Source organism: Elephas maximus, chromosome 2 (assembly GCF_024166365.1).
Source record: "Elephas maximus indicus isolate mEleMax1 chromosome 2, mEleMax1 primary haplotype, whole genome shotgun sequence".
In the NCBI taxonomy this organism is placed as follows: Eukaryota; Metazoa; Chordata; class Mammalia; order Proboscidea; family Elephantidae; genus Elephas; species Elephas maximus.
Window position 1 is genome coordinate 176797802 of NC_064820.1, and position 121896 is coordinate 176919697.

A 121896-nucleotide genomic window follows, 5' to 3' on the forward strand; every position below is an offset into this window, starting at 1 on the left:
AATTGTCATAACACCCTCCTGCAGCCCTGCTTCCTCATTTCTTCAGCTGGAGGCCAAGACTGACTCGTGTGAGGCAAGGGCAAAGTCATGTTCAAGGAGCCGGAGGTGGGTGCAAACTCCAGACTGCTCCACTGTTGTAAAGATTCTAGACCCCATGTTTGCAAAGTAGAACTGCTACATAGGATTTTCAAGGCTGTGTCCTTTCAGAAGCAGATCACCAGGTCTTTTTTCTGAGGTGTCTCTGGGTATGTTTAAACCGCTAACCTTTTGTCTAGCAGTCCAGCGCTTAACCCTTTGCACCACCCAGCACCTTGATTTTGGTAGGGAAGAATCCTTTTAAGTTTCTACTATGACTGTAGCATAGGACTAGCTTGTACCTCTGAGGAAACGAGTTATCTTTGCCAAAATGTGAAAGGGGCTCCCCATAGTGATGAAAATAATTGTTACCTGTTGAAAGAGCTTGGTTGATGCCACTCATTGAACTAAGAGCTTTAAAGGTATTATTTAATTTTGGTTAATTAATCAAGCCATCACTACTGAGTACCTACCGTGATCTTCCAGAGCTTCTATTCTCTGAGTTAAGTACTGTTAGACCTGTGACTTCGAAATAAGCTTTGTGGAGCTCCAGATCCTGACGCATTAACTGTGAAGCCATACAACCCCATGGGACTAACTTGTCTATCTACCGTGACCTGAGGGCTTGGCACCCGATGGCCAAGAGTTCACTTTGGGCTGCTAAGCTAAGAATATGGTGTATCTTTGGAATTTTATAGAGGCAACTCAAAGAAGGAAATTTGGAGAGGCTCTAACAACCCAGGCTAGATAGAGAGGATGTCAGAAGATCACCTGGAGGTAGCCATGCCTGGGTTTGAATCCCAGCTCTACCACTTAGGAGCTGTGTGACCTTGGATGAGTTACGTCATCTCTCTGTAAAAAGGGGTAAAACAAATTATGATATAATGAGCTTAAACACAACAGCTGACCTGTAGGAAATGAGTATGCAATGTTTAGTAAGGTCACAAAGATGAGGATGAGAATGCAGCTTAGTAGGATGGTCTCCAAATGACACCCAGCACCTGGAAAGCCAGGAATGATTGTTGAGTATGTTTCAAAGCAAAGTAGAGAGCAAGAGACACACACTAACATCTCTGAGATGAAGACCAAGGGTTAGAGCAAGCCAGGAAGAAGAAAGAAGTTTATGTCATGAAAGATGCAATTCATTCTTTCTTTCAGTCACCCATCCACTCAAGCACTCAGTAAATATTTCCCAGGCCCCTGCTATGTGCAAGATGCTCCGTCATGCCAAAGGGAGGCGTACAGGAGCCCGTGCTTTGAGAAAACTGGGAAGAGAGGCAGCCAGGGGCACACATGTCATCAAAAGGTTTCCCAAAATACCAGTCCAGAGATTTGGGGGCTGCACAGGCAGGTCAGGAAGCAGACCGGGAGCTTGCAGTCTTCCCCCACTGTTCAAATATCCTCACAGGCATTGAATCTGTCACCAGGTTCTAGGAGTTTAAGAGGCACTGGATTGGAAAAGCCTCTCTGAATGGTCCTGTCCAGTCTACACCATCCCGAGTAAATCTAATCACTTTTGGTTCCAAGCCAAGGATCTCAAGGGTCTCACGCTAGCCCTACACATGGCCAGAATAGAGTCGATTTCAACTCACAGACATCCTGTAGCTAGCCAAAATCAGTCCTTCCTTCTGCGTCCCCACATGACTTACTAAACTGGCAGAAACTCTCTCAGTGGAGCCCAGCCATAGTGGCCCACTGGGAGACACAACACAATGACTCCACACATGTACTGAGTGCCTACCACGTACCAGTCTTTAAAGCCTAAACCAACACCAAAACCAAACCCACTGCGGTCAAGTCAATTCTGATTCATAGCGACCCTTTAGGACAGAGTAGAAGTGCCCCATACAGCTTCCAAGGCTATAAATCTTTTCGGAAGTAGACTGCCATTTTAGTCTCTAGTCTAGACCTGGAAACAGCATTAGCAAAACAAGCCCTCTTGTGATTTATGTTCTAGTTGAGAAAACAAACAACTTATCTGAAGTCCACAATCCCTTATCTGAAACCCTTGTTGCCAAAGATTTTTCAGGATACAGAACTGTCCGATTTTAGAAAAGTAAAGCAGTTCAAATACCATATAATGTTACACCCCACAGAGTTCAGGCCAGCACCTCCTAGTCAAACACTTTAACACTTCCGTGGGCACACATGTAAATATTTACACTGAGAGGGATAAATTAAGAAGGCAAATAGTTTCACGTTGATTCAAGTCAGGTTTTGCTACAAAAGTGCAAATTTATGAGTCCCAGATTTTTTTTTTTTTTAATCTGAGTTTCTCAGCCTTTGGGAGGGGTTCTGAGGTCAATCTTGGGTAAGTCCCTTGCCCAGATCATGGAGGCATCTCAAGTGAAACCTCCCCTACCCCAAGGGCTCTGTGGCCCTTTGCAACTCCTGGAGCAGGTGATTCTTCTTTTACCTTTCCTGGTCCACATTCTACCCACCCTTCACAAGGCCCAACTCAAACACTAACTCCCCTCAGCTTTGATGTGGTTAACCTCCCTCCAAGGAGCCCTGATGGTGCAATGATTAACAACTCAGCTGCTGATTTAAAGGTCAGGTGTTGGAACACCCAGGGGCTCCATGGAAGAAAAGACCTGGCAATCTGCTGCCATGAAGATAATAGCCTAGGAAACCCTATGTCATATAGAGTCACTATGAGTCAAAATTGACTCAGGGGCACACAACAACAACAATACTTCTCTGCTTTCTCATTGCATTTTGTTTTTTGCCTGCACACATTCTCACAAACATCATAGTGACTTGTGCTGCTGAACTAGATAATAAACATTGAGAACAGGAATGCAGTCTTACTAATCTTTGTAGCCTTTCAAGAGCCTGGCATCATGTCTTACACACAGGAGGCACTCAAATTACAATTGTGTAATTTGGATCTCCACAGATAGTCTAAAATACAATTTGTCACAGAAAAGAAAAGATTTGAAAGAGAGTGACTTTATCTGATGGAAAGAAATTTCCATGTCCTCTACCCCTTCCTAACTCACTGAAAAATACCTGAGCTTGGAAGAAGGGGGAAGGGAAAGGGAATGAAGTAGGGAGAGAAAAGTTGGAGTATATGCCCTGATAGGGAACACAACAGAGAATCCCTGATGGAGCAGGAGAAGAGTGGGATGTACATCTCAAATTCTCATAAAAAGACCAGACTTAATGGTCTGACTGAGTCTAGAGGGACTCTGGAGGTCATGTTCCCCACACCCTTTGTTAGCCCAAGACTGGAACTGTTACCAAAGCCAACTCTTCAGACTGGGATTGAACTGGACTATAAGGAAATTATACCGATGAGGAGCGAGCTTCTTGGATCAAGTAGACACATGAGACGATGTGGGCAACTCCTGTCTGGAGGCGAGATGAGAAGGCAGAGGACAAGAGTTGGTTGAATGGACTTGGGGAGTACAGGGTGGAGAGCAGGAATGTGCTGTCTCATTAGGGGGAGGGGAGCTAGGATTACATAGCAAGGTGTGTATACTTTTTGTCTGAGAGACTGACTTGATTTGTAAACTTTCACTTAAGGCAAGATAAATATTAAAAAAAAAAAAAAAAAGTGGCGTATAAGACAAGGGAAATGACCTGGGTGGCAAAAAGTTAGCAAGTCCTAAAGATGAGAAGAAGGGCTTAAAATTTGGTAGAGACATTTTTGTCCTTTTTCATTTTCAATTTTAAGGGCTTTGGGGATTTCAGAATTACAGAGATTGTAAGGAAGACAATTTTAGATAGTGATACAAGCAGTGAAGACAATTAAAGAGGATCATATGTTGGTAAGTAAAGAAAGGACAGAGAAATTTTAGGTAAGATGCCCACCCATAGGAAGTGCCAGGCCAGATCTTCCACACACATCCCCTCACGTCATCCCTCTAGGCCTCTGGGAAGGTTAGAGTTGCCTCTTCCATTTTATAAACAAAAAAAAATGCAGAATTGGTCCGGGAAGAATCTCATTCGAGGTTACCTAGAAACCTCCACCAAACCAGTACCACTAATGGTGTTGCCACATTCACATACCATTTTTGCTGTTAGTTGCTACTGAGTCAGCTTCCAACTCCTGGTGACCCCATTCACAATGGAATAAAACACTGCCCTGTCCTGTGCCATTGTCATGATCAGTTGCTGATCAGACCACTGTGATCCATAGGGTTTTCACTGGCTGATTTTTGAAAGCAGATCGCTAGGCCTGAGCCTCCTTTATAGCAAATCAGTTCGTTTAACCTATATCGATTTACTTTTAAAGGAAGTATTATAGAACTATCATAAATGGAAAGACAGTATCTTTGTAATACACATAAAAATACATAGCTGTTAACATTGTTCACTGTTTGCCTCTGCGCCACCTTTGAGACCACATTTTGAGAAATGCTGGCTGAGGCCAATAAGTGGAGACCAGGCCTGAGCCTGACACTCTGCCTCTCACAAAGCACTGCCCTTCTAGATGAGGACCTTCTAGACAAAGACCAACCAGGGCGTAACCAGCTTACTGCATCTCCTGTTGCCATTGAGTTGATTCCGACTCATAGCAACCCTATAGGACAAAATAGAACTGCCCCACAGGGTTTCCAAGAAACAGCTGGTGGATTCGAACTCCCAACCTTTTGGTTAGTAGTTATAGCTCTTAACCACTGCACTACCAGGGCTCCTCACTGCATCTCAGACCCATGGAATCTTCACCTTCCAAAGAACTTGTCCTCATCGGATTTGACTCTGAGGGTAGAAGGCGAAAAATAACAGCCTCCAAGCACTGCGCTAAGTGCTTAACAAAGGGTGCCTACCTCATTGACTCTTCACAACCTTGAGGTAGATGCCTCACATGATAAAAGAGGAAGCTAAGACTGTTGTTGGTAGGTGCTGTCCAGTCTATTTTTAATTTATAACTACTCTATGTGCTACAGAGCAGAACTGCCACATATGGTTTTCCTGACTGTATTCTTAGAGTTTTCTTGTCTGCAGATCACCACGTCTTTCTCCTGCAGAGTACCGGGTGGGTTCGAACCTCCAGCCTTTCAGTTAGCAGTCAAGCGCTTAACTGTTGTGCCACCAGAGTTTCTTCAAACTCAGACTAAAAAAAAAGAGAAAACCAAACCCATTACTGTGAAGTTGATTTCAACCCATAACGACACTAGAAGACAGAGTAGAACTGCTCCGTAGAGTTTCCAAGGAGCACCTGATAGGTTCGAACTGCCAACCTTTTAGTTAGCAGCCAAACTCTTAACCATTATGTTATCAGGGTTTCCAAACTAACACCAAGGGAAGCAAAAGTCACACAGCTGTGAGAGGCAGAGCTGGAGTTCAAATTCAGGTCTCTCTGCCTCCAAAGCTTGCTGTTCTCATTTACGACTGCAGCCTTCCTTAATATCATTCTCATCATTATCCCTGGGGCACCAAGAGCTCTCTGCTCTACAACGGTATGTTTGCAGCTACTGTTGATGTATCTGCTTCAGCCCCCAAGTTGAGAGCTCCTAGAAGGCAGGGCCATGGCTTTATGCTCCAAACAGGCTGTAAGGTCTATGAAAGCAGGCATCACTTCTGTCTTGTTCAACTCTGTGTCCTCATCACATACTACAGTGCCTGATACTCATGGTCAGTGCTCAATAAAATTTTGTTGAATGAATGGTTGGATGAAAGCATGGATGGATATCCTCCCATACATCTTGCTATTCCCAAAGTCTAGCTCAGTGCTTGGCACATAGAAGGATCTCAATAAACATTTGCTAGATCAATAAATTACCCTCTTATTACTTAAAGATTAAGCATAACTGTCGTTGTTATTAGGTGCCCTCAAGTCAACTTCAACTCATAATGACCTCATGTGACAGAGTAGAACTCCCCCCTCGGGTTTTCTAGGCTGTAATCTTTATAGGGGAGCCCTGGTGGCTCAGTGGCTATGAGATCAGCTGCTAACCAAAAAAGGCCAACAGTTCAAATCCACCAGCTGCTCCTTAGAAATCCTATGGGGCCATTCTACTCTGTCTTATAGAGTGGCTATGAGTCAGAATCAACTAGACAGCAACGGGTTTGGTAATCTTTACAGGGGCAGATCTCCAGATCTTTCTCCCATGGAGTTGCTGCGTGGGTTTGAACCACTAACCTTTCAGTTAGCAGCCAAATGCTTAACCACCGTACCACCAGGGGTCCTTAAGCTGAACTAAGGTTTGGTAATTTATTTTCTAGAATTCAAACAAGTTCAAATGAAATTTTTTTCTATTAAAAAACAAAGGCCCCATATTCTCATAAAAAGACCAGACTTAATGGTCTGACTGAGACTAGAAGAATCCCGGCGGTCATGGTCCCCAAACCTTCTGTTGGCCCAGGACAGGAACCATTCCCGAAGACTACTCATCAGACATGGAAGGGACTGGACAATGGGTTGAAGAGAGATGCTGATGAAGAGTGAGCTACTTGTATCAGTTGGACACTTGAGACTGTATTGGCATCTGGAGGGGAGATGGGAGGGTAGAGAGGGTTAGAAACTGGCAAAACAGTCATGAAAGGAGAGACTGGAAGGAGGGAGCAGGCTGACTCATTAGGGGGAGAGTAAGTGGGAGTATGGAGTAAGGTGTATATAAGTTTATATGTGACAGACTGACTTGATTTGTAAACTTTCACTTAAAGCACGATAAAAATTATTTAAAAAATAAATAAAGGCACCGATAGGCAATGGAAGAAGAGAGAACACTTTCCCATTCAGTTACTCAAGATCGATTTAGGCAAACTTAAAATTTTAAAAGCCTTGGATTTGAAACCAAACCTGAGAGGAAGAGGAGCCATATTTGTAGCAATGCATTCCCACAAGTATGCCTGCTGTAATTCCCAGCTTTTGTGTCAATTCCCCAGAGATTGAGGGCACCGACTAATTTTAAGTGATTGAGTACGTTCCTGGAATTCTCAAGTGTTCCTCCTGATTCAGATGGAAGGTTGTGTGCTTGGGAGGAGAGAGGAGACACTTGAACATCTATTGTTTGGTGAATGTGGATGTGGAAGGAGTGGGGAGGAAGGAGAGGGGCACAGGAGACCCTTATTTTTCAGGATTTGGAAACCAAAAATGATGTGAAACCAATTGCATGTTGAAGAGCCCATTAGGTCCTCTATCAAATCCATTCTTGTCTTTCTATATGATCATCTCAGGTAACATACTCATCAGCCGTGCTCCAGTGGAATCTCAAATGCAACAGTCTCCTTGACAAAACTCTCAAAAACAAAGAGTACTGCCCGGCGCAGAGGAGAAAACACTTCTTCTTTTTCCAAGTCACCAAGACATGCAGAGGCAGGATCATTATACACACTCAATGAGATAAAGTGTGAAAATGCCTAACCCAGGGCCTGACACGTCAGAATACATGAATTATTTTCCACAAGGAAAAAAGAGCTGCATTTAACTAAATTCTGCTCTATTGTTGTGTGGATAGTAGAACTGCTCCAAAGGGTTTTCAAGGCTATATCCTTTCAGAAGCAGATTGCCAGCCCTTTTTCTCCAAGGTGCCTCTGGGCAGGTTCAAACTGCCAGCCTTTCAGCTTAACTGTTTGCACCACTCAAACCAAAACCAAACCAAACCCATTGCCCTCGAGTCGGTACCAACTCGTAACAATCCTATAGGACAGAGTAGAGCTCCCCCATGGGGTTTCCAAAGAGTGGCTGGTAGATTCGAACTGCCAATCTTTTGGTTAGCAGCCTAGCTCTTAACCACTGTGCCACCCAGAGACTCCTAAATTCTGCCCTGGCCCTGAATAATTGTTTAAATAATACGGAACAATTTGAAAACTGCCTGTACATGTTTTCTCATTTTTCCTCCCCAGTAACACTTTGAGGCCAATTGGCAATGACTCTATTAACTCCACTCAACACAGAAGGAAATCAAGGCTCTGGCAACCAAGTAACTGGCCCAAGGTCCTGTAGCAGGGAGGGGCAGAGCTGGGATGGAACTGCAGCTTTTCAAACTCCTGGGATTGGTCCTTGGATCCTCTGCCTCTCCCACTGGCTGACTTGGCCACATCTAGGACTAGCCCCACTCACAAATGACACTGGAACCCATCTAGGTAGAGTGATTTTTTAACTTTAGCTGCCCCAAAAAATGTCTCCTAAATGGCCTTTCAAGGTTCCTGGAATCCATACCCACTTCTCTTCAAGGTCAAACGCCAACTACCCATTCCCCATAGAGTTGTCCATTTTAAGAAGGCAACCAAAGGTATGACTCCAGAAGACACTGAGTCTTCAAGAGAGCCCCGGCCTGTCCTTGGTGAACCATTTGAGTCCAGGTTTTGCTTCTGGAATCCCAGTGCCTTCATCTGTAAAATGAAGAGTCTGGATCAGATGATCTTGAAAGTTGCTTCTTGCTGGGACATTCTCTGTCATGCTGACTTAAGCAGACATCTAACAAGTTTGGCCACCTCTGCTTTGTCCACTTATAAAGGACCCAAAAACATGATAAGGACAAGGGACACTAGAACCTGAAAAGAAATGTTCCTGCCAGAGGCTGGCATGCCTGAGAGCTCAGGGGCTGGAGTAGCTCCCGATTCTAATGCCATAAAGCTAATAACACTCACTCCCCACTCTCTCCCGCTCTCTCTCCTTCCCTGTCTCCTCACCCTGCCTGGCCAGGAAGGCAAACCATGAGTAGAAAAATCCTGGCCAAGGCTCTTCTGTGGTTATCTCTGCTGGATCTGCTGGTGATTTCACTTAAAGAAAACAGTAGTGCTGGGTGTCTATGGTCCTGCTAAAAGTGTTTGGCTGTTTCTGGAATGCCAGCAAGAACTCTCAGACTGCCCCTTTTGACCTTGACATCACTACTATCCCACAAGTTCATTGGTTTTCTATGAACACAGAGGTGGTGTGGGAGGAGAAAAAAGAAAGACAGCAAGAGAGAGATGGAAGAGACTGACACGTGAAATAAACATAAGGCATGAGGGCAAAGAGAAATATCCTTCCTGGATTTTAAAAGCCACTGAGTCACAGGACATGATTCCCAGAAGAGGGGGTGTGTGTGTGTATGTGTGCATGTGTGTGGGTTAACAAAAACTCTGATAAACATCTAATTCTCAACAATACTCAGCAATTTGCATCTTTGATTTGTGTTGCTAAACTAGGTGTCAGATTGAGAATATAGACATAAGGGGTATTAGTACATCAAGCACACATTTATATATTCCAACAGGTGATTTTTAACTCTTTATTATTATTTTAAAATACTCGTCATTGACCGTTTGTAAGATATTGTCACTGTCTAAGGACTTTACCTGCATTATCTCATCTAATCCTTAAAATATTCTATGAAGTTGCCATGGCAGCATTGACTGTCTTGTTTGGGGATTTTATTACCACCTGCCCTGATGGTGCAGTGGTTAAGAGTTCAGGCTACTAAACCAAAGGTTGGCAGTTCAAATCTACCAGCCACTCCTTGGAAATCTATGGGGAAATTCTATTCTGTCCTATAGGGCCACTATGAGTCAGAATCAACTCAATGACAGTGGGTATAGGATGCTATGTTCAGTGAATAGAAACTAAGGTAGAGGCTTGTGGTGGGGTGTATTCTGAAGACAGATTTTAGCTCCTCACTTTAGAAAAGGAAGGCAAATTAATTTTAGCTTATGTGATAGCTACTGTTGAAAACTTACGAGTACCTAGAGTGTTGGGTTGAGAAAGATTCTGAGGTTAAGTCTGGGCTCAGTGAGAGTGATACAATTGATTGGCAATGCATGTCATGGTGCTGGGCGAAGTATCACCACAATGAATTCCAGATCCATTCTCCAGTGCAGGACTCCTGTGTATGCCCACAGGAGTTTGTGCACTACTCAACTCGGTGGGTGCCATTCATATAGATTATGATATAAGTGGAACCTCTGTAGTTATGCAGTCCATAGCCTGCACAACCATACTGAAAGCCCTGCTCCTATGATCCCTCCTGAAACTGACATAGGAGATGGTGAACTGTAGCAATGGGTCCTTAAAGGGTATGTGCTTCAGTGCAAAGAGCTCCAAATGGGAAGGAAAGAGCCCTTGGTGCTGCTATTAATTTGTTGTGTGTTCTGGGACAAGCCCTTTCCCCTTTCTAGTTGCCAGTTTTATACTTTGTGAAATGAGCTGTTTAGACCACATGGTCCCTGAAATCCCTACCAAATGTGTGTGGGGTGGACTCTGTTGGTTTTGCCACCCAACGTCTCCTTCCCCTCTTGAGGCATCATACCCCAATTTTGTTTTGCGAAGCTGCTCTCTCCACCCTCCACTTACAAGCTTCACTCCAGGAGTAAGACACGACTAAGCTAAACCCGCTGCTGCGTCTCATTTACACCCTCCCACCCTAGCTACCACAACTGGTTCAGAGCCAGATCCACAACCCAACCAGAGCCAATGAGTCTCTAGTCCAGGGACTCTTTTTTTTTTAACACTTTTTTTTAATTGTACTTTAGATGAAGATTTACAGAACAAACTAGTTTCTTGTTAAACAGTACACATATTGTTTTATGACATTGGTTAATAACCCCACATGTCAACACTCTCCCTTCTCAACCTTAGGTTCCCTATTACCAGCTTTCCTGTCCCCTCCTGCCTTCTAGTCCTTGCCCCAGGGCTGGTGTGCCTTTACTCTTGTTTTGTTTTATGGGCCTGTCCAATCTTTGGCTGAAGGGTAAACCTCAGGAGTAACTTCATTACTGAGCTGATGGGGTGTACGGAGACCATACTCTCAGAGTTTCCCTAGTGTCTGCAGGCCAGTAAGTCTGGTCTTTATTTTTGAGTTAGAATTTTGTTCTACATTTTTCCTCATTTTTGTCCAGGACCCTCTATTGTGATCCCAGTCAGTGGTAGTAGCCTGGCACCACATAGTTGTACTGGACTCAGTCTGGTGGAGGCCATGGTATATGTGTTCCATTAGTCCTTTGGACTAATCTTTCCCTTATATCTTCAGTTTTCTTCATTATTCCTTGCTCCTGAAGGGGTGAGACCAGTGGAGCATCCTAGATGGCCGCTCACACTTTTGAGACCCCAGATGCTACTCACTAAAGTAGAATGTAGAATTTTTTTTTATAAACTATGTTATGCCAGTTGAGCTAGATGTTCCCCTAGACCGTGGTCCCCACAGCCCAGCAATTCCATCCCTCAGGGAGTTTGGATATGTCTATGGAGCTTCCACGACCTTGCCTTGTATAAGTTGTGCTGGCTTCCCCAGTATTATGTACTGTCTTACTCTTCACCAAAGTTACCACTTGTCTATTATCTCTTTAGTGTTTTTTCATCCCCATCCATCCCCTCCCTCGTAACCATCGAAGATTGTTCCTTTTTGTGAGTAAACCTTTTCATGAATTTTTACAGTAGTGGTCTCACATAATATTTGTCCTTTTGTGATTGACTTATTTCACTCAGCATGATGCCATCTAGATTCATCCATGTTATGAGATGCTTCACAGATCCATTGTTGTTCTTCATCGTTGAGTAATACTCCACTGTGCCCTTTGTTTGTGGATTTCTTTTTCATTTTCTTTGTTTTTGTAGATTTTATTTTTATTGAGACTTTGTTTTCCTTCTTTATTTTGACGAGTAGGTTTAACTTTCTTTGTCGTTAACTTGAAATTTACCCTTATTTTCCTAGTTTTGAACCAGTCTATTATTACTTGATATCACCTTGCCTTCCTCTCCATTACAAAGTTCTATACCTACACTGTTTATCCCTTCTTTTACTGTCTTGACATTGTGGTCATTTACAGATTAACCTCTTTGGTTCCCGGTTGTATTTCTTTTGATTTTGGATAGTTCTTGAGAGTTCATTTCCTAAGTTGGTAGTTGGCTGGTACAGTCTTGCATCTAAGATTCGGGCTGTGATCTGATGTTGTTTGTTCTCAGACCAAAGGACTCCCTTTAATAATTTTTGTAAGCTTGGTTTAGTTTTTACTTAGTCCCTTAACTTCTGTTTATCTGGAAATGTCCTAATTTCACCATGATATTTGAATGAGAGTTTTGCAGGATATATTATTCTTGGTTGACAATTCTTTTCTTTCATGGTTTTATATGTCATCCCATCGCCTTCTTGCCTACATGGTTTCTGCCAAATAATCAGAGCTTAGTCTTATTGTTTCTCCTCCGTATGTGACTCCTTGTCCAATGGGCAGGTCCAGCTGATCAGCTATGGTGCAGCAGGGCAGGTCCAGATGAAAGGGAGGGGCTTGGATTGGTTGTTTGTGGCACACACTAGGACCGACAGGGCTGGCCAGGAATCAGTGCTGTACAGATTCCGGTAGGCCATGACTGTGCTTCTCAGGGGTGTGATGTTCAGTGCATGGTGAAGGTAGGCGGGAAGGAGGGGGAAAGATGTGTGCAGCTAATATGGCTATGGGAAAGAGGAGAGAGAAACAGGAGCCGAAAACAAACAAACAAAAAGAGTTGTAAGGGTGCTTGCTGTTGGAGTGGAGAGATGAGAAACCAAGAAATGGAGAAAAAAGGAAAAGGGAAAAAGAAAAAAAAATAATAACTATACAAAAATTTTAAAAAAAGAAAAGCCTCCAGGGGTCCCACCAGTGTTGCTGCAAAGACCAGTAAGTGACTCCCAGGCTGCATATTATAGCCTGGCTAGAGGGGGTATAGATGCCACACAGTGCCAGGTATTCAGGAGACAGGAAAAGAAGGTAAGTATAGAGAGACAAGAACTGAGAAATAAAGAAAGACAGAAAGGAAAAAAGAAAAAGAAAAAAGAGATGTCCCCAGGGATCCCACTGACTGGGGAAGTAGCTCCTAAGACATGCAGTGCAGCCCAGCTAGAAGGGGCTCCAAAATCTTGAAAAGAAAAAGAAAAGAAACCAACAAATAGAACAAAACAAAGGAAAAAATAATAAAAGCCCTGGGGATCCCACCATCATGGCATCTCAGTCCAGGGGAGTGGTTCCCTATTCAAGTAGTACTTCACAGCCTTCCAACAAGAGGCAAAGATGGCACATAGAGCCAGATGTTTGAGAGGAAGGTGGGGGAGGTGGTGGGAGGCAAGGAAAAAAAAAAGAAATGGAAAAAAGCAACATTAGCAACTGACAAATGGCACCCAGTCCAAGGAGGGTGGGATGAATCCAAGTGGCCCAGGGCAGAAACAGTTGCCTCCTGGCCAAGAGACTGCATCTGGCAGGGAGCAGAGGAGGCAAGGTGGTGGAAGGAAGAGGAGTGGGGTTTAGGGAAGTGTATATCACTGGTTACTGGGTGCTCTGTCTCTTGCTGGGAGCTTTGTGAAACTGCTTCCCCATACACTCTGTCTGCAGATCTCCAAAGTAGGTGGAGTGAATCCAAGCAGCACTGAAGCTGCACTTCCCGGCCAGCAGAGCCACTGCTGCCAGCCAGGAAGGTGGAGGAAGAGCAGCAGGGAGAGGATGGGGGATAGAAAAGCATGTATCACTGGTTACCAGGTGCTCTATCTCCTGCTGGGAGCTCCACCACGAACTTTTTTTTAAAGCTATCATAGAAGAGCCCTGGTGGCTTAGTGGTTAAGAGCTTGGCTGCCAACCAAAAGGACAGCAGCTCAAATCCACTATTGGACTACTGACTCCTTAGAAACCCTATGGGGCAGTTCTACTTTGTCATATGTGGTCACAGTAAGTCAGGACAGCAATAGGCTTGGCTTTTGGAAACTCAGATTACATAATGGTTAGCGCTATGGCTGCTAACCAAAAGGTTGGCAGTTCAAATCCACCAGGCATTCCTTGGAAACTGTATGGGGCAGTTCTACTCTGTCCTGTAAGGTCACTATGAGTCACAATGGGTTTGGTTTTTTGTTTTTTTAATCATAGAAGTGGGTTTCATCTTTCCCACTGGACATGAACCTGGAAGAATGTAGCCTCAAGAGGTACTGGAGGAAATTCAGAGGCCAAGAAGAGAAACCCTATTTGAAAATAGAGTCCTTACCAAAGAAGCAAAGCCAAAAAGTAGAAAAGCCATTTTCTGGTTGTACTGTTGAACCCTGTATCAAGCTTTACCTGAAGACAGGCATTCTCTGACATGAGCCAATAAAGCGTTTTTGCTTTAGTTTGGGGTGGATTTTCTACTAATCCTAACTGAAAAATGTATGAATGTAAAGAATGAATTTTGCACCATCTAACTCTGGCCAAGAGTCTCTGAGTGGTGCAAATCGTTAATGTGCTCACTGTTAACCAAAAGATTGGAGGTTCAAGTCCACCCAGAGGCACCTTGGAAGAAAAGCCTAGAGATCTACTTCCAAAAAATCGGCTACTGAAAACCCTATGGAATCTAAGTTACATCTATTGGTCCCATCCCACCCAGAGCAAAGGAAAATGAAGAAAGCCAAAGACACAAGGAAAATATTAGCCCAAAGAACTAAAGGGCCGCATGAACCATAGCCTCCACCAGCCTGAGACCAGAAGAAATAGATGGTGCTTGGCTACCACTACCAACCACTCTGATAGGGATCACAATAGAGTCCCAGACAGAGCAGGAGAAAAATGTAGAAAAAATTCGAACCCACAAAAAAGACCAGACTTAATGGCCTGACAGAGATTGAAGGAACCCCCAAGACTATGGCCCCCTGACACTCTGCTAACTCAGAACTGAAGCCACCTCTGAAGCCCATTTTCAGACAAAGATTAGACAGGCCTATAAAACAAACAATAACACATGTGAGGAAAGTTCTTCTTAGATCAGCCAAATATATGAGACCAAATGGGCAACACTTGCCCAAAAGTAAGATGAGAAGGCAAGAAGGGACAGGAAACCCAGACAAATGGACAAGGGGAACCCAGGGTGGAAAAGGGGAGAGTGCTATCACATTGTGGGGATTGCAACTAATGTTATAAAACAACATGTATGTAAATTTTTTGATTGAGACACTAACTTGAGCTGTAAACTTTCACCCAAAGCACAATAAATTAAAAAAAAAAGAAAACCCTAAGAAGTACAGTTCTACTCTGACACATGGGTTCACTGTGAGTGAGGATCAACTCAGTGACAACTGTTTTTTTTTTTAACTCTGACCAAAACTGGTCTTGTGTCACTGACGACAGCCCAACAGAAATGGAAAGCCTGTAAGTGGTGCTTATGAGAAGCTGCCCAATATGCACCCCAGATTCCACGTAAGTACTTCTCCTACACACATACATAATGGGGCTGAGGAAATGAAATGAGTGATTACCCTGCTTACCAGGCTTTCCATTTTCAGACGAGTACCATGATCAAAGCAGTCACCTAGGGAGGAAGGCTGTGGATTTTTTTTTTTTTCCTGACTTCAAAAATGCTTCTGTACTCCTTTTTGAAGGCCTGCAAGATTCAGTTTGCAAAACTCCTAGAGATGACAATCTAGATTACAATTAAAATCTAACTTTACTGACCACCTGTCTTAGTTATCTAGTGCCACTGTAACAGAAATACCACAAGAGGATGGCTTCAACAAACAGAAGTTTATTCTCTCACAGTCTAGTAGGCTAGAAGTCCAAATTCAGAACATCAGCTCCAGGAGAAGGCTTTCTCTCTCTCTGTCAGCTCTCGAGGAAGGTACTTATCATCAGTCGTCCCCTGGACTAGGAGTTTCTCAGTGCAGGGACTCCAAATCCAAAAGATGCCCTCTTCTTCTGGCACTACTTTCTTGGCGGTATGAGGTCTCCCTGTTTTTCTGCTCACTTCTCTCTTTTATATCTCAAAAGAGACTGGCTTAAGACACAACCTAAACTTCTAGGTTGAGTCCACCTCATTAACATAACTTCCACTAGTCCCACCTCATTAAAAAAAAAACAGGATAGAAATAAGATTTACAACACATAGGAAAATCGCATCAGATGACAAAATCATGGACAATCACACAATACTGGGATTTGTGGCCTAGCCAGGTTGACAGATATTTTTGGAGGACACAATTCAATCCATGACACCACCTATTAGGTGTAAAGCCAAACTACACCCATTGCTGTCAAGTCGATTTCAACTCATAGCGATCCTATAGGACAGAGTAGAACTGCCCCATAGGGTTTCCAAGAAGTGACTAGTGGATTTGAACTGCTGACCTTTTGGTTAACAGCCAAAGCTCTTAACCACTGTGTCACCGGGGCTCCAGAAGACAAGCCCCCCCAAAAAAGTGTCCAGAACCTCAAAGCATTCATATTTAGAAGAAACAAGAAGGCAGGTATCCAATCCGCCCAAACAGTACACTCCTTCTGGCTCATAAAAATAATCTTCAAGTGATAAGTGGTTTTCTAGGCCAACTCTGAGGCTTCTCTGTCCTCCATCCCATTTGCATCTTTATGTACTCTGCAGTGAACACCTATGAAATGGTCTGACCAGCGTTGTTTTTTGTCCCTCCCCTCATCTATATGGTCACCACGGAAGCAATGACTCCTTTGCCTCGCCAAGTTTAATTGGTCCAGGGCTAGCCACATGCCCTAGCTGAGCCAGTCATAGAATAGATTGCCTAGCGACTGTCAATTGGTCCAAGCGTAAGCACCTGACCCAGCCAGGCCCACTTGAGCCCTTCCATGGGAGTTTTGGGACAGGACTGATGTAAAAGAGTCAGGCTTTTTGTGGCTACCTGCATCCCAAGATGTAAAAACTGGGAATTTGTTGTGCTCTTGTTTCTTATCATGTGAATCAGAAGAAGAGAGGATTTTACTCTATGTTAAGAAGAGAAGAAAGAAGCAAAGATGTGAGATGGCATGTGAGAAGGAGTCCAGAGAGCCTTGGATCCCTACTTCCCACTGTTATTGAAGCCCAGTTACATCCCAGGTTTTGAACTTCTTAGTATATAGTACTCAACTTACTTATAATAAATTGTCATTTTTGCTAAACTAGTTAGAATTGATTTTCTATCACCTAGAATCAAGAGTCCACACAAACACATAGCTCTTACGTGACCAGAGACAGGTCTTACGTCTCTGGTTCCAGTTTAAATCCCAATCCTGGGTACCCACCTATCCAGTTTAGGCCCCTCCCTTATTCCTTTGGACATCCCTGGGTGGCACAAATGGTTTCTCCTGGTTACTAAACGAAAGGTTGGCACTTTTAATCTACCCAGCAGCACCATGGAAGAAAGGCCTGGCAATCCGCTTCCATAAAGATTACAGCCAAGAAGACCCTTTGGAACATAGTTCTACTCTGAGGCACCTGGGGTCAAAATCAACTCATCTACAGTTTTGTTTTCTTACTCTTGAACTTGGACCTGTGCATTGTCAGCCTTGAGCTTCCCCACCCCCACCCCAACTTGACACCTTGCCACCCTGATTCAACTCAGAAAATCCCACCTGGATTCCCTTGTGACATGAGGGAAATAGAACACGAAGCTCACAGGAAACCAGGCACACAGCCACAAGGGTAAAGCCATGGTAGATCTGGGTCCATGGTGCTGTGGGGGTTCTAGGAGCAGCAGTCAAACCCTAGTGCCAGTACAGGGAGTGACTCACAGGGTCTTAGCTAAGTCTTAAAGGGTAGTAGGATTTTAATAGGTGGAGAGGATTGGGGCTATTAGGAGGAAGTTAGTTTGGATTTTGGAAAAGTATTTCTAGCAGAAGAAACAAAACAGGCAGAACAGTTTGTGGAAGAATGGATAAGTGCGGCTTTAGTAGACCTCTAAATAAAATGCTTCCCATCTTGATTCCTACAGTATTTAGCAGACTGGACTAAAATTGACTTTGCCCTTCCAAAATGAATTCATCTGGGAAAGGGAAATGGTTGATTATATGTCTATTGTGTAAAAAAAGAAAAGAAAAACTGTTAGAAAATATGGAAAAGTATAAAATCACCTATACTCAGACATAGTACTCAACTAAGATTTTTGTATATGTTATTATCTCTTTTTAAAAGCGTCTCAACATTGGTACAGTATAAAAGTAGATTTTAATTATTCATATAGTTTGGCATCCTGACTTTTTTCAATTTACAATATTTTATGGACAGATTTTAATGTTGTTAAGTATACATCATGATTTTCCATCATTGTCATTTAAATGGCTGCATACTGTTGTCTAGATGGCTATAATGTCTTAACCAGTTCCCTGTTAAGAGAAAGTTAGGCTGCTTCCAATTATGTGTGTATGTGCGTGTGTGTATATTTGCTTTTATATCAAAACTGTGGCAAACAGGCATTTGTGCATTGCTTATTTTCCTAGGGTAAACTGCAAGAAATGGGATTGCTTTTTTAAAGGATATACATATTTTTGAGTCTTTTGACACATATTGTCAAAAACACTTCAAAAATGTACCAATTTACAATCCTACCAACACTTCATGAGATGATCAATTTTCTCTCACCCTATCCAAACAGTTTTGTTCCTTCTTTTCTGCCCAGTATGATTTAAAAAAAAAAAAAGTATCACTATGTTTAATTTGCATTTATTTTATTATTACACAATTTTTTTTGATTATTGACCATCCATACATGTTATTTAAGAATTATGGGGGGGGGGGGGCAAGACGGCAGAGTAGTCAAACACTTCCTGTGGTCCCTTTTACAACAAAGACCAAAAAAACAAGTGAATTGATTATATATGACAATCTAGGAGTCCTGAACATCAAAAGTAAAGTTGAATAATCAGACTGAGCAGCAGGGGGGAGGGAAAGGCGATTCAGAAACAGCGAGGAGCTGCCAGACTTGACCCAGCAGGTGCTGGCACCCTGCAGGCTGGATCTGCTGTGCACGGTGAGGCAAGCAGTGGCTCTTGGGGAGCATTTTCCACATCCCAAGAGACTGAGCGGTGGAGAGTCTGCTCAACCCTCCAGAACCAGTGAAAATCAGTGCTCAATCAGCAAAAGATAAGTACATGAGTCTAACGTGCCTCTCAGATCAAAAAACACCACTTTGGGAAAAACCTCTCTCCCATTTACCTGCTCCTTCCCCACCCTTTGCTGAGTTCAGGGCTGGCTTCAGAGATTGCAACATCCCCTGGGCCAGAAGTAGGACCCATCACTCTTGCTGAGCCATTCTCCCAGCCTTGGAGAGGGAACAAATTAACAAACAGGAAAAAATAATCTGTCTACTCCCCTGAGTTGGGAACTAAGGGCAGGCACAGCTCCTTTGCCTAGGAACAGGCATAACGGGTCCACAGACCTTGAATGCCCCTTACCCCTGCATATACCTGTGTGGGCCCATTTCAAAACATAGGCCCTCATTAGCACCATACAATAGGGTATATACCTGAAGCATAACGTCAGTTATATTAGCTATATATAGTGGCAGGTTTGTGAAATTTGACACCACTCTGCCCATTAAGCAGGGTCCTCACCTACACACATCAGGGACCTGAGAATGGGTGGCTCCACCCATGCAACCTAGCCACCCTCAACAGGGGTCCAAAAATAAGTGGGGCCTCCTAGTCCTTATAGCCAACATCATTGGGTGCCCATTGTCTGGCTGCCAAAACCTACCCACCTACACACTCTAGGGAACAGGGATATACTTTCATCCCAGACACTCAAGGGCAGCTATTAGCCTCCTGCCTTGCTCAGCATGTGACCCCCTACTGCAGCCAGATACCTGTGCCTACACCAATCTCCCCTGCCCGTCTAGGACTCTAGGTGAGAGTCTACACCACTCACTCAGTGACCGACTGCCTAGACACTTCAGCTGAATCCAGACAAGAGAAGTAAACAGAGTCCTTGGCTCACATACCTAGTCACAGATCTAATCACCTGGTGACAAGATGTGAGAGCTTCAAAGTCACCAATAATCATACTAGCTTACATGAGCAGCCTATTTGGGCATATCAAAACAACACAAATAAACAAACAAAAAACAAGATACTAGGACACAGTAAGCAAACATAAAATAAATAAATATAATAACTTATTGATGGCTCGGAGACAACGGTCAACATCAAATCACATAAAGAGGCAGATCGCGACAGCTTCAGAAAGCTCCCAAAACAAAGAATTAAGAAATCTTCTGGAGGAAGATAATTTATTGGAATTAGCAGAGGAAGAATACAAAAGATTAATATACAGAATTCTTCAAGAGATCAGGAAGGAGATCGGGCAAAACGCAGAACAGACAAAGCAATAGAGGAACTTAAGAAGATTATAAAAGAGCATAATGACAAATTTAACAGGACTCGAGAATCCATAGAGAGACAGCAAACAGAAATTCAGAAGATTAACAATAAAATGTCAGAATTAGACAACTCAATAGAAAGTCATAGGAGCAAAATTGAGGCAATGGAAGTCAGAATTAATGAGATTGAAGACAAACCATATGATACCAACTTATTTGAGGAAAAATCAAATAAAAGAATTTTTTTAAAGTGAAGAAACCTAAGAATTATGTGGGACTCTGTCAAGAGGAATACCCTACAAGTGATTGGAGTACCAGAATGGGGTGGGGGGGGTGGTGATAACATAAAATACAGAGAGAATTGTTGAAGATTTGTTGGCAGAAAACTTCCCTGATATCATGAAAGACGAGAAGAGATCTATCCAACATGCTCATCGAACCCCACACAAGGTAGACCCCAAAATAAAGTCCTTTTATAAGACATATTATAATCAAACTTGCCAAAACCAAAGATAAAGAGAAAATTTTAAGAGCAGCTAGGGATAAAGAAAAAGTCACCTACAAAGGAGAGTCAATAAGACTAAGTTCAGAATCATCAGCAGAAACCATGCAGGCAAGAAGGCAATAGGATAACATATATAAAGCCTTGAAGAAAAAAAATTGCCAGCCAAGAATAATATATCTAGCAAAACTGCCTCTCAAATATGATGGTGAAATTAGGGCATTTTCCAGATAAACAGAAGTTTAGGGAATTTGTAAAAACAAAACCAAAATTACAAGAAATACTGAAGGTAGTCCTCCAGTTAGAAAATCAGTAACATCAGATAACAACCCAAGACTAGAACACAAGACAGAGCAACCCGATAACAACCCAGATAGGGAAGTCACAAATATAAATCAAAGATAAAACACTGAAAATAGGGAAACAGAGATGCCAATATGTAAAAGATGACAGCATTAAGACAAAAAAGAGAGACTAAAAAATGTATTCATAGATCTTTCATGTGGGGAGGAATTCAAGGTGATATAAAAAATAAAAGATTGGTTTACAACTTAGAAAAAAGGGTAAATATTAAGGTAACCACAAAGGAAACTAAAAATCCTACACATCAAAATAAAAAACAAGAAAAACATAAAGACTCAGAAAATACAAAATCAACAAAATTGAAAACACAAAAGGAAAAATGACTCAGCACAGAAAATTAAGTGGAACAAAGAAATCCTCAGAAACACACACACAAAAAAAAGACATCAAAATGACAGCACTAAACTAATTCCTATCAATAATTATACTGAATGTAAAAAGACTAAATGCACAAAAAAAAGAGACAGAGAGTGGCAGAATGGATTAAAAAAAGAAAAAAGATCAGTCTATATACTGCCTACAAGAGACACGCCTTAGACTTAAACACGTAACAACAACAACAAAAAAAAAAAACTCAAAGGATGGAAAAAATATATCAAGCAAACAACAATCAAAAAAAAGCATGAGTGGCAATACTAATCTCTGACAAAATACACTTTAAAGTAAAATCCACCACAAAGGATGAGGAAGGACACTATATAACTATTAAAGGATCAATACACCAGGAAGACATAACCATAATAAATATTTATGCATCCAACAACAGGGCTCCAAAATAAACAAAACAAACTCTAACAGCATTTGAAAGAGAGACAGACAGTTTCACAATAATAGCAGGAGACTTCAACACACTGCTTCTGGTAAAGGACAGAATATACAGAAAGAAGCTCAATAAAGACAGGGACAATCTAAATGCCACAATCAACCAACTTGAACTCAGAGACATATACAGAACACTCCACCCAATATCAGCCAAGTATACTTTCTCTTCCAATGCACATGAAACATCCTCCAGAATAGACCACATATTAGGCCACAAAGCAAACCTTAACAGAATCCAAAGCATCGGAATATTACAAAGCATCTTTTCTGTCCATAAAGCCATAAAAATAGAAATCAATAACACAAAAAGCAAGGGAAAAAAAATCAAACACATGGAAACTGAACAACACCGTGCTCAAAAACTACTGGGTTATAGAAGAAAATAAGGATGGAATAAAAAAAAAAAAATCAACAGAATCAAATGAGAATGAAAACACATCCTACCTTTGGGACACAGCAAAAGCAGTGGTCAGAGGTCAATACATAGCAATAAATGAACGCACCCAAAAGGAAGAAAGGGCCAAAATCAAAACATTAACCCTACAACTCAAACAAATAGAGCTGCAAAAGAAGCCCTCAGGCACCAGAAGAAAGGAAATAATAAAAATTAGAGCAGAATTAAGGAAATAGAAAAACAATTGAAATTAACTGGTTCTTCAAAAATTAAGCTGGTTCTTTGAAAAGATCAACAAAATCGATAAACCATTGGCCAAACTGATAAAGGAAAAATAGGAGAGGAAGCAAATAATCCAAATAAGAAATGAAATGGCTATATCACAACAGACTCAACTGAAATTAAAGGAATCATAACATAATACTATGAAAAATTGCACTCTAACAAATTTAAAAACCTAGAGGAAATGGACAAATTTCTAGAAACACACTAGCTACCTAAACTAACACAGAGATGGAACAACTAAATAAATCAAAACAAAAGAAGTGATTGAAAAGGTAATTAAAAAGCTCCCAACAACAACAAAAAAAGCCCTGGCCCTGACAGTTTTACTGGAGAATTCTACCAAACTTTCAGAGAAGAGTTAACACCACTACTACTAAAGGTATTTCAGAGCATAGAAAAGGATGGAATACTCCCACACTCATTCTATGAAACCAGCATATCCCTGATACCAAAACCACGTTAAGACACCACAAAAAAAGAAAATTACAGAACAATATCCCTCATGAACATAGACAAAAAAAATACTCAACAAAACTCTAGCCAATAGAATTCAACAACATATTAAAAAAATTATTGATCATGACCAAGTGGGACTCATACCAGATATTCAGGGATGGTTCAACATTAGAAAAACAATGTAATCCATCACATAAATAAAACAAGTCAAGAACCACATGATCTTATCAACTGATGCAGAAAAGGCATTTGACAAAGTCCAACACCCATTCCTGATAAAAACTCTCAGCAAAATAGGAATAGAAGGAAAATTCCTAAACATAATAAAGGGCAGTTATACAAAGCCAACAGCCAACGTCATCCTAAATGGAGAGAGTCTGAAAGTATTTCCACTGAGAATGGGAACCAAACAAGGATGCCCTTTATCACCACTCTTATTCAACATCATGCTGCAGGTCCTAGCCAGAGCAATTAGGCTAAAAAAAGAAATAAAGGGCATCCAGATAGGTACGGAAGAAGTAAAAGTATCTCTACTTGCAGATGATATGATCTTATACACAGAAAACCCTAAAGAATCCACAAGAAAACTACTGGAACTAATAGAAGAGCTCAGCAAAGTATCAGGATACAAGATAAACATGCAAAAATCAATCGGATTCCTCTACACCAACAAAGAGAACTTCAAAGAAGAAATTACCAAATCAATACCATTTACAATATCCCCCAAGAAGATAAAATACTTAGGAACAAGTCTAACCAGAGGCATAAAAGACCTATACAAAGAAACTACAAGACACTACTGCAACAAACCAAAAGGGACCTACAAAAGCGGAAAAACATACCTTGCTCATAGATAGGAAGATTCAACATTGTAAAAATGTCTATTCTACCCAAACCAATCTATACACACAATGCAATCCCGATCCAAATTCCAAGGACATTTATTAATGAAATGGAGAAAAAAATCACCAACTTCATATGGACGGAAAAGAGGCCCTGGCTAACTAAAGCACTAGTGAAAAAGAAGAACAAAGTGGGAGGCCTCACACTACCCGATTTTAGAACATATTATACCACCACAGTAGTCAAAACAACCAGGTACTGGTACAACAGATACATAGAACAATGGAACAGAATTGAGAATCCCGACATAAACCCACCCATATATGAGCAGTTGATATTTGACAAAGGTCCAAAGTCTGTTAAATGGGGAAAAGACAGTCTCTTTAACAAATGGGGCTGGCATAGCAGGATATCCATCTGCAAAAAAAAAAAAATGAAACAAAACCCATACCTCACACCATGCACAAAAACTAACTCAAAATGGATCAAAGATCAAATATAAAACCTAAAACGATAAAGATCATGGAAATAAACATAGAGACACAAGTAAGAGCCCTAATACATGGCATAAATAAAATACACACCATAACTAATAGTGCACAAACACCAGAAAAGAAACTAGATAACTGGGAGCTCCTAAAAATCAAACACATGCTTATCAAAAGACTTCGCCAAAATAATAAAAAGACAACCTACAGACTGGGAAAAAATTTTGGGGTGTGACAAATCCAATCAGGGTCTAATCTCTAAAATCTATAAGATACTGCTAAACCTCAACAACAAAAAGACAACTGAATTTAAAAAATGGGCAAAGGATATGAACACGCACTTCACCAAAGAAGACAGTCAGGTGGCTAACACATACATGAGGAAATGTTCACGATCATTAGCCATTAGAGAAATGCAAATCAAAACTACAATGAGATACCATCTGACCCCAACAAGGCTAGCATTAATTCAAAAAAACACAAAATAATGAATGTTGGACAGGTTGTGGAGAGACTGGACTTTTGCACTGCTGGTGGGAATACAAAATGGTACAACCACTTTGGAAATAGATTTGCCACTTCCTTAAAAAGCTAGAAATAGAAGTACCATACAATCCAGCAATCCTACTCCTTGGAATATATCCTAAAGAAATAAGAGCTGTCACACAAATAGATATATGCACACCCATGTTCATTGCAGCCCTGTTCACAAAAGCAAAAAGATGGAAACAACTTAGGTGCCTATCAGTGGATGAATGGATAAACAAATTATGGAATCTTCACACAAAGGAATACTACGCAATGATAAAGAACAACGATGAATCCGCGAAACATCTCATAACATGGATGAATTTGGAAGGCATTATGCTGAGTAAAATTAGTCAATGGCAAAAAAGACAAATGTTGTATGAGACCCCTATTACACAAACTCAAGAAAACATTTAATCATAGAAGAAAACATTTGTTGATGGTTATAAAGGTGGGGAGGGAGGGAGAGGAGTATTCACTAACTAGAAAGTAGACAAGAATTATCTTAGGTGAAGGGAAGGACAACACACAATACAGGGGAAGCCAGCACAACTGGACTAAACCAAAAGCTAAGAAGCTTCCTGAATACAACCAAACACTTCGAGGGACAGAGAATAGCAGGGGCGGGGTCCTGGGGACCATGGTTTCAGGGGACATCTAGGTCAATTGGCATAACAAATTTTATTAAGAAAATGTTCTTCATCCCACTTTGGTGAGTGGCGTCTGGCGTCTTAAAAGCTAGCAAGCGGCCATCTACGATGCATCAATTGGTTCCAACACACCTGGAGCAAAGGAGGATGAAGAACATCAAAGACACAAGAGACAGAAAGGGCCACATAAACCAGAGACTCCATCAGTCTGAGACCAGAACTAGATGGTGCCCAGTTACCACCAATGACCGCACTGACAGGGAATACAACAGAGAGTCCCTGACGGAGCAGGAGAAAAGTGGGGTGCAGAACTCAAATTCTAGTAAAAAGACCAGAGTTAATGGTCCGACTGAGACTGGAGGAACCCCAGAAGACATGGCCCCCAGACTCTGTTAACCCAAAACTAAAACCATTCCCAAAGCCAACTCTTCAGACAAAGATTAGACTGGACTGTAAGACATAAAATGATACTGATACTCCTGAAGAGTGGGCTTCTTAGCTCAAGTAGATACATGAGACTAAATGGGAGCTCTTGTCTGGAGTCAAGATTAGAAGGCAGAAAGGGCCAGCGGCTGGTTGAATGGACACGGGAAATCTAGGGTGGAAAAGAAGAGTGTGCTGTTACATTATAGGGAGAGCAACTAGGGTCACATAACAATGTGTGTATAAATTTTTATATGAGAAACTAAGTTGAACTGTAAACTTTCACTTAGAGTAGGATTTAAAAAAAAAAGAATTATCCCATTCATGTTCTGTTCACATTTTTATTCAGATGTTATTCATCCTTTTGTGATTGGTTTATAGGGACTTTTTAAATATCTAGCATATTAATTGGAGCCTGGTGGTGCAATGGTTAAAGCACTCGGCTGCTAACCAAAAGATCGGGGCTTGAACTCACCAACTGTTCCTCGGGAGAAAAATGTGGCAGTCTGCTTCTGTAAAGATTTACAGCCTTGGAAACCCTATGGGGCAGTTCTACCCTGTCCTATAGGGTCACTATGAGTTGGAATTGACTCAATGGCAGTGGGTTTGGGTTTTTTTGTTTGTTTGTTTAGCATATTAACTATTAGTCATGTATGTTGAATATATGCTGAAAATATATTTTCAATATATCTTTTGTCTTTTAGGAAACCCTGCTGGTGTAGTGGTTAAGTGCTACAGCTGCTAACCAAAGGGTCGGCAGTTCGAATCCATCAGGCACTCCTTGGAAACTCAATGGGGCAGTTCTACTCTGTCCTATAGGGCCTCTATGAGTCAGAATCGATTCAACGGCACTGGGTTTGGGTTTTTTGTCTTTTAACTTGGTAGTGCAGGGATTTTTGCCACATAAGATGTTCATTTTTATATTCATGATTATTTCTTTTATGGCTCTTTTATTTATTTTTTTAATGGTATTTGTCTTAGGCTGAGTTCTCTAGAGAAGCAAACCCAGTAAAGCATATAAATATAGAGAGAGAGAGAGATTTATATCAAAGAAACAGGTCATACAATTACAGAGGCTGGAATATCCCAAATCTGTGGATTAGGATAGAGACTTTTTCCTATTCACACAGCTGCAGGGGCTGGTGAACCCAAGGTCAGCAGGTTGGAAAGCAGGGCTCTTGCTTGCAGGCTGTGAATATGGATGAATCCCAGGATTGGCAGGCAAGACCGCAAGGCTTCTCCCGATTCACATAGCTGCAGGGATGGGCAAAAAAGGATCGGCAGGTCAGAGGACAGGGCTCTGCTCACAGGCCGTGAAGATCAACAAATCCCAGGGTTGGCAGATAAGCTGATAGCTCAAGTCCCAAGAACCAGAGGTTAGACCAACATGAGGCAGCCACAGGATACAGAGCCGGCAAAAAGCCAGTCTATTCATATTCTGATTCAAGCCACACCCCCAAAGAAATTCCCTTTCAACTAATTGGCTACTCACAGTAGATTCAACCATGGGAGTGATCACATAAAAAAACTGAGAATCGTGGCCCAGCCAAGTTGACACGCAATCTTAACCGTCAGAGCATTGATACTATTGTTAAAAAGAACTTCCTCAACCTCAAAAAGCTAAAAATAGGCACTTATGGTTTCGTCTAATACTTTTATAATTTAGACGTTAAATCTTTAATTTATCTGAAATTTATAGAGATTTTAAGGTGGGAAGTAGGACTTTAATTTCATTTCTTCCAAATATCCAAAATTCACACCCTTTATGAAGAATGGAAGTGCCATCTTAATCACATATTAATTATTCTCCATAGTTGGGTCTGGTTTTAGATGGCCTGTTAGCCCTGGTGGTTCAATGGTTAAAGCACTCAGCTGCTAAACAAAAGGTCAGCAGTTCAAACCCACCAGTCACTCCATGGGAGAAAAATGTGGCAGTCTGCTTCCATAAAGCTCACAGGTTTGGAAACTCTATAGGGCCGTTCTACTCTGTTCTGTAGGGCCAATATGCATCAGAACTGACTCGATGGCAATGGATTTTTGGTATTCTACTCCAATGACCAGCCAGCCTAATCCTGTACCAGCAGCATTCTGTTTTACCTACCATCACATATTTAAGCATTTTAACATATAGTAGGGCAATTCCCTCCACATAACCCTTTTTCTCAATTTTCTTGGCTATTCTTATGCATAAACTCTTTCAGAAGTACTTTAGAATCATTTTGTAAAGTTCCTTCCAAATCCCATTGGTATTTTTCATGGAATCAAATTAAATTAATAGATTACATTGTAGGACATTGACATCTTCACAATACTTCCAGAAGCATGATACATCTTTCTGTTTATTCAATTTCCCTTTTATGTCTTTCAGTGAAGTTTAGTCCCTGGGTGGCACTAAAAATTCAGTGCTTGACTACTCGCTGAAAAGTTGGTGATTCAAACCCACGTAGAGATGTCTTAGAAGACAAGCCTGGCAATATGCTTCTGAAAGGTCACAGCCTTGAAAAACCCTATGGAGCAGTCCTACTCTGCACACATGGGGTCACCATGAGTCAGAATCAACATGACGGCAACTAACAACAAAAAAGTTTTGTCATTTTCTTCATGTAGGTCTTACACACTTCTTGTTAAAGTTATTCATGGGTATTATATATTTGGTTGATATTGTAAATGGAATATTTTTCTATTATATTTTATAGCAATTTCATGCTGGTACATAGCAAGCCATTGATTTTTTAACATATGTTTATACTATTGAAACTGCCTGGCAGGAACAGGACCTATGAAAGTGATGAGCCTCTACCAGAAACAGCCCCAAAGAGGTATCCAGAGAGAGAACAAAAAAACTCGTTGCTGTCGAATCGATTCCAACTCAAAGCGACCCTATAGGGTCATAGAACTGCCCCATAGGGTTTCCAACCACTGATTCTTTGGGTTAATAACCAAGCTCTTAACCACTACACCAACAAGGCTCCAAGAGAGAGACGGGAAGAAATGTCCTGATTCTTTCTCTCTCCTATATCCTTCCACCACACCCCACTGGCAAAACCCAGCTGGAAGCCAGATGACAGGGAGGTCTTGGAACAGCAGCCTGGTGGTTGGGTAGACTCCCGCCAGCCACACAGAGCAACACAGTGGGTGCATGGAATGAATTTGGGCAAACAAACCAAGAACCCATGCAGGGTGTCTTCATAAGGACTACTAACCACATCTAAAAGTCACGTCTGCTCCCAAACAATGATTGTTGGACTCCACCATGATGGTCACAAGGATATGCATTGATTTGAGAATAATACTGAAGAAGAGAGAAAATGGTTTTAACAGGATTATTGAAATAAGATCACAACTTCCTGAGGTGACTACTCTGAAGGGGAAAGCCTGGATATGGATGCATTGCTTTTTTTTTTTGAAGAAGGCACATTATCTTGAAATTATTCATGAATTATATGCATGTCACTCCAACAGGCTCCCAAGGAGCAGAGACCAAAGACAGTTCACTCTCTGGAAGAACACAGCAAGATCTTATTTTCTTTCCTCCACCTTAGCACAATATGCTCACCTTCCTCAGAAGGTAAAGGGAGAGGGAGCAGTGAGAGGCTTCTCAGCAGGTGCACCCCCTCACAGCTCCAGCACAGGCCAGATAGATGCAATGGGATCCCAATAGGATAGGATCAAAAAAAAAAAAAAAAAGATCCTACCCAATCTGGAGCAAAGGAGAATGAAGAAAACCGAAGACACAAGGGAAAGATTAGCCCAAAAGACTAATGGACCACAACTACGACAGCCTCCACCACACTGAGTCCAGCACAGCTAGATGGTGCCTGGCTACCACCACCAACTGCTCTGACAGGGATCACCATAGAGGGTCCCAGACAGAGCGGGAGAAAAAAGTGGAACAAAATTCAAACTTGCAAAAAGAAGACCAGACTTTACTGGTCTGACAGAGACTGGAGAAACCCCAAAAGAATGGCCCCAGACACCCTTCTAACTCAGTATTGAAGTCACTCCTGAAGTTCTGCCTTCAGTTAGACAGGCCTATAAAACAAGCAATAACACACGTACTTCAGCCATGTATACAATGAGCTAAATGGGTACACCAGCCCAAATGCAAAGACAAGAAGGCAGGAAAACTAAATGAATGGAAATGGGAAACCCAAGGTCGAGAAGGGGAGAGTGCTGACACACTGCATGGTTGGCAACCAGTGTCACAAAACAATTTGTGTATTAATGAGAGAGTAATTTGCTCTGTAAACTTTCACCTAAAGCACAATTTTAAAAAAATGACTTGCTAAATACCAACATGAACTAATGAATCTGCTATAAAAAGTAATTCCAATTCTGTATTATTCAAATTCCCCATAACCAAATAGATATGTTGTTAGGTGTTGTTGAGACAGTTCCAACTCACAGCGACCCTATGTATAATAGAACCAAGTACTGACTGGTCCTGCACCATCCTCACAATTGTTGCTATGCTTGAGTACATTGTTGCAGCCACTGTGTCAATCCATGTCCTTGAGAGTCTTCCTCTTTTTCTCGGACCCTCTACTTTACCAAGCATGACGTCCTTCTCCAGGGACTGGCCCCTTTTGGTAACATGTCCAAAACATGTGAGATGAAGTTTCACCAGCCTTGCTTCCAAGGAACATTCTGGCTGTACTTCTTCCAAGACAGATTTGTTCATTCTTCTGACAGTCCATGGTATATTCAATATTCTTTACCAACACCATAATTGAAAGGCATCTATTCTTCTTTGGTCTTCCTTTTTCATTGTCCAGCTTTCACATGCATATGAGGCGACTGAAAGCAACATGGCTTGGGTCAAGTGCATCATGATCCTTAAAGTGACATCTTTGCTTTTTAACACTTTAAAGAGGCCTTTTGCAGCAGATTTGCCCAATGCAATGGGTCTTTTGATTTCTTGACTGCTGCTTCCATGGGTATTGATTGTGGATCCAAGTAAAATGAAATCCTTAACAACTTCGATCTTTTCTCCATTTATCATGATGTTGTTTACTGGTCCAGTTGTGAGGATTTTTGTTTTCTTTATGCTGAGGGGCAACTCATACTGATAATCATCAATAAGCGCTTCAAGTCCTCTTCACTTTCAGCAAGCAACGTTGTGTCATCTCCATATTGCAAGTTGTTTATAAGTCTTCCTTTAATCCTGACACCCATTCCTCTTCATATAGTCCAACTTCTCAGATTATTTTCTCAGCATATATGTTATCTTGAGAAAAATCCCAAAAACCTTCCTAAAACCTTCTTTAGGGATTTCTTATTCATCTCAGCTGTCCTCAGCACTTAGAAGTAGATGCTCAAAGAATGTTTGACGTGAAGTGAACCTATTCAAACTCAAACAATGGACATATTAACCCTTGGGGTCCTCTCCCAATTCAAATTTCCATCCTGGTATAGTTCCACGTTTCCATGCTATATTCCCCCCTGCCCCACCACCACCACCACCACTAAGCCAATAGCACTGTTGATGGCAGAGTCTGTGTTTTACCCATGTTTGGTTCTCCCACACAGTCTAACACAATACCTGGCGCAAGGCCACTGCTTAACAAACGCTCATGGAATAAATGAAGGAGTGAATGGCATGGGGCCTCAGTTCTCATCTATAAAATGGGAGCCTTGAACATTTGTGATTTTAGCAGTCTGTGCAGTAGAGAAACTCCTCTAGGTCCCTTTGCTTGTAGGAGGTAAGAACATGGGGGTTTTCCTTCCTCGTGCACCACCACCAGTCTGCCTGTTCCCCTTCCGATGAGTCATCTGGGAGCCAGACACGATCACCCTTGGACAGATCACGTCAGGTAGTTGCTCAGGAGCAGTGGGCCCATAAATCTTGGCTGTGTCCTCCATGGTTACCTAGGGAACTCTGGAACACAGCCAGGAGTGGGGTGCTGCAGACAGAGGGCTCTGGCCAGTGTCCCAGCCTCTCACTCAACAGCCCTACAGTAGCTCCCACAATGCCCCCTGTGAAGGACACAGATATCCCCCAGCCAGAGTCCCTGCATAGCACACTGATCCCATACCAAATGCTCAAAGAGGCAGAAGGAATCAGTCAACAAAACGATTGCACCAGCAATCAGGGGATCTGAGACTTGGTCCTGCCTCTCAGACCTTTGCCGTTACACGGGCAATCATAAGCAGATCCCTCATCCACTCTCCGCCTCAGTTTTCTCATCTGTCAAATGACAATCACCTAAGACAATGGGTGTGGAACCACAGACCTAGAATTATATGTCAGTGTCTGAGCTCAAATCCTGGTCCTGCCTCTGACTGCTGTGTGCCCTTGGAAGCCCCAAATCAACCCTCCTTTCTGTTCTGTTTCCACATCTGCAAAAGAGTACTTTAGCCCTACTTCTCTCATTCATTGTCTCATTTATTGACCAGGGCTGATGTGAAGATTAAATGAGATAACATATTAAACCACTTTACCTAAGTCCTCGCATATTGTTATTGCTAGGTGCCGTCCAGTCATTTTTGACTCATAGTGACCCCAGGTGACGGAGCAGAACTGCCTCGTAAGGTTTTCTCGTCTGTTATCTTTATGGAAGCAGGTCGCCAGGTCTTTCTCCCACAGAACCACTGAGTGGGTTCGAACCACCAACATTTCGGTTAGCAGTGATCCCTTAACTGTTTGCACAACAATAAATAGAGGCAGCTGTTAATTTAATGATTGTCATTATTCTTATTGTCCACACTACTGTCCACCAAGTATTAAGCCCATTTTATAAATGAGGAGAAAGGACTTGCTCAAGGTCCCTCACCTAAGAAGTAGATCCACTAACAACAGCCAACCAGCCACATTACAAGATAGGATAATTGCAGTAATTCCTGTGGGAGTGTGTGGCAAGGATAGCTGATATCTCTCAGTTCCATTCGGCTCCACACGGAGACAGGCTCCCCACTGTGGTTGCATGATGGCCGGAAGCCCTCCAGACCTTGCTCCAGACCTTACATCATCTTCACATCCCATGGCAAGAGGGTGCCTGGGCACTCATTGGCTCTGATTAGGTTGTGTCCACCCCTGGAGCTGGAGGGGAGGGTCGGCCTGGGCCTGAGAGGTGAGGAACTCAGGGACAGCTACAGATACAAAGAGAGGCTGATGGAGGTTATAGCCCCAAATAATATGCTCTCATGCATGTGTATGAAAAGTCTAGAAGACATTTGCCAATATGGTAACAGTGATGTTCTCTCTGGATAGTAGAATGCAGGATGCTTTTCCTTTTCTATAATTTTCCGTAGTTCTACCATAACATAATTTACTTGATGAATTTTTAAAGCTATTTTCTTTTGTCTAGCATTCAAATAATGAAAATAATATGTATTTATTTTTAGTATATTTCTTTTAAGAGTTTCAGGCTGGGAATCAGAAGATTCTGTCTGGTTCTGTCTCTGAGTGGCCTTCAGGAAGTCACTTGTCTGGCCTGTCTCCCATCTATGACATGAGGGAAAGGCTACACAACTTCTAATGTCCCTTTCAGCTCAGATTCTCAATGCATATCTCCTTCTATGTACATACAGCAAGGAAAAAAGTGTGGCTAACCTGGGTCCTAAGGGACCTGCTTTAATGTAAAGAGAATAATTGTTCCTAAATAGAAATCCATTCTGAGTGCAAATGAGTACATTTATGGAGTTGAAAAATTTCTTCACAAGCCTCAAAGAAAGCATTCTTCTTTAGTGGAGACCAGCCAACCCACTCTACAATAGGAAAATCTTTTCCTCCTTATAGGGAAGAAAAATTAACATTACTGTGTAGGCCCACTATGTACCAGGCCCAGTATAAAGTCCATTATACACATGGCCTAATTTAAACTCATAACAGTTGTTGCCATCATTTGTTTGGCAAGAAACTAGATAATGAACTCTCCTGAAATGTTATTTAGCTGCCATGCCATTATTGAATGTGAATTCATGACTTAACACCCCATAAAGATTCTTGGGAGGAAGAAATGCTTTTTATTCATCTTTGTATGTCCCTCAGACCCTAACAACAGTGCTCAGTAAAGTGTTTTGATCATTAGAATCCTCCTCCTACCATTAGTGGTTTTTGGGCTCCGTAGAGGATGATCCCTAATAGCAAGGGCTTGACCAGCTCATTGGAACACACACTTTTGGTTAAGGAAGTGACGACCTTAGTTCAAATAAGAAAGGCAGGGGGAGGAGAAACAACAGATTAGGCCATAATCCATTGTTGGCAGAAATCCATCACTTTGAAGAGTTCGTAACACTCACCAGACCTTGAGGAAATAGGACATTAGACTGGTATACTTTGACAAGGAACAGAAGGTTAGAAAAGGTCAGGATTTAGGGGTCACTGGAGGCAACATGAGAGCATTGGGGTCTTGGGGAAGGGCTAAGTTCAAAATCAGAAAAGATCACATAGAAGGGAATGGATCTCTAACACAAAATTCACTACAAAAACAGAAAGATGATAGGTAGGTAGGTAGGTGGGTGGGTGGGTGGGAGGGTGGATGGATGGATGGATGGACGGACAGATAGACAGATAGATGATAGATAGAGAGATGATAGATGGACGGACAGATGGACAGATAGATGATAGAGAGACAGATAGATAGACAGATAGACAGACAGAGACACAATCAAAGCAAATTTCCTCTTACATGATTTTGCCTGTGGGACGCTCTGGTTTTAGAAATGGGCTGGGCATTTGGAATCAAATAGGCTAAGTCAAAATGAAGAAGCAAAAAAAAAAAAAAGTCAAAAAAGAGAAAGTAAGACGGAAGACAAAAGTCTAACAAATGTTATCCCTTTCATTCATTCATTCATTCACCCAATAAATATTTACTGAGCACCTGTTATTGTCTGACACCCTGCTTGGCCCTTGGTTTAGCAAAAAGAAACACTGTCCCTGGACTCATTTAGCCTGAAGTCTAGGGAGGAAGGCAGATATTAATCAAATAGTCACACAGACAAACGTGTAACCACAAAGTGAGATAAATGTTGTGAAGGAGAGGAACATGGTTTTCTGGGACGAGAGAACAAAGGAACCTCACCGAAACTGGGGTAGGGATGTAGCAAGACAGCCTTCCCAAAGAGAGTGACCCTTGAGCTGAGGTGTGAAAGCGGGGAGGGACTGGGCAAGGAATATGCCACAGCAAGTGGAGGCCAAAGCTATTTTTAATGACACCAGTGGGGGCAAGACTGGCAGGACTGGAAGTCAGATAACCTGAGTTCAATAACTGGATTCTGTAAGAATCCTCTCTATGAGACATTCAGCCAAGTCATTTGCACTTTAGGGCCTCCATTTGATCATCTGTAAAATGGAAATGTCGGACTACAATAAAGTTTCTCAAAATGAAGTCTGCAGCTCTCCTGCAACAGAGTGACTTGTAAAAAAATACTTTCCCCTGTTCCTTACCTCAGATCTACTGAATAAGAATAACCAGTGGGCATTTTAAGGCCCACTTTCGGTGACTCATACCCAATAAAGTTGACTTTTACAGGCTCAACGGCTCCATGTTCCCTCCTTTCTAAATTCCTGGGTTCTCGATGGAGCAGCACCGAGAAGGAATAAAGTGGGCAGTTCCCCAGATTGAACAAAGGAACATCTTGAAGATTCCGGGTGACACCAAAGAGTTGAACTCTCACAACTGGAGCTTGACCAACTGTTTTGGGGATAAGTCTCCAAGCTCGACTTGAAAGAAACCAGCTCCACATTGAATTCTTTTCACTACTAGATTCAGCCACTAGAATTTAATTGAAAAATACATATTCATTGTAATTTGTTCCCTGTCTTTTCCCTGCTCCTCCTCTTCATCTCTCATGGACCTGGTCCTCTCTGCAGTATCTGGGAGCAGGCGGCAATTCTTGTTTCCCTGCACTTCTAGGGCACAAATGGTCTGCCTCTGGTGCAATAGTTTGTGAGCCTCTTTGGTCTAATACACAGGAAAATTACTGTTGATACTACAATACGAGTACCCAAGAATTACAGGCTGAGTGGCCACTGCCCTGCCTTCTGGACCAAGGTTGGTTTCTCTTTCTCTCTTCACACCAACTCATTGGATCAACTACTTACTGCATCCCACTCTCCAAGCCCACCAACACCCATACTGGCTTGGTCTCCAACCTCACTGGGAGTCTCTGTGTGTAGAAACATTTCCAGCAAGCCCTGGGCTTTCCAGGTATGATAGAGCAAATCTCAGAAGTTGCATCTCAGAAGCCAGATATATTATTTCTGCTACCTGATAGGACTCTTGTGTTCAAATGAAATAATGCATGTAAAGCACGTAACACGAGGCCTAGCACACATTAAGCTCTCAATAAGTGGTAGCTATTATTTTTATTCTTCTAGCCACTGTTTTTTCTGTTTTTTCAGAGCTATTTATAACAGGGGGAAAAAAAGAGTTACATCAACTGGCAAGTGAAAGATTGGAAGGATCCCTGAGAGATCAATCAGGAAAATCTATAAATACTCTAGATGCTGATAAATCTGTTTTATGTTTTTAAAATTATACAAAATATCAACAATAACTAATATTGATTGAGAGCTTTCTAGGTGCCAGGCACAGTGCCATTTAATCTTCACAACTCTACGTGGCAAATACTATAAACAGCCCCTTATTACAAATACGTAGACAGAAGCTAGGAAGTGCCAGGAGCTAGGATTTGATCTGCCTGGATAAAACCAGTCTGTTGTTTAATAAGCTGCTCCTTAGAGCTAACTGGCATCTCTCATGCTGTCTTTGGAGTCTATATGTGTTTTCTGTCTTAAACAAAGGTGGGTAACAGTTGGCTGCCATCATGGGATCAATAACCTTTCCAGATTTAAAGACAATTATTCAATCAGGTCTCCCCAACCTTCTCTTTCGAAGAGTTGAGACAGTAGGCTGATACAAACTCTTGAGCTTACTTGAGGTTTCCAGGGAGGGGTTAGGAGGAGAAATTTAGTTCTGGGAACTGACCACACAGAAGAGCCCATGTTTCTGTTGTGCACCCACTCTAAAACAGCTTCTGCCTCCCTGGATCCTGGTCCCCAGCCTGCTGAGGTGTGTTTATAAGGTCCTGTAGTTTTTAGAAGTAAGGCCAGCCTGCAGCCAAATTTAGGGCATCTGGGAGGTGAAAAGTATTAGCTGTAGGGTCAGGCTGCCTCTGCTCTAATCCCATCTCTGGGTCATTTTAGGCAAATTAATTAATCTCTTTTATCCTCAGTCTCCTCACTTGTAAATTAGAGCCAACAATATCTACAACGAAAGTGTTGTTTGGAGGATTATATGAGATGATGCATGTGAATTCGCTTGGCACAAACCTAGTGCCTAACAGCACTCAGTTTGACACAGCTCATTAAAACAGGGCCAGAGGGAGAGGGCAATGCTTACCTCTAAAAGTATAACACTCCAAAGGGCAGGGGAGATATCTGGGCCTCCCAGGGGTTTACAGTTCGTGCCATGCAGCCAACTGCCACAATACCAGGTTGCTCCTGTCTAGAAGTTTCCACAAATCCTTCCACATTCCCTACTCCCAAGCATTCCCCAGGGCAGTCCCACAAGAGGCAGAAAGACCAAGGAGTCTCCTTTTCCCCTCATCTTTTCAGGACTCCCAAGGCAACCTTCTAAATCTGTCTGTTTGGCCTTCAGTAAAGAGCTGAGAAACGCTGGGCATTTCCTGTCCCAGCATTCCTCATTACCCGATAGAGATGGGCAAAGAAAACTGCCTCTTTCTCAGCCTCCTCCCACTCCACCATGCCCATGGGGCCCAGAGTGATGCCATATCCCATTTCCCAAGCATGCCCGCCCCCTCCCAGGGTCCTACGCTGCCACCTCTTCCAGTGAATGGAGATGAGAAAGTAAAAACTGTCCTATGTCTTCACATCCTTGTCTTGGTCCCTAAGGGCCTAGTCTGTCCCCTCCTAAGCTGGGCTCTAACAATTTGTCCAGATACAATTTTTAGATGCCCCCAAGGAAAAGGTTCCCACCACTTCCTTCAGGTCTTTCTGAATTTGGTGCCACTACAAGTGAAAATCCTCCAAAAGGATTGGATGGTTTGGTTCAGAGAGTATAAAAGAGGAAGGATAGGGAAATTTGAACCCCATGTCATTTATTTATGTTTCCTCATTTAACTCACTTCTCTGTCCAATGTCAGACACAGTTCTCTACACCTCTTCAGACGCACATTCCCATTATTCGTCTTAGACTGTAAACTCCGGGAGGACAAGCGAAGCCAATGTCAATTCATTTTATTCAATTCAAGTTCAGCTCCATGATAAATGGTAAAACACTGGGTTAGTTCTGCTGCCCAAGAGTGAAAGAAGATACGCCTAGAGACAGAGAATTGCAATAAGAGGAGTTCGGCAAACAAATAAGAAGTAACAGGATGCAGATCAATCAATCAAGGAGCTCTGGCGGAACTTGGCACTGAGAAAGCCCCCAATAAAAAATTCAGGAAAAGTTGGGGGAAAGGCAGCGTCCCCAGCTTTCAGCCAATTCTCATTAAAGCCTAAGACACAAAAAGTTTAAGAACTGCTGGTAAGGAATAGCACTTTCCCTTAAGAAATTTGGAGTTGGCGAGATAAGATTAATACATACAAAGCTGCAGAGGACATCCATGTAATCGTAGCAACTGCCTTTTGTTGAATGTTTTTTTTGAGCCAGGTCCTACCTAGCCTAAGCATTACAGGCTATGTTGCTGTGGATGTTGTTGCTTTTGTTGTTGTTGTTGTTAGTTGCTGTCAAGTTGACTCCAACTCATGGCAACCTACATACAACACAGCGAAGCATTGTCCAGTCCTGTGCCATCTTCATGATCACTGGTATGTTTGAGTGCATTGTTGCAGCTATTACGTCAATCCATCTCAATGCGGGTTTCCCTTATTTTCATTGGCCCTCTGCTTTACCAAAATATGATTTTTTCTTCAACAGTTGGTCTTTCCTGATGAAGTACTCTGTTTTTGTCATACTGTGGTGGTTTGCATGTTGCTATGATGCTGGAAGCTATACCACTGGTATTTCAAATACCAGTAGGGTCACCCATGGTGGATGGGTTTCAAGAGGGCTCCTGCTAAGACTAAAACAGACGAGGAAGAAAGGCCAGGCCATCTACTCTCAAGAATTAGCCAATGAAAACCCTATGGATTACAGACTATATACTTAAAGTCACCTTGTATTTATATTAGATCTCAAAAAGTAGAAAAGCATTATATCCAGGTCATAGATGAAAAAGTGAGGGCTAAAAGAGTTTTTTTAAAAGAGTTTACATAATTTGCCCAAGGTCACACATCTGGTCAGCCAAAGTCAGGATTCAAACTCAGGTCTCTGACTCCAGAGCCTATGCCATGCTGCAGAACTACATGGCAGCAGAGAGAGTGGCAGAAAAGAGCCATGGGCGTAGAGTCAAATCACCCATCTACTGGTGCTAGTTTACTCACAGAGCATTTGTACTCAGGCAAATCCCTTTCCTTTTCTGGGTTTCAGTGTCCCCACGTGTAAAATAAGAGAGTTTGACTACATCAGGGATCAGCAAACTTTTTCTACAAAGGACCAGAGTAACTATTTCAAGGTTTGCAGGACAGATGATGCCTGTAGAAACTACTCAGTGCTGCCCTTATAGCGTGAAAGCAGCCATAGACAATACGTATTCAAGTGAGCAAAGACGTGTTCCAATAAAACTTTATTTATAAAAACAAGCCAGGCTGTGTTTAGCCCACAGGCTGTAGTTTGCTGACCCCTGGACTAGATGATCGCTAGGCTCTTCTGCTTCTGACATTTCAGAAGTCTGTGATTCTGACTTGAGGCAATGGAGCACAGAGGGGCCAGCACCTTGAAAAGCAGCTGTGAGGAATCTGTTTCCTTAAGCTCTTTTTTTTTTTTTTTAACCTTTGATGGTTTCAGTGAATGTGGTTAAAAAAATAAATATCTGGCTGTGGCAATGCCAAGGCATCTTGGGAAGGCATTAAGAAAACAGTTGCCCTTGAGGTGACTCCAACTCATGGTGACACCAACTGTGTCAGAGTAGAGCTGTGCTCCACAGGGCTTCAGTGGTTGATTTTTCAGAAGTAGATCACCAGGCCTTTCTTTTGAGGCACATCTGGGTAAACTCAAACTTCCAAGGTTTTGGTTGCAGCTGAGCGAGTTAATTACTTGCTCACCCACGGACTCCTGGGAGGATGTTGGCCCCAGTAAATCTCTAACATCTCCTTACCATCCGTCTTTAATAAGGGCAAGTGACATCTCATTCTTGGGGAAACCATAAAACCAAACCAAATCCATTGCCATCGAATCAATTCCAACTTGCACATCCACCTTTAAACCTTTTAACGGAAATTCTGGAGCCATCGCGGTTCCTAGGCAAAGCGATGGAGGTAAGCCCACAGTCAGAAAGGAACAGCCAGAGTCGTTCAAGAAAACAGCACACTCACCCCTAGGACCTCAACTCTGCAGCGTTTGGGGTTGGTGTTGGCAACCTGTTTATCCCATCCCACCAGAGTAGCTTCCTGGGGCACAGGGAGAACAAAACGGTTCTCCAGTTCCAGAAAAGGCAGAGCTTTCAGATTCCACACTCCAGGACTCCACGCCCACCCACCCTCGCACCCAAATCAGGGCTTCTGGGCTCTCCGCAAACATGTGATGTGAATTCAGCCCCTGGATGACTTGGCAATTAATCTCCGCCAGCCTACTGCAAAGGATAGCTGCTGAGCTCTCTCTACCCCACCAGGGAATGCTGTGTGACTAAGTTCGGGGTTAGGGGGGTCCTTGCTCATCAGTGAGTGTTGTAATTACCAGAGAGAAAAGCGGTTTTGCCAAGAGGAAACTAAAGTCCCTCACTGCTGGGAACCTCTCACCTGCTGCCTTTGGTGGCAAAAGAAGCGCCTCTGCTCCAGTAGTTGTCCCTTGCCCAAAAGAAAGGGTGCTTCTCATCACTTCCCACCTGGGCTAAAGAAGGGCAAAAATTTTCCTTCAACCCAGAGTACCTCATGAACCAGCTCTCTCTTTTTTTTTTTTTTTTTTTTTCATTTTAGCCTCATTTATTGGGTGCTTTGCTTTCCAGCTGTGCCACCTGCTAGGCAAGGGACCTTGGGAAAGTTATTTAACCATTCTGGGCCTCAGTTTCCACATCTATAAAAAGGCCATAATAATAGCATCCACTTCATAGGATTATTATAAAGGTGAGATGGAACAATATATATAAGGTACTTTTGGCACATTGCCTAGTGTATAGGATGGACTCAATAACTCTTGGCTGTTATTACTACTATTATTTCTCTGTGCTAGGCACTTTACCATATTCTCACATTTAATCTTTACCACAGCCCTGTGAGGTAGAGACTACTATTATCTTCATTTCACAGGTAAGGAAACTTTGCCCCAGAGTGGTTAAGTGACAAGCCCAAAGACACACAGCTAATAAATTAGCGGAACTGGGACATAAGCCCAGGTCTGTTTTATGCCAGAGCTCAGGCTCTTAATCACTTTACTATCCTTCCTGAGGTCACATTAAACCAAAACCAAAAAACCAAACACATTTCTTTTGAGTCAGTTCCGACTCATAGCAACATTGTTGTTGTTAGATGCCGTCGAGTAAAGTTCCACTCATAGTGACAAAGTAGAACTGCCCCATAGGGTTTTCTAGGCTTTAATCTGGATGGGAGCAGCTGCTAGGTCTTTCCCCCACAGAGCGACATTAGTAGCTGTCAAATGATGGTAACAGGATTAGAATCCAAGTCTGTTCTCAACTCCTCAGCAGACCAAGTGCTGACTGGGGAGGCAAGGAAGCCTGACCTAAGGAGCCTGTCTATGGAACCTTCTCTCCTGAACAGCTCTGCCTTGCCCTCCCTGACCTACCTCACCCCACCCAGGATCCTGATCACATTCTGTCTCTCTGTAATTTCCTTCAGGGCTGAAGCTGAGTCTCCTGCTGCCCTTTTTTTTTTTTTTCAATCTCAGCATGGTGCAGAAGGATGCATGCTGTAGAGGCAGATGGGGTTGCTCTGAATACCAGTGCTGCTGACTTACCCAAAGAAAGGCCTTGGGCATATCATGGAACCTCTCTGAACCTCAGTTTCCTCTCTGTAAAAATGGGGGGCATTTTTACCTTGCGTTGTTGTGAGTATTTGAGTAGATGCACACTTAGTGCCTAGCACAGTGCCTGGACCATTTATCGTCATCTCCCACAGCACCTAGCTCAGTGCTAGGTTATTGCGTGCTTAATGTAATTCATCTTTGATTCCCTCTCAGCGCTAGTCTGACGCCTTACATACACCTTGATGCTCCTATATATGGCTGGTTGAATGGAAAACTAGAGAGAGCTAGAAAGAAAGAATGGTGCAAAACGGCATGAGCACAGGTGAGAGACTTCCTGTCATAGACCCCCTTAAGGAGATCCCTCAGCCTCCCAGAGCCTCAGTTTCCCCACAGGTCAAACTCAGTGGCAGCTTCTCCTAGAGGGCTCACAGAAATAGGAGCTTGCAACATCAGAGGTTTCTAATGTAATCAGATGGATAATGAAAAGATTCTTCTTCCCCAAGCCTCGAGTGAGTCAGAGCTCTCTGCTTGGCTTGGCCCCAGGGAGTACCGAGAAAATGAAATATCGTCGGTATCCTCATGACACCTAAACAAATGGTCAATTCCACGGGTCAGATATCAGCCAGAGGGGTTAAGAGGCATCTCCAGTGACCGAAGGGGAAGAGCAGCCAGAAAAGGACCATTAGCAAAGGTTCCTTCGTGGGGTCCTGGTACATGACTGCTATTAGGCTAATACCTGTTTTACCTCATGGTGGGATGTTTGCTTTGTCTCCGTGAAAGACACTGGTAAATGGCAACATGTCTGAAAACTGCAGAGATTTTGAACCTCTCTATCGGGCTCAATAATCTCTTTCACATCCATACACCTGAATTAAGACATAAATTCTCATCTAGGTAACAAACTACTCTCATAACAAATATAAACCAACACTAAGTCTCAGATTTGCTTTTTGTTGTTGCTTTTGTTTGTTTGTTTTCCTGGCCTTTTACCACCACAGAAAAATGTCTGATGGGCTGAGTTTTCACATTGCAGCTGGTCACTGTGATTATGTAGACACACAAAAAAAAACTCTAAATTCAATGGTGTATTGCTGCCTGTTCAATAGCTGGTGAAATTAATGCCCAGGGAAGTGGGAAATGGGCCACCACCATCGAAATGTGGACTTGGAACTTGCTCTTCATTCTGCCCTGCCCTCCCCCTCCCCACCTCCCTGTCTTTCTGCCAGTTTACTGGCATTCTCTTCCTCTTCCCAATTCCCATTGGGAGTGAACCAGTCCAAGAGAAGTGCCATCATCCCAGACTTGAAGATATAACAGAAACGATGGGAAATAAGTGTATGCCACCCACCTCTCTCCCCCACTAGGGAAGATTTGTGGGAAGAGGGATAGCGGGAAGGGGGGCAGAAAGGTTGCCTACAGGGGCCACTTTATCCAGCACAGGAAAGCTGAACCACCCGGAGCTTGTTCATGGTGATCCGATGCACAATGCAATGAAATACCCCAGTCCTGCACCATCTCCATAATTGGTTGCAGAACAGACCTTTATGATCCACAGTGTTTCAATAGCTGATTTTTGGAAGCAGATTGACAGGCTTTTCCTCCTAGTCCATCTTGATCCGGAAGCTCCCCTGAAACCTGGAGCTAGCTAGAGGTCTTTAAGAGTACATTCTGGTCCAGGCCCCTGTCTCCATTCAGGATGAAGGACAGCCTCTCTTCTTCATAAAGACCCCTGGCGGAGGACTGCCCAAGTTTTCCTGATCTCAAATCACACTGTTTAAGAACTCCTGGTCTCGTGAGTGGCTTCTGTCTTCGGCAGAGGAAGGAGGACTGGTCTGCGAAGCAGGGAAACTGAGCCTGAAAATCAGCTCTGCACCAAACTGACTCTGTGAACTTGCCAATTCCATTCGCCTCCTTTTTTTTTTTTTTCCTGGGCCACCCCCAAATGGGAAGATGGGCAAGCTAGGGCTCTGAGAACTCTTAAATATTTAAATCACTATAAACTTGTGAATTTCTTATTTTTAAATCTTCAAATACAACTTAAGCCAGTTTAATTGAGATAACAAAACCCAGACCAAACCCGTTGTGGTCAAGTCCATTCTGACTCACAGAAACCCCATAGGACAGAGTGGAACTGTCCCATAGAGTTTCCGAGGAACAGCTCGTAGCTTTAAACTGCCAACATTTTCGTTAGTGGCCTGAGCTCTTTAACCACTGCACCACCATCAGTTTTCAGGGTCGTCTCTACCACAAGATTTTTCGGAGAACTAGAAATTGTGAATTTGGTGCAATTGGGAGTGTGCATGTTTTGGCAGGAGAAAATCCACACTTTCATCAAATTTTTAAATAGATGTGTGATAACCACCTGCCTCCCCCCAAATAAAAAGAGGTTAAGAACCTAGACTGAGGAGCTTAGATGTAAATCACCCTGCATGACCATCTCATCCCTACCCCTGAATCTCAGGTAGCTGTGATTACCAAGAGCACCAGAGGGCAGGGTGATGGAAGACCAAGATGCAGCCTTGGGGACAGGAATGCAAAGAGGAACTGGGCTTTATTTTTCCATCTCCCACTGTCACTGCCCATTGCTATGCCAGGGTCTATTAGCCATTTGACCTCAGGAATGTAATAACTTTCTCTGAACCACAGTTTTCTCAGCTGTCAATGGAGAATGGTTATGCCTTTCTCAAAGGATTGTTGTGAAGAGTAAAAGAAAACGAGCAGATGCTCAGCTATCACTGGGAGCTCAATAAACATGAGCTCCCTCCCACCAATAGTTTGGGCTCCAGAACTTACTACTTGGAATATAGCTCCATCGGTAACAGTCCATCCCCTACCTTGCCCCTAGGGGAAACCGTGGCACTGCGGTTAAATGCTCAACTTTGGAATAGACCCGCAGTTGAGTTCAATTCCCAGCTCCTCTACGTGATGGCCGTGTGGACTTAGGCAAAGAATTAAACTTCCTGTACCTCGGTGTCCTATCCACAAAATGGGAATGATGGTAATAATAGGTTTCTCTCTCTCAGGGTCTTGAGGAAATGCAAAGGGAACTCGGCACAGAGTCTAGGACATAAGAAATCTTGAATAAATGTTAACTAACATAAGGTTTTCCTCCACTTTTGGGGGCCAAGCCTTTTCTCCTAGGAGTCCCTGGGTAAGGCAGACAGTTAACTCACTCAGATGTTAATGAAAAGGTCAAAGGTTCTATAGCCCACCCTGAAGCACCTTGGAAGAAAGGCCTGGCGATCTACTTCTGAAAAATCAGCCATTGAAAACCCTGTGGAGCACAGTACTACTCTGATACACATGGGGTCACCATGAGTTGGAGTTGACTTGGCGGCAACTGGGCAAGTTTCTCTCCTAAATACCATTCACCTGATTCCGGAGTGTGTCCTTGTAGCTGAATGTGCAACATAGTTGTCAGTCAAACGAACAAACAAACAAGATCCCCCATATCCCTTCCCCTGATGCTTGGAGGTCTCTGACCCACTCTGCAACCTCACCCCCAGATAGTCAACTAACTCATTACCTCTTTTCCTTCAGATCCTGACTCAAATATCACTTTCACATCACCCTGAGCACCCCATTTTAAATGTCTATTTTCCCCACGCACACCACTCCGTTTCCCCCTCCTTGCTTTATTTTCTTTGTAACACCTATCATCATAAGGCATCTTTCATATTTACTTATTTAAAGGGCAGGTGTCTTTGTCTACTTGACCACAGTGCCTAGAACAGAACATTTGGCATGCAGTGGGTACTCAGTAACAATGTGTTCATGACTAGATGAGTCAATGAATGAATGATTGGACAAATGAACGAATGAAAGCCTCGAGGCTTTATTATGATGCGGCCAGAGAGATTTCAGGTGGGAGAAAAGGAGTGGGGATTGATTTGATTTGAATCAAGTCCCTCTCTCCTGTCTAACCCTGGAATTCTTCCTCTTTATTTTAGGTTCTAGAAAAGTTGCACGTCTCCCTAAATCTGGGGGCTTATTCCAGGACCCCCTGTTAGAGGTAAGCACCCTCACTCCACTTTTGAAACTGAAGAGTGTCTAGGAGGAGATATAATCCCAGCGGGCCACCTTGGGGTGTAGAAAGGGGATCCTCACGCCCAGGTCGCTCCTCCATCCCCAAAGGGTTTGCCCTGAGGGCGGCGGGGCGCGGCTGGCCTCCAGCTGACCAGGTTGGCGGCGTCGGGGCTGCAGCGCCTTCGCTGGACCCGCATTGCCCCCTAGTGCCGCGCGGAGTCAGGGCGCCGGGCTCCCCCGCCTGATGTCACCGCCGTGCAGTCAGCCCAGAGGCGGCTCATTGAAAGCAGACCCTCCTCGGCGCTGGGCGGAGGAGGCGCCGCTGTCCGCCGAGCCGCCGCGGGCCGGGCCGAGCCGGGTGCCCCCCTCCGTGCCGCCCCCTCCTCCCCGGCGCTCCCCGCCAGCCCGGCCCGGCGCGCCTGACGTGGACCATTAAACTTGGAGCTGCCGCCTCGTCCCCTCTCTCCTCCTCTCCTCCTCCCTCTGGCAGGCGAGCAGGCGAGCGAGCGGCTCGGTGCAGGCAGGAGACGTGCGGCCGGGCTGGGCTGCCCGGGGGAGATGACTTCTGGCCAGGAGGGCGCCTCTGGGAAGCAGACCACGGTGGCAGTAAAGTTTCAGGGCAGCTGAGGAGCCTCCACCGCAGCCCTTCCAGCCCAATCACCCCCTGGCTATGGAGGGCGGACTCTAAAATGAATCCCGATCTGGACACCGGCCACAATACATCAGCACCTGCCCACTGGGGAGAGTTGAAAAATGCCAACTTCACTGGCCCCAACCAGACCTCGAGCAACTCCACACTGCCCCAGCTGGACATCACCAGGGCCATCTCTGTGGGCCTGGTGCTGGGCGCCTTCATCCTCTTTGCCATCGTGGGCAACATCCTCGTCATCTTGTCTGTGGCCTGCAACCGACACCTGCGGACGCCCACCAACTACTTCATCGTCAACCTGGCGATTGCCGACCTGCTGTTAAGCTTCACCGTCCTGCCCTTCTCAGCTGCCCTCGAGATTCTTGGCTATTGGGTACTGGGGCGGATCTTCTGTGACATCTGGGCGGCCGTGGACGTCTTGTGCTGCACAGCGTCCATTCTGAGCCTGTGCGCCATCTCCATCGATCGCTACATTGGGGTGCGCTACTCTCTGCAGTATCCCACACTGGTCACCCGCAGGAAGGCCATCTTGGCGCTCCTGAGTGTCTGGGTGCTGTCCACGGTCATCTCCATCGGGCCTCTTCTTGGATGGAAGGAGCCAGCGCCCAACGATGACAAGGAATGTGGGGTCACTGAAGAACCCTTCTACGCCCTCTTCTCCTCCCTGGGCTCCTTCTACATCCCTCTGGCGGTCATTCTGGTCATGTACTGCCGGGTCTACATCGTTGCTAAGAGGACCACTAAGAACCTGGAAGCGGGAGTCATGAAGGAGATGTCCAACTCCAAGGAGCTCACCCTGAGGATTCACTCCAAGAACTTTCACGAGGACCCCCTTAGCAGTAGCAAGGCCAAGGGCCACAACCCCAGGAGTTCCATAGCTGTCAAACTTTTTAAATTCTCCAGGGAAAAGAAAGCAGCCAAGACCTTGGGCATTGTGGTCGGTATGTTCATCTTGTGTTGGCTACCCTTCTTCATCGCTCTACCACTTGGTAAGCCGGGAACTGGCAGAGGGGAACTGAGCATTTTGGAATCTTGGGTTGACCAATGAGCTTTAAGTTTTGTGTGTGTGTGGTTTTTTAGTTTTGTTTATTTTTTAATGTATTCTGTGTGTGTTTAGAGTTTGGATAATATTGTTTGTTCTGCAAAGGCTTTGCAGATTGGGTAGCTGGCTAAGAACCAACTCAGGTGCTAGTGAAACGCACTAAGGTATGCTTAGCCACTTGAAATAGAAGCATGGGAGGAAAATCTGCTATGTGGGAAGACTCACTCAGCGGCCTTGGTTTAATAATTAAAAAGGACACTGGGCTTGAACATCATACCAGCGTCCTTTCAGTAGTAATGATGTGTCTGCTAAGGCAGCGTCACTAATGCAGCATACAAAATAGTTTGTAGTTACTGCAGACGCGGCATTCAGGAAGCAGGGAGGCAGCTCGTACATAGAAAGGCAGTTTTCATTCAGCATTTCCAGGGCTCTTGCAGAGACCCACGCGTCTGATGAGCTTTGCAGAGGCAGCGTTCTCCCCCTCCTGCCTTCACCACTTGCTACCACCTCAGTGCACTCCCTTCATTATCAGTTAATAAGAGCATTTTACAACGGCACCAGCCTTTAAGTTAACTAAAGCTGGAAATTTCAAAGAGAAGATGACCAGAGGGTCACACATTCTCAGTTTTCATCCAGAAATGTTCCTAACTCTGATGGTTCATGGGATGCCCCAGAATTAAATTATAGTTATCCCTTAGCTTCACCTGCCAGATGCAAAATGCTGGTAAGATGGAATTAGGTGGATCCCTCCTGCCTATAAACAAATGTATCTATCGTTTTTGGTTTGGTGGTCCTACTAATAGCTGAATGGTTGAAAAGGTTCCCTGATTTTTCCTACAGAAGCCACGGTCTGATTAGGAAATAAACCTAGAGGAGGGAACTGTGATGTGCTGTCCGCATGGCTTGGGAAACCCTAGTCCCTTCTCCGAGGCAATGATCTGCTTTGATGTCTTCCATATCCCTGGGAGACACCACAGAAAATGAATGGAGGGAAGTGGTCATAACACAGTTGTGTGCCATGATATCAGGAGAAGCAACAGCTGGTACATTCCCTGGACCACATATACCTGCAGTCACACCAGCATCTCAGTCAAAACTGAACAGAACCAAATCCCACAAGTAACCGGCATTCAAGAAAAAAGAGACAAGTGGAAAGAAAGCAAATTATTATCAAGAGTTTCCCTTTTTAAAAAAAAGTAGAAAAAGAAAGAAAAAAAGGCTGTTTGACCTACTCTCTGTGTCATCTTTTCTAAGGCAGGCTTCCAGGCTAATGCTTTCCTGAAATATTTTCAATGGTGTTACATTGAAAAGGCTTTGAAGCTCTACCCCCCGAGGCGGGATCAAATCCCATTGCATAGAAGCTGCCTTTTCTTTCCCAAGCTTTCTGTTTCCTTTTGCAGGCTTGTTGGGGTTAAAGTGGACGAAAGTTCACACTGCACTGGGGCCATTACAAAGATTGGGGTTGTTGTACACAAGTGATTTGGCCACTTACTAGTCATGTGACTTCAGGCAAATGACTGCTCCCCTGTGAGCCTCAGTTTCTCCATCTGCAAATGGAGTTAATTAATAATTTGCTGCTTGGAATTTGCACTGATTCATGGAAGGCACTTAGCACAGAGTGGTGCACACCAAATGCTCCATCGAAGTTAGCCATAAGGATGCAAAACCAAACCCCAATCACCTGTAGGGTATAGCTCTGTGTTTTTCTCCTTCTCCACTAAGTTATCAATCCTACACCTATTACTAAAGACCCAGAAGAGAACCAAGTGTTTCCCATTTCTTCCTTGTCCCCCCCCCTCCCCCCCAGCCTGCAGAGGCTGTGACCAGAGCATCGTCAGGAAGGATCTCTCAGCTCTCCTAGACTCCAGCATCCTGGATGCCAGAGCTGTAAATACTTCAAGGCTTAGACCTTCCCCAGCCACATGGTGGTGTGGCATGATGTGGCTTCTCTCGGGATCCTGCTCTTCAAATCATCACCACCACCAGTTGCCTTTGGGTCAGCTCTGACTCATGGCAACCCCACATGTGTCAGTGTAGAACTGTGCTCCATAGAGTTTTCAGTGGTTAATTTTTGGTAAGTAGATCCCCAGACCTTTCTTCTAAGGCATCATTGCATGGGCTCAAACCTTCAACCTTCTGATTAGTAGCAGAATGCATTAACCATTGGACCACCTAGGGACTCCTTCAAGTCATCAAGCTCTCCTTATTTTCTTCCCACCCAACACTCTCACTCATACTCTCTCTACTTCTTCTCTCCTTTCTGTCCACATCCTTCTGTGCTCTTGTCCTCCTGGCATCTCAGGTCCTTGGCTTCCACGCATGAAAAGCAAGATCTCTTACCACCCTGATGCTATCAGAGCTTGCCTCTCCTATCCTTGCAATGAAAACCTTCTGACCACCAAGTCATGGTCTCCTAGAGACCTCCATCCATACCCTTCTTCCCTGGAAACCCAACCGCTGCCAGGTGAGGAATATGAACTCCAGGCAGGTAGGACTGCCTTGGTTTTGGGATGGACTCTGAAAGATTCCTGGGAGCTTCCAAACAGAGAAGATGCTTAATTAATGCTTTCTTAATAATTAATTGAGGAAAAGTTTCTCAGCAAAGTGAAGATGTGAGTTTCACCTTCCTGATTTCAAATAATTCCCAAATAGAACCAAATGGTAGTAACATGGTAGAGAACAATAACTCCTTTGGAATCTGAAGAAGGTTCCAAATTCTAAATTTTTCATGAAAGGCTTTTTGCTCATAAAGGGAGAAAGTGGAGCTGGGTGAGACAGTGCTTGGCAAACAGAGAAGTGCAGGTAGGAGTAACTTCCTGTTGGAAGTAGACTTCCAGGTGCCTGGATGGCACCAGATTAGCTGTGTTTATTTTCTCCATGGGAGAAAAGGCTTGAGATTCCCCCTAGGAAAGAGGGAAAATAACCATGCCCACCACAGGATCCTGTTCAGGGCCCCCTTTGTTTTCTTTCCTTCCTTATTTTTATTTTCAGGAGTATGGTCAGGCTACCTGTTGAGCTGGGCCTCTTGTCTCCCGCTGGGCCCTCCCGACCAGTATCACTCACCCGACCTCCTCCCCATGGTTTCTCTGTGGCCTCAGACCAAGTTGGGCCAGGCACCAGTGCTCACTTATTCGGTAGCAGGATGGACTCCATCAAACAAGAACCTCTTTATTTGTCCCCTGGAATCAGGCCAGGGAGGGACAGGAAATAATTAGAATATAATATAGCAACATTTCTACTCGATGGGTCATGGGCAAGATGTCCAAGAGAATGTTCAGCTGCCTGTCCGCCCGGGGGAGACCTGGTCAGGGTCTCCAGAAGTGGCTGGATATTGAGGGATGTGCAGTGCCGTGGAGGGAGAGGGGGAGCAGGAAGTCCTGGGCAGCCAACTGGTAGCTGGACTTAGTGAGTTGTTTAGAAAACACTGGAAACTTGCCTCACTCCAAATCTTTCTTCCGTCTTTTAAAATGCTGAAAGGCACCAGGAAGCCATTATTGAACTAACTGCTTTCCCCTCCAAATAAATGAAGGTCAATTTTCAAAGAAACAGTTGTGCTGTCTATAGAGTACTGGAACCAAACAGGAATCCCTCTCTCCATTGATTCGTCTCTCCAGGCCTTTCATTCAGATTGGGGCTGATGAATTTCCACCTCCAGGAATCGAAAAGGGAGAGAGAGGAAGGGTCTCAAAATTGACTCAACACAGAGCCACCCCCACAAACATACATGCTAAGGCTCCAGCTCTGAGATTTCAAAGCACAAAAATTTGAGTTGCCTACAAGGAAACCAATTGGTTTGAGTACTCAATTTTTGTACACAGGGAAGCCTTTCCGGAAGAGGGAAATTGTACTGAAGAAGGAAAATACATCCAACCGTTTATTAAATCATTAATATAGGGGCTTTCTAAAGCACCTATTGGAGTCCCTGGATGGTGCCAACAGTAAAAAACTCAGCTGCTAACTAAAAGGTTGGAAGTTCGAGTCCACCCAGAGGCACCTTCAAAGGCAGGTTTGATGATCTGCTTCTAAAAAATCAGCCATTAAAAACCCTATGGAGCACAGCTCTAGTCTGACTCACATGGGATTTCCATGAGTCGAAATCAACTTGACAACAGCTGATTAAAGCACTTACTATGTGCTGGGTATTGTACTAGATGCTGGCTTATTGAGCCAAAAACCAATGTGGCCCCTGCTTGCAGGAGGCTTACAGCCTAGTAAGATCTTATCATTATTGAACATATACTACGTACTAGACACTCTCCTAGGCCCTCTACAGATATCTCATTAATCCTCAAAAAAAAAAAAAAAGTTGCTGTCCAGTCAATTCCAACTCATAGTGACTCTATAGCCCTGGTGGTGTAGTGGTTAAGACCTAGGCTGCAAACCAAAAGGTCACCAGTTCCAATCCCCGAGCTACTCCACGGAAACCTTATGGGGCAGTTCTACACTGTCCTATAGGGTCGCTATGAGTTGGAACTGACTCAACGGCACCTAACAACAACAATCCTCACAAATACACTGCCAGGGGAGAGTAACTGCTCCCTCTTTACAGATGAATATATTGACACTCAGCAAGGATAGACTACTTGCTCAAGGTCACACAGCAAGTAAGAGATAGAGCTTAGAGTTGAACCCAAGTCTGTCAGAATAGGCCAAAAGCTGTTCCACTGTTCCAAGGAGATGTCCGGCCTTTTTGGTGTCTGGTCCCAACCTTCTTCCATAGCAAATGCTCTCCAGGAACCCAGAGCCATCCTCACAAGGGTTATTGTGCTACTGTTGCAAGACCCAGCCTGTCTTCCACTCCCCACTCACCCTAATAAAGAGCCCACCCATGAAATGACGAGGAGGACCATCCACATTGTAGCTCGGGGCTAGAATTTCTCCACACCTCCCGCACTATAATGTGGGTCCCTCGAGGTTGGGCACTTTTGTCAGTCACCACAGCCATTAGGAAAAACATTCTTTGCCCTTCATCTATGGACCTGGCTCCCTATTTTTATCACTCATTCACTGAATAAATACGTATTTCTTGAGTGCCTATTACGTCCAGGCCTTTGCTGGGTGCTGGAGATGAGGTGGAAACCCTGGTGGCGTAGTGGTTAAGTGCTACGGCTACTAACCAAGAGGTCAGCAGTTCAAATCCACCAGGCACTCCTTGGAAACTATCGGGCAGTTCTACTGTGTCCTATAGGGTCGCTATGAGTTGGAGTTGACTCGACGGCAGTGGGTGGGTGGTGGTGGTGGGTGGAGATGGTGTGAGAGATAAACAGCCATGCTCCGTGCTCTCATAGAATTTAGTCCTAGTGGGAAACCCAGAGATTCTGAAAAGCACAGGTGCACAAATAAACATGAATGCAAATTGTGATGAGTGACTTAAAGGAAAGGGATGAGAAGCTACATAAGTATATAGCAGGGATCAGTATATTTAGGCAGAACCCTGAACAGTTTGGAGATAATTCAGTGAAGGGGGGAGATTAAAGAAGACGGACCTGGACAGAAGAAAGGTCAAGCCTGACCATCCTGAGGCAGGAGATAGTGAGGAACTAACAGAGGCTGGCAAATGGAGAGGAGGCTGGTGCGAGCTGAAGCCAAAGGGGTGGGCAGAGGCCAGGCCATGCAGGGGCTTTCAGGCCACATTAAGGACTTCAGGTTTTATCTTAAGTGCACTGGCCACTATGAAGGGTTTGAAGCAGACGAGATATACTATCTGAATTATATCTTTGGAAGATGACTCGGGCTGCTGTGTGGGACACAGACTAAAGACATGACAATTAGGAGGCCTCGCAATCACGATGAAAGATGGCAGTGACTTAGATCAGGGTGGTGGCAGTGGAGGTGGGAAGAAGTAGAAAATTGAAGGACTTGGGGATGGATGGGTTGGCTGTGGTGTAGGAGAGTCAGTGAGAGAAATGTGTCCAGAATGATCTCCTGGTTTCTGGATGGAGCCACTTGGGTGAGTGGAGGCACCGTTGATAGAGAAGGCCAAGACATGAGCATGAGTTAAATCTAGCCAGGAGGATTCCTCTAGGCTTTTCCTCAGACCCACTCGTCAGGGCTTACAAGATGCCATCCAGGGATGATCTGACAGACACTCTCGTACATTGAGCAGGCAGAAATGTCACCGCTGAAAACCCAGGAGACGTGGGCAAACCTAGCTGCTCATCACAACATCTGCACCAGGGGGTGGGGAGGTTCTGATCTTAAAAACTTAAATCCCTGAGCCTCACCTATTGTATCAGAATTTCTAGTGATGGGGCTGAGAATCTCTATATTTTTAATAAGCTTCCCAAGTGAGTCTTCTGCAGCTGGCACAGCACCAGTCCTCTGGTGCCTGGGAACCCCTGGAATATGTACCCCCACAGAGAGCTCAGAAAACTTGGATAAACTTCCCTGAATGCATCTAGAAGCATTCCCAGTCCTGCCCAGTCCCTTGGGCCAGTTCATGTGGAGGAAGAGCAGGTAGGCTGGCAGGAGGGAAGGTGATTTCTTTGAACTAGAGCTGCCCTAGAGGAGGATAAGAGAATGAGCACTGTGGAAGCACCTTCAACATAACAGGTACGCTGCTTTATACTTAATACAGCAACTTTGCAGAGCAAGCATCATCACCCCTGTCTTTAGAGTGAGAGAACCATAGTTCAGGGAGGTTCAGTAACTTGCCCCAGGCGACACAGTTAGTAAATGATAGAGCCTATCTGACTCCACATACGACATTAAATAAACATTAGCTATATTTTTTTTTATATTACTCCTGCTGCTATTATAGTGTTCCCAAATGTTGGTCTTAAGTCTGGAGCTCAAGTGTAACAAAGTTTTCACTGGTTCATGGTAAAATGAGTAAAACAAATACAAAAAGGCTGCATTTTTTTAATTAAACATATTCAATATAAACGACTGTCCTTTTATTCTAAAGACTGTTGTTATTGTCATTGTTAGGTACCATCGAGTTGGTTCTGACATATAGCCACCCTATGTACAACAGAACCAAACACGGCTAGGTCCTGCACCATCCTCACAATCATTGTCATGCTTAAGCCCATTGTTGTAGCCACTATGTCAGCCCATCTCATTGAGGGTCTTCTTCTTTTTCAATGACCCTCTGCTTTACTAAGCATGATGGCTTTCTCCAAGGACTGGTTCTTCCTCGTAACACACCCAAAATACATGAAATAAAGTCTCACCATCCTCCCTTCTAAGGAGCATCCTAGCTGTACTTCTTCCAAGATAGATCTGTTCGTTCTTCTGGCAGTCCATGGTATATTTAGCGTTCTTCTCCAGCACCATCAAGTCCTGGAAACTTGTTTTTCGCCAATGCCTTCAGTGGAGCTTGGGCTTCTTCCTTTAGTACCATCTGTTCTTGATCATATGCTACCTCTTGAAACAGATGACCAATCTCTTTTGGTACAGTGACCGTGTATATTCCTTCCATCTTCTTTTGATGCTGCCTGTGTCTTTCAGTATTTTGCCTATAGAATCGTTCACTATTGCAATTCGAGGCTTGAATTTTTCTTCAGTTCTTTCAGCATGAGAAATGCCGAGTGCGTTCTTCCCTTTTATTTTTCTGACTCCAAGTCTTTGCACATTTCCATATAATACTTTACTTTGTCTTCTAGAGCTGCCCTTTGAAATCTTCCGTTCAGCTCTTTTACTTCATCATTTCATCCTTTCGCTTTAGCTACTCTATGTTCAAAAGCAAGTCTCAGAGTCTTTTCTGACATCCATTTTGGTCTTTTCTTTCTCTCTGTCTTTTTCAAACCTTTTGCTTTCTTTCTGTATGATGCCCTTGATGTCATCCTACAATTAATCTGGTCTTCCTTCAGTCCTTAGTGTTCAATGCGCCAAATCTATTCTTGAGATGGCCTCTAAATTCATGTGGGATATACTCAAGGCCGAACTTTGGCTCTCATGGACTTGTTTTCATTTTCTTTAGCCTCAACTTGAACTCGCATATGAGCAACTGATGATCTGTTCCACAGTCAGCCCCTGGTCTTGTTCTGACTGATGATATTGAGCTTCTCCTTGTTCTCATTCCACAGATGTAGTCGATTTGATTCCTGTATATTCCATTGACGAGGTCAACATGTATAGTCGCTGTTAATGTAGTAGAAAAAAGGTATTTGCAATGAACAAGCCATTGGTCTTGCAAAATTCTATCATGTGATCTCTGGTGTCATTTCTTTCACCAAGGCCATATTTTTCAACTACTGATCTTTCTTTTTTGTTTCCATCTTTCACATTCCATTCACCAGTAATTATCAATGCATGTTTGATCAATTTCAGACTGCAGAAGTTGGTAAAATCTTCAATTTCCTCATCTTTGGCATTTATAATTGCTGTGTAAATTTATTAATAGTCATAATAATGATAGTAGTTTGTGGTTTTTCTGTTTTAATGCCCTACGTGTTAAAATAAAAAATTGGTAGCCCTATGCCAATCTCCGCCAAAAGTCTTTTTTTTAATTTTAGTGTGAGTCTCTTAAAAAGTCTTAGGATCAAGGAAGACCATGGTGGCTAGACACAGTAAATATTTATGGGAAAAGAAGGAATGAAGGAAGGAGGCAGGCAGGGAAGGAAGGAGAGGGAGAGAGATGCAGAATTAAGTCAGCCTCAGCTTTGCTGTGAGACCTCAGCAGACGGGGGCAGAGGGGTAGGGAGGGAACAGGATGGTGTGTGAAGGGTTACATCTGTCAGGTACCACAGGATGGGGAGTCGGCACCCATACCTGCTGAGGCAAAACAAGCTGCAGAAATGCCAGAAGGTACTTGTGTAGCTGCAAAGCCATCACAGATTGGCCTATTAAGATCTGTTATGCAGGAGATGCCCTTTACCTGAGTATGTGTGTGGCTCATAAAAATAACTGATGGCCACTGGCCCACACTGGGAAATTGGTTTCTTCCATATATGCAGGATGTTTCTGCAGCCACTGTGCTCTCTGACCATGTCTGATAAGCATAATGCTAATAAAAAAAATGCTAATAGCTACCATTTATTAGATCTTGCTAGGTGCCAGGCTTACTGTGCTACACCGTGCTGGGGGTACTCTCTATGCATTCTCTCCTTTCCTCCCTCCAAAAGTTTATGTAGTGGGCACTGTTATTGTCTCCATTGTACAAATGAGGAAATGGAAGGTCAGAGAGCTTGGCATGCCTCAGGCCATCCAGGTGATTTGACTGGTGACAGGACCTGGATTAGAATCTAGGCAGTCAATTATGCTGACGGACTTACCACTCGGGACACCCTAGATGTGGTTCTCTGAGCCTCAATTTAAGGAAGTGTAAGGAGGAACCAAAGCCTATTCTGACAAGGAGGAAAGGAAGGGCAGGTAACTGCCTATCACGCAACAGCCAAGAGGCACCTTATCCTGGTGAGAATATAAAGGTATAAAGATAATTCAGTCTTTCCTCTGACAAGATAGGGCAAAAGTTCTCATTGATTATTGATAATTTGAAAGAGTTTCAGCCTCACAATTTGTTATGGGTAACGCCACATATATTTTAAGGTTTTTGTTAAATTTGGGAAAACACAAAAGTTTTGGAGGACTTTTCCATGGTTTAGCTTCTGGCTGAATACATTCCAAACCTTGATTCTGCTCCACCACCCACATGTGTGGTGCCAGCACCATTGGGCACACTCCCATCACAGATCAGCCTCTGGCCCTGCCTCTTGATGCCATGGGCCAGGTGAGTTGGCACTATAAGTGAGGATGTATTTCTAGAGCCATTTTTCTACCTTGCAGTGAAGCTGGCTAGCAACAACCTAATTATACAGAGAAAAAGGGCTGCGAATTATTACATATATACAATAAGAACTCACACGAAATGTATCTTAACTCCTTCTTTACTGGCCCCCAAAAATGCCTCTTCTTGTTGTTGTTAGCTGTCTTCAAGTTGGCCCCGGACTCATGGTGACCCCATACGTTACAGGGTACAACTTCTCCATAGAGTTTTCTTAGCTGTAATCCTTACATGGTGGCTACAACAATGGGCTCAAACATAGCAACAATTGTGAGAACAGTGCAGGACTGGGCAGTGTTTTGTTCTGTTATGCATGGGGTCACTGCGAGTCAGAACCAACTCGTTGGCACCTAACAACAACAATCTTTACAGAAGCAACTTCCAAGCCTTTTCTTCTTATGGAGCCTTGGTCATGCAGTGTTAAGCACTTGGCTGCTAACTGAAAGATAGGCAGTTGGAACACACCAGCTGCTCTGTGGGAGAAAGACATGGAAGTCTGCTTCCATAAAGATTTACAACTTTGGAAACCCTATGTATAGTTCTACTCTGTCCTGTAGGGTTGCTATCCATCAGAATCAGGTCTAGGTTTTTTGGTTTTGCTTCCCCGGAGCTACCACGTGGGTTCGAACCTCCAACCTTTTGGTTAGCAGCTGATTGCACACCACTTGCACCACCCAGGTTCCCTCAGAAATGCTAATGGCCCTTATAGCACCTCTCACATGAGGAGAAATATGGCAGAGGGAAGTCAGAGTGGAAAAAGTCAGTGATCTTAACCAATTGCAGTTAATGTATCTTACTTTGGAAAACCTTATGAAGTTGGATAACTGTAAGAAAACATTGAAGGGGCTCCTGCAAGAGGGGAACACTGAGGCTAAGTAGGTGCCTTTCATCCACACCCAAATATGCTGATGATGGCTCTCTCTAGCAACCTCGTAACTGGTCTACTTACCTTTCTCCTCTACAAACTATAAACTTGTAAGTTGTGACCAAGTTGTTCCCCTCCGCCTAACATAGGTGTTTACAGAAGTTGAATAAAAAAAGTGAATGAGCAGCTCTGAGTTCCACAGAAGAATTAGGAGTGTACTGTAACCAAACAGAAGGGCTCTCCATTCCCCAGACACGACTTGCACTGTCCTTCCACCAAGCATTTGCTTATAGTCTTCTCCCATCAGTAATGCTCTTCCCGTGCCCTCTAAACAGCCAGGTCCTACCTACCTGTGGAACTGGGTTTTGTTGACACCTCTCTCATAAAGCGTCCCCTGGTTACCACCTCTTAAAGGTGAGGGTTTATGGTGTTTGTCACATTTGCCCACGGGGCTAAGAGCTGATATGCACACCCTTAGCTACCAGACTGCAAACCCCTCAAGGGCAGCGTCCAGGTTTGAATCATCTTCTTGTCCCCCATGCCCAGTTACATATACTTAGCAAATTCTATGTAAAAACAGCACTAACAGCGCCAACTCATACAGTGCATCTGGGGCATGAGCTACTATCTCTACCTCCCAACAGCCCATCAGATGTGTGTTAGCGTTTCACCCATTTTACGAATGATGAAATGGACTTACAGAAGTTCTGTGACTTGTCCCATTCTTTTAAATCACTACAAGTGTGTTCAAAGGAAACTGTGATGGACTATTCTTCTAAAACCAAGATGTCATTAGGGGCCTGGTTATGGGGTCAGTGAAGAAAGACTCCGTTGCCATCGAGTCAATTCCGACTCATAGTGACCCTATGGGACAGAGTAGAACTGCCCCCATAGAGTTTCCAAGGAGTGCCTGGTGGATTCAAACCTCTAACCTTTTGGTTAGCAGCCATATCTCTTAACCACTACGCCACCAGCATTTCCGAAGAAAGACTGGATAGGTGAAAACCAGAATGGCCTCAGAATAGGCTCCATTCTTTTCAAAAGGTTGCCATTTCACCTGCCCCTTGGGGAGACGTGCCCATTGCCAATTGACCCCCATTTTCCCTCACCTTACTAGCCCTCATCACCTTCTTGTCACTTCTGGGAGGGATATGGCCAGAGTTTGTCCCCGCAGAAACAGGACAGGAGGAAGCCATTCTGTGACTCTATGGCAAGCCCAGATTAAGGCCTTTAGAGGCCCAAAGTACTGAGAAGTGAATTCTCCCCCACTCTCAAATGTAATTTAAATTCACACACACACATACACAATCTAAAACAAATGTAAGGAAGGCCAACAACATTGTGACTTTTTTCCATGATGGCTACTGTCTTAGTTATCTAGTGTTGCTCTAACAGAAATACCACAAGTGAACGGCTTTAACAAACAGGAATTTATTCTCTCACAGTTTAGGAGGCTAGAAGTCTGAATTCAGGGTGCCAGCTCCAGGAGAAGCTTTCTCTCTCTGTTGGCTTTGGGGGAAGGTCCTTGTCATCAATCTTCCCCTGGTCTAGGAGCTTCTCAGCATAGGAAACCTGGGTCCAAAAGATGCACTCTGCTCCTGGCACTTCTTTCTGGGTCCCTCTTCCCTCTGCTCAATTCTTTTTTTTCTATCTCAAAAAATTTTGACTCAAATATAACCTAATCCTATAGATTGAGTCCTGGCTCATTAACATAACTGCCTCTAATCCTGTTTCATTAACATTATAGTGGTTAAAAACCAAAACTTGTTGCCTTCGTGTCGATTCTGACTCATAATGAGTCTACAGGGCAGAGTAGAACTACCCCATAGAGCACCTGGTGGATTTGAACTGCTGACCTTTTGGTTAGCAGCCCTAGCATTTAACCACTACACCACCCAGGTTTCTATCACAGAGGTTAGGATTTACAAAACATAGGATAATCACATCAGATGACAAAATAGTAGATAATCACACAATACTGGAAATCATGGCAAGCCAAGTTGACACATTTTGGGGGGATACAATTCAATCCATAACTGCCACTTTGATTTTTTTAATATTAAATTATTTCCCAAAAGAGTGGAAGTGCTCCAGTTTTGCTAATGCCTTAATGACACACTGGGTTTGTTTGCTGGGCAATGTGGCACTCTACCCTATAAGGGGGTAACCATAGAGCCCAGTTTGTCTCACATAGTCCCTGTTTATGCCTGTTATTAAAGCATAATTATTATTAAGACCAACCAGTGGCCGTCAAGTTGACTCCGACTTATGGTGACCCCATGTATGCCACGGTAGAACTGTGCTCCACAGGGTATTCAATGGCTGATTTTTTGGAAGTAGATTGCCAGGGCTTTCTTCCAATGTGCTCTCTGGGTGGACTCAAACCTCCAACATCTTGGTTAGCAATCAAGTGTGTTAGCCATTTGCACCACCCATTTGCATAACCCCCTTTTATTCTCAAAAATGCCTCAATTTGAACAATAAGTGTCTCCTTTTAAAATCTGGAGGAAGGCTGTTTATACATTGCTAGTACCTCAGTTTCATATCAGAGCCTGACATGGGTGAGGAGAGAGAAACTGACACCTACAGCCTTTCAGAAAAATTAATAATTTAGATCAATTTAAGGAGGAACGAGGCAACTTAATGTCTGAGTATTTTACAATCACAAATGTTGGTTTGAGATTTTTAAATAAAGTGTTCTTCGTTTAGTTAACTTGCCCAGGTTACACAAGTGAGTGGCTGAGCTGGGATTTGAATCCACAACTGGATGGCTCTAAAGGCTTAGTGAATGGGTCAATGAAGGAATGCATCCATTTCAGCACAAGACAAATGGTGTTCTATGAATGACGGGTGTTTTGGGAATTTAGAAGAGACAGAAGGGTGGGCTAAAATGAGATTTAGGGGGAGGAAAAGGAAAGTGAGCTGTGGCTTAAGGACTTATAAGGCTGAAATAACTGCAGGCAGAAGGACACCTTTGCCCCATCCAGCATGCGCTCCACCTGGTGCATCAGCCCAGGATACATTAGGATCTGTCCTTGGCTGGCAAGCCTGTGATCTTAGGATCTGTCAACGGCACACTTTTGGCTACACCCACCCACCATCAGCACATCTGAGCCCCCTTTGAACACGAAGTGCCCCTTTGTGGTATGGGCACACAAACTATGCTATAAAAGTCACACAAATGAGAGTTCAGGTCACACTGTTCCGAAACAGAATGTTCTAGCACATGCGACTGGACCTTTCCTCACAGAATTCCATTAACTTTTTCCAGGGGTGTCTGCCATGGTGTCTTGCACCCCCCTAAGCTTTCTCACCTACCGGGATGTGTTTGGGGTTTTGAATGCCTTTTTAAATTCTTCTTCAAAATAGAGTGTCCTGCCAGGCTAACGTGCATGGCTTTGAGGCTGAGCTCAGCACCCTGGCTGTGCCCCAGAAGGAGGTTAAAATGGGACCAAGGGCAAGCCAGGCTCACTGTCATTGCAGGCATCTGCCCCAGGGCTCACACCACCAGTACAGGGCCGGGCGGACATCCAGGGAGGCAGCTGGTGGGGGAGGAGAAAGTTCCACCAACTGGAACAACGAAAAAAATATTACATCCAATTCATATATTCAGGCCATCATTTGCCCTCCGGCATCAAGAGAAAGTGGCAGGGCCCCATTCCCTTCTTTCAAGCACACCTCTCAAAGCCCATTTGTAAGTACTCGTCCCTGACCCTACAGAATTTACCTTCACATGACGGTTCTTGGGCTTTTTTGTTCCGTGAACCCCTTTGGCAATCCGGTAAAGCCCCTTCTCAACGATAGACACATAAAACCAAAGACATAGGAAATCATAGAAAGCCAATTACAGTGAAATACAGTTATTATAATGTCAAAAAAAACAAATTTATTATAGAGCAATAAACGTCCTTCTTTATTAATGTATTAAATAAACAAGATCTAGCAGCAAGTCAAATCACTACTATAATTTTGGAATAATGACAAGTAAAAGTAATATTTCAAGATCTCTGCAACAAATGCAATGTCATATTACAAATCTGATTTCTGCTGGTGACAAATCCTGCTGATTCTACCGTGGCTTGTGGCCTGCATTCCTACCAAAGAACTTTCAGTCAAAGATTAATTTTTTTTTTTTAAAAGTAGTTTTTTTCCATCCAATTTTACATACCCCCTCATCCAGGTTAAGAACACTGCCTTAGGGTATTATGAAGGTGCAGTGGTTAAGAGCTATGGCTGCTAACCAAAAGTTTGCCAGTTCAAATCTACCAGCCATTCCTGGGAAACCCTATGAGACCGTCCTACTCTGTCCTCTAGGGTTGCTATGAGTTGGACTTGATGGCAATGTTGTTTTGTTTTGTTTTGTTTCGGGATGTGAGGTTTTCTGTAACTTTCTCTTTACAAAAAATACTATCTCAGTACCACCTGGAACTTGGACTGTGCCATCATGCTTTGAAACTATTTTGTATGATTATTTGTGGTAACTTTCTAATCAACTGGTTTCTTTATTTAAGGAGCCCTGGTAGGGCAGTGGTTAAAGCAATCCACTGCTGACCAAAATGTCAATGGTTCTGAAACCTCCAGGAGCTCCACGGGAGAAAGATGTGGCAGTCTGCTTTTGTAAAGATTTACAGCCTTGGAAACCCTATAGGATCACTGTGAGACGGAATCAACTCAACAACAGTGGGTTTGGTTTTGGTTTGCAGTTTCCTTATTTAAAAAAAAAAAAGAAAAGAAAAATACACAGACTTTTATTTAAATCAAAAAGAACAAAAAAGTAAACAATGAAAAAAATTTTTTCTGTCCACACCAGACCCCAAGTCCACCTCTACCCCAAATCCTCAGTCTTTTTCACCAGAAGCAAACACTATTACCAGATTTTTGTATATGCATCTAGAAATATTCTATTTATTTGTAAGCATACATATGCATACATTTGTAAACATACATGTATCTGAGCATTTGCACGTATGTAGGACTGTGTTTTTTTACCCTGTGTATAATTATAAATGGTATCATTTATAAACATCATAGTGAAGGTGGAGCCCTGGTGGCATGGTGGTTAAGAGCTCGGCTGCTAACCAAAAGGTCAGCCGTTTGAATCCACTAGCCACTCCTTGGAAATCCTATGGGGCAGTTCTACTCTACCCTGTAGGGTCGCAATGAGTTGAAATCCACTTTATGGCAATGGGTTTGTTTTGGGGTTTTGTTTTGTTTTTTTTTTTAATAGTTAAGGTTACATTTTTCACTCAACACATCTTGGACATATTTCTATGTCAGGTTGTATAGAGTTACTGGCTTTATATTTGTGGCTGCATAGTAATCCATTTTATTATCTTATTTTACTTTCAGTTTCCCATTTGATTGATACTTAGGTTATTTTGGGTCTTTTGCTATGACTCTTGCAATGAATACTCTTTTCTATACATCTGTGCCCACATATTCAGGATAAATTCCTAGAAATGGAATTGCTAGGGCAAGGGACATTTGGTGTGTTAGGCTTGCCCTGATTATGTTTAATTTTATTAAATAAGGGATTTAAAATATAGTAAAATGTAAAGTAATGTTAAAAAGTAAGATCTATGTCTACTGATCTGTCATTTAGGAGGGATGTTCATGAAGCTTATATTAAAAAGGCAAATCTCAGAGTAACATGTAATCTCATTATTTAAAGTTCTCAGCTTGGTGACCTCCAGGGATAGGATCGGGTGAGGAGAAGTGAAATGTTAACTTTCTTATATCCCTCTGTATTATTTCACATATTGTCATGATCAAAGATTTTATTTGTGATTAAGAAAATTAAATTAAGAAATGTGATAGCACACAAACTGGGTTTCAATAGGATTCTAACGGGAACTATTTCTCATTGGTAAATGCAGCTTTTTATAATTTTAGGAGAAAAAATTATCAAGGTTGTCTTTCTTAGTCATTTTTAATCTAATTTTACCTGTTTAAAATAAATAAATGTGTGTGTGTGTGTGTGTGGCTGTGCGTGTGTTACTGTGTGTTGGTGGGGGGTGTATCCCACTCTGTGATCTCCCATCCTTCAACACTTAGAAATTACTTTGGCCTCTTCCTCTACTGTGTACAGTCCTGCCCACTTTCTCAGTACAAAAATATGTTGTAACGTTGTTTGTTGATTTTTTATTTTGTTTTGTTTTTCAAAATGAGAAGAACATTCTCTCTCAGCAGCAAAAAATAATTCAGACACAACAGCAAGGTATAGAAAGGAAAGGAAAAGTCACCCGTCATCCTACCATCTATACAACCATGTTGAATATTTTCCTACAAAACTTTCCAGGAAAACATTGTATTTTTATATTATATATTGTATATTTTTGCATATAGCATATGCAAACTGGATCACCCAGTGCTTTTTTCACTAAGTCAAGCATGGACCTATTACCATATCAATAAATCTAAATCTTTTCACTTTTCTATTTCTTTATTTTTCACATATTTTTTAATACTTCATTGCATCCTATAATAGAAGTTACCATAATGTACTTAACCAATCCACTTATGTAAGAGATTACTTAAATAGATAAGACATATATAAAAGATCACATTCACAGAGTGAAAAGAATGTCCCTTTTACTTCCCTGGCCCCAGCCATCCAATTATCCTTCCTGGAGGCAACCACTGCAACCCATTACTTGTATATCCTTTCAGAGATACATAGAAAAATATATTTATACATTCTTTTGCATGGAAATGATAGCATGCTATAAACACTGCTCTGCGCCTTGCTGTTTTTGCTGAACAATAAATAGATCTTGGGGATCTTTCCACTTCAGTACATAAGAAGTGCCTCATTCTTTTTAATAGCTGTATAGTATTCAATTGTATTTTTTATCTCAACTAGGCCCCTATGGAAGGATATTTAGGTTGTTTCCAGTCTTCTGTTATTACAAGACATACTGCAGTAAATATCCTTATACTTCACCATTTCCACAGGAGTAAATATACCTGTAAGAGAAAATCCTGAAAGTGGATGACTCTGAACAAATTTTTATAAATATTGCCAAATCGTCTTCCATAGAGATGGCACCAATTTACATTTCCACCATTAACATATGAGAGGGTCCACACGCTCACCAATACAATAACGTGTTACCTAACTTTCTGATCTTTGCCCGTTTCATACCTAAAATTTTTGTACATGAAGTTCCGCATCCGTCCATATGTTTAAGATAACCCACCCCCTTTTGATGTACATTTAAGTTGTTTTTCATTTCTACCTGCTATCGATATTATCATATACATATTTTTCCTTTAATAAATCTTTCCTGTATTTGCTCTTTGTTACCTTAGGGTAAAGAGCACTTTGAATTGCTAGATCATAAGGTAGGCGCATATGAAAGGCCTCAGATGCATTTTGTCAAATTACCCTCTAGGCCAGGTAATTTGCACTCCTACTAAAGGTGTTTGACATAGCTGAAGAAACTGCTTTATATAATGGATCAGATCGCTTTCCCGGACTGGGGCTCAGGAAGTTTCTGCATGTGGCTCAGGCAACTGCATGACAAGTCGGCTTCCCTTCAGAGGTGATAAGATGGCTTGAAAGCTTCAAATCCTTCTAACTAATTTGGTGTCATCTTCCCAGAGTTCAGTGCTAGCAAGCTATCCTCTTGGAAGGCAGCACCCCATCCATCAGGGCACAGGAGCAGCCAGTGGCCTCAGAATGTGTGTATTTTACCCAGGATCTGAGAACGAAAAGCAGTCACCCATGGTGTGCAAACGGATTTGATCTTTGGTACCGCTGCCAGGCCCACTGCTGTCCACATCAGTGGTTTGAGGCCCCAGGGCTGATGTCCCGATATAAAACCATAACAAAACAAAACTTTGTCACCCCTTGAGGCGCTCAGAGGATGAGTTAATAGGGAAGGATTCCTCTGGGCCTCCAGGCTCGCCCCACCTCGCTGTGGGGGCCTGTGTGGATCCAGGGAACACAGTGGGCAGTCTATATTTAGACAAGGGCATGGCAAATGCACCACATTCCACATTTTATTTGCAAAATTCAAATTGCCCCTAGAAGATGCCAGCCTCACGATTTGGAAATTGAATTGAGCACCATTCAAGAATCAAGCAGGTGGCCTGTTGAGTCCATTTGACCTAATAAAAAAGGCTTTTTGAGAGGGAGTCAGGGTCCCTGGCGAGTGAGGCGTGTCATTTGATCCTGACCTTGAACTGCTGATCTGGAAAGAGAGACAGGGTTATTTTCAGACTATACTAAATCTAGAGGTGTTGGAACCAACAGCTAAGACAGAGCAGGGACAGGGGTGAAGTTTGACCCACTATCCACAGAGGCCAGAGAAAAGCAGATGCTAAGCCAGGTGGTTCTCAGAACCTGACCAGGAAAGCCTTTCCTACCACCTGTCTCTGTCATCCACCCCTCAATTCTGGGTCCCAATGAAGAAAGGTGTCCATCTGCCTATTCCCTTCTCTGGAACATCCTTGCTGGTTCTTCACGACTCCTGATTCAGTGGCAGCTTAGAGTACTAGAAAGAACCAAACCAAAACAAACCAGTGACCAGCAAATTGATTCTAACTCATAGCGACCCCATGTGTATCAGAGTAAAACTACATTCCACAGGGTTTTCAATGGCTGTGACTTTTTGGAAGTAGATCACCAGGCCTTTCTTCTGAGGTGCTTCTGGGTGGATTTGAACCACCAGCCTTTCAGTTAGTAGCTGAATGACTAACCATTTATGCCATCCAGGGACTCCTACTGGAAGGGACAGGGACATTGGAGTCCTGACTCTGCCATTCATCTCTCTAAGCCTCTGTTAATCCATCTGTAAAATGGGACTAAGGCCGTCTACATCATATAACTATAAACACCCAAAAACCAAACCCGTTGCCATCAAGTCAATTCCGACTTATAGCGACCCTATAAGACAGAGTAGAACTGGCCCGTAGAGTTTCCAAGGAGCACCTGGTGGATTCAGACTGCCAACGTTTTGGTTAACAGCCGTAGCACTTAACCACTACGTCAGCATGGTTTCCCATAGAACTGTCGTGAGGAATAAATTAGAAAATGGATGAAAAATACTCAACTGAGTGCTAAACACTTGTATTTCATAAACTTCAGCTACTAATGTGTGTGAAGCCGAGGTGGATTAACCGGTAAGCAAATTACTCACGGTCTTACATTAAGCAAGGTACACACGGGCTTACTTCTGTTTACTTACTAATTTGTAGGGCTCACTTTCACATGGGTTTCACCATATGAAATTGTGCACTACAGATTAGTAAGTAAGCACAAGTAAGCCCGCATGTACCTTGCTTCTTGGGTCCCTGGTGTGAAGCCACTAATATCCACTTCAGAGGAGATGGGAGCCCTGGCGGCACAGTGGTTACTGCTCAACTGCTAACCAAAAGGTCAGAGATTCAAACCCACCAGCCTACTGTGGCACTCTGCTTCTGTAAAAATGACGGCCTTAGAAACCCTATGGGGCTCTTCTACTCTGTCCTGTAGGTCGCTGTGAGTCAGAATCTGCTTGATGGTGGTGGGTTTGGGTTTTGGTCCAAGGAGGTATCTAATAATTACTTGGTAATATTATCATGATTATGGCTTATTCTGTGAATGGGCTTTATTTTTATGGAAAACAAAAGAGGGACTGATTTCTTCTCACTAAACGATTGAGGATCCCTCTCTTAAGACAGACAAAAAGAGTCAAGAACTAACTAAATAGCGTGTTGGCCATGACGGTGAGATTCTAGGTAAGCATCAGACTTTAACTAGCATTTCTCTCGTGTTTCTCTTCCTCTTTCTAAAATTGTTTTCATAGTCAATTATGAAATATTTGTCATTCTAAAAAGTACAAAAAATAACAGAGACACCCATGAACTCTCCACCCAGATTTAACAAATATTAGCATGCTGCTGAATCTACTGCAGGTCTTCTTTCTTCTTCTAAGAAATAAAATGTTACAAATGCAGCTAAGAAACCCCCTCCCCAGCCTCCCACCCCACCTCAACCACCCCTACACCCCTCACCCTCCCGCATCCCATTCACCTCTCTCCTTCTCAGGGGCAGTGGACTTTCTCTTCTGTACATTCGTGTGTACTCTAAGAAGCAAAGAGAACAGTGGTCAACAGTGAGGCTCTGGATTATGTCAGTTCTGGGTTCAAATCCCACTCTGGCTCCTGTACTAGCTGTGTTATTTTTGACAAATTGTTCAACCTCTCTGTTCCTCCTTTCTCCCCTTCCTAAAATGGTGCAAATAACACCTACTTCACTAGGTTGTTGTGAGGATGAAAGAAGACTATTCAGTTAAGCAGTGGTTCTCCACCAAGGATGGTTTTGCCCCCCAACCAGGGGACATTGGGTAATACCCAGAGACAATTTAGGTTGTCACAAGCGGGGTGTGCTTTGGGCATCTAGTAGGTAGAGGCCAGGGATGCTGCTAAACATTCTACAATATGCAGGACAGCCTCTCACAACAAAAAATTAAGCAGTCCAAAATGTCAATAAAGCAAATTTGGAGAAAGCCTGATTAAGGCGTGCAGTGACTTTCTAAGGGTTCTATAAACATTTACTCAAGAGACATAGTAATTCTTATTGTTACAATTTTATATTTGGAAGACATTGTGTTGGACTTTTCCATACATTATCTCACCAGTATAGTTGGAATCGATTCAACAGCAGTGGGTTTTTGGTTTGGATGCAATGAATTGCCCCTATTTGGTAAAAAAGAGTGGTAGAAGGCAAGCATTGTTTCTTCTGCATGTCTGAGAATATGTTTATCCCAGTGTGAAATCAAAGAGATAATGTTTTTCCAATGTAAAAATTCATGCTAATAGATTGTCAACTTGAAGACTAAGGTGCGCCTGACCCAAGCCATGGTATTTTCAATCGCGTCATATGCATGTGAAAGCTGGACAGTGAATGAGGAAGACCAAAGAAGAATTGATGCCTTTGACTTACAGTGTTGGAGAAGAATATTGAATATACCATGGACTGCCAAAAGAACGAACAAATCTGTCTTGTAAGGAGTATGACCAGGATGCTCCTTAGAAGCAAGGATGGCGAGACCGCATCTTACATTCTTTGGACATGTTGTCAGGAAGAATCAGTCCCTGGTGAAGGACATCATGCTTGGTAAAGTACAGGGTCAGCAGAAAAGAGGAAGACCCTCAACGAGGTGGATTGACACGTGGCTGCAACAATGGACTCAAGCATAACAATTGAAAGGATGGCAGTGCTTTGTTCTATTGCACATAGGTGTCGCTATGAGTCAGAATCAACTCAATGGCAATGGGTTTGGGGTTTCTTTTATGGTGTTTAGAAGGATTGCCTCTGAAGAGCTCGAGAAACCACTGAAGCAGGGTAGAAAAGCAGGGCAGAGCTCTGCTTCACTGATTCACCCCAGACTTGGGTGGAATATTCTGCCCATGGGAATCCCTGAGATTGGAGCCCCCACCTGTGTTGTCAGAGAGCATCCACAGAGGTGGCCTAACCCAGTAGGTCTCCAAGTCTGGTTTTAGCACAGCAGCATCCACATGACTCGGGAATTTGTTAAAGATGACAGTTCTTGGGCCCCATTCCAGACCTTCTGAATCAGAAACCAGGAGTGCAGCTCAGGTGAACTGGGGTTTACCAAGCCCTCCAGGTGATTCTGAAGCATGCTCAAGTTTGTAAACCAATCACCTAATAAAACCAGATTTTACCTTCCTTGTGTCCATCTTTTGTTCCTCATGTTCCCCTCTCTCCCACACCAATTTAGAAGTAGAAGAGTGACTACTTTCTGGCTCTTCCCTTTTGCCAGGTGCTTTACACATATTCTCAAGCTTTTACGAGATGAATTTAAGGAAGATACTGTTATCCCTTTTTCCAGACGAGAAAACCAAGGCTTAGAGAGTTTAAACAATTTGTCAGGATCACACCTACAGAAAAGACTGGAACCAGGATCCGCACCTGGGTCAGCCCGATGGCAAATCCTGTCTTCTTAAAGATGACATCACTCTGTCCCTTGATGATGAAGACAGAGACAGAGTACAAACAGATCAGTCCTGTCTGGGACATACTATGAGCTCTGTCAAGTTCAGTGCCCCTCAGTTGCTTTTCCTGGGGTTCACTTGCCCACAGGTAATCCCAGGAGTGTTCTGATACTGCCCCCCTAGAGGCCAAGGCTCCTCACACTGCAGTGCTCTAGCTACATCTGTTGTTCTGGGACTTCAAACCCCAGTTCTTCCTCTTACTAGCTGTGTGATTTCGAAGCTTACTCAACTCTCTGTTCTCCTATTTTTCATCTGCAAATCAGCTGTAATAATACATGCATATCAGAGTTGGTAAGAGAATTAAATGAAATAATAAATGTGAGGATATCTATCCCAGTGCCTGGTGCATAGGAGAAACTAACTCTTGGTTTTCTTTTCTCCCGTCTTCCTCTACACAGCTGTTGTGTTGTTGAGTGGCATCAAGTCAATTTTCAACTCATAGCAATCCCCTATGACAGAGTAGAACTTCCCCATTGGGTTTTCGAGGCTGTAATCCTCACAGAAGCAGATTGCTAGGTCTTTCTCCCGAGGAGCCCCTGGGTGGGTTCAAACCACCAACCTTTTGGTTAGTAGCTGAGCACTTACCCATTGCACCACCAGGGCTTCCACATGCCTACAACTATCAAAACCTACTCAATCCAGGACTAACTCTTTTAAAATCTTATTTATCAACCAATTAGCTAATATGATGAGCTAATCCTCAGTAAGAAGTTAATTCATAATAACGGTTCCCTATGTTTGCCTCCAAAACAACATTTTGCATTTCAACAGAAGCCCTAGAAATTTTGCAGCCATAGAATGATTATTGGCAGAAATGTTAGAGAATGTGGTAGACCAGTGGGGAGAGATTTTCCAATGGTGAGAGTCTCTCCCCACCTCTCATATCACCCCAATACAACACTGGTGGACAGGGAAGCGCTGAGAAATGGCTAATGAGGCAAGAAAGGAATGTAAGCCCTCAAGGCTGCACTTGGTTTTGAAGGGGGAAAATAAATCAAAGGCATCTGAATCTCCAGTTAGGTGGGAACGATGCATGAAAGAAGTGAAATCAAAGATTAATGGGTCATTTGCCAACATTTAATACAGTTGCTTGGGATCTGCATAGTTGAATGTAATGAAGCATCATTAAAAAGTAGTTATAACAACTAATAAGACCCTAATTAAATTAGCTTTCACTGGGCAAGCTGCTTGCAAGGTCTTAATTGGGTTATTTGCTGCCATCAGCCTAGCCTGAAAACAAAAGAAAACTCTGTTATGCTTTTCAGTTATGCCTAGAAAGCTAGGTCTCTGGTCATGTGCAAGAAATGCTAAGAGGCTCTAAGTGAGGGGCAGCCAGACTACGATTATCTTAGGTCTCTAAAACACATCGAATGTGGCCAGAGTAAAATCCCTAACCAGGCCTCACAGCTGTTAGGAACCAGACAATTTTAAAAGGGAGAGGGCATTTAAAGATGGAAACTTCTGGAATTTCATTTTACAGTTCAAAAAACTGAAGCCATGTGAGAAATGATGTGTCCAAGGTCCCCCAGAAAGGAGTAGTGTCCCCCCACAAAACCCTCATCTACCGTGGTCTAGAATAAGCATAACATTAGGGACTGCTGGGCTGAGGGCAATGGTGGTTCAGTGGTAAAATTCTCACCTTCCACCTGTGAGACCCAGGCTAGCTCCTGGCCAATGCACCTCAAGCAAGCCACCACCCATCTGTCAGTGCAGGCTTGTGTGTTGCTATGATGCTGAACAGGTTTCAGCAGAGCTCCCAGACTAAGACAGACTAGGAAGACAGACCTAGAAATTTACTTCCAAAAAATCAGCCAATGAAAACCTCATGGATCGCAATGGTCCAATCTGCAACTGATCATGGGAATGGCGCAGGACCAGGCAGCGGGATTACCATGAGTAACTGCAGCTAACAACAACAGGGGCTGCCAGTACAGATTTTCACTTGCAAGTGCTGGATTCCCAGAGGCGCCGTTCTTGAGGAGATGTGTGTGTGTGTGTGTGTGTGTGTGTGTGTGTGTGTGTGAGAGAGAGAGAGAGATGTGTTGAGCATGGTTCTGCACATTGTAGACTGCTTACCTGCTTTCACTGTGGGTTGCGCTCTTTCCATAACTAACTTTGCGTTGCTGTCACAGTGATATTCCTAAAACACAGATCCGATCAGGCCAGTACCCTACTGAACTACCTGCAGGGTGATGTCTGAACTCCTGTGCCTGGCAGAAGAGTCTTCACAGCAGGGCTCTCATCTACTTTCCAACCTCATCTGTCATGACTGGGCTTTGTGTTCAGGCATATTGGAATCCCAGCTCTGTCCCTCTTCTCTGTGAAGTCTGTGACAAGAGCTAATTAGAAGCTACAAAGTTCAAACAAGAAGGCGGATCACTTCCTGTGCCCTTTACAGCTACCTTTTTGAAAACTGTGAGTTTATGCAGGCAGGAGGGGATAAGTGCCATCCCATGCAGTAGCCAACTGCCACCTAACGCTAATCAAAATTACATTAATTAAAATAAAATTTAAAGTTCAGTTCTTTAGTCACAGTAGTCACATTCTGAGTGTCCAATAGCCACACAAGTCTAGTGGCTATTGTATTAATCAGGACAAATTTAGAACAGTTTCATCATCCCAGAACATTCTGTTGGGCAGCGCTGAGTTAGCATTTCTCAGCTAGCTCCAAACATGGTTGATGATGCCTGGAAAGAATAAATACACACATTTGCCCCATGAATATGCTCTTTCTTGTTTAAAAAAAAATTCTCATGGCAATGTAAAATGGTGCATCTGCCTTGGAAATCAGTTTGGCAGTTTCTCAAAAAGTTAAACATAGAGTTACGACATGACCCAGCAAGTCCATTCCTAGGCATATACCCAAAAGAAATGACAACATAAGGCACACAAAACCTTGTATGTAAGTGTTCATAAGCAGCATTATTCATAATAGCCAAAAAGTGGAAATAACCCAAATGCCCATCAACTGAAGAATGGATAAACAAAATGTGGTATAGCCATAAAAAAGAAAAAAATAATGGAATATTAGTCAGCCAAAAAAAATGATATACTGATTCATGCTACAACATGGATGAAATTTTGAGAACATTATGCTAAGTGAAAGAAGCCAGACATGAAAGGACAAATATTGTATAATTCCATTAATATAAAATGTCCAAAATAGGCAAATCCATAGAGACAGAAAGTAGATTAGTAATTGCCAGAGGCTGAGTAGAGGGGAAATGGGAGCAACTGCTAATGGGTACAGGTTTCTTCTGTGGGTGATGAAAATATTCTAGAATTCAATAATGAGGATAATTGCCCAACTCTATGAATAGACTAAAAGCAAATGAATTATATACTTTAAAAGGGTAAATTTTATGATGATATGAATTATATCTCTATAAAGCTGCTATTCAAAACTATACTCTTCTAATTGGGAAACAACCCAAATGGCCACACAGAGACAAATGAGGAAATAAACACTCGACACATCCATACAGTGGACCACAATGCAGCAGATTGAAAGAATTTATTAGATCTGCATACTAATTAAGAAAGATCAAGACAAATTGTAGAGGGGAGAAAAAAAGCAAGTTTCAGAATGTTACATACAGTATAAGGTGTTATGTATAAAAAAAAAATCCCAAATATTGTATTTTCTAAGGTTATACGTATAAAAGAGGAGCCTTGGTAGCCCAGTGGTTAAGTGCTTGGCTGTTAACCAAAAGGTCCTCGGTTGGAGCCCACCAACTTTTCCACGGGAGGAAGATGTGGCAGTCTGCTTCCACATGGCGTGGTTCTACCCTATCCAGTAGGGACGCTATGAGTCGGAATTGACTCAATGGCAATGAGTTTGGTTTTAGATATGTACGAAAGCACATTAAAAATAAAAACTGGAAGGTTATGCACCAAAAAGATAATTGTTGTCTCTGAGGTAGAGGCTGGAATTAGGGGGGCGTGATCAAAGGGTATGTTCTTAATTTTTACCAGAAGAGTGTATTCATTTATTGCACGTACAAATAACAATTTTAAAAGCTTTCTTTATTAAAATGAAAACATAAATTAGATAATCCCTGTGATGGATAAAGAGAAATACGGTAAAGAGCAAATTTAAAAGAAACTGCCTAAGTATAAGCAGGTCCCTTATCTGTTTGTTAATTGAGCCCTTACACTCTCCTAGGGAAACAAGCTAACTCTTAAACTTTGCTTAGCCCTGAACTCTCTGGGGCTGAAAACACACCCACAAGGCTGATTCCTCAGGTTTAAGGCTCTGCTGAAATAGCTCCAGAATCCCTGGATGGTGTAAACGGTTAACGTGTTTGGCTGTTACTCAAAAGATTGGAGATTCAAGTCCACCCAGAGACACCTTGGAAGAAGGGCCCGGCGATCTACTTCTGAAAAACACTAAAACGCCTTTGGAACACAGTTTTGTGCTGACACACGTGGGGTGGCCATTAGTCAGAGTCAACTGGAGGGCAACTGGTTCAACTGGAAACAGCTTCACACCTGAGTATCCTTCAACTCCCTAGTTCCAAATGATTAAAAGTTGTTAGCCAAATGACATGTTCTCTCTGTCACCTGTCATCCCCCATCACTAACAAGATCTATCAAGGTAACACTTCAAAATTCTTTTATGCCTTTGAATGCCCAGAATGAATAGAATCCTGTAGCCTGAGCCTCTGCCGAGACAATGAAGGATATCACATATGACCTACTTTGGGGGACTTTTTTCCCAGGGATCAGGGAGAGGAAGAGATTTGATTTTCATCTTTTCTTCTCCAGATCATAAGAAAAAAAAAAAAGAAAAGATAAAACACGATGGAACTCTTTCACTTCTCCTATCTAAAATTCTGTGATGATTTTCTTCCAATTAGTATATTCTTACCCGGGTGACTGACTTAATCCACAATTGGCTCCCATTCTCATTCATCCCTTCTCTCTCTCTCTCTCTGTCTTTCTCCAATTTTTATTTTTCTGGGCTCTTCCTTTCAAATCAATAGTTCTTTACCACACATTAAGGTTCTCTACCCAAAAAGATTTACCAGCTTATTTACATCAGCATTTTACAGACACCATTTTTACCCTGAGAACTTAGAGCCTTAAAGTTTCTGCTCCCTTCTGAATTCTTTCAAGCAGTTTGTTTGTTTGTCAAACAAAACCCTTTTAAAGACACCAAATTACTCAGGACACCCCAGGAACAAACGTCCCCATTTGTTACAGCGGAGAGCCTTGGCAATCTGCTTCCCACCCCCCCCCCCCCCGGCCACCATCTCTTGGCCAGAGCTTGGAGCCACCATGTTTTCGTTTATCACATGTCTGGCTGTGGCCCAGTATCTGCATGCTGCTCATCCTTCTAGATACAAATTCCATCCACTGTGTCGTTTGAAGAATGATCCCCAGTAACACAAGGTCTCTGTTAATCAGTTAATTATTGTGCAACACGCAGAGAATGGCTAACACGTAGCCAGAAACACATCGGAATAATGCTGGGAAATCTGGTCTCTGGACACACCGTGTTATCGTTTTGTCAAAGTGCCCCTGATAAAAGATGATTCTTTGCTCATGATAAATGAATCAGAGAGCGCCCTGGAGCAGGGGTCGTAAGATTAACAAAGCCTTGCAAGTAGCACCCAGGGAGCACAGCCACCATTCGTACAATGGACCAACCACTGTGCTAAGCCTCTCATACATTATCACCTTTAATCTTTATTATAGACCTGGGGCAGAGGTGCTCTTATTAATAGCCAAAGTTTACAGATGTGGAAATTAGAGTTCAGACATTGAGAAGCTTATGAAGATAACACAGCTGGATATCAAGCACAAACTATGTGTCGGGCACTTCTGTAGGTACTGCAGGTACAAGAGTGAACAAGACAGGTAAAATCCCCATCTTCGCAAAGCTTACAGTCTTGAGCGGATGGACATGGACAATTCATACAGATACAAATATCAAGTAATTGTAAGTACTATGTTATGTTGTTAGTTGCTATCGAGTTGTCAGCTCCAAGTCATGGCAACCTCACGTACAACAGAACAAAATGTGGGATAGTCCTGTACCATCTTCATGATTGTTGGTATCCCATGGTGCATTTTGAGTGCCTTCAAGCCTAGGGGGCTAATCTTCCAGAACTATATCGACAGTATTCTGTTGTGATCCATAAGGCTTTCATTAACTAATTTTCAGAAGTAGATGGCCAGGCCTTTCTTCCTAGCCTGTCTTATTCTGGAAGCTCTACTGAAACCTGTCCACCATGGGTGATCCTGCTGGTATTTGAAATACTGGTGGCATAGCTTCCAGCGTCCCACAACACATAAGCTACCACAGTACAACAAACAGACAGAAGGTTGATGGAGTCAAATTTTACAGATGTGGAAATTGAAGTTGAGATTGAAGAGCTTATAAAGGTCATACAGCTGGATATCTATTCAGTACCTAGTATGTTCCGGGGGCCCTGGTGGCTCAGTGGTTAAAGTGCTTGGCTGCTAACCAGAAGGTTGGTGGTCTGAATCCACCAGCCACCCCTCAGGAGAAAGATGTGGCAATCTGCTTTCATAAAGATTTACATCCTTGGAAACCCTACAGGGCTACTGTGAGTTGGAATCAACTCGACAGCAGTTTTGTTTCGGTTTTTCCTTTAATGTGTCAGACACTCTTCTAGAAACTGCAGATACAAGAGTAAATAAGACAGGTAAAGTCCCTGTCTTCATGAAGTTTACAGTCTTGGGGGAACGGACATGGGCAATTCATACATATATAAATAAACAATATATCAGGTAAAAAAAAAAAAACTTTTTTTTTTTATCAGGTAATAGTAAGTAATATGTTGTTGTTAGGTGCCGTCGAGTTGGTTCTGACTCATAGAGACCCTATATGTACAACGGAACAAAACACTGCCAGACCCTGCACCACCTTCACAATCGTTGCTATGTTTGAGCCCATTGTTGCAGCCACTGTGTCAGTCCATCTCCTTTAGGATCTTCCTCTTTTTCACTGACTGTCTACTCTACCAAGCATGATGTCCTTCTCCAGTGACTGGTCCCTCCTGATAACATGTCCAAAGCATGTGAGACAAAGTCTTGCCATTCTTGCTTCTAAGGAGTATTCTGCCTGTACTTCTTCCAAGACAGATTTGTTCGTTCTTCTGGCAGTCCATGGTATATTCAGTATTCTTCTCCAACACTATAAACCAAAGGCATCAATTCTTTCTTGGTCTTCCTTGTTCATTGCCCAGCTTTCATATGCACATGAGGCAATCAAAAATACCATGGATTGGGTCAGGTACACCTTAGTCCTCAAAGTGAAGTCTTTGCTTTTTAACACTTTAAAGAGGTTTTTTGCAGCAGATTTCCCCAAAGCGATATGTCATTTGACTTCTTGAATGCTGCTTCCATGGGCCCTGATTGTGGATACAAGTAAAACGAAATCCTTGACAACTTCAATCTTTTCTCTGGTGAAGATCAAGAAAAAGCATGAGATGGCGGGAGGGAAGAGCTCTTTGAAAGTTGAGTAACTAGAAGGAGCCAGCCATGCAGGGATCTGGGGGGAAAGCATCCCAGGAAGCAGTAACAGTAAATGCAAAAGTCCTGAGGTAGGAAAGTACTTAGCATGGTTGAGGGAGAAAAATGGCAGCCATCATGAAGGAGTGAAGGGAAGGAGGAGGTGAGAGGTGAGAGATGACATTAGGTAGGATGATACCATAGAGATCTTATAAGGCCAAGGAGATCATGGTTAGGAGTTTAGAATTCTCTCTATGTGCAAACAGGAAGCCACTAGAGGGTTTAGGAAAGGGGAAATGATGCCACATGATTTATTTTTATTTGTTTTGCTTTGTTTTGTTTTTATGACAGTAAAAATATATGTCACACAACATTTGCCAGTTCAACATTTTTGATAGATACAGTTCGGTGACACAGATTACATTAATCATATTGTGCAACCATCACCAGTATCCATTGCCAAATTTTCCATCACCATTAACAGATACAGCTTCCAAAACAACGACAATCCCTCTCCCCTCTCTGTCCCACCCTGGTAACCACTAATAACTTTGGTCTCTAAAAAGTCATCTATTCTTGTTGTTGTGTCAGAGTAGAACTGCTCCATAAAGCTTTCAAGGCTGTGACCTTCCGGAAGCAGATCACCAGCCCTTTCCTCCAAGGCATCTCTGGGTAGGTTTGAACCTCCAACCTTTCAGCTAGTAGTCAAGTGCTTAACCGTTTGCACCACCCAGGGATTCCTTTGTTCTAGGTAATTCATATAAGTGGAATCATACAATATTTGTCCTTTTGTGACTGCCTTACATCACCCAGCATAATGTTTCAAAATGTAAATTGCAGAACCTTGAAAACATGCTGATGAAGTTTGTAAAGAACTCTGCTGATAACTGGAGAATGGATTGTAGAGACTCGAGAGTGGAGGCAGGGAGGCCAGTTGGGAGGCCATAGTAGTCATCCAGGAGAGGCTGAAGGTGACTTGGGATTACAGTCTGCTCTCCCATATAAAATCTAGATGATCCAACATGATTAATGTAATTGGTGGCACTAAATTGAACACATGTAAAACATTGAATTGGAAAATGTTGTTATATATATATATATATATTTATAACAGTAAAAAATTTTAAAAAAAATAAGCTGACAAGAAAACGATTTAGACTATCCAGGAGAAAGTGTGATCCAGGAGACTTCCCCGCCTTCCTGAGTAAATTGACATGAGACATCTTGAGGCCTTGTCTCACCTCATACTGAATGTGTACAAAGTTTGTGCCATTTGTTTTTCTTTAGTAAATGTTTTAATTGGAGTGCCACATATATGCAGAAAAGTATACTAATCATGAGCACAGTAATTTCTCACAAAATGAACACATCTCTGTAACCAGCACCCAGAACAAGAAAGAAAAGGTTACCAATATCCCGAAGCCCCCCTCATGCCCCCTTTCAGTCCAACTCTAGCATTTAAAGTGTGTCTGTCACGTGATTTACAGAATGACCTTCTGTATATCAATGCTCTCAGTCTTATTTAACCCATGATCCCTTTTTCTAAACTGAAAATCCCATGCCCTCTGCCATCAGAAATTCTCCTACACCACCAGCCAAGGTTTAGTTGTTTGTGTTCTCTAATGGGTATTATGAAAACAGTAGGTTTTTCAAACAAAAATCATAGTATAATATTGAATATGTATTTTTAAAATGACATAAATTCCCACACCCTGATTCTGTTATGCCCCTCCAGACCTCACGTATATGTTGTTGTTACTGCCGTTGAGTCAGCTCCGACTCACAGTGACTTTATATATAACAGAACCAAATGTTGCCTGGTACCGTGCCATCTTCAGGGCCATTAGCATGTTTGAGTCCATTGTTTCGGCTGATATTTCTCTCATTGAGAGTTTCCCTCATTTTCCCTGACCCTCTGCATTACCAAATATGATGTCCTTGTCTAGTGATTGGTTTTTCCTGATGACGTGCCTAAAGTGAGTCGAAGTCATGCCATTCTGACTTCTAAGGAGCATTATGGTTGTATTTCTTCCAAGTCTGATTTGTTCATTCTTCTGGCAGTTCACGGTATATTTTGTATTCCTCACCAACACCACAGTTCAAATACATCAGTTCTTCTGTCTTCCTTTTTTCATTATCCAGCTTTTTGTTCGCATATGAAGCGATCGAAAAGACCATGGCTGGCGTCAGGCGCGCCTTAGTCATCAAAGTAACATCTTCACTTTTGAAAACTTTCAAGAGGGTTTTTGCAGCGGATTTGCCTGATGCAATGCACTGTTTGATTTCTTGACTGCAGCTTTGATGGACATTGATTATTGATCCAAGTAGAATGGAATCATTGACAACTTCAATTTCTTCATTTGTTATGATGTTGCTAGATTCTGGGAAGCCTTCAAGTTACCTTGTCTAGGAGAACAGTCTGGGAATCCAGTGACATACTTCTATGATTCATGAGTCTGTGATACAGAACGGAGACATGATTTGAGAGCTCTGTAAAGGGACAAGACACTTTGGCGAGAACTAACATTTACTAAGCGCTTATTATGTCCCCAGGACTGAGCTAGAGGTTTCAATATGTTATCTCACTTCATCTTCACTATCCTTTGGGGATGCTATAATTCTCTCCATCACACGAATAAAAAACCAAGGCTCAGAAAGGTGAAATAATTGGCCCAAGTTCTCAGGGCTCATACGTGGCAGAGCTCGGCTTGGAACCAGCTCAGTCTGACTCGGAATTCCATGCCCATTTAACTCAACTAAAGCAACCTCTCTTTTACTCTTCTTCCTTTAAGCTACACTAAAGAAATTGAAAATCTTGGTGTCAACACTTGGTTATTACAATAAGCCCCATTTCTTCTAATGCTTTCCCTTTTCCATTTTTTTAAAATACACTGACTTTCAAATTAACAGTAAAGCTATTCATAAATGAAATGGACAATCTGGCTATAACTTTGCTCTTTCCAGAAAGCAAAGGCTCTTTCAGCCTGATGGAGTTTAATGCTAGTTCTAAATCCAGGAAAGAAATGAATGAGCACAATTTAAATGGCCCAACCCAGAGCCTGGCCACAGGAGGGTAACAGGAGCTACATTGCGTCACCATGTTATCCATTGTTGAGAAAAGAGCCAGCAACTAACAAAGCACTCTAGATTAGCCACATTAACATCTTGGGGAGTGTATACAATTCATGCTTTCCGGCTTTCTGGAAGTTCTTCCAAGCTCAAGCTGTCCCTGGGTTCTTTGGCTTTTCGTCATGCAGGGAATTGATTTGGTCAATTACATTGCTGCTCCTGAATTAGTAAGCATGGCCACACTTGACCATCAGTTTCACAGAGATTACACTAGGGATCCTGACTGCAGACCAATTTTCGTAGCTAAACGTTGCTGTACCTTTCATCCTCAATCCATACTAAATTTCCTGGAATTACTCATAACAGGACTTTAGTCCAGGGCAAGAGGCATGTTTTCGAAGTCTAGACAGTTGGAGTCCTCCTGCATTACAACACAGGGTATTTCGAAAAAGCTCATCAGGTTAACAACCCCTACTTTTTTGCGTTTCCAGGTATCACGCTTCACAAACCACTTAGGCCCTCACACTTTCATCTGAATATCTCAGTATCCTAATAAGTGAAGATGGTACAGCTCTCATTTTAGACACAAGAAAGGAAACTTCACAGAAATAATTAAAGTCACAAAGTGTTTCTGGACTAGCTGTCTAATTTTTAAGAAAATATCTTCTATTGAATTGCCTTTGTCTTATTGCAAGAAGCTATACACGGTCATTGTAGAAAACTGAGAAGATACTTCAAAGCAAAAAGAAGGTAATAAAAAGCTGCCCCTCAAACATAACCACTGACATGTTTTATGCATATTTGTCCAGTCATTTTTCTATGGGAGAATATCATACACACCATGTTGTAACCTGTTCTTTGTCATTTGATAGATTATGAGCATTTTTCCAATCATATTCATTAATTTAATCTTCAATGGCTGAATTGTATGGACCATTAAACCAATCACTTATGTTGGATATTTGAGGTTGTTTCCAATTTTTAGTTATGATAAATCACACTGCAATAACATTCTCATATTTAAATAATAATGACCAAGATTTATCATTTATTGTGTCTCAGGCACTGCACTGTTTTGCATGTTTTATCTTATTTAATCCTCCCCAAAATCCTATGAGTAAATAAAATGATTTCCATTTTACAGGTGAGGAAACTGAAGCCTAGGGAAGTTAAATAATTTGCTCATGGTGACACAGGTAGTAAGTGGCAATGCTGAAATTTAACCCCAGGCAGTCTGACTCCAGAGCTAGAACCCTTAACTACTAAGATAAATTCTTAGCTTTGTAATTTCAGGGTAACTAAACACATAAACTTGTAAGACCTTTGAGTCACATTACCTAGTTGCCCTCCAGAAAGCATTACCTCCATCGGAGTATGAGTTCCCATCATCACTTGGGTACCCATCGTTAGCACTGGGGTGCTGAATGAGTACCCACAAGGCACTGTTCATTTTTATTATTCATTTGGGAAACGAAGTCCAGACATCTGAAAGCTTATCCATGCTCTTTACCGCAAGCATGCGACCCAGTTCCTAACTGAAATAATGATTTTCTGTAAATCAGTGCTCCTTATCCTTTTTTTTGGTACATGGGCCCCTTTGAGACTCTGATGGAAGAAAAAACACATATGCACATCCAAAGAAAAACCCAGACCCGTTGCCGTGGAGTCCATTCCAACTCATGGAGACCCCATGTGTGTCAGAGTAGAACTGTGCTCCATAGCATTGTCAATGGCTGTAACTTTTCAGAAGCAGATTTCTTCCAAGGTTCCTCCATGTGGATCTGAACCACTAGCTGAACACTTAACCATTTGCACCACCCAGGGACTCCAGAGGCACATCAAATGACCATTTATTTTGGGAAATTCACAGACACCGTTAGGACTCCTATGCTTCTGGAGGATTGATTCACCAGACTTTAAACTGAAACAAAATGCAGGCCTAATAAACTCAGTCTTTAAATGCTGGTCTTTCCAGGTTGTTCTTTTTAAAAATCTTGCTCCCGTGATAAGCCAGATAGGGGAGGCTGGCATAAAATGCCCAGGCACCATCACGGTAGATCCACCACGTGGATCCTGAGATGTGCTCTCCTCCACCAAACCAGCACATGAGCAGGTGGACCAGCAGGCCCGTGGCCCGCCTCCACTTTGAACTTTGGCAGCTTTGGAAGAATGAGTCCTGGATCCTCCTGCCAAAAGCAGTTCTTCATGGACACTGGTGTTTTTTATTATTTCCCCTTACAACCTGCCCCTTTTTGATTTGGAAAGCCTCGTCCTAGATCAGTCAAACCTCCACCAACCCTACCTACCTCCTTCTGTCAGGTGCAGTGGATTAGGACGAGGTGGGAGGAAAGAGTGAATCTAGGGCCACGCGTGTCCGTCTGCTGTGAATGCTGCCAGGCCAGGCAGATTTTTCTGTGAGCCCTCCTGTGAGACCACGTGGCTCTGGTATCCTCTGGGAGTAATAGTGTCTTTTTTCATAATGATCCATCGAGGTGCAGTGACATTTTCAGAATTGGGGGTGGAACATCTGGTCCCAGCCTGCCAGCAAGTGGGTAGACAGAGGGATTAGCACACTTGAGTGAACTGCCCTTCGTGGTGACCCAGTGGAGAATTCAGCTCTGTTTTGGTGGGCAGATCACTGTGAGATACATACACAGCTGAAGCCTGAGCAGTCCTTGCCTGGCCGCCCATCCACAGCCACCTTTGGGGTCTCAGTTTATGCAAGAAGACCTCATCCTTGTCAGAAATGTGGGGAGGGATGGAAAAGAGAGCCGTTGGGGTCTTTTATTGCCCCCACTTAATTCTGCCTTATGGTTTCTATTTATTTTTCTCCATCCTATGAAAACTTACCTTCACCCTATCCTCTCACTTTTGTTCTTGGCATTGCCCATTTGCAGATCAAGGAAGAATTTAGCAGTTAAACATTCCTTCTCTCTCACCTTCTCGGGTATCCAGGACTTGCTTTTCACGAGGCCAGGAGATGACAGAATGATGACTTTTCAATTCTAAATAATTACAATTTCTCCTGGATGTGGTTAGGAAGATGAGTCATCTGAGAACTAGTTTATTCACACCCAAACACGGCTCTGTTCTTTTTCCCCCTGTGCCTTCTACTCCTCTGTGGAATCTGCTCCATTCTCTTAAATTTCCTTTTAGTGTTCGGTTTTCTGGTGGGTTAAACTTGTTTCCCACCAAAGGTTATATGGTTATAACAGCACCAGATAGGAGAGCAGGAATAGCTCTGAGATTCTGGACAAGTTACTTCACCTCTAGCCTCAGTTTCAACATCTGTAAAATGGGGACTGTGGCTGTACCTCCCACATAGAGTTGTTTGGGGGTAATAGACGAGATAATACATGTTAGTTAGCTAGCTAGTTAAAGGGAGTAGTTACAAGGCTATAGGGTCGCTATGAGTCGGAATCTACTTGACGGCAGTGGTTTTTTTTAGTGGGTAGTTACAAGGCTTGCCTCTAGAAGCTCTCAACTTCTCTTATTACTATTACTGTTATTGAATGCAGATTACCACCATCATCTATATTTTCTTTGAACACATCATAAAGATTGAGTTGGTTTTTAATTATTGTGAGAATCAGACACTGTATAGGAAGTCAGGTTTCCTCTCTCAAGACTAAATATCCTTCATAAATTGCAAGCTCTCGGAGACCTATTGGCCATTGCCATCACACCTCCACCCACAAAAGAGATGCTATTCCCCATCATTCTGGCTCCTATTTCCTCAGAATGTTATGAAGATGGAATCGTTTTTGCAGGAAAGTTCTTTGAAAATAGAGATGACAGTGCATGGTTCTTACTGAGGTTCACTTCAGTTAACATCACCTTCCCAAGCTGTCATCACCACACATCTCTTCATTCCTGCATGTAACCAGCACCTCATTTCTTCTAGGCACATCCACACTGAATGCTCCAGAGAGGTAACAAGTCTCCAGACTATGGGAATCACTGGGATAGTGGAAAGAGCAGTATCTCTAGGGTCAGGCCTGAAATTGAATGCTGTCTCCACCACTATGTAATCTTGAGCAAATTACTCTGAGCCTTAGTTTTCTCATCTATAAAATGGGCATAATATTTGCGTCCACTTCATGGGCATACTGAAGATCCAAGAGCACAGCCTTCAGTATGGATTATACCTCAACATAAAGAAAATGAAAATCCTCACAACTGGACCAATAAGCAACATCATGATAAGCGGAGAAAAGATTGAAGTTGTCAAGGATTTTATTTTACTTGGATCCACAATCAACACCCATGGAAGCAGTAGTCAAGAAATCAAAAGACGCATTGCATTGGGCAAATCTGCTGCAAAAGACCTCTTTAAAGCTTTGAAAAGCAAAGATGTCACCTTGAAAACTAAGGTGCGCCTCACCCGAGCCATGGTATTTTCAATTGCATCATATGTATGTGAAAGCTGGACAATGAATAAGGAAGACTGAAGAAGAATTGACACCTTTGAATTTTGATGTTGGTGAAGAATATTGAATATACCATGGACTGCCAAAAGAATGAACAATTCTGTCTTGAAAGAAGTACAACCAGAATGCTCCTTAGAAGCAAATATGGCAAGACTACATCTTACATACTTTGGACACGTTATCAGGAGGGGTCAGTTCCTGGAGAAGGGCATCATGTTTGGTAGAGGGTCAACAAAAAAGAGGAAGACCCTAAAGGAGATAGATCGACACAGTGGCTGCAACAATGGGCTCAAGCATAGCAACGATTGTGAGCATGGTGAAGGACCAGTCAGTGTTTCGTTCTGTGGTACATAGGGTCGCTATGAGTCAGAACTGACTCGATGGCACCTAACAACAATATGGGTTTATGGAGACCAAAGAAAATGGTAAAATCTCCTTGCTTCCACAATCAATTTTAATCTCCTTGATGAAATCTTTAACCCAGTTTCAGGCACCTGGAAAATGTTCAATAAAAACCTGCCATAAAAATAGCCAGCTGAGAGGGTATGTCAAATCAAGAATGGAGCATTTAGTTACATAAAAAAAAAGGTGGAGAAACTGGTATTTTCTGAAAACCCAATTTTTTTTTTTTTTTTTTTTTTTTTTTGAGGAAAGGAACTATCTTTGGAAAAAAATACCTTACTCAGAACTGAAGGTGCAGGTGAAATTCATTTCCCACCATCTCATCTCTCTCCTCCCCACCCTCCCTCAACAAGGCTGATGCCAAGGCGACCAGAAGAGAGAAACAGAAATGCTTGTCTTAAAAAGCAATAAGAATATGGAACTCCTGGAGCAATCTGGGAGGGAGGTGGAGAAGAGCAGAGATGGGAGAGGGCGAGGAGGGGGGTCAGGAGCCCAGCATTAAGTTGTTGTCATTAGCTGCCAGCAAGTCAGCTTCTACTCATAATGGCCTTATATATGTTGTTGCTGATGGGTGCCATCTAGTCAGCTCTGACTCATAGCGATCCCATGTGGCAAAGTAGAACTGCCCCATAGGGTTTTCTTGTTTTAATCTTTATAGGAGCAAGTTCCTAGGTCTTACTTCCTTGGAGTCACTGGGTGGGCTTGAACTGCCTATCTTTCAGTTAGCAGCCCAGCAGTTAACCATTGTGCCACCAGGGCTCCTTATGTATAATGGAATGAAAATGTTTACCAGTCCCACACCACCTTCATGATCTTTGGAATGTTTGAGTTCATTGTTCCAGGTATTAGCATTAAGTAGTAGTCCTAAATGTTTGGCGGGGTGCTATGGATCACTTTTATGCGGACTTTCTCACCAGGTCTTGTAAATCCTACCAAATGACTGGGTGGGACTATGGAAATAAGGTACTTGTGGCCCACCAAGTGGATTGGACAGCTTGCTAATAATGCAGGTAAGATGCATGGCACCTTTATGAGGGTGGGGCCATGCAAATAAAGTGTATGAAACCCTAACAAGGGGATTGGTCAGTTTTGCCATCCTGGTAGGCTTAAAATGAACTATCCCAGAAGTGGAAAAGGGGGACTTTACTATCATCAAGAAAGAAGAGCTGGGAGCAGAGCACATCCTTTGAACCCAGTATCCCTGTGCTGAGAACCTCCTAGACCCAGAAGAAAGAGAGCTGTAATAACGGAGACAGAGCAAGACTGTGAGAAGCAGAGAAGCAGCAGCAGCAGAACCAGGAGACATCGCAGTGAGCTTCCTGAGTAAGGTGTAAGGAGTAAGGCAGTTACAGAGGGTGTACCAACCCACAGAGTGAGAGAGCTGAGCACCTTCGGGCCCAGGCTTGCTGGAGTAGTAGAGTGCCTCCGGGCACTTATTGGCAGAGCTAAAGAGCTTTGTAACACTTGCCCACGCGGGGCAGAGACTGGGCAAAGGGACCAAGGGGCCGAGAGGCTGAGGGCCAGAGAAGCCTACCTGCATACACGGCTGAAAAGAGGCTATCCTGATTGAAGAACTGTATCCTAAGTTGTCCCTGATCCTGAATTGTAACCTGCTGCTTCCTTAATAAGCCCCAAAATCATGAGTATGGTCTGTGAGTTCTGTATGGCCACTGAAACAAATTATTGAACCCAGCATAGAAGTAGAGTGCCATGGGAGGGACAGCAGGTGTCAGAATTGATTAAAACAAAAAAAGGTTGGAAGGTGGAGGTATATCTGACCTCTGCCTCACAGGAATCAGCCTTGGGCTGTTGGTCTTGATTCTCCTCTCCCCTTGTGTAGTTAGAGTGGGTCAGACACCTCTGCCACTCCATTTTTATACTTGGTATGGGTGTTTTTTTTTCTTGTGGAATCAGTGGCTCAACCTGGTTTAAGCAGAGGAGGCTGTCAAGAAAAAAGGAGCCCAAGGGGCAGGAAAAGCTAGAATGAAGTTAGTCCCCTGTCCCACTCCAGTAATTGGAAGACTCCAAGGGAGGGCTTTGACTTCCAGGGTTATGGAAGAAGGATATTTAAGATAATTTCCCATAGCTTTCAAGGGGCAGGAAGGCTCCAGCTGACATCTGGACTGTTGTTTGTTGTTGTTAGGTGCTGCGGAGTTGGTTCCAACTCACAGTGATGCTATGCACAACAGAATGAAACATTGCCTGGTCCTGCACCATCCTCACAATCGTTTTATGCTTCAGCCCATTGTTACAGCCACTGTGTCAATCCATCTCCTTGAGAGTCTTCCTCTTTTTTGCTGACCCTCTACTTTACCAAGGATGATGTCCTTCTCCATGGATTGGCCCCTCCTCATAACATTGTCCAAAGTACATGAAATGAAGTCTCACCATCCTTGCTTCTACAGAGTATTCTGGCTGTACTACTTCCAGGATGAATTTGTTCATTCTTCTGGCAGTCTATGGTATATTCAGTATTCTTTGCCAACACCATAATTCGAAGGCATCAATTGTTCTTCGGTCTTCCTTATTCATTGTCCAGCTTTCACATACATATGAGACAATTGAAAAGATCATGACTTGGGTCAGGGGCACCTTAGTCCTCAAAGTGACACCTTTGCTTTGTAACACTTTAAAGAGATCTTTACAGCAGATTTGCCCAATGCAATACATCGTTTGATTTCTTGACTGCTGCTTCCATAGGCATTGATTTAGGATCCAGCTAAAACAAAATCCTAGACAATTTCAATATTTTCTCCGTTTATTATGATGTTGCTGATTGGTCCAATTGTGGGGATTTTTGTTTTCTTTATGTTGAGGTGTAATCCTCATCAGTAAGTGCTTCAAGTCCTCCTCGCTTTCAGCAAGCAAGGTTGCATCATCTGAATATTGCAGGTTGTTAATGAATCTTCCTCCAATCCTGATACCGCATTCTCCCTCATATAGCCCAGCTTCTCTTATTATTTGCTCAACATATAGACTGAATAAGTATGGGCATCCAGACTACACATATATAAACAGTGCAGGCAAGAATATTTAATACATTCAGTCCTTTTTCATTGAAATTATCAGAAAACATTCTCACCTGGCCACAGCAAGCCCGCCCAGCTTTCTGTTCTACATTTCAGAGTTTGGCAGTGAATTATTTTCCAGGTACTTCCACCAAGAAGGTTTCCTAGTAGGGAGGCACCTTCAAGCAGGGAGAAAGGACAGGATAATTTCAGGGCCATTTTAGGATATATCTGTGGGCCTAGACAGAGAAGCAGGATTTAAGGATTGAATTGCATCCACTCAAATATGTGTTGGAATCCTAACCCCTGTAAACCAAAACCAAACCCACTGCCGTCGAGTCAATTCCGACTCATAGTGACCCTACAGGACAGAGTAGAACTGGCTGTAGAGTTTCTAAAGAGTGCCTGGCGAATTCAAACTGCCGACCTTCTGGTTAGCAGCCATAGCACCTAACCACTACACCACCAGGGTTTCCCCTAACCCCTATAAAAAAAAAAAAACCCCTATACCTGGTTCAAAATAGGATTTTCTTTGTTATATTAATGAGCCATGTCATTGTAGGGTGTGTCTAAAACCTAATCACTTCGGAGTTACAAAAAGAGAAAATTAAATACAGAAGCAAGCACAAATGGGGGAAGATAGATGGCATATGAAGATTAACAAGGAACTGGGGAATGCCAGAGCTGAAAAAGACAAGGGTCTTCCCCCGGAGCCAACAGAGAGAGAGCCTTCCCCTAGAGGCAGTGCCCTGAATTCAGACGTCCAGCCTCCTAAACTGTGAGAAAGGAGCCCTGGTTGTACAATGGTTAAGTGCTCAGCTCCTAACCAAAAGGTCGGTGGTTCGAACTCACCCAGCAGCTGTGCAGAAGAAAGACTTCGTGATCTGCTTCCATAAAGATTATAGCCAAGAAAACCTTATGGGGCAGTTCTACTGTGTAATGCATGGGGTCACTATGAGTTGGAATCGACTTGATAGCACCCAACAACAACAACAAACTCTGAGAGAATAAGTTTCTGTTTTTTAAAGCCATCCACTTGTGCGTTTTTTTGTTACAACAGCACTAGAAGACTAAGACACAGGATAAAGCCTCACTTGGCCAGAATCTGAAGAGAGGCATGTCCTGTGCAGCTGCAGCAAGGGTTTAACCACTTCATTCTACAATATCCTGATCCAGGGCAGTGCACTTGGCTCTCGGGAGGTGCAGGGGGCTCTGGTAAGAAGACAAGACGTGACATCCTAGAGAGGGTAGACAGCAGGAGTCAAGGAAGGCTCAACCCCAGGTGTGGGCCCTCTGGGAGGAGTGCCTCCCAAACTGGGCCAGGCAAGTACAGAGACACACAGAGCTTTCCAGGGGTCCCAGGCCCAATCTAAACCTCGCAAACCAGCTTGGATATAGGTAAAAGTTTTGATTACCACCAGCCAAAGGGAAGGACAAACAGATGAGTCAGAGAGATGAGGGCAGAGAAATCAGCAGAGAGTAGCTGAGAGGAGGGATGAAAGGCCTTGCATGCAGCCTAATGGCCTAAGTGGCCCAATCTCGCCTTTTACCATCTGATTCCCCAAGGCCAGTAATTGTCCCTGTTCTCCGTTGGAGCCTTTCATCCAAACACCCCCGAGCCTGTCAGCCAACTGACAGGTTCCTGTGCTATCTCAGAAGGAAGGATTGAGTATTGTGTGGTCTGTTTGTTCTAGGCTCAAAGACATCCTGGCTGGAGGTATGTTTGTACCTTCTCCCCAGATATCTACTCTACCTCTAAAATGGGTTGAGTCAGAGAAGGAGGGGCCCTTGGAAGCTAATGTAACCCCTGCATTTCATTCATGAAGGGTCAAGAGAGGTGATGACCTGGCCTAAAGGTCTAGCAGCTCCTAGCCCAGTGCTGGTTATTTTTCTTCCCCCTATACGGTTAAGTATTCAGCTATAACCTAAGGGTTGTCAGTTCAAACCCACCCAGCAGCTCTGCAGAAGAAAGATATGGCAATCTGCTTCTGTAAAGATTACAGCCAAGAAAATTCTATGGAGCAGCTTTACCCTGTCATATAGGATCACTAAGAGTTGGAATCTACTTGACAGTACCCAACAACAACAGCCTATTTTCAGTCTCTCTTCTTTTTTTTTTTCTTTTTTTCCTGATTACGAAAGCAATATTTGTTCATTGCTAAAAAAAAATCTTCAATACAAAGTGAAAATCTTCCCGTAAGCTCTTCCTCACAGATAACCACTGTGAACAGTTTGGCACATTTTCATCCAGATTTTTCTCTCTGCGTATACTAATAGATGCATACAGATGTACACATGCACAATACACACACAGAATGTTTTTTATAAAAATCAGAAAATACAAGGCATTCTCTCCTGAAATTTACTTCTTTTTAATTTAATTCAGTCTCGGACCTCATTCCATGTAAACTCAGCTTACCATGTTAACAGGCATATGATGTTTCAGTGTGTGAATGGTACGTGGTTTATTTCACAAGTCCCCTATTGTTAGAATTTAGGCTATTTACCATTTTTTTAAACATTATGCAGTTCCTTATACTCTTATCTCTCTTTTAAGAGCATTTCGGTAGGATAAATTCCTGGATGTGGGAATACGCAGATCGAAAGCTATGCTCATTTTAATTTTTAATTTTACTAGATAACGTTAATTTTCCACCCAAAATTTACACGCCCGGCCAGAATATATGAGAATGTCTGTTTTCAGCATAAGCAATTTTTCATCTCTGCCAAACTCATAGACCTAAAATATTTTGTGGCTTTTTAAATTGTAGTATCTATTTTGTAAGGAAAGTTCATATCTTTCATTAATGCATTGAGTGTCCATTGTACTTATTCTTGTTCCTTCTTTGCCCATATGATTGGCTTGGTTTTCCATTGAACTGTTTTCTCTGATTTATTCGAAGGAGAACTTTGTGTATTTGAGCTAATTTAAATTTAGCTTTGTTTTTGAAGTTTGGGACCCTGTAGAAATGTGTAAGCAAATTCATCACTACTTCCCTTTGCAGATGCTGAACTTAAAGGATGCTTAAAAATGCTTACATAATTTCAAAATTATAAAAATATTCACCTATATCTTTTAATATTTTAATAATTTTATGTTTTCATATTTAACATCTTTGACCCATTTGAGTTAATTTTAGTATAAGAAACAAAGCAGGAATCCAGCTGTATTTCTTTCTAAATAGCTAGCCAGTTTTCCCAACACCCAAGTGTGAAATGGCATATAAAATTCTCATGGATATTTGGTTCTTATTCTAAACTATCTAATTTCATTGGTCTGTTTTGCCTTTTCCTGCACTTCCAGCCCTAACAGTTTTTTCATTGCTGTGATTCTATAATAGGCTTTAATATCTGTAATGTTAGGTTTACACATCTCCCTCATACCTCAGTGGCGTCACTAGCATGGTGGGGAGGTGCAGACCACACCAGATGACGCTGTCAGGGGTGTGACCCCAAAATGACTGTCTATAAAAATACCCCGATACTTAAACACAACAAAAACATGTTTTGGAAGTCCAACTTACATGTATCTATTTACCTACAAGGCTAAAACTCTATGCTAATTTACTTTTTGAACTTTCTATGTGCTCCAATCAGAGCTGTCATTATTACCCAATTACAGTGATGCTTCGGAACACGTGGTTTCGTTTGTATGCGCTATAAGCACGCGCTATTGTTTTCATTGCGGCTGGTGTTCTATAGTCACTGGTTTTGTCAAATTTTCTGGTGTTTTAGCTACAATATTGTGGTAATTAGTATTTGTGAACCTATATTAATAACTTTTTTGAGAACGAAGTAGTATTTCAAGGAAAAGAAGGAGTGGTATATGTGAATTATGGTTTATGAATAACGTTAGTACAAAAAACATTACTAGGGATTCTGTATGCTCTGGTACTGGAGGAGGTCCATGGGGGTGGGTGACACCATGTGTCACTGCACTGGGTGACACCACCCCTAGTGACGCCACTGCCATACCTACCCCACCGTTCCTCTTTATTTATTTTAGTTGACTTGTATATATTCTCATAGTTATTCTCCCATATATGTGGTATTGAATTATTTAGGTTGCCCTTTCCCTCACCAAAAAAAAAAAAATCCTTCTGTTGTGATTTTAATGAGATTGTTTTGAATTCACAGATTAATTCAGGGAGAACTATTTTGTGTTTTTTGAAGGTATCTTGAACAGAAACTTCTGTACAAGACCAAGATATATCTCTCCATTTATATGTGTCTTCTTTTTATGCCCCTTTATAAAGTTTTATAGCCTCCTTTACAAAGTTTTCACCAATACTTAGTCTCTAAAACTGCCATGAGGGGAAACTGCTGTTACCAGTGAGGTCAGAGCGTGGAACTAACTCAGCTTTGCATCCAAGACAGACCCTTAAGTGCTGTGGAAACCACCCATCCATCTGCTCCCAACTCTGGGTCTAAGCCAGGAGGTAGCTCCCCTACTAGAAGTTGAAATGGGCCAAGCAATCAATGGGGAATTGACAGGCGCTGACAACATGCCCAGCCTTGCGGTAGAAGTATGAGACTCAGACCCCATCTTTAAGGAGCTCTTACACTGTCTAAACAAACAGGAGGCACATCTCTTAACAATGGTATCCTGTGTTAATCCATGTGCTATGGACTCTATTCTGATGCGAAATAAAGGTGAAGAGACCTGGTGCGGTTACAAAAGGTTTCAGGGAGGAGATGGGAATTAGGCTTGGCATTGGCACATGGCTACCATTTAGAAAATAAAAAAGAGGAAGCAGTCAAAGTATGAGCAAGGGAATCAATCAGCAACTATTTCTTGGGCACCTACTAACCCAAAACCCAGTGCCATCAAGTCAATTCCGACTCATAGCGACCATGTAGGACAGTGTAGAACTGCCCCATAGAGTTTCCAAGGCACCTACTATGAACACAAAATTGGGCTAGGCATATGAGGAAAAGTACATTTGTTGAAAAATGTGTTATGTACTTAACAAACATTTACTAAGCGCTCACTATAAACCAAGCTCTCTGTTAGGTACTAGAGAAACAAGACAAATAATGTAGACTCTGGTCTCAAGGATATGGTAATGCAGAGAGACAGAATCTTAAATAAATAAATTCAATAGCCATTATATCTGTGGGAAGAATAGCAGAGACTCTTAATCTGAGGACCGTGAGCTTCTTGGGTGTCCATGGATAGATGTTAAGGGGGTCTGTGAGCCCCTAAAACTGTACGGTGCTGAATTATTCAGCATAACAAGCATTGTCAGATTCTCAAAAGGGTCTGTGACGCTCCCTCCCAAAATATTAACAACCACTGGGTAAAGTGACACAAAATTCTAAATTGTTTTACTTCTAGATACTTGCAATGTTACTGGCCAGATAAAATATATTTAAAGACACTGTTATGAATAGCGTAAGTGAACAATTCTAGCCTCCTCCTGCTCCGGAAGCGTTCTAAGTGTTCAGATGCAATGTTGAATATTGTGGAGATGATACGACTTTGGGGCCACATAGACTTGGGTGTGAACGCCACTTCTACCACTGTGTGACATTGGGTGAGTGAAGTACCCCTGGGGGCATGGATGTCCACTTCTGTAAATTAAGAATTACACAACCCAGCCCTCCCTCCTACCTTTTGAGAGGATAAAATTAGGTCAGGTATACAAACCACTTGGATTTTAGCAGGACTTCGTGGCCTACCCACGCTTTCCTTCTGCTTTCATACTTCAGAGGAGGCAGTGACCCTGGGTTTTGGTGGTCAGAGAGGGAGCTGGAGCCTAGAAAGGATGGAGAAGTGCAGCAGAGACCAAAGGGCCTCTCAGATCAGTGTGCAGCGTGAATAAAGAGAAAGGGGCCAGACCACTCAACTCGGTTTGCAAAGAATCAGTTCATTGCAGCCAAGTTGTACCGGCCTTAAATTCCAGCCTGAGTAGTTTGAACTTTAGCCTATAAACTGTAGGAGCCACTGGAGGATTTAGGGCAAGGGAGTCAATCACATGGTGAGGTGGCTGTCAGCCCAGTTTTTGCTCATCCGTGAACCCCCAAGATACCCAGGAAAATCATTTTTAAAAGTAAAGCTGTAATGTGGGCTAAGGCAATAGTTCTCTCCTAGGGATCTCATTTAAAAGCAGATTCTGATTCACCAGATCACTGAGATGCTGGATTTCCAACAAGTAATTAGGTGATGTCCACGCTCCTTATCCGTGAATCACGCTTTGAGAAACCAGAAAAACCAATTGTCCTTAAGCCTATTCCAACTCAGGGTGATCCCACAGGTGTCAGAATAGAACTGTGCTGCTCTGTAGGGTTTTTAGTGGCTGATTTTTCAGAAGTAAATCACCAGACCTTTCTTTCAAGGCATGTCTGGGTGGTCTCAACCTCCAACCTTTCCATTAGCCACTGAGTGTATTAACTGTTTACATCACCCAGGTATTTGGGTCTTATTATCTTTATTACTATTGTTATTCAGAAACCCTGGTGGCATAGTGGTTAAATGCTGCGGCTGCTAACCAAAAGGCTGGCAGTTTGAATCCACCATGCGCTCTTTGGGAACTCTATGGGGCAGGTCTACTTTGTCCTGTAGGGTCACTATAAGCCGAAATCGATTAGACAGCAATGGGGTTTTTTTTATTGTTATTCATGCAACACACATTGGCCCAGAGTCCACCAGGTATCAGGCACAGTGCTAGGCCCTGGGGATAGAGAGAAAAATCAGACATGAACTCTCTCCTTTAGAAGCTCACAGTCAAATCCAAGGAGATGAGACCTAGATCTAGGCAACTGTAATTCAAGGTAGAAAGTGATAAATGCCATAATTTAGGTTCAGATAAAGTACTTCAACAATTTAGTAGAGAAAGATTACTCCCAGTTAAGGGAAAAACTGCCTAATGCTTAAGGAAATGAATGGAAGCTTCTTTTTTTATTATTAAGCAATGGGTAAGAACCCAAGCTTCAGAGATTTTAATCCTGGCTCCACCATTTGCTAGGCATGTGACCTTGTTGACTTCTTAAGTCTAAGCTTCCTCATCTGTAAAATAAGGTAAAATAATAGCAGACCTGCTGGAAGCATTGCATGAGAGAATGTTTATAAACATAGTACCTAATAAATGGTTCAAAAAAAAAAAGTTGCCGTCAAGTTAATTTCAACTCCTAGTGACCTCAGTCTGCTACAGGGTAAACTGAGCTCCATAGAGTCTTCTTGACTGTAATCTTTACAGAATCAGATCACCAGGCCTTTCTTCTGTGGAGCTTCTGGGTGTGTTCAAACTGTCAACCTTATGGTTAGCAGCCACGTGCCCCATTCGTTGCAAACGGTGGCTCTGGTGAATATTATTTTTTCCAGTATTGCTTTAAAAGTTAACGTGAGTCTGTTGGCTCCAAAGATATTGTATTTGTTGGGCAATTTTATTATTTCAATCCTGGGTTAAGTGGCAAATGAAAAGGAAAAAACCTCAAAGGGAATCTCCAAATCCAAGGAAACCTTTACAAAGCTGGTGCTGAGAGAATTAGCAACTGTTTTAAACTTTGTGAGTTTTTGTTGGGCCAAACCGTTTCATTTAAGGAGGCTTTGCTTGGCTGAAGATGTAGCCAAGTTCTCCTAGTAAGAGCCATATTGAAAAGGAGTTCCGCTCAATTTACAGGCTGACCAAAAAACAGCTTCACCACCCACTGTCTCCCCTGAGGTCATCAGCTTGTCTGATGTTGACTGAGAAATAAATCAAATCACATTTATAATCCTAGAGTCCCAGAATGTCAGACCCAGAGGGATATTCGAAACTACCCAGCCCAGTCACGGCATTTTATGGATGAGATAAATGATGCTTTAAGTTCCCAGGCTTCTTCACAGTCTCCAAGCCTGTTCATTGGTGTATTCCTTCAACCAATATTTAGTAAACACTTGTAAATGAAGGGACACATAAAGAATAAAACACCCACCATTTCTGCCCTGTGAATAAAGGCTCATAGACATGCCAAGGGCTAACAGAAGAGGCTGCTGGTCTTAACAACAAAAGATCACGTTTCAAACGTGCCTCTTTCCCTCACTTGAGGGGAGATCTCGGGCAAGTCCCTCTGTCTGTATCTCCTTTTCTTAATTTATAAAACGGGAATAATCCCATCTTGCTGTTAGGGCGGTTGTACAGATTAAATGAATTAAGGCAGGAGAAAAGTTGGCAGTTATGTAACAAGGGCTCCATATACACAGTACTTTTTGGCTTATTTGTTTTTGTTTTTTTTTTAATAATATTCCTTGGGTTTTTCCCAATTACAAAAGTTATTCATGATTACAGAGAAAATTTTGGAAAATACCAAAAAGGACAGAGAATGAAAATTTTCCCACAATCCCCCCACCCAGAGATAAACACTGTTGATGTTTCAGTGTATATCCTTCCAGCCTTTTGTATACATAAAAAAAAAAAAAAAACAGTTGCCATCAAGTTGACCCTGACTCATGGCAACCCCATGTATGTCAAAGTATAACTGGGCTCCATTGGGTTTCAATGGTTGATTTTTCTGAGGTAGATTACCAGGCCTTTCTTCCAAGGCACCTCTGGGTAGGCTCAAACCTCCAGTCATTCAGTTAGCAGCTGAGCACATTAGCTGTTTTCACCACCCAAGGTCTCCTTTGTATAGTTAATCAAAACCAAACCCATTGCCATCAAGTTGATTGTGATTCATAGTGAACCTACAGGACAGAGTAGAGCTGCCCCATAAGGTTTACAAGGAGCGGCTGGTGGATTTGAACTGCTGACCTTTTGGCTAGCAGCAGAGCTCTTAAACACTAAAAAGAAAAAAAATTTTTTTTTCCCTTTATCTGTATTGAGAGCCTCTGTTAGAGGCTGCCTGGATTCAAACTCCAGCTATATCACTCACTAGCTCTGTGAACTCCGAGCTTCACTTCTCTCAGTTTTAATAGAGCCTCCAGGTCTGGGCCCACAGAGTGCTGTAGACAACAGTATGAATGGTGCCCCCTAGAGCTGTGCAGGGCACAGTGATGCAGGGCAGTTCTGGGAACCAGGGACCATAGAAGGAATAACTGGCATAGTGACGGTTCAGCATTTAGCACAGTGCCTGGCACAGAGTAAGAGCTGGTTAAATGGCAGCTACTATTCTATAAATATGCCATGTGTTTTTTGACCAGTCAAGGTTCACAGAGGGTTGAGACCTTGTGTTCACTCTTTTAGGTTTACTGAATGGGACCATAATGATAACCCACTGGGACCACATCCAGCCAAGAAATGCTCCTCTCTGTGCTGATCCTGCTCAGCATTAGCCTTTGACCCTTGCACTTCCAAACCATCTGAATTGCCCCTGGGCAGGTCCTGGCAAAGCGCAAGTGAGGTGGGTGGGCTCATAGCAACATCTGCTCCTCTCTTGATCCTTCTTCCCAAGTCCTACCTCCCACCCCCTGCCACACACCAAAAAAAAAGTCATATGATAAAAATGCCTCACCCAAGTATTGAGCCTTTAACCCCTCCAAGCCCTTTCAGGGAGCCCTGGTGGTGCAGTGGTTAAGAGCTACAACTGCTAACCAAACAGGCAGCAGTTCAAATCCACCAGCCAATCCTTGGAAACCCTATGGGGCAGTTCTACTCTGTCCTCTAGGGTCACTAGGAGTCAGAATCAACTCAACAGCAATGTGTTTGGGTTTTTTTGTTTGTTTGTTTAAGCTCTTTCAGAAGTGTTGTTTCATTTGATCCGCTTAATAAGCCTAAGCAAAAGGCTGCCAAGAGATTTCAGAGCGGTTTTCCAAGGCTGGGCCTGTTGCTCATCAAATTCACTGTATCTTAGCCTCCCACTGCTGCTATAGCAGAACTACCACAAGAGGGTGGTTTTAAAGGACAGAAATTTATTTTCTCACAGTTTAGGAGGCTAGAAGTGCTAATTCAGGGCACCAGCTCTAGGGGAAGGCTCTCTCTCTGTCGTCTCAGGGAGAAGAACTCTTTCAGTTACTGTAGATCTGGCATTCCTCGATTCCTTGGTGATCTCCATGTGGCATGTATCTTCTCCTCCTTTTGTCCTTGCTTCTCTGTGCCTAATGTGCTCTTTTTATATCTCAAAAGTCAAGAGGTTTAAGACACACCCTCCACCACTATGGCCTCATTAACATAACAAAGAAAACTCTATTCCCAAATGGGATTACATCCACAGATATAGGGATTAGGATTCCAATACATTTTTTTTTATTGTGCTTTAAGTGAAAGTTTACAAATCAAGTCAGTCTCTCATATAATAATCTATATGTACTCCTAGTTGTTCTCCCCCTAACGAGACAGCACACTCCTTCTCTCCACCCTGTATTCCCGTGTCCATTCAGCCAGCTTCTGTCCCCTTCTGCCTTCTCATCTCCCCTCCAGACAGGAGCTGCCCACATAGCCTCATGTCTCTTACTTGAGCCAAGAAGCTCACTCCTCACCAGTATCATTTTCTAACTTATAGTCCAGCCCAATCCTTTGGGAATGGTTCCTGTCTTAGGCTAACAGAAGGTCTGAGGACCACAACCTCCAGGGTCCTTCTAGTCTCAGTCAGACCATTAAGTCTGGTCTTTTTACCAGAATTTGAGATTCTGCATCCCACTGCTCTCCTGCTCCATCAGGGGTTCTCTGTTGTGTTCCCTGTCAGGGCAGTCATTGGTCGTAGCCAGGCGCTGTTTAGTTCTTCTGGTTTCAGGCTGATGTAGTCTCTAATTTACGTGGCCCTTTCTGTCTTTTGGGCTCATAATTACCTTGTGTCTTTGGTGTTCTTCATTTTCCTTTGCTCCAGGTGGGTTGAGACCAATTGATGCATATTAGATGGCCGCTTGCTAGCGTCTAACACATATTGTGGGGGAACACAACTCGATCTATAACAGTATGCAAGATAGGTTGAGATGATAGTTGGAGATGGCATGAGAAACTCTGAGTCACATATTCATTCATTTATTGAACAGATACTTTTTCAGCACCTACTTTGTGCCAGAGGCTGGGTTCTCCAATGAGAAAATTGTTCCCTCTTCATTTCTCTTACAGTTTTAAAGATTCGAAAAAAGGAATTTTTAGGTTTCTCAAAGAGGAATCCCTCTCACTTTAGGGCTAGAATGTCTTCAACACTTCTCAACCCTTGATAATCTCCATTTCTGAGAGAGAGTAGCCCGACTCACCATTGTCTGGAACTCTCCAGAAGGTGGTAATGTTGTTTGGTTTTCATCTTTTTTTTTTTTTTTTCCTACCGTGAGCTCCTATTCATAGCAAATGATGAGGGTTTTAGAATAGCGACGAAAAGCCTCTTTAACAAGAATTCAGTTCAGATACCACAAATGAGTTGATTTTTAGAAAAGTGTTAAGTAAATGATGTACAGGTGGTCAAGCCGCTGTTGCTGAGGAAAATGTAGACTTGAGATGGGTGAGTGCTAACCCTTAAAGACTGTTGTAACAGCTATGGAACCTTTCCCTGAAAACTGCGTTAGCATTGGCTATAATTTCAGCAGGTTCAGGAACCACCTGGAGCCCACCCTTGGGCCTGGGCGACCCTGGGTCAGCAGAGTAGATCTCATCTTCTTCATCACCTTCCTCATCATGATGGTCGTAGGACTGGCAGTAATAGCAGCATTGGCAGTAATTATAGTTGCCTTGTTCATAGCAGCGGCATTCATAGTAGCTGTAATAGCTACACTTATCAAGTGTTTTCAATATGCCAGAAACTTATCAAACGTAAGCTCATCTTGTCCACACAGAAAAGAACTATCACCGTCCCCACTTTAGAGAAAACTGAGCCTTACCGAGCTCACATAGCTTCTCCAAGTCACACAACTGGGACGTACCAGGGCCAAGCTTTGAACCCAGGTCTGTTATTGATGGTTCAGTGGTAGAATTGTCACCTTCCATGTAGGAGACCCAGGTGTGATTCTCAGCCAACACACCACATGTGTAGCCACCACCCATCTGTCAATGGAGGCTTACACGCTGCTACGATACCGAATAGGTTTCAGCGGAGCAGACTAAGACAGACTAGAAAGAAAGGTTTGGTGATCTACTTCCCAAAAATCAGCCAATAAATATCTCTATATAATAAACTACATAGGGAACACAGTTACGAATACTTCTTATACATAACCAAACACCTCGCGAGACTGGTTTTCTGGGTATGAAGGCTTAGGACCATAATCTCGTGGGACAACTCAGTTAACTGGCATACTATAGATCATAAAGTATATGTTCTACATCCCAATGTGGCAAGTAGTGTCTGGGGTCTTAAAGCTTGTGAGCGGCCATCTAAGATACTACTGTTGGTCTCTACTCATCTGGAACAAAAGAGAAAGAATGAAACCAAAGACTCAGTGAAAAAAATAGTCTATAGGACTAGTAGCTTACATGACTACTAGCCTCATCTACCCTGAGACCAGAAGAACTGAATGGTACCCAGCTACCACTACTGACCATTTTGATCAGGGCCACAATAGATGGATTCTGATAGAACTCAAGAAAAATGTGGAGCAGAGCTCAAATTCTTAAAAAGTCCAGACTTACTGGCACCACTGAGACTAGAGAACTCCCCAAGACTATCTCCCTGAGATACTCTAAACCTTAAACCAAAATTATCCCTTGAGGTCACCATTTAGCTAAATAACAGATTGGCTCATAAAATAAAGATTATCACCCATAGTAATGAGCTTCTTTTAAAAATCATCTATAGAAGATCCCCAAAACTCATTGCCATTGAGTCTATTCCAACACATAGTGACCCTACAGGACAGAGCAGAACTGCCCATAGGGCTTCCAAGGAGCAGCTGGTGGATTCAAACTGCCAACCTTTTGGTTAGCAGCCAAGCTTTTAGCCACTGCACCACCAGGGTTCTGTGGAAGATCAAAGGGTCAAAAAGTACTCTAAAGCACAGGTGAGAAGGTAAGGGGGCAGGGAAACTAGAGCACTGGAAATGGTACAACCAGAACAGAATGAGATGATGACACATTGTGACAAATGTAACCAATATCACTGAATCACTTGTGTAGAAATTGTTAAATGGGGAACCTAATTTGCTGTGTAAACGTTCACCTTAAACACAATATTATTTTTTTTAAATATCAGCCAATGAAAACCTTATAGGTCACCATGAGTCAGGAACAACTCCATGGCAGCTAATAACAACTACCCACCTGTGAAGTCTAAGCAGGTCCCTAACCACCTACCTTCATTCCCTCATTAAACGGTTGTTGAATCAAACGAATGACCACTTGAACAGTTCTAGTGGCAGCTCTGTGACCTCGAGCAAGTTACTTGCCCTTACCGAGCTTCACTTAAGGAAGGAGGCTTCCTAAGTCTGGCAAGCCATGACTCCAGACACAGGGCAAAGAGCATCGGGATCACATCGTGGCAAGAGAAGCGGAGCCAGGCTCGCGGACGTGCACAGGGAGGTAGTGGCAACGTCAAAGAGCCCAGCACAGCCCTGCCCCCAGCACAGAGCACAGACCTTCCAGGAGCCCGAATTTATTTCCTGTTGACGTTTGCTCCCCTCTCCTGGCAGCTCTGCCAGGCCCCGCCCCTCCCCCCGGCAAGGTCTGTTTGGGTGCCCAGGGAAGAAGATCCCTGACACCGATATTCTCTTTCAGGCCATAGTCTTAGCACCTTCCCTAGTTAACTAGGGCTTGTTGGCTCCCACCAGGGCAGGCCGGTGTGGCATGTAGAGCCCCTAATCCCAGTAGTTACTGTGCTGCTGGGGGGAGGGGGGAGGTAGAAATATGCGTGGAATCTGGGCCGCCTGGCGGTTCAGTCCCTGACCCGCACTGCCGCCCCGTGGTGGGTCTTGAGAAGCAAGCGCGCCCCAGCAGGGATGGGCAAAACTTCCCTATCTGGCTTCACAAAGACTGAATTCTAAGTATGGAAAGGACCCAGCTCAAATTACTCAGCTAAAGAAGGGAAACTGAGACACACAAAGGAAAGCAATTTACCCAAAATGATGCATCAAGTTACCAAACATAGTTTACAGGAGCAACAATTATTATATGATTAAAAAAAAAAAAAATTCCATTAATGCAGAGTTATTGGGTAGCAGGCGCCTGATACTCAGAGTGCTAATAATGAATTTATATGTTTTATTTTTTTATCTTGTTTAAGCCTCGCAACAACGCAGAGAGATTAGTACTATTATTCGCCCATTTTCCGGTTCGAACCCCTGGTGAGAATTTGCATTTCGAACAAGTTCCCAGGAGATGCTAGTGCTACTGGTTAGGCACCAATCCTGAGAACCACTAGTAGAGCAGTGGTTCTCAACATTTGTTATACATAAGAATTATGATTATTTATTATACATAAGAATCACCCGGATCACAACAGTGTGATCCCACAACTGATTATGGGGTGGTCCAGGACCAGGCAGCATCGTGTTCTGTTTCACTGTGCATGGGGCAGCCATGAAGCTGGGGCCAACTTGACAGCAGCTAACAACAACCACAATATTCCTATAGTTGGCACTTACACCCAGTTATGACTAATCCTCTTTGCAAGTTCAAAACCCTGGTGGCTGGCTTACCGCTGCACCAGGAGCCATCTCCTCCTCAATCCCCACCACCCCCGCCAGCCACCATCACTTGGCTGATAAGCAGAGAAGTAGGATCCATGGCTGTCTGTAAAAATAGGCCAAACTTCAAATAATCAAGAAGGTGAAATGCTAGAGACAGGAAACTACGGTGCAATCCAAATTCAAAGATCAAAATTGTGGAATCTGAGGCAGCACCTGTGTGATCTTCAGCCACTCTCTGGGCCTCGGTGTCCCCATCTGTAAAATGAGAAGGTTGGGCTTGTAAGACCCCCCTCATTCAGATAATCAACAAATACGCTCCATCTGCCTTCTGCTTACAAGGCCCTGCTGGCGGGGGGCATTCTGGGAAATTCAAAGATGACCAGGTCCCTGTAAAGCTCAGCCTAACAGAGGAAATAAGACAGGAATACGAAAGTGTCCGACCACAGGTGGGGAGGCAGGGCTAGGGATGCTGGGCTTGAAGTTACAAAATATTCCGTAAAGTATGATTTCATTTTTTTAAATAATTAAATATATATATAAAAAATATATATATATTTAAAAATTCTGGAAGTGTAGGCACCAAAATGTGGTTTCTCTGCACTGTGGAATTGTGCATGCATTTTAAATATTTTTTTTTCTTTTTGCTTTTTGGTATTTTCTCGTTTTTTCCAGACTATTAGTAATCGTATTTTTTAAAGAAAAAAATAGACTCTGTGTTCAAATAGAATGTAGTCTCAATCCCAGCTATATTATAAACACGCTGGGTGACCTGGAACAAGTCACTTAACCTCTCCAAGGTTCAGGAGCCTTACATTTAAAATAGATTTTTTTTTCAATTTAATATTCCCATAAAATGTCTTGGGGCCTCAAATTCAGAGAGATGATTTAATTGTGTTCCTCAATTCCTGACACCTTGTCATTATTGCTCTATGCTAGGCCTGTCTCTTATTTTATATTGATTTATATCCTTTCCTGCCCATTCTCTTTTCTCTCTGCTCCACGCTTCGGCAACCATTTTGTGTTTAACGTGCATTTTTTAATTTGAAAGTGTTCTCGAGAAATGTGGGTGGTTGTTTGGTGTGTTACTTACATGGTTTATGTTATACACCTCATTCTATTTCCTGCCTTTTTACTAAGGTTGGTGTGTTTAAGATCCTTCCTTACTGCTATGTGGGCATGTCTTCTGGGGCGTTTAAAGGCTGAATAATCTCCATGCTATGCATCTACCCCATTTCACCTTTTCATAATCCCAGTGAGAGACACCCAGATTTGCCCCAACTCCCTATCACCACGAACAATGCTGCCCTGAAATCCCCCTAGCATTCCCTTTGAACCTGTGGAGAATTCTTCGAGATCTGTGCTCTGGAGCAGAATTGATAGGTCACAAGGTGTGTATAGGAGTCCTGAGTGGTACAAACAGTTAAGTGCTTGACTACTAACAAAAAGGTTGGCGGTTGGAACTCACCCAGAGGTGCTTGGAAAGAAAGGCCCGGCAATCTGCTTCTGAAAGACCGTAGCCTTAAAAATCCTATGAAGCAGTTCTACTCTGCGCTATGGGATCACCATGAATCAGAATCAACTCAACAGCAACTTGTTACTGGTTACTGTTTAAGGTGTGTACACATAATTGAACCAAGTGATTCCACAGTCTTCTCCAAAACATCTGGAATTCTTTTTTTTTTTAATTTAATATTGCCATAAAATATTTTGGGGCCTCAAATTCAGAGAGATGATTTAATCATGTTCCTTGATTCACAACACCTTGAAGAAGGCTCCTCTTGCTCCCACACCCCCGCACGTGGCACTATCTACCTTCCAAATTTTTGCCATCCTAACAGATATAAGTGATATCTCTTTGTGGTTTTAATTTTGACTACCTAATATTTTGAGAATTGTGTAATATGCTCATTAGCTGTTTGGGTTTCCAATTTTGTAAATTGCCTGTTCGTATTCCTCGCCCATTTTTCTATGTTCCTTATGTAGTCTAGACATTAACCCTTTGTTTTAAGGAAGACATTGAAAATATCTTCTTCCATTCTACTGCTGCCCCGTTGTTTATCCATTTAAAGTATTCTCTTCACCCCTAGATCAAAAAGATATTCCTTTATATTGTCTTCTATTCTCTTTCAAGTTTTACCTTTCACATTTAGTTCTTTAATACATCTCAGATTTGTCATGGAGTTTTGAGAAGGATAAAATAATAAAGTGTTCAGCACAGTGCCTGACCCAAAAAAGGTGTGCAATTATGGGCGATTTTTTTTTTTATTCTTGTTTGGGTAGAATGTGGTAAGTACTGCCCTAAGAAATCCATGGATACAGGAGCTTATGTGCCGTTTAGCTAGATCAGGAAAGGTTTCACAGAGGAAGAGGGAGGTTTTTGTTTTTTTCTTTCTTTTTTTATTGTTGTTGAAAATATACACAGCAAAACATACGCCAATTCAACAATTTCTACACATACAATCCAGTGACACTGATTACATTCTTCAAGTTGTACAACCATTCTCACCCTCCTTTGCCAAATGGTTCCTCCCCCATTAAGGTAAACTCACTGCTTCCCCCACCCCCGGCCCCCAAGCATCCTATCTAACCTTTCCAGTTGTTGTTGTCGATTTGATCTGATATAGTTCTTCCAAAAAGCATCATGCAAGGCAGACATTCTTTACTAATTAAGCCAAACTATTGGGGATTGTTTGGTTTAAAGAAAACTTACGGGATGTTTTTGGTTTAAGGTTTAAAGAGTAGAGGAAGAGGAAGTTTTGAGTTTGGCCCTAAAATAAACTAATGAATTCTGTTCTGAGATGGGAAGGTGAACATTGCAGGCAGTGGAACCGGCCTGGACAAAGGCCTGGCGGCAGGGATGTTGCTGGTTGACAATGTTTAGGCGGCGCATGTTGACCAGAGGGCCCGATAACTCACCAACTGCTGTCTTTCTGCCCTTGCCCACCCCACCCCGTCCCCGCTGCAGGCTCCCTGTTCTCCACACTGAAGCCCCCTGACGCCGTGTTCAAGGTGGTGTTCTGGCTGGGCTACTTCAACAGCTGCCTCAACCCCATCATCTACCCGTGCTCCAGCAAGGAGTTCAAGCGCGCCTTCATGCGCATCCTTGGGTGCCAGTGTCGCGGTCGTCGCCGCCGCCGTCGCCGTCGCCGCCTGGGCGGCGGCGCCTACACCTACCGGCCGTGGACGCGCGGCTGCTCGCTGGAGCGCTCGCAGTCGCGCAAGGACTCGCTGGACGACAGCGGCAGCTGCCTGAGCGGCAGCCAGCGAACTCTACCCTCGGCCTCGCCGAGCCCCGGCTACCTGGGCCGCGGCGCTCCGCCGCCGGTCGAGCTGTGCGCCTTCGCCGAGTGGAAGGCACCCGGCGCCCTGCTGAGCCTGCCCGCGCCGGAGCCCCTGGGCCGTCGCGGCCGCCAAGACTCGGGCCCGCTCTTCACTTTCAAGCTCCTGGCCGAGCCCGAGAGCCCCGAGACCGACGGGGGCGCCAGCAACGGGGGCTGCGATGCCGCAGCCGACGTGGCCAACGGGCAGCCAGGCTTCAAACCCAACATGCCCCTAGCGCCCGGGCACTTTTAGGGCCCCCCCAGGCCCACCCCGGCCCAGCTTCCTTCCCTGGGGAGGAGTCGTCTTGGGGGGAGGGCGGGCGGAGGGAGGGAAGGGAATGTCAGCGCCCTGTAGACACGGGCCCCAAGGGAAATGGGGGGCGGGGGGCGGGCAGAGGGGCAGCTGCTTTTCTGGCAGGGGCATGGGTGCCAGGTACAGCGCGGAGAGCTGGGCCGAGCATGCTGAGAGCCTGGAGGACCCGACGCTGCCGGGATTCACAACTCTCTCTCTCTCTGTATATATATGAGTGTCTCTCTCTACATGTATTTAACCATGGGTTTATACGTGAGTGTCTGTGCGGTGTACGTGTGGTCTGCATGTGTGCGTGTGCCGGACCGCCTGCGTGGGGGCAGAGCCTGTGTGCGCCCAGGGGGCCAGCCGGGGGCGCTGTCGTCTCATGACTTTGTACCTCTCAAGGCCCTCCTCGTACTTCACTAAATGGTGGAACCTTGGGGGCTGGAAACAAAGTCAAACATTAAAGATTATTTCTCCTGTGTGGTTTTGAGTCGTCTGTGAATAGGTTGGCAATCAGGGTCTTGAATTTTCTTCAGGATTGTCGAAGTCCCCGGCTCCTTCGTGCCATCCCTTCTGCCCTCCAGAAGGCCCACTCTCACAATGAAGCAGCAGCCAATACAAATTAAGTCAAGTATCCTCCCTCAGGTCCTGGACCCTCTTGGCCTCATTTCTGCCTTTGCTATTGCTGCCCTTTGGCAGAAAGTGCCCCACTGAACTTGTCTCATAAGTCCTGCTTGCCTACTTTTGACCCTCATCAGCATCTAAGGCCTCCTGCTGCTTCTGCCTGCTGTTGGCAACACTAGTCAATGTCTGGCCTTGGCCCTATCCCTAGGACAACAATCCTACTGAGATTCCCTGACAAGAACCAGCAGGCCCATCCCTTGAGAGGGCGTGGGACCCAGGCAGAAATATGGGCTGCGTTATGGATTAAATTGTGTCTCAAAAAAATGTGTTGTAAATCCTAACCTCAATGCCTGTGGTTATAATCCCATTTGGGAATGAGTTATCTTTGTTATATTAATGAGACAGAATTAGTGTAGGGTGTGTTTTAAATCAATCTCTTTTGCGATATAAAAGAGATTAGATGAGCAAGCCGGAGAAGCAGAGATGGTGGAAGAGAGATGCCAAGCCACATGAAGATTGCCCAGGAGCAGAAGCTCAGAAGTGACAAGGGCCTTCCTCCAGAGCCAACAGAGAGAGAGAGCCTTCTCTTAGAACCAGCACCCTGAATTCAGACTTTTAGCCCCCTAACTGTGAGAAAATAAATGCCTGTTTACTAAAGCCACCCATTTGTCATATTCCTGTTACAGCAGCACTAGGTAACCAAGACAGGCCAATTTCCTTTCACTCCTCTGCATTCCCCAGCCAAACACTCAACTGGGCTTCTAGGACTTCTCGGACCTTCGAATTCTAGGTAAATGCTCACCTTTAGTTGTTTGGGATTATCTAAGCCACAGGTTTTGTATTGCAGATCCTTTGAAACTCTGATGAAAGCTACTGCCGCGCCTTCCAAAAAAAACACATACAAAAAAAAATTTGTTTTCATACAATTTCAAGTGCCCCGCATCTGCTTAAAATCCCATGAACTAAGCATGATACTCCAGATCCACAGGTTATTTCAGCTGAACTGGATTTTTAGGAATTATCGAGACCAACCCCCTAATTTTTACAGATAGGGAAACCGAGGTAAATAACTGGATCAAGTCACACCAAAGCTAAGAGTAGGTCCCAAGTCTCCTGCCTCTTTGTCCAGTGCCTTTCACTTTTCCCTGTTCTGCCATCCTGGGTTCCGCCCATCCTCTAACAGAAAGCAAGTCTCTTCATGCCCCTGTAAAGAAAAGGGGGCCCTGGGAAAAGAAGAAACCAAATCTCATTTCCAGGGAAAAAAGAATAGCTTGGGCAGCCCTCCGAAAGCATTTTATTAGCAACACAAATTTTCTTCCAAACCAACTGTGTTTGTCATCTAGTGCTGCTATAACAGAAATACCACAAGTAGATGGCTTTAACAAAGAGAAGTTTATTTTCTCACAGTAAAGTTGGCTAAAAGTCCAAATTCAGGGTGTCAGCACCAGGGGAAGGCTTTCTTTCTCTGTTGGCTCTGGAGGAAGGTCCTTGTCCTCAACCTTCCCCTGGTCAAAGAGCCTCTGAGATGCAGTGACCCCAGGTCCAAAGTACACGCTCTGCCCCTGGTGCTGCTTTTTTGACAGTATGAGGTCCCCAACTGTCTGCTTGCTTTACTTTCCTTTTATCTCTTGAGAGAGACAAAAGGTGGTGCAGGCCACACCCCAGGGAAACTCCCATTACACTGGATCAGGCAGGTGACATGAGTAAGGGTGGTGTTACAATCCCACCCTAATCCTCTTAATATAAAATTACAATCACAAAATGGAGGACAACCATGCAAACTGGGAATCATGGCCTAACCAAGTTTACACATATTTTGGGAGGGGCATAATTCAATCCATGACGCCAGCCTTACACAGAATCCTGACATAAGAGCTGCCCAGAGTGAAGTGGGGAAAGGAGGACAGAGCCTCACCCCTTTGTCCTCCTCTACCTCTTCCTCAGCCCCTTCCTCTAGCCTGCCCCAAGCACCCTAGGCCACCACAGAATGAAGTTTAAAAATCAATGGTCTAGTTCAGCTGAATGGGATTTGGGGCCAGTAGGATCTGGATTCAAGTCTTGGCTCTGTATGACCTTGGGCAACTCACCTTGCCTCTTCTGGTCTCAGTTTCCCCCTCTACCAAATGGACGTGATCATCACAGCGTATAAGGAAGCACAAGGGATTCAGTGAGATCACTGTGGTATAAACACTGAAGTGCAAATCACTGGACAGATGCGAGTTATAATTTGGACCTCAGATATCTAAAGCCACAGGCACCAAAGGCATTTCCTGAGCTGCTCACTTCTGATGACCTCAGACATTACTGGTATTTGGAGGCCACCCAGATAGCAGAGAGGCAGTGGCTGCCTGCTGCCTCTTTCCAGGAGGAAAGTTGGCCAAGCAGGGGCTCTCATTCCCAAAAAGAACTGGGTTCTAGATCTGCCCTGAGCCAGAACCTGCATTATGCTGACTTCTCCGGGCCATATCACATGGCCAGGCCCAGAGTAGACCCAGAGTTCATCAGGAGCCACCAGCGCAGGCAGACCCTCTCTGCTCTGACCTTCCAACTGGCAGGAAAGCAGCCCTACTTTATACTCACTCTCTGGCCACCCAAACCTTGCTGGATTCCAAAGCATGAGAAGGAGAGGCAGGGTCATTTGTCACCACTAGGGCACGCGCAGGGATAAATCTGTCAACCAAAGTAAAGAGACAAGTGACTTGGCAAGATGGGGTGTCAGTTAATCCTCCAGACCTGGGCTCAGATCCCACCTCTGCCACTTAGCAGCCATGTGACCTTGTGCAGCTCCCTTCACAGGGCTAAACTCAGTATCCTTAACTACAAAATAGGGATAATGCTAGTACCTACTTCATGGGGACACTGGGAGGCTCAAATGCAATCATGAGGGTAAAACAATTAGCCCCATGCCAGGCACGTGGTAAACATCTGATAAATGGCAGTTATTAATAGAGGTATTAATTATTCAGTTCTTTACTTTCATATATGAAGTTTATAAAATATGAATATAGGGACAAAGAAAACATCTCAGTTTTGTTCATGAGATTTAGGGGTTTTAGGACTCAGGGGGTACGTTGAAGAAGAAAGACACAAGTTTATGACAGAAAAAAAGAATTTTGCTCACATAGCATGAAGAAGCATCTTATTCAAAGAGGTGGTCATCTCAAATGAAAAGTAAAAATTAAAAAAAAATTTAAAGTTGTAGAAATTCAAGGATGACAAGCCAAAATGGGTAAGTGAGGAAAGCTGAAAGTCTTAAAGGTAGCACCAAATGGAGGAGCTGGAAAAGAGCACCGCATAGCAGCTCTGAGCATGCGCCTGGGTTCAGTCTTAGCTCTACTACCTGAACCAGGCACCATATCCGCTCTGAGGCTCCATCTCCTTGTGTGTAAACTGAGGATATGGTTAGCACTTACCTCATGAAGTTGGGAGGAGGAATAAACAACATAAAATAGGAAAGCCTGGCATAGAGTAGGCACTATGTTTATTAACTACGGGGAAAAAAAAATCTTATGGGGGGGGCTTAAATACCCTCCATTCCAGCAGTCCTCTACTTTTCCCAGGTCAGCTCCTCCTCCAAGAATCTGAGGAAGGTTAGAGGAAAATGAACAGAGCAGCCCAAACTTTACAGGCCCCTCCCACCAAGTTTTCCAACAAACGTATGGAGCCCTGGTTATAAACTTCTCAACAAACCTGACTCCCTCAATATACAGAAGAAGTAGCCAACTAAGTCCAGGGCGGGGAACATACAAGAGTGACGAATATGTCAGGCTCCAGGTTGGATACACACATACAACTGAGAATGAGGCCAAGACCCAGTCCTCAGGGAGCTCATAGCCTGGTTAGAGAGGTTAACAGAGCACCAGGTAATCCCATTCAAGTGTGTGACAGGAGCAGGGTGGTCCACCGCCATCCTCACTCAGTGAGTCCCAAGTGTCAAGCTCCGTCTTCCATTTGAGGGTAGGGTGAGGGTGAAGTGCCCTGGGCTCTTGGAAGAGTGTTATCCCACAAGGTGGGCTGGGCATCACTCCTCCAGGTGAACAACAGGCCTCACCCTGGCTATTTGTTGTACCACAAGGTCCTCACTAGATGTCAAAACGTAGAACATCAAATCCCACTTCTCAGCTCAGACTCAGGGTTTATTTCACTGGGCTCTGGAAACAGTCTGTGCTCTAGCAGATGCGGGTGGACAATAGCTTTCCCATCTCCTCTCATGAGGTACCTACAGGACCTTCTTCGCCAGACCCCATCAGTCCGCTGAAACTTTATTCAGTCCTGAAGAAGTGGGGTAGAGGATGCAGAGGGAAGCTGGTGTTATGGATTGAATTGGGTCCCCCCAAAATGTATGTCAACTTGGCTAGGCCATGATGCCCAGTATTATGTGGTTGTCCGCCATTTTGTGATCTGATGTGATTTTCCTATGTGTTGTAAATCCTACCTCTATGATGCTAATGAGGTGGGATTATCAGCAGTTATGTTAATGAGACAGGATTCAATCTACAAGATTAGGTTGTGTCTTAAACCAATCTCTTTTGAGATATAAAAGACAGAAGAAAGCAGAGAGACATGGGGACCTCCTACTATCAAGAAACAGGAGACTAGTGTGCCCTTTGGACCTGGGGTCCTCAAGCTGAGAAGCTCCTAGGCCAGTGAAGATTGATGACAAGGACCTTCCTCCAGATCTGACAGTGAAAGCCTTCTCCTGAAGCTGGCATCCTGAATTTGGACTTCTAGCCTCCTTGATTGTAAGAGAATGAAATTCTGCTTATTAAAGCCATCCACTTTTGGTATTTCTGTTATAGCAGCACTAGATGACTAAGACAGCTGGGTCAATTTGGAAGAATTTGCATCCTTCCAAAGTTTTCTTACTTTATACCTGGACCTGACTTTTGAAATTTAAGGGTCAAGAATTTGACAGTTTTTTTTTTTTTTTTTTCAGTAGATAGCCTTCCTGTGAAGCAATGGGTGACTTGCTTTCTGCTGGCTTAGCTGGGGTCAGAGCCTTCAGTGTACAAGTTAAATCACCAATGTGTGGATGTTGGGGGTTGGGGAGGGAGACATATAGGTGCAATCAGCTCCCCTGCCCTCTCTGGTCTCCTCCCACTCTCTCCTTCCCTCCCTCCACCCCAGCCACACTGGCATCTTTGCTATTCCTCGTGGGGAAGGGAGGAGCCTGACTCCCCACTCAGGGTCTTTGCATTCGCTGTTCCCTCTGCCAAAGAGCCCCTACTTGCCACATGGCTTCCTCTCTCACCTCCTTCATATCTTTGCTCAAGTGTCACCTTCTCAGTGCAGCTTTCTCTGACTATCTGTTGAAAATTGGCCTCCCACCACCAACACCATCCCAGCACTCAGTATAGCCCACTGTGTCTTTCTCCATAGGACTTTTCACTTTTTTTTTTTTCCCAGAAGTAGATCACCAGGTCCTTCTTCCTAGTCTATCTTAGTTAGTATGGAAGCTCCCCTGAAACCTGTCCACCGTGAGTGACCCTACTGGTATTTGAAATACCAGTGGCATAGCTTCCAGCATCACAGTAACACGCAAGCCATCGCAGTACGACACACTGACAGACAAGTGGTGGGACTTGTCACTACCTACCATATAGCATGTCGTTTCCTTATTTGTATGTGTATTGTCTGTCTCCTCCAGCTAGAAATGTATATTCCCGAGGTTGTTAATGTTTGTCTGTGTTGCTCACTGCTGTAGCCTCAGCTCCTAAAGCAGTATCTGACACACAGTGGGTGTATTAGTTTCCTAGGGCTGCCATAACAAAATACCACATAGAAGGTGGTTTGTAAGAAGAGGAATTTATTGTCTCACAGTTCTGGTGGCCAGAAGTCTGAAGTCGGGATGTTGGGTAGGCCATCTTCTTTCTCTCTGTGTCAGCTCTAGGGGAAGATCCTTCCTTGTCTCCTTCAGCTTCTGGAAACCCCAGGTATTTCTTGGCAGTCATGTGAGTAGATGCATCTTCATGTGGTCACCTCTCCTCTGCCTGCCTGTCTCTTTGTGTCTTCTCCTCTTTTATAAGGACACCAGTCATATAGGATTGGGACCTACTCTACTCCAGTATAACATCCTGTTAACCTAACCAATAATATCTTGAAAGATCCTATTTCCAAACAGGGTCACATTCACAGGTACAGGGGTTAGGACTTGTTATGGGTTGAATTCTGCCCCCTAAAAATATCTATCAACTTGGCTAGGCCATGAATCCCAGTATTGTGTGATTGTCCACCATTTTGTCATAGGATGTGATCTTCCTATGTGTTGTAAGTCCTATTTCTACGATATTAATGAAATGGGATTAGTGGCAGTTATTTGAATGAGGCAGGACTCAATCTATAAGATTAGGTTGTGTCTTAAGCCAATCTCTTTTGAGATATAAAAGAGAGGAGGAAGCAGAGAGAAAGAGGGTACCTCTTAAAACCAAGAAACAAGAGCCAGGAGAATAGTACATCCTTTGGACCCAGGGTCCCCATGCTGAGAAGCTCTTCAGCTGGGGAAGATTGACAACAAGGACCTTCCCCAAGAGCTGACAAAGAGAGAAAGCCTTTCCCTGGAGCTGGCACCCTGAATTTGGAATTCTAGCCTCCTAGACTGTGAGAGAATAAATTCCTCTTTGTTAAAGTCATCCACTTGTGGTATTTCTGTTATAGCAGCACTAAATAACTAAGACAGGACTTCAACATCTTTTTGAGGGATACAATTTAATCCATAACAGTAGGTGCTCAATAAATATTTTTGAATGAGCAAGTGTGTATTACGTGGCTACAAGTGTAGCAGCAGAACAGGGTACTATGGAGGCACATGGCAGGGACTCTGATTTCTAACTTGGTGGAGAGCAGTTCCAATCAGAGAGGGCTTCCTATAGGAAGCAACATCTGTAGAATGTCAGCTGGGCCCTCATGGCTGCACAACCCCAATGTTTCTGCAGTTAGCATCCCTCAGTGGATGTGGAAGTCAGTCTGCAGACCAGGCTACTGGCTCTGGCTCAGCCCCTAAGCCCTTGCCTCTCTCTAGGCCTCTGTCTACTGCCTGACAAACAGAAGAACTAGAGACAAACCTTAAGCTCTGCTGATCTGTGACTCTGGCTTTTGTTCTCCTCTCCCAATGCACAATCCTCAGAGACAAGCTATTTTTGGAGACAACTGCATTGGGATTAGTAAGACAAACAGCTTTGGCCCTTGCTGATGGTCTCATTCAGAGGCAGTATCTTCATAAGAGGCTTCCAGAACTGCTTGGGAGAGAGGAAAGCTTTAAAAACCCAGTGACTGCCCTCACGTGTAGAGTCAGCCGCTACTGTCAGAGGCATATTATGACCTCACCAAATACCGCCTGAAACCCAACAACCACTCACACTTGTGTAGTACTTTACTCATTCATTTGTTCTTTCATTCATTCAACTACACAGAGCAGGAAGCCAGGGATATAAAGGAGAATAAGTCCCAGTCTTTGCTCTCACAAAAAGTTCAGTCTGCAAGGGGAAATCAGACAAACTAACGCACAAGGTAAAAAGAAGTTCATATAACAGAGTTGAGCATTGGGACCATTGAATCAGACTGGGTGAGAGTTCTGATTCTCCCGCTTACTAGCTGTATCTCCTTAGGCAAGTTGCATATCCTCTCTGAGGGTCAGTTTTCCTGATCTGTAAAATGGAAGTACTCACCTCTCTTAGAAAGTTGATGTGACGATCCATTATGATAGGGTATATACTGTGTTTAGTACAGTGCCAGGAACACAGTAATTGCTCGGTAATCAGCAGTTAGTACTAAGTGTCATTAAAAGTGTCATTATAGACGTACAAATAAAGGGCTTTGGGAATTCAGGGGAGACAGGGATGGTGTCTGTTCATCTACGTGGAATCAGAAAGGCTTCATGGAGGAAGTGGCATCTGAACTGGCATGAAGAAGTGACCTGAAAATGGGGCTAAGTAGAGATAGCAAGAAGAGCATTAAAACAGAGAAGAATGGGAAAATATGGAAATCAGGCTGGAAAGAGGAACCAGAAGCAGACTGAGCAGTACTAAGAGCCACAATGGTGTATGTGGACCATCAGAGGCCACCAAAGGCTTTTGAGTAGAAGAGGGAGACCATCAGGGATGACCAGGCAACAAGGGAAAGAGAATGATAGAAGGAGGGATTTCAGGAAGGGGACCATTCTGATGAGAGGTTAGAAATGAGGAGTCTGAAGGAGGTGAGAGGGTGAGTGTCCACAGGGCTGACCCAAGGCGTTTACATCCACTGTGTTGCCCAGTCACGAGGTTCCTATGGCAGGCCAAGCAGGTACAATAATCCCCACCTGGCAGATGAGGAAATTGAGGATCTAGAAGATTTCTTTCCCAGGTCATGTATCTAGTGTGGGGTTAAGTGTGGGGTAGAGCTAGAACAATACTCCACACTGCCTAACCCCAACCTAGGTATTTTTTTTTTCTCTCCCACTAGGTCTACTAAAAAGTCCTTGAGTGGTGCAAACATTAATGCATTCAGCTGCTAAGCAAAAAATTGGAGGCTCTAGTCCACCCAGGTGATCTGCTTCCCAAAAGTCGGCCATTGAAAACCCTGTGGAGCACAGTTCTACTCTGACACACATGGGATCACCATGAGTCAGAGCCAACTCGATGGTAACTGTTTTTTTTTTTTTTTTAGTAGAATGCAGCAGAAATGACCCTGTGGGACTTCCAAGGCTAGTTCACATAAGGCAGTACAGTTTCCACTTGTCTTTCTTTCTCAGGTTGCTTTCCCCTGGGACCCAGCCATCAATCAATGAGAAAGCCCAGGCCACACAGAGAGGCCACATGTAGATATTCCCACCAACTGAGGTCCCAGCTAACACCCAACCTCAACTACCAGATATGTGACTCTTTAACGAGAACCACCCAGCTGAGCCCATGCAACCCCCAGAATCAGATAGATAATAATAATAAATGATTGTTGTTGTTTTACACCACCAAGTTGGTCACACAGGAACAGACAAATGGAAAAGAGAAGACCTGGGATTTCTGCTCAGGTAGTCTGACCCTGGAACCAACACTTAGAGCCATTTTTCCTAGCACCTAACAGGTGACCAACAAATGTTCATTCTCTCTTGACAGAGCTAATAAAATGCTGGGCAAGATGTGAGGTCTGGTGCCCTCTGGCCTTAATTCACAGAGGAAACAGTGGATATGATGGGGCAAAGTAGGAAATCAAGCCAGCAAGGGATGAACTTTGTAGTTTGACTTTTTTTTTTTTTTTCCATCCAGATTAGGACAGGCATCCTTGCGCTCCCCAATCACGGAGACCTCCAAAGCTTATTTAGTGTCATATCTGAGAACCTTGGAACTAAAGCCATAATGTTACAACAACACAGCAATGAGATAGGAATTATCATTCTCCCCATCATTAAGCTTAAAGAGGTTGAAGCAATTAGTCCACGATGACATGGCTTCTAGGTAGCAGAGCCAGGATTTGAATCGTGCAGACCACAAAGCTCTCTCCGCGCACCTGCAGACTGGAGACACCTCTTCTGGATTGGGAGGAAGCGCCTCTCACCCTCCTGTTTCTCCAAGCTCCCTTCTCCTTCCCCCAACTCTGCCCTCTCTCTGATCTCAAGTTTTTAGAAAACCAAAGCCAAGAAGCATTGCAAGCTTCTTCTGCTTGCCCGTGACCATGCGTCATCTGAAGGAGTGAAGCACAAAGCCTGCAGCCTGCTTGTACCGAGGAAAAGAGATGAGTGGAGGGCAGAAACATAGACGACTATCCAAAACAGTATCTAGTCACCTACTACCCAAATGTCTTATCAATCCCATTCGAAGGGTGCATATATTTACTGAGATACTCCATGTGTGTGCATACACACACAGAGAACACAGAGCTCTCTGACTCAGCCTGGTGTGTATAGAATCAGTCCACACAGCTCATCCAGCTCAAGGCCACCGCTCAGAAGCTGATGCAGAGCAGTCACTGGTGAGACAGCATCTGCCGCAGCAGTCAGGGTAAAAAGTGGCTGCCTTCCCTCCCCACCTGGCCCCAGTACCAGCCCATCAGGTTTCCCATGAAGAGACTCCAAAGGCAGGGTCAGTATGGCATCCCCCGGCCCAAATGGACCATTCTGCTGCCTCAGGGCTGTGATCTGTCCAAGGGAACACACTGGGCAGGACTTCCCTCCCTCAACCACAGGGATGTACCTGCAGGAAGATAACAGGGGGCATTGAATGCCTCCTTTCAGGGTCCGCCCACTGCCAGGGACACACCCCAGATACTTTAGCACAGCTGAACTTCAGCATCATTTTTAAGGTACCTGAGAGACAGGTCTTCTTTCAACACCCATTCACTACCTATTGCTGAGGGCTCCTCTAAGCCAGCCATGCTTTCCAGCTGCTCTGCCTTGGCAATGAGATGTGTCAGGGGTGCCAGCTGAACCAAAAGTGGGACACACAGTCTGATTGTGTCCGCTGCACTGATCGCCCTGTGGCTCGCCCAAGCATCTGCTGCACAAAATGGAATGAATGGAGTGAAAGGCGTCTGCAAGGAAGAAACTTTTGTAGGTGGGTCCTGGGGCAGAGAAACAATACCCTTTTTTTCCAGCAGAAAAAAGTCATTCTCTTTCTCCTTCCATTGACCCATACTGCCCTCCAGCTGCTGCTGTTCTTGTTTGTTGCCATCCATTTGGCTCCAACTCATGGCCACCCCATGTACACTGGAACATAACGTTGCCTGGTCCTGAGCCATCTTCACAACCATTGGCATGTTTGAGTACATTGTTGTGGCCATTATGTAGTGCGTTCCAACCTAGGGTGCTCGTCTTCCAGCACTATATCAGACAATATTCTCTTGTGACCCATAGGGTTTTCATTGACTAATATTTGGAAGTAAATCACAGGCTTTTCTTCCTAGTCTGTCTTAGTCTGGAGCTCCACTGAAACCTGTCCACCATGGGTGACCCTGAGGGTATTTAAAATGCCAGGGTCATAGCTCCCAGCATTATAGCAACACACAAGCCACCACAAGAAAACAAACTGAGAGACAGGTAGTGGCCCTCCAGCTACCACCCTACTTCTTTGTTTTCGTTTATAAAAACACTTCTTCAAACAATTGTTTATACTGCATGTCTTCACTTGCTTTCTCTGCATTCTCTCTTTAATCTACTGTAAACAGCTTCCTTCATCCCCACCACTCCCTGGGAACCATGCTTGTCAAGGTCATCAAAGACCTCAATGATACTAAACTAGGTGTCTTCTCCGTCCTCATCTTGCAGCATTTGGCACAACTGATCACACTCATATTTTATTTTTGAACACTTCTTTCACCCAGTGTGATCATTAAGGTTGTGTGTCAGCTTGGCTGGGCCATGAGTCTCAGTGGTTTGGTAGTTAGGACGTAGTTTGGCAGTCATATAATGATGTGATCACCTCCATGATGAGATCTGATATAATGTGATCATTTCCGTGATGAGATGTGATATAATGTGATCACCTCTACGATGGGATCCACTATGAGTAGCCAGTCAGTTGAAAGGGAGTTTCTTTATGAGTGTGGCCTGCATCCAATATAGGTAGACTCTCTGGCAAGGCTCGTGGCCTTTTGCTCACTCTGGATCCTGCAGCTGGCTCCTGTTCGTCTAACCTCCAGTTCTTGGGACTTGAGCTAGCAGCTTCCCTGCCATCTTGCCTGCCAATCTTGGATTCATCAATCTTCACAGCCTGTGAGCCAGAGCCTGCTGTCTGACTTGTGATTTTGGGTTTGCCAGCCCCTGCACCTATGTGAATCAGAAGAAGCCTCCAGCCTGACCCACGAACTTGGGATGTTCCAGCCTCTACAACTGTATAATCCATTTCTGTAATATAAATATATATACATATTTATACATACGCTTTACTGGTTTTGCTTCTCTAGAGAACTTAGCCTAAGACACCCAGCTTCCGAGACATCCCTCTCCTCCTATCCCACTGACCCTTCCCAGGCTTCTTGTCTTGAACCTTCTCCTCTTCCCAACTTCTAAATATTGAGGTTCCTCAGGGCTCAGTCCTTGGACCTCTGTCTTCACTCCCTGGTAACTTCATCCATTCCCATGGCTTTAAATACCACCCACACTGTGATGACAGCCAAACATATGTCGCCAGCCCAGGCCTTCCCACAGAACTGCAGCCTCATACGGCCGAATGCCTCTTAACACCTCCACTTGAAGTCAAATAGCCACCTCAGACTTAACATGTTCAAGACTCTCTTGTTTCTCCCCTCAGTGGCTCCACCTCCAGCATCTCTGGATCCCAGAATATGCACCACTGTTAACCTAGTTGCCCAAACCAAAAAACCCAAAGTATCCTTGCATTTCTCTTGGGCTCTCATACCTCAAATCAATTCATTAAAAGGTCTGGTTCCTCCTATCTTCAAAACGTACCCAGGATCCAACCATTTCTCACTGCTTCCGCTGTCACCACCTCTACCTAAGCTACTACAATTGCCTCCCAATTGACCTCCCTGCTGCCAACTTAGAAAACTGTCCACTTGCCACCCCATCCCAGCTACCAGAGTGAGGTTTTTGGAAAATAAATGAGACCATAAAAACCAGCTGTCGTTCAGTCGACCCTGACCCATGTTGGCCCTATGCGTGTCTGAGTAGAACTGTGCTCCCTAGGGTTTTTAAAGGCTGATTTTTTGGAAATGGATCACCAGATCTTTCTTCCGAGGTGCCTCCGGGTGAGTTCAAACCTCCAGCCTTTTGGTTAGCAGCCGAGCATGTTAACCATTTGTGCCACTCAGGGACTTCAAACCAGTAGTCAGTTCTGACTCACAGTGACCCTGTGCATGTCAGAGTAGAACTGTGCTTCACAGGATTTTCAATGGCAGATTTTCAGAAGAAAATTGCCAGGGCTTTTTTCCAAGGGGCCTCTGGGTGAGCTCTAACCTCCAACCTTTGGGTTAGTAACTGAGTGCTTAACAGTTTGCACCACCCAGAGTTTTTAAATAAGACCATGCTGCTGTTTAACCCCTCCAATGTTTTCCCATCACACATAGAATAAAATCCAAACTCTGTACAGTGACCTGGCCCTTTTCTGTCCCTTTTCCCACCTCGTCACCTACAATCCCCCTTCCCTCACTCTGCTCCAGCCATATGGGCCCTCTTGACAAACACAGAGAGGACACTTCTTTCTCAGTGTCCTTACTCGCTGGTCCCCCTGCCTGTGCTTCTTCCAGACACTACAGGTTTTACACCCTTAGTCCTTCAGGACATGTTCACATGTCACCACTTTGGAGAGGCCTTCCCTGATCACTCATTTGAAAATAGATCACCTGTCAGTCTATATCTCCTTACCTGGCTTTACCTTTTTTTATAACACTCATGCAGCCCAGCCTATTATCTATTTATTCATAGGCTGTCTCCTCTGTTAGAACGTAAGCTCCACTCAAGCAAGAAGCTCATCCGTTTTGTTTACTTCTGGATCCCCAGCTCATAGAACAGGAACTGGCATATAGCAGGTGCTCAATAAATGTTCATTGTACCAGCTGTGAGAGCTGACGATCAGCATCTCCTTCTAATCCCACATTCAGTGACATTACTTTAAAAACAACAACAACAAAAAAAAAAAACTGTTGCCATCCAGTCAATTCCGACTCATAGTGACCCTGTAGAACAGAGTAGAACTGCCCCCCAGGGTTTCCAAGAAGGGCCTGGTGGATTCAAACCGCCAACCTTCTAGTAAGCAGCCATAGCTCTTAACCACTGTGCCAGCAGGGTTTCCGACGTTACATTAGCAACTGGAAATCTGCTGTGATGCAGATATTTGCACCACAGGAACTGGCAAACACTACAAATCAGGGCTTTTTTTTTTTCAGAGAGATGGTTTACCAGCACATCACTGGGTCTGGAAAAGAACTGAAAGTATTGATTATTCATATTCACATGACTTAATTTGTACTCTCTGTCTGGTAGGTCTACAGATAGGCAAATTTGGAAGCAGATGGGAGCTCAGAGGCTTGCTCTTGAAACTGAACTGCTAGCTTTTGATATCAAGAGCTGGGACTGTGGATGTCAAAGTCAGGGTGGAAGAATTTTCAAGGAGCTTATTTAAAATGCAGGCTTACGGTCTACCACCTTTCACCTCCTCCGATTGATGTAGCAGCAAATAAGACCTAGTAGTCCCTGGACGGCACAAATGCTTATGTGCTGGCCTACCTACTAACCTAAAGGTTAGTGGTTCAAATCCACCCAGAGATCCCTCAGAAGAAAGTCCTGGCGATCTAATTCTGAAAAATCACAGCCATTGAAAACTCTATGGAGCACAGTTCTACTCTGACACACATGAAGTCCCCGTGAGCTGAACCCGCAGGAGGGCAACTGGTTAGGACCTAGTAATCTGCATTTTTAGGAAGTAATGCATGGACCACACTTTGGGAAGCCCTATAGTTCAGCATGCACTCCGTCAGGACACAGACTAGTTTTTACCCATCTCTGGATCTCCTACAGCACCTACTTCCTTGTAGAACTCACTCTATCAAAAGCTGAGCTGCATCCAGTGTGACTATGCCTGATCCTAAGGATTGTAGTATTCACGATACTCTTGCCTCAAGGTTTCCAGAGAGCCCAGGAGAGCTTCAGAGAAAGTAAACTCGCCTAACTCGTTATTTCACAGATTGTTGACCATCACACCCTAACCCTCCTGCGAGGCACAAGGGCGGTGTTGTAAGAAGCGCCCGGAGCGAGCTCGTTTCCAGAAACCAAACAGCAGTTGTTTTCATGCCTT

At 43.5% G+C, this 121896-nt stretch overlaps 1 protein-coding gene across 1 annotated transcript; it reads left to right on the forward strand.

Annotated features, from left to right (window-relative positions):
• Window positions 1-46221: 46221 nt before the first annotated feature.
• On the forward strand, window positions 46222-106527 carry ADRA1B (adrenoceptor alpha 1B). The gene is made up of 2 exons (XM_049874237.1): window positions 46222-47422; window positions 105903-106527. Exons 1-2 carry the CDS (start codon window positions 46474-46476, stop codon window positions 106508-106510), a joined length of 1557 nt encoding a protein of 518 aa, XP_049730194.1. The 5' UTR covers window positions 46222-46473; the 3' UTR covers window positions 106511-106527.
• The last annotated feature ends 15369 nt before the right edge of the window (window positions 106528-121896 follow it).

Excerpts from the sequence above, each read along its gene's own strand:
- ADRA1B (XM_049874237.1), top strand. The coding sequence starts at position 46,474 with ATGAATCCCGATCTGGACACCGGCCACAATACATCAGCACCTGCCCAC. Across the intron at positions 47,423-105,902 it reads CTTCATCGCTCTACCACTTG|GCTCCCTGTTCTCCACACTG; the intron begins GTAAGCCGGGAA and ends TCCCCGCTGCAG.